The 143,238-nt window shown below is 44.2% G+C and overlaps 4 protein-coding genes and 1 long non-coding RNA gene across 6 annotated transcripts; 3 read left to right on the top strand and 2 right to left on the bottom strand.

The window, feature by feature from the left end:
- Positions 1-10,310: 10,310 nt before the first annotated feature.
- Positions 10,311-67,973, bottom strand: GTF2E1 (general transcription factor IIE subunit 1). 2 transcript variants are annotated; one of them, XM_069867052.1, is made up of 5 exons: positions 67,875-67,973; positions 57,854-58,331; positions 21,229-21,430; positions 15,284-15,531; positions 10,311-12,046 (listed from the first exon to the last, which is right to left on the bottom strand). In XM_069867052.1, exons 2-5 carry the CDS (start codon positions 58,299-58,301, stop codon positions 11,616-11,618), a joined length of 1,329 nt encoding a protein of 442 aa, XP_069723153.1. In that variant the 5' UTR covers positions 58,302-58,331; positions 67,875-67,973; the 3' UTR covers positions 10,311-11,615. The 2 variants fall into 2 exon arrangements, with proteins under 2 accessions (XP_069723153.1, XP_069723162.1); XM_069867061.1 differs by lacking the exon at positions 67,875-67,973 and adding an exon at positions 61,138-61,178.
- On the top strand, positions 18,410-19,427 carry LOC138725919 (uncharacterized). Its single transcript, XR_011338325.1, has 2 exons — positions 18,410-19,321; positions 19,358-19,427. It is a non-coding gene; the product is annotated as an uncharacterized lncRNA (long non-coding RNA).
- A 377-nt stretch (positions 67,974-68,350) lies between the features above and the next one.
- RABL3 (RAB, member of RAS oncogene family like 3) lies at positions 68,351-83,630 on the top strand. Its single transcript, XM_069866853.1, has 8 exons — positions 68,351-68,466; positions 69,664-69,755; positions 71,607-71,736; positions 74,709-74,823; positions 76,357-76,507; positions 77,169-77,240; positions 78,100-78,138; positions 80,991-83,630. Exons 1-8 carry the CDS (start codon positions 68,421-68,423, stop codon positions 81,054-81,056), a joined length of 711 nt encoding a protein of 236 aa, XP_069722954.1. The 5' UTR covers positions 68,351-68,420; the 3' UTR covers positions 81,057-83,630.
- Positions 83,631-92,328: 8,698 nt separating this feature from the next.
- Positions 92,329-118,607, top strand: HGD (homogentisate 1,2-dioxygenase). Its single transcript, XM_069867075.1, has 14 exons — positions 92,329-92,477; positions 97,295-97,366; positions 100,433-100,521; positions 102,587-102,692; positions 106,625-106,684; positions 107,183-107,274; positions 107,936-107,970; positions 109,349-109,428; positions 109,564-109,663; positions 111,930-112,054; positions 112,639-112,743; positions 113,888-114,014; positions 117,585-117,766; positions 118,237-118,607. The coding sequence occupies exons 1-14, from the start codon at positions 92,463-92,465 to the stop codon at positions 118,366-118,368; spliced, it is 1,320 nt and encodes a 439-aa protein (XP_069723176.1). The 5' UTR covers positions 92,329-92,462; the 3' UTR covers positions 118,369-118,607.
- Positions 118,608-123,127: 4,520 nt separating this feature from the next.
- NDUFB4 (NADH:ubiquinone oxidoreductase subunit B4) lies at positions 123,128-127,178 on the bottom strand. The gene is made up of 3 exons (XM_069867240.1): positions 126,946-127,178; positions 125,751-125,897; positions 123,128-123,283 (listed from the first exon to the last, which is right to left on the bottom strand). Exons 1-3 carry the CDS (start codon positions 127,144-127,146, stop codon positions 123,224-123,226), a joined length of 408 nt encoding a protein of 135 aa, XP_069723341.1. The 5' UTR covers positions 127,147-127,178; the 3' UTR covers positions 123,128-123,223.
- Positions 127,179-143,238: the final 16,060 nt, after the last annotated feature.

Genomic DNA, 143,238 nt, shown 5'->3' on the forward strand with positions numbered 1-143,238 from the left:
AGGCCTTATGAGGAGCAGCTGAGAGAGCTGGGGTTGTTTAGCCTGGAGAAGAGGAGGCTGAGGGGAGACCTCATTGCTCTCTATAACTACCTGAAAGGAAGTTGTAGAGAGGAGGATGATGGCCTCTTCTCCCAAGTGACAGGGGACAGGACAAGGGGGAATGGCCTCAAGCTCTGCCAGGGGAGGTTTAGGCTGGACATTAGGAAAAAAATTTTCATGAAAAGGGTCATTGGGCACTGGAACAGGCTGCCCAGGGAGGTGGTTGAGTCACCTTCCCTGGAGATTTTTAAGACACAGGTGGGCAAGGCGCTGAGGGACATGGTTTAGTGATTGATAGGAATTGTTGGACTCGATGATCCATTGGGTCTCTTCCAACCTTGTTATTCTATGATTCTATGAACATCCTCTTAGAGAAGATGATGAAGTAAACATTGCATGAGCAGACAGTGAGGTGGATTGAAAAATGGCTGAAAGGCTGAGCCCAGAAAGTGGTGAGCAGTGGCATGAAGTCTATTTGGAGTCCAGTGACTAGTGCTGTATTCCAGGGGTTCATACTGGCTCCGATCCTGTTGAACATCTTCATTAATGATCTGGGTGACAGGGCAGAGTGTATCCTCAGGGGCTTTGCTGATGACACCAAACTGTGAGGAGTGGCTGATACACCAGCAGATCATGCTGCCAGCCAGAAGGACCTCAATAAGCTGGAGAAATCGGCTGTCGGGAACTTCATGAAGTTCAACAAGGGGCAGTGCAGCCCTTTACCTGGGAATGGAAAAGTTCATGCATCAGTACATGCTGGGGGCCACCCAGCCTGATAGCAGCTTGGCAGAAAAGGATCTGAGGGGTGTTGGTGGACAACAGTTTCAATGAGTCTGCAGTGAGCCCTTGCTGCTAGGAAGGCACGTGGTATCCTTGGCTGGTAAACCATTGCCAGCAGGAAAAAGGAGGTGATCCCTCCCCTTTATTCAGCATTGGTGAGGCCACACTTGGAGTCCTGTGTCCACTTTTGGGCTCCTCAGTATGAGGGAGATGGACATACTGGAGAGAGTGCAGTGAAGGTGAAGGAACTGGAGCATCTCTCCTGTGAGAAGAGGCTAAAAGAGTTGGGGATGTTTAGCCTGTAGAAGAGAAAGCTCAGGGTGGATCTTATTAATGTATATAAATGCCTGAAAGGATGGAGCCAGGCTTATCTCCAGTGACAGGATGAGAAGCAATAGGTACACACTGGAACACAAGAGACATGAACATCAGAAAAGATTTTCTTTTACTTTGAGCATGACCAAGCACTGGCATGGGTTGCCCAGGGATGTTGTAGAGTCTCCATCCTTGGAGATATTCAGAAGTCATCTGGGCATGTTCCTGGATGCAGCCTGCTTGAAATGGCCCCACTTGAGCAGGGACATTGGACCATATAACCTCCAGAGGTCCCTTCCAACCCCAGCCATTCTCCAGTTCTGTGATTTTTTTTAGGTATTCAGCCCCTGGTGGGAGGAGAAGTTATCAGTGAGATGGACCAAGAGTCACCTGCAATCATCTGTTCTTAATTTCTTGCCATTAAGGTATAGGCTTGAGTATCATCTGTTTAGTTTTCCCAGTTTAAAGGGCAATTTCATTTGTTCAAGATTCCCCTTTTCATAATACAAGGGAAGGGCTGGGTGAAGAGAGAGGGAAGTGGCCAGGCCAGGAAGGAAGGAGAGTAACCATCTCCAGCAGACTGTGCTCTGTGTACTGATCTTTCTGCTAACATGCTCCATGAATCCTGCAGCATGGCCCTGGCTCCTGCGAAACCCAGGGGGTGTCTGAGCATGAGTATCTGAATCACAGCAGCTCTCTGTGCTTCTGCAGCTGTCACTGCTATGACACAGACTGCACCAGTCTCATTGAATGTTTGGCTCCTTCTAGCAGTAAAAAAATGCTGTATTTTCATGGTCAGAACACTCCATTGGCAGCTGTGGGGTCAAAGTGGTTTCCTTTTCTTCTTCATTGTTACATCTCCAAGTGCCAAAGGGTGTTTCCTATGGGATAGAGAAAGGTCCTGTTTCCCTGCCCCTTTCTCCCCAACAAACATTCTAAACAAACCCTTACTAATGGCAGATGCTCCTCCAGCATGGATTTTGAGTGTTGATGCTTTTTTTACTACTGAGATAGACGTGAAGCTGGTTTTATGTCCATTGTGGACTTGAACTGTGCTAGACATTTTCTGCAAGCAGGAAGCTTGCAGAATAAAGCAGCTGTTCATTGCTTTTGACCACCTGGACAAATATGATTCCATGTACTCATTTAGCTTGTTTTCAGTGTTTCTAATGGCTTCACTTACACATTTCCCAGGGCAGACTCCAGCATGTGAATTAGCAGTCCCACCAGGAGCTCATCAGTACATTTCCAAGCCAGAGGTCTTAACTCATGGTAGCACCTGGCCCATTGGCGCCACAAAGATGCTGGTGCCTGCTGCATGAGGAGGAGAAACTGCAAAGAGTTAAAAAAAGGTCCAAAACCAAACGAAACCTTGAAGGGGCTGAGAATATGATGTTTTGACACCTGTCATATACTCATAGAATCATGGAATGTTTTGGCTTGGAAGGGACTTTAAAGATCACCCAGTTCCAACCTCCTGCCACGGGCAGGGACACCTCCCACTGGATCCAGTTGCTCAAAGTCCTGTCTAACCTGGCCTTCAACTCCTCTAGGGATGGGGCTTCCATGACTTTTCTGGGCAACCTGTGCCAGTGCCTCAGCACAGAAAAACATTTCTTCCTAATATCTAATCTAAATCTCCCCTCTTTCAGCTTAGACCCATTACCCCTCATCCCATCCCTGCACTCCCAGACCAAGAGCCCCTCTCCAGCTTTCCTATAGCTCCCTTTAAGTACTGGAAAGCTGCTGTAAGAATCCACGTCTGCCATCTATGGAGATAAGCTTTTTTATTATGGATTTCAGACAGGCTGCAATGCTGTGGCTGTCTAGGTAACAAAAACTTCAACTATTATTTGCTGCTTTGGCAGTAGCTCCTACAAAAACCATACAAAATTCCTTATCTGCTAACATTCCCAAAGATGTTTCAGGAGGGCTGGGCAGCCCTGTACATGAATTTATGTGCTTATTTTCATGAACAGACATAACAGCCCATTCAGATGAAGCGTTCAAAGAGAGAGGTACTTTTTAAAGTGACACTGGTGTTCTTGCAGCAGACCTTCCAGCATGGCCAAAGCAGTAATCAGATCATTTAAGAGGACCTACAGGCTCCTGCTGGAGTTGTTTGCTAACTTGGGACCTTCCTGATGCCTTTGTATAACTTCCAAGAGGTTGGCACATGTGGAGGGTATTATCCTTCCTAATGGGCTCTAAGACAAGAAAACACCACAGGACAAACACAACATGAGCCAAGTCTCTCTTCAGCATGGTGTATTTTACTTTGCTTGTCTATGGCACCCATGTGGCCTGAGAGAGGATGAGAAAGTGAAATTCCTCTCAATATGCGTCATTTTCGAAAGGCCATATTTCCCACTAACCCCATTTCTCTCTACTCTTCCCTGTTGTAATGGGGATAGTTTTCATCTCCTGACATCACCAGAAAGGCTGAGAGATGTTGAAAGCACTTCTTCTTGGAAGAAAACTTTGTATGGCAAAGGAAGAATAATGGTGGTGACAGCCCCGGGAGAGCAGATATGTCTCCCTAAAAAGATTTTACAGCCTCATTTGCATTGAAAAAAAAAAAAAAAGGTTGTTTGCTTGTTTTGTTAGAGGCAGTGGGGAAACATGAGAAATTCATCAACTGAAAATATTCCTGCGGGACAAAAAGAACAAGGGTTTAAAGAATCCCAAAAGATCAAATCCAGTCATACCAAGTCCCATCTAGTTCAAGCAGCAAGGATTGCATGGAAGGAAATGACCAGCCTGGGGCTGACGCCAGTTCCCTCTCCACTGAAGGAAATTAGGGAGCCTGGTAGGCATTGCCCTGGAACCCGAAACCCCCCTTCTGGAGAAGGTATAGACCTTCCATTCATTAAAGCTCTCTGCTGAAACATGATACAGCCCAAGGCAGTCATGGCTGAGAGTGGCATGGTGAACCTCAGCATGACAATGCCATGCTCCCCAAGAGATGTTTGGTGGTGGTGATGGAGAAGGGAATGAATCATAGAATCATAGAATGATTCAAGTTGGAAGGAAGCTTAGAAATTATCTGGTTTCAAGCACCCTGCCTTGGGCAGGGACACCTACTACTGGATCAGGTTGCTCAAAGCCTCATCCAGCCTGGCCTTTAACACCTCCTGGGATGGGGCATCCCACGACTTCTCTGGGCAACCAGTTTCAGTGCCTCACTGCCCTCATAGGAAAACATTTCTTCCTAATGTCTAATCTAAATCTGCACTCTGAATTTTAAAACTTCATTTTAAATTGACACCTATGTGTGATCACAGAGGGGCTGGGGTTATGAAAGCCCATCAGCACTGACTGCGAGAAGAACAACTAGCACCTTTGCAAAGGGCAGGTATAGATAATCTGACCAAACTGACCCAATCTGTCATTCCTCTATGTGGGACAGAGCTGATTGTGACACTGAAGCTTAAGTGTAGCGATTTCAGCTGGTAGCAACCAAGAAGTAGTGTTTGGTGTACCTGTTCCTCCATAATCATAAAATTATAGAATCATAGAATGGTTTGGGTTGGAAGGGACCTCAAAGCCCATCTAGCTTCAGCCCCCCAGCCATGGGCAGGGACACCTCCCACCAGACCAGGCTGCTCAAGTTCCCATCCAACCTGGCCTTGAACACCTCCAGGGGTGGGGCAGCCACAACTTCCCTGGGCAACCTGTGCCAGCTCCTCACCATCCTCATTGTGAAGAATTTCTTCCTAATGTCTAGTGTAAATCATCCCCTTTCCAATTTAAAACCATTCCCCCTTGTTCTGTCACTCCATGCCCTTGTAAAAAATCCCTCTCCAGCTCTCCTCTAGCCCCTTTCAGTACTGGAAGGGTGCTAAAAGGTGTCCCTGGAGACTTCTCTTCTCCAGGCTGAACAGCCCCAACTCTCTCTCAGCCTGCCCTCATAGCAGAGGTTCTCCAGCCCTCTGATCATCTTTGTGGCCTCCTCTGTTCCTGCTCCTACAGATCCATATCCTTCTTATGTTGGAGATTCCAGAACTGGACACAACACTCCAGATGAGGTCTCACAAGAGCAGAGTAGAAAGGGAGAATTGCCTCCCTCACCCTTCTGGCCATGCTTCTTTTGATGCAGCCCAGGATACGGTTGACCTTTTGGGCTGCGAGTGCGCGTTGCCAGCTCATGTTGAGCTTCCCATCAATCAGCACCCCCAAATCCTTCTCCATAGGGCAGCTCTCAATCACATTATTCCCCTTCCTGTATTGAAACCGTGGATTGCCCCAACCCAGGTGTAGGACCTTGCATTTGGCCTTGTTGAACGTCATGAGGTTCTCACAGCCCCACTTCCCTAGCTTGTCCAGGTCCCTCTGGATGACAGACATCCTGTCCTCATGTGACAACTGCACCACTCAGCTTTGCATCACCTGCAAACTTGCTGAGGGTGCACTGAATCTTGCTGTCTGTATCATCAATGAAATTATTAAACAGCACCGGTCATAATGTATGTTAAGAGGACATAGAAAAAGCATGGCCTCTGCAAACAGTACCTGACAAATCTGCCATTGGACCAAGCACATTTCCATTGTTGGATGTGCAGGAAGAAAAATGTTTAGAGCTAGGAGGATCCCTTTACCAGGTAGAACTGAGCCAGTCTTCTCAGCACTGTGCACTACTTTAGCTCAATGCAAAATCACCACTGCTCACTCACCTTCCAGCAAGTAATGGGATGGCAGAGTCTAGTGATATAGATTCCAGGTGAAAAATAAGCAGAAGCAATATGTCAGGGCTTTAATCACATCTGTATGAGATGAGATTTTTCTTCCTTAACAGACATACTGTTTTTTATACACAGACATCATAATGTTCATGGAATAACATTTGATCCACCTTAATTTTCAGGCTGGATCCCTGCCTGTTTCTCCAACTGAGCAGCCCAAGGTTTCCTCCTGCTGCTGTGGCCAGCTCTCAGCAGGATTAGCGCATTCGTCACTGCCTGCAGCCAGGGTGAAGCACACGCAGGGTCTCTAACGCACTGCAGTGGAGCCGAGTCGCTTCCAATGCGGCTGGCTCAGCCTCCTCTCTGCCATCCCTGGCTGGTTCATTAGCATCAAACTGTTCAAAGGGATGGAAATTAAATTATATTTAGGTCAGAAACGTATTTTAAGCAAAAATATCGGTTATATTTAAAGCATCTTGTTCAGACACTGTCTGCTGCTTCCAGGATGGTTGCACAAATACTCGCTGTCCTTAATATGTTTTTTAATGATACAGCAGATGCTTCCAAAATATGATTTTTGTTTAAATATAAATTAGGTTCATTCTCTCTCTTAATGTAAGTAATACTGGTAAATAAGAAACCACTTTCTGGCAGCTTGTTTAGGTATCACAAACAGGCAAAAGCCCAGATGTCCCTGGAGAACTTTGAGAGAGAAAATAGCTCTGCCAGAGAGTGACAGAATCGTAGTCCCGGACAGCCTAGTGCTGCTGGTGCTCTGTTAGGAGGCAGGCGTCTTTCCAGAGGCACCAGCAGTCAGACATCACTCCTCATGCCTTGGGCTGCCACTCCTTCTAGGCAGCAGCCTCGCCATGACTCTCTATGCAATCACATCTTAAACAGCTTCAAGTATCTGGCTACGCTTCCTTTCAAGACAGTAGGAGTGATGATCTCCTTGGACTTCATAAATATTGATCGTTATTTTGGAAGCAGCTCAAGCAGACAGAAGCTATTCTTCAGCCCCAGCTCCTGTACTCCTGGAGAAGAGGCTGTGTTGACTCACAGTCAATACAGTTTAAACTGGAGTGTATTGTAATCCTTAGGGATCCTTGGCTTTCCAGTGTAGATTGATACCACAAAGCCTCCTGTGAACCAGCCAGGGACACGGTTACCTTGCCCAAGGCTTCCAATGGGATACAGCCATGACAGTCCTGGAGCACCCCAGAGCAATTTTTTTGCAGTACCCCCCTTCTCCAGAGAGCAAGTCCACATCCTCACTTGTTCATGCCAATGCATAACAGGGCACAGGAACAGAGTTGCTGCTTCTTCTCCTCTGCAACCTGCCTGGAAGAGCATACTGGACAGGCTGCTGGCTGGCCACGCTACTGACAGACCTCAAGTTTCTCTGCCTGCCTTCTAACCTTTCAATTTCTATGAAGGCTTTGTCCTGTATTTCATTCATAGAATCATGGAATGGTTTGGGTTGGAAGGGACCTTAAAGATCATCCAGGTCCTCACCCTGCCATGGGCGGGGACACCTCCCACTGGATCAGGTTGCTTAAAGCCTCATCCAACCTGGCCTTGAACACCTCCAGGTTTGGGGCAGCCATTTCTTTGGGCAACCTGGGCCAGTGCCTCACCACTCTCTCAGTAAAACAAGTCTTCTTAATATCTAATCTAAATCTCCCCTCTTTCAGCTTAAAACCATTCCCCCTTGTCCTATCACTGCACTCCCTGACACAGAACCCATCCCCAGCTTTCCTGTAGCCCCCTTTAAGTACGTGAAGGCTGCTATAAGGTCTCCCTTGAAGACAGGAGACAATTTCTGAGACAATTTTCTATCTTCTCCTGTGGGGCACAGCAGGAGACAGAGATTCACGCACAGCTGGCTGCTCCCTCCCCCAGGCCCTGTCAAACTTCTCCACAGCATGCCCTCGCACTGCAGGCAGCACCAAGGCAGGGCTCCTTAGATGTGTCAGGGAGGAGGTGACACTGTTTTTCCACCCTTCCTGCAGGGGATCTTCAAATCCCTTGAATCTCACCGAGCAACAGTCTGTTTAATCTGAATCTGTTTGAAGGATGCAACACAGGAAAACAAGAGTTAGATGGACAGGGACTCTGTGATGGAGGAAAACAATTTTCAGCAGCTTAGTGGAAAAGATTAAAACGTTCCTATTCCAGAATCTAAGAACAACACGGGCACAGCAAGCGGGTACAAAAACAAAGTACAAAATTTATTTTCTTGCACAAGAGGTTAAAAAAACCCAGACCGGCCGGCCAGGGCCGCCCCACACAGGAGGGCGACCCCGGTTGCATCTGTGGGGTTACATTTATAGTAAAAGCAGGTACACACAAAATCATTAGTTGCAAGCTCATTGGTCAGTCTAGGGGTACATTCAGTGTATTTACAGTTCATGTTACATTCTGATGGATTCCATGCTGCTTATGCAGCAATCTCTTATCCGTACATTGTTTTTGCTCTAGAATGTGATTTCTCATTCCAGGGGGTGTCTGGCACAAACTAGCTCTGCCCATTTTCCAGTGTTGTTCTCCTCCATCAGCATCTTCACTGATCCGCTCTCTGCTGGGCCAAGGAGGATGTCACTCTACTGTATAGTTTCCCTGGCCTGCAATGGGAGCAGAGATACAGTTCCCCCATGGCTGTGAGAGGCACCTGGCTTTTCTCACCTTCGGAGAGAGGAGTATGAGCGACACGAGGAATGCATATTTATTTTCAGCCTGAGCTGCAGTGCCTTGGCCTCAAGTGCACTCATCAGACAAAATGCACTTTAGGCTGAATGCAAGTGCAGAAACTGGTCTGAATGGGGTCAGGCAGAATGTTCAACCAGGAAAGCTTCAGCATTTGACCCCACTAATGGTGCTAGAATCATAGAATGGTTTGGGTCAGAAGGGACCTTAAAGCCCATCCAGTTCCACGCCCTGCCATGGGCAGGGGCACCTCCCACTGGAACAGGCTGCTCAAGGCCCCATCCAACCTGGCCTTGAACACCTCCAGGGATGGGGCAGCCACTTCTTTGGGCAACCTAGGCCAGTGCCTCACCACTCTCTCAGTAAAACAAGTCTTCTTAATATCTAATCTAAATTTCCCCTCTTTCAGCTTAAACACGTTCCTCCTCGGGCCTTCCTCAGAATTGATGGCTTTATCCCTTTCATTAGCACCAACCTCCTGGCAGTGGCTGGCTTTGCTTGCAGGAGCAGCCGTTCCTCCTCTTCCAGCATGTGTGCGGAGCCCTGCTTCAGCTGCAGAAAAAACAGGAGAAAAGGTGCTGTCGATTGTTACGTGCTCCCGTCCATTGAAGCAGGGCTTGTCATGACAGGGCAGTAACAACAGAGTTGTCCTTCGACAACAGCACTAACCGTCTGGAACAGAGCAGAGCAGCCATCCTTTCCATGAACCAGGTGCTGTTAAGACAGGGCAGGAAACAAGGACGGCATCTGCTCGCATGTCCTGACCTCACCAGTCCTCCCGAGGGCTGCGTATGGTGGATGAGAGACATGGCATGCCCTACAAACCACTGCGCTGAGCCTCTCATGCGCAGGACATGCCTTTGCTGGATGGCAATAATTACCACTACATTACAAACTTCAGTTAAGCAAAACCACGATACAGATGGTTACGCTGAATATCAGTGCCGTTGTTGTAAAACCCAATTTCGCTTCACTTAAGTTATAATAAATTAGTTTGATTTTGCAAACTGAAAACTCAAGTGTAAACTACTGGAAAGCTACAAGCACGAACACTTGTACTGTATTATGGATGAGTTCTCAGTTTCTGTCTTTGGCCTCTTGTAAATCTACCTGTTTTTCTTGTGTTAACATTGCATTCCACCAGATTAAATCTAGGCAGCATTGGTACAACGCTTTTTTTTCTGTTAGCTGATCACTGAATCTGGCTTAGCAGCTCTGTGGCTTTGATATCTAGAAGTCTGATACGAGATCTTTAATCTGTCTGCACAAGGGTGCCATTCTAACCAGCAATATAATGTCTGCAAGACCTCCACCATCAGCCTACACTTCCCTTAAGGAATAAGGAAAGGAATAAAAGTGCTGATCAAAAAGGGCTTCTCACAGCACCAGTGTAATGAAACTTCCTGGAAGTCCAGGAGATTCCAGAAGGCATTCGAGGAAGCTCTGGTGAGAAGGAACAATGTTCAGGGGGAATTTCATAGAATGGTTTGTGTTGAAAAGGACCTTAAAGTTCATAGAATCATAGAATGGTTTGGGTTGGAAGGGACCATCCAGTTCCAACCCTCCTGCCATGGGCAGGGATCCACCTTCCAGTGGATCATGCTGCTCAAAGCCCCATGCAATCTGGCCTTGAACACCTCCAGGGATGGGTGATCCATTTCCAATAGTTCTTCCTTCAAAGGAGAGCTTCAAAATGCTTTTTTTTTTTTTCTTGAATCAAGTAAATCAACATTCTAAGCAAACCACATTCCCAACTACGCATATGACAAACAAAGATGACAAAGGGGAGAAGCTTCTCTTTTATTTATTCCTCTTTAAAATGACTTAAAAGCAAATTTAAAACACTATTAAAAAAAAAGAGGGGTTTCAAAATATCAAGCAGCTGAAAATAAAACCACAAAGGAGGCATTACAAGGTTAGCAGAACATAGAGAGCAGTATAAAACAGATTTACAGCCTCAGTGAACAGCAAATCCATGCCATCCATGTAAACTGAACAGCGTATAATATTGCCCCCACCCCCTGGAACACAAAATTATTTTTACCATTTTATTTCACTGTACGACGGGATAGGAAAACACAACAATTGTAAAAAACCAAACATTTTCACCTGGAAGAGAAAAACGTTAAAAATATGATATTGCTCTGTAGGCACTGATGAATGTTTTCCTACGGTAAAAGAGTGTGCCAAAGCAGAATTCAAAATTGCATATCTCCTCTTAAGATGATACAGCCCTGGTGTGACTGCAAATCAAAACTCGATACGTTATTTCACTGGCACTGCCTGACTGCAGCCCTGTCCACTACGAACAATCTCCAACACTAGAGTTTGGACAGGGATAGGCAGAAGCGACAGGCAGCAATACTGGAAAATGAAGGTATCTCCTGATATATTGAAGTGCTCTGACAGCTCAGATCCACAGAGGGCCTTCATTACACTGACAAAGTGTAATGGCTGTGCTTGCCAAGGCTTTCACCCTGTGTGTTTCAAGATACACCTGACCTTGAGGTGCTGAGACCTAGTAAGGAGTGAATGGGAGCAAGAAAACATTGCTGCCCACAGGGCTGCTTAGAAATAGCCAGTGGCCAGTGGCTGCTGGCAGAAGGTCAGCTACAAGCCCTCCCTAAGCTCGCCATCAGCAGACAAGCATTTGCCTCTCCTCTCCCCTCGCTGAGCACAGGCAGCTGTAACATTACTTACACCCTCCTCTGCAGAGCACTCTGATGAGACCATGGAGCACTTAACATCCTCTGAGTGCAGGAATGTGGACTTAATTAGGATCTGTAACAAAAAACAACTCAAAGCAACTGGGGGCAGGGAGCTGAACAGGCCTTGGAGAAGGTGCAGGGCACTCTGAAGCAGATTTTCACCTTGCAAGCACTCTCACTTCTGAGACTTGCCCACCTCTACCCATTTTGGCACATGCAGCCTTCCTGCTCCCCATCTCTGGTGGGCAAAATGTCTGAGATTAGCAGTCCCGAGCCTCAGTGTCCCTATGCACAGGGGAGGAAAGATGCACTTTAGTCTTCTGTTTTACTAGGGTGTCTCTGGCTTAAAAAGTCATTTTTTAAAAAATGCCGTGGCAGGAAGCAGTTAATCAAACATATCCTCAAACATGCGTCGCCCCATGGCTATGTAAACTTCTTTTTCTTCCGGCGTCATCTGAGCCACCAGCTCAGGGCATTGGCTCACTTGGCTGTATGAATGTGGACGCCCAGCCACTGTGACAGTGGGGTCTTCTGCCACCACCTCAAACTCTTCATCTTCATCTTCATCCTCCAGCCCATACATTGTGGTGGCTGTGGTGGGAGGGCGGGGAGGGGATTCCTCCTCTGACTCGCTTGTCTCGCTCTCAGAGTCACTAGCATTGGCACTGGAGAGAGGAGCAGCACCTCCGATGGCGACTGTGGAAGCAGAAGGTGTCTTCTTCTCATGGATAAGCAGAGCACGCATCACCTCCTCATTATCATCCAGAGCTGCCCGGCCCTCCTCACGCTCCTGGAAGGCATCCAGATCCCGGCCCCCTGGAAAGAGACACAAGGGAATGATTGTTTCCTCACAGAGCTCTGGGTAAATGCCCTGAAGGATTTCTGGACCTATATTCATTACTGCCACTGGGCATGCTTGGTTAAGTCATACCCTCTCTCTATGCCAGCTCCTCATTCCCTTAAAAGACAGAGACATTTTTTTTTTCATAACAGCAGAGTAAGTACTGACATTTCCTCAGAGCTGGAGTCACCGTGGCTCCCAGCTGCACAGGAGCACATTGCAAGAGAAGACAACAAAACACACGATGGGCAGGCACCTGGAAAAGAGCCCCCAGGGAAGTGTCCAACTCAGGCGTCCCTTAGCTGGGCTGACGCACTTACCACATTGTGGAGGAGAAAGGAGTCCTTAGTATCTAAATCTGGGATTCCACATATCCAGCCTATGCATCTAATGACAACACGTGTCAGAGGCACAGCAAATATCTCAGTGCTGTTTCACAGGTGAACAAGTACAGACTGTTTCCTTTTTGTCCCTTTCTTTCTAGGTTTAATGACCACATCCTGGAGGATTTGTAATGATGACAAAGACCATGGGGTGTTGCTGGCACAGGCCATAAAAGACAGAACTAAAACCAGGCCCTGCCCAGTCGAGCTCCCCATCTATATGGATTAAGACAGAGAAGCAGATGAATCCAGGCAGACAGGGAGCATGCGGAAACCATGTGTTATAAAACAACATTCAAAGTAGCCGTGTCTGGCAAGCTCAGCAGTGCACCTACTACCAGGTGGGAAGGGGAAAAGCTCATTACAGGAACGTGGTGGTAGCAAGCAGGATCTATCTCATGAAGCAGATGCAGCTTACAGCCTGCAGGCAAGCACCACAGCGCAGCGTGGAAGACTGCGTTAGAACAGTTCCAGCTCTCCAAACTGAAACATGGCCCAGACAGTCTCTCCTGCTCCCTACCTGGACCTCTGATTTGAAGGGGACTGCAGTTTCCCAGCTGACAGACACATGGCCTGTGCTCCTCTTTCAGTGAGCTTAGCTGTACAACAGCTGAGAGGGTTTGACTTGGCTTGGGAAGGCAGGCTGTCTGCAGTTCACAGATTCAAAAGATAAAATCTGTTCAAAAAGCAGCATTACACAGAAACCTTCTCCTAATCTGACATTTGCTGAGAGGACTGTGAGTCCATCCAGCACCAATAAACCTACAGGCAGCATGAAAAAAATAAAAATCAAACCAAAACCGGAACAAAAAATGAAATATAAAGAATCTTATGTAAAAACAAGGCCTAAAAAGCAGGACAGACTTTCCATGGCAAACTTTCTGTCTTGCACAAAAAGACGTTGCCTATGAACAGTTGCTGGAGCTTTGTGCCTTCATACATTAATGTCATTTGCCGCCTTCTCCAAGAGCTGGACACCCATGGTTTCAGCACCACATCCTGGCAGTTGGCATTCAAGCCTTCCTCCTAGGGTCAAAAATGTCACTGGTTCCTTTTTTCAACTCAAGATGAAAAAATGCTGAGAAACAGGTAAACTAAGGAAGTTCTGCAATTAGTACTAAAAGCCAGGGGAGTTTGTGGTCACTCCTTTCCTGTGGTAAAATAAAGGCCAAAAGGCCCACCCCTAACTTCCCCAGACTTGTAGCAACAGGTGAGAGCTACAATTACTAATATTAGTGCATGGGCAAAAATCTTGAAAGAAAGGAAGAATAGTCACTGTTGTTGGCAGCCTTGTGCTCAGCTCATTGCTTGTGACTGTAGATCATGAGAGGCTATGGGAAAGCATCTCTTGTGAAAAAATATTGTACTGCATCACATTGAGAGCCGTGAAGTGACAGCAGCCTGGGGTAGCTTCACAAGTCTGACTTCGTGGCTCAGGAGTGGGGCTATCTCGTGCTGGCAAGAACTGTTCCTGCCAGATCTAAGCAATGAATCTTTCCTGTCAGCGGTTCCAAGTTTTCTTCCTCCTCGTTTACGTCATCCGAGAGCTACAGAAATGTGTTGCAACAGCAATTTCAGGCTATTTCCACAAGCCTCCTCTTCGATCTCCAGTAGTGGTGGAGATTAAGCAGTGATGCCATCATGCTGTATGGAGATATACTCCCCATCCATGTCCTTCAGTGGCACCTGAAGGCACATGTATACTGTGTACAATGAATGTCACCTCAAGGAGTCAATTTAAAACTACAGGTGAATTGAATGTCTAGCAGAAAAATAGGGTGAGAACGCACCATGGCTGGTGAGTAACAACATCATCTGCTACAGACTGCAGGGGGAGGTTGTTCCATCACCTCACTTTGTTTAATCTACTTGGAAAATGTTTTGTGATCCGTATGTTTGAAAGGCACTACCATGTAAACAAGTTCATTACCTATCTTCTGACCACTATTTGACATCCATTTTCTTCATTTCTGCTATACCTACGTATTTCACTCCTTTCCTGAGCACTGCACTGGTTCCAGGTTCTCATACTCACTCATGCAGTTCCCTTTTGCCATCTTCTCTTCCGAGGGCACCAAAAGTTTCAGTCTATAATCCTGAAATAACTTGGAAGATTGAATCTATTGATTCACTCTTGTAAAAATCATAAAAGTTCTGTATTTTTTTATTTTTCATGTGTAAGCTGAAACAGCACACTTACCAAAGCAGAATGTTTCTACTAGTGGTTACAAGATCTTGACTATTGTCTATGGACAACCTGACCATGATATGTATGAAAATAAAAACAAAGATAAAGAGAAACACACAGAAAGCAACAAAGACTCATCTGCCATTGTGACAGACCTTCCTACTGTATTGCCAGAAGCCATCATATTTCTGACATATTCTTCATATAAATTGCATTTTGACGAACAGTTGGCAGGGAGCACAAAACCACTGCTGATAGACATGGCAGGCTTCAGAGTCACCAAATGTCAATAACTGTTAGCTTTCAGCAGTGACTTATTAGGGCGTCAGCTTTCTCGATGAACCTGAAAGACCTTCATCCCAAAGCAATAAACACTCAAGGTGGAAGATCTAACAGATAATTAACATTTGAGAAGCCCACAAACAATTTTGTGGGCAACTCAGCTTTACTGAACTAGATTTCAGTCCTGGATCTAATAAGTCAGGATGTTCTATATCTACCTACCTTTGCACAGCAGAGGGGAGCAGACAAAATCCAGAGTGTTGGGAGCAGCTGTACACATACAGGGGAAGGAATTTTTGACAGCACACTAAGAGCATCACATAAGCAAAGCAATACTTCAGCTCTGTGAATTTTCTTACCATCTTTGATTTCATCGGGGTCATAAGCCCCCTGCACCGTGCTCTCCCGTAGCCAAATCGGTCTCTCTCTAACTGGCTTTCCTTCGCCTGCAGATCGGTTAATATCCTCCTGGTCCTCCATGCTGATGACAACGTTCTGGGTATACAAGTCCTCATATGATGGTCCTTTTGTAGTCCATGCTTCCCGATGGTGTCCACCTGCAAGGCCAGCTGCTGTCCCTGAACCAGTACCGGCTGCACGTTCCTTGCTACATAGAAGTCAAAGAGATAAACACAGAACACTCAGAACAAGCCATTTCTTGGCTAGCATTTCAACATATGAATAGTTAATTCTAACATGATTAGTTAACTCTCAAGATTTGCACTGAGACCTTGCTTTCTAATTTCTAACACGTGGTGCCAGGAATTTGTACATCAGCTTGCTGGTTTGTGGAACCTGGGGGTCTCTAACGGGAAACCCTACATGAGGCAAGATCCGTACTATCCACAGCTTTGGAAGGACTGGAGAGTACAGGCAGAGGAGGAGAAAGATGAGAGCCCAACTTCAAACCACAGGACTGGGGCTGGGCAAAAGGCTTTCTGTGGTGACAGCGTGTGGGAGGAGGCAAGATAGAACTGTCTTCATCATGGAAAAGCTGGAGAAAACAAAAGTGATGACCACTGTGAAGGGCACAACAGTCAAAGCTTGGCCCTCCTCTGTTTTCTGAGAGGAGCTGCAGCCAGCACATTGTCCTCCAGGCTCCCCTCTAGCTCAGGAGACTGATGAAGAAAAGAAACATCCTGCTTCAATCTGGTAGAAGGAGTAAAACAGGTGGAGTATTCTCTGCACAGTGATGGCAGTGAGCCTAAAATACTTGGCATGTGCTGCTACGTACACATTGATCAGGGAAACCAGCTGAATGGAAACTCACTGGGTGATGAAAGCCAAACGTGACCATTCCTCTATCTTGACTTCAAAATCATATTTCATCTTCTCAGAGAAACACATCCACTGCAGAATGCACCCACCCTCAGCCAAGTAACTTCAGTCATCTGACTGCCACTTATACCTAAGGCTTTTCACAGGTAAAGACCTGACCTGCCTGGACTCCTGCCTCTTGTCCAGAGCAAATCCATCAAGGATACTCAAAATACCCCTGCTCTGCTGCCAGCTGAACTGCCAGCACTTGTCAATGAGCACGGTTCGGTCACTGCCATCTACCCTATGACCTCTCCTCCAACTGAGATGCTACAATAAGGTTGCAGTTGGAGAAGACCTGAGTAATATGGCATCTTCTTAATTCAGCAACAACTTCACCACTCCTTGATGAGCTAATTCTGCTGGACTTTTAGGGGTGAACAGTGAGGGGGGAACACACAGGTAGGTGATCATCTCTCCTCCCCAGATAAAAAACGTTGATGTGTTCAGCCACAGTTTGGATTGAGGGCTACTCCCAGCCTCCTAACTGTGAAATTACTGGTGGGTCTCTTAGCAAAACACTTCACAGCATCAATGTAAGCATGTGTCCACACACTAATGAGTTCTCTCCTGCGGTCAGCCCCACTAGGAGAACTTCACAACAGCCTTGAATTTTGTGGCAGAAGACTTATTCACATGTATGGCTTATATAACCTAAGGAACCACACAGAGACCTTCCTCCCAGTGCGTTATTTAAAGTGTCGGTACCTTTCAGCTCTCCAAGACAGGCATGTGTTCTGTGAAAAGCACCACTCTGCTTCCCACACAATAGAAATATCTAACTAGCATTTCCCTGACGATTTTATGTAATCCACTTTCTTCACAAGATACACAATGCAGCTCTCCTCCAAGCTCTCCCTCCTCATGACTGCAGTGTGACAGCTGAACACTCAGTAGTGCCAGGAACTGCTTAATAATACTTTTGCACAGAAGTCCCTGCAAGTGTGCCTGAAATGGGCTTTTTTTCCTACGCAGTATCATTTCTGTGATTCTATGAATTAGCAGCAGAACACTTATTCCATGACATCCAGAACATCTGAAAAATGAAAGTAACAATTCTAAGAGACACCTACAGTACTTGTTACTTTAAGCCATGCGCTGCAATGTCCCACACTTAGATGGAACCATCTAGATACTTTCTGGCTACTTTCAGACCTCAGTGAGCTTTGCAAATGTGCTTTAATCCAGGTCCTTTTGTTCTTGGAACTGCATCTTAAGTGACGCGGTTGGCAGAAGAGCGCAGCCCCTCAAGACTACATGGCCAGGGGAATACTCCTTACTGCAAGAAGAGATCCTGCTGTTTAGAAACCTTAAAGGCAGCACAGAGCAGGTGAAGGGAACACTTTGAATCTTTCTCTCTCTCTTAGATCCAAGATCTGCTTTTTCCTCCCCTAGGTTTTTAGGACTTCAAACAGCCATCCTGTAATCAGGAACTGTGGCAAATCAGTGGCCCAGATGTGACTGTATTTTGCTCTGTTACCCATTGGTTGTTTTACCCTGATGGAAATCCCTTAATGCCTGCTTTGCAGCCTTTAAAGATAACAAATAATCCTTGAAATAGCAGAGGTAGGGCCTGCAAAAACCACATTGTGCAACTACTTGAAATTTTAATCTCAATCCTGCCCAGACTATTAAGGAAAGGTGTTGCATAAAGGAAATAACTCTTGTTGTGCTGTGTTTGAAATAAAGCACTTTTTCACCTTGCTGCTCTTAAGAGCTTCAACTTCACAACACACAACCCATGGTCCTTGATATTATGACCACAGAAAACTAATTCTGTAAAGATTTTTGTTATATAAACCATGCTATTTTGACATAAGAAAATGGAGGGGTTATTGAAATCCATCTGTTTTAGAAAACCACAGACAAGGGCTTAGGTGAAGCAGGTAGGTTTACTTTGAAACCTGCGGGGCTAACTGACACTCTGCCAAGGTTAAGAAAATTAACAGCCCCCTAGAAAGATTTAAATGAATATCTGCCCAGTTTCCTATGACGTGAATGACAGCTCTGCAATGTCAGTGTGGTCATTCAGAGCTGTAACTCTCCTGAAAACATACGAAGCTGCCTGCATCAGCGCAAAGAGAACATACAGGCACTTTGTAGCTTTTCCTGTTTGTTTCAGATTCATTAAATGTAATTTTTGCCAATGACTTCACAAAAATGGGAGAGAATAAATAACCCAAGGTTTGGCACTTCTTAAAAAAATCTCACAGCAACGCTATCATGCAATTACCTGTTTTGAATTAATAAGAGTTAATAAATAATTAAGTCACTGGGCTGAAGCAAGCTGTGTTCAAGTAAGCATTTAAAAAGCCACCTATTTATTTTGTCTTTCCTTGCACAGAGTAATCAATCATTTATAATATTTTTTAAGTATTTAAGAGTCAAGCAAGTAGATGCTGCTTTTTAATCATGGGACTGCATCAGGCTTCTCCTGTGATCATTTCCAGTGCACAGAAGGGGAAGACTGAGAAACAACTCTCTTTTTGCTGGGGTTATCCCAGATCTACTACTCAAACTACAGAAAAGTGTTTTTAAAGCAAAGTCTAGAAATTCAGCTTGGGCATAAAGCTTCAAAGACTCCTCATAACACCAAAGATGTCTTGAGTGACCTTGGAAAAGTCTCTTTCCCTCTCTGTATTGCTTCTGTTTTTTCCATCAAAATGATGAGGAAAATTAGCTACCTTCTTGGCTAGAAAAAGACTATGAATAGACAAAGAATTTTTTATTACATTAATTAGAAACTGTCTAGCATGAATATATGAGGAACATTCTCTCTCAAGGTTAGCCTGGGAGAAAGAAAAGGAAGAGTCTTGCTTGCTCTCCTATTAACTAAAGGCAAGCACCCCAAGGCACTGTGGGAACTCTTCCCCTCATGGTACATTTATTTTTCCCCCTGTGTGTTTAATTGATTTTTTTTTTAAACACAGAGAAGTGCATCACATATCACTACAGCTGACAAAACTGACAGCTCCCCACATCTTTCTGCATTATTTAAACATCATCTGTTTTTGTACAGCTTGGAAGGTTCTGAAAGAAAGTGTCATTTCCCATGGGTAGGAATATGGGTAGGAATATGGGTAGGAATACGGGTAGGAATACGGGTAGGAATAAAGAGTTTTTGACTATAACATGGCCTCCTCCTGAGAAGATGTGTGTAGCAACTAGGAGAGAATCAGAAGAAAATATACCCTTATTACAAGCAATGTCTTCAAACTAGAACGTTGTTATATGTGGATTTGAAATGTAAAGTGCAGAATGCCGATTAGCTTAGTTTCAAAAGCTGGGTAGAAACAAAAGGAATAGAGGAAAGACAAGGATTTGAGAACAGGTGATCTTGAGAGTTATCATGAAGCACATGCAAGAGAACCAGGTGATCAGGCCCAGTCAACACAAGTTCATCAAAGGCAGGTCTTGCCAAACTAACCTGATCGCCTTCTATGACAAAGTGACCTGCCTCCTGGACTTCAGCAAAGCCTTTGACACAGTTTCTCACAGCATTCTGCTTTGGAAACTGTCAGCCTCTGGCCTGGACAGGCGCACACTCTCCTGGGTGGAAAACTGGTTGGATAGTTGGGCCCAGAGAGTGGTAGTAAATCGAGTTAACTCCAGCTGGAGGCCAGTTACAAGTGGTGTCTCCCAGGACTCAGTGCTGGGTCCAGCCCTGTTCAATGTCTTTATCAATGACCTGGATGAAGGCATCGAGTGCACCCTTAGCAAGTTCACAGATGACACTAAGCTGGGTGGAAGTGTTTATCTGCTGGAGGGTAGGGAGGCTCTGCAAAGGGATCTGAACAGGCTGGACCGCTGGGCAGAGTCCAATGGCATGAGGTTTAACAAGGCCAAATGCCGGGTCCTGCACTTGGGGCACAACAACCCTGTGCAGTGCTACAGGCTAGGAGAAAAAAAGCTAGAAAGCTGCCTGGAGGAGAAGGACCTGGGGGTGTTGGTTGACAGCCGACTGAACATGAGCCAGCAGTGTGCCCAGGTGGCCAAGAAGGCCAATGGCATCTTGGCTTGTATCAGAAACGGCGTGACCAGCAGGTCCAGGGAGGATATTCTCCCTCTGTACTCGGCACTGGTGAGACCGCTCCTTGAATCCTGTGTTCAGCTCTGGGCCCCTCACCACAAGAAGGATGTTGAGGCTCTGGAGCGTGTTCAGAGAAGATTGAGGAAGCTGGTGAAGGGGCTGGAGAACAAGTCTTATGAGGAGCAACTTAGAGAGCTGGGGTTGTTTAGCCTGGAGAAGAGGAGGCTGAGGGGAGTCCTCATTGCTCTCTATAACTACCTGAAAGGAGGTTGTAGAGAGGAGGGAGATGGCCTCTTCTCCCAAGTGACAGGGGACAGGACAAGAAGGAATGGCATCAAGCTCCACCAGGGGAGGTTTAGGCTGGACATTAGGAAAAGATTTTTTTACGGAAGGGGTCATTGGGCACTGGAACAGGCTGCCCAGGGAGGTGGTTGAGTCACTATCTCTGGAGGTATTTAAAAGAAGGGTGGACAAGGTGCTGAGGGGCATGATTTAGTGGTTGACAGGAACGTTTGGACTTGATCCTGGGGGTCTTTTCCAAGCTAGTGATTCTGTGATTCTGAGAGAAATAAGACAATGTAGATGGCACCTTCAGAGCTTTGTCAAGTCGCTGCAATTTGCGTTTCCTAAATACTGGGGCAAGGGCTTGGTATACACACCAGCTGCAGCACAGCAAGAAGCAGATAATTTGAGTACCTCCCCTCACAGACAACTACATGCAGAAGGCTGACCAGAAGACAGTCAATTGCTTTGTTTAGTGAAAAATTATTATTGCCCTTAGTCTCCTTATAAATCACACATTCCTTGGAGCATCTGTCAGTTGCTTGCACAGTTAGTGCTGAACAGGTAAATACTCAATGCAGCCAGAGGCTGCACATGGTTTGGGAAAGTCTTACAGAGTGTATGAATGTACTACAAGGAAGAAGCACAGTGAGAGAAGACCAGGCGCATTCCCACCTCTGCTTTAGGGCAGGAATCTCTGTAGGTTCTGGCTCGAGGATTTCATAGGCTAAGTTAACATCTTCTGTCTCACGAAGCAGCGCATAAATGGGCTCAATCTGCTCATTAAATCTTGCCACGAGTGTCCTTGCATCCTTTTTGGGCATCGCCGACTCATCTTCTTCCACTTCAGTCTCACAGAAAGTACAGCGGAAAGTTCCTAAAACAAAAAAAGTTGCTAAGCATGGGAAGGAAAGCAGCAGGCCTGGCTCTTTATACAGCCTGTTGAACAACAGTGCTTTGCTGTTTCCTTAGCTCAATGCTAAACAGCATTTCTCCCCCTGATGATCCCTTCCCACACACAGTGTACCTGGTTATTATTTAAGCAGATAACAAAGCAAGCACTTTGATGCCAGCCAGCGATACCCAGTTGGGTACGTTTTTTCGCTCTGAAAAGCCCAGATGAGCTGCAGTGCCTCTACTGAGACACCTCCTAATCTCACTCCCTCTTTCTTGTTGCACATTTTAAATGTCAGCTACAACTGGGCTGTGATAAAAAGCTATACAATATACTCTAAGGAGTTCTAATATCATCTGTTTGCTTGCACAAGTATCTCCCAGGCAACATGAACAAGCTAATTTCACAATGAAACAGGGTGTAGTTTTACACTGCACCAACCAGCCTGCAGTAACTGCTAGTATAATAATTTCCACCCTGTAACTAATGGAAAAAAGATGGCTACTTCTTCTGTTTCAGGGCCAAAACATGCAAAACAGTCATTACTGCTGAGCAGCAAATGCAAAAAACTTCTCCCACCTAACTCCCATATTAAGTTATAGAAATTAAGGATGGCAAGATAGGAATTGTATGAATGGCCCGTAAGAATAAGCGCGTTTTACAGAACTCATCAGAATGTATAAAAACAGGTCAAACATGGTTGCATGGCAATGCAGTTACAAAAAACCTACTGAACTCCTGCACAGCAGGCTTTTCAGTTTCATCACTCCATCTGCAAGCAGGACCCTTGGGGCAGTACATGCACAGTAGGACCTTACCATATGGTCCACTACGAGGGGAGCAGCACGGTGTAATGACTTATCCTTGCAAGTGCTGGACTGAGAATGTCGCGCTGCCTCCTCAGAACACTTACAGCCAGAGTGATGCTCACAGGCTTCTTGATTTCTCTTGTGCCTGTGTGATTTCTTTTTATTTAACCATTCTGTGACACCTATACACATCTAGCATTATCTCTCAATACCCCAATGAAGAAAGGATCTTTTTTACCAATAGGGAGCCTGAGGACAAGTAATATCAGAGAAATTACAGGCTTATATGTCTAAAAATAAGAATTAGAATCAGTACTGAAGTCTGCTATATCACTGAGGCTATGTACAAATGCAGTCAAAAGAATGAGATTTGCACAGAGCACACGGGCATGATGTAATGAGACAGGCTGGCAAGCCAGGGATCCTGGTATCTTGTTTTGCTGCTTACATAGATTTGCTAGTCTTGTCACTTCATTTTTCAGTGTACTTCCTCCTCTGCCTGTAATACCGTGATAAAAACAGACCTAGCTTCTTCACCAAAGGCTGTGAGGGCTACACAATACTTGCACACTTCTTGGAAAACACACAAAAGCACTGTTCATGACAAGAGGTAGATCTGTTGCCTCTCACCAGTCTGTAGAGATGCAGTTTTCTACCTCGGCATCACCTGAAGTAGCACATGCTCATCAATACTCATAATTAATGCAAGCCCGTTGTATATGTGGCCTGTAACATGTACACATTTCCCACAATAAACTCTCTCTTTACAAAGTTCATCTTACCTATGCATAAAATCTAGAGTACTCAACTACAGCAGTATATGAAGTAAAGGGTAAGTGGATAAAGAGCTCTTCTCTCCCATCCAAGCATGAAACATTGTGGTTATTTTTTTCAGGCTGTAGAAACTGCCCCTACTGATTAAAAAACTGTACATTATGTAAGCTGTCAGCCTGGCAAAAACTGAAGCCAAAGTTTGGTCTCCTTATACCACATGTAAGGCTACCAGAATGACACACTGGCAAACCAGATGAATCAATTTTAAGTAATTAGCACATCTCAATTCCCATAATAAGCTAAGTGAACAAGCACAGGTTAATTAGGAAAACTCCCCTCTTTTCACGCCCCACCCCCTGAAAGTCCTTTTAAGTCTTACTGAAACAACTCAGACTTTTCATGCTTCCATCTGTGAACCCCACAAGTATTGGCAAAAGATTAAGATTGCAGGGAGAATGGTTCCAATTCAGAGTACCAAAAAATCAGAAAGTAAATAACGCTCTAATGAAACGGAACTTCGAAAGCTATCATCGATTTGCTGCAACTTCCACCCCTCAGGGTTCTTAATAAGCAAAAAGAAAAAAAAAAGTTAATAGATGAATTATGTAAAGAATCCGGGAATGAGTGAAATGACAAGCTTCCTCCATTAATATGCTGATTTTTTTCCGAGGTGATGCAGCATTTCACAGGAGGCATATGTGATTAGAGAACTGGGAAGTTGGTTTGCCATGGCAGATAGCATTTATATGTTGCAAACCTCTTTCGTTAGACTTTAGGAGGTCACCAAATGTCACCAGAGCTTTTATGACAAGGCACATCACATCAGCAGTGACACGTGCCTTGCAGATATGAACTGCATATGACAAACATGAAGTGGAGGCCACCTAAAGGCTTAGAATGGCTATGTTCCCACTCTGACAAAGTATTTCTTCCTTCAGCCCTAACACAACTGATAGTTTTCCATTCAAATATGCTGCATAAACCAGAACAAGTAGATATCCTGGAGCAAACAGATGTGAGGCTTTCCTGCATCGTGGAAATGCTAATGGAAATGCACACATACCCTCCTTTCCACACATGCTCGGGCACTTAACAGACCTCTTTGGTCACACCGTTAAAAACCAGTCATCTGAAAGACACGTCCTCATCTGCTCCCAGACTCTCCAGGGCAGATATGCTGGTAATCCGGATCCTCAAGGCATACTAAGATTAAAGCAACACAAGCTCTGAAGTACAGGGCCGGAGTATTTAGGGATAATTCCTAGTGACTTGATTTCACTTGAGAGAAGGAAAAGGTCAAATGGTCATATACACTGCAAGCACGATGTCCAAGCATTCATGTTGCATCTGCTAAAATAAACACATTTAACCACATACAACCTCCTGAGTCTCAGCCCAGCTTCTGCTTACACTCCTATCGAAGGGTTCAAGCCTCATTTCCAGACCAACAAGAGGCCTTCCTTCCACTATGTCTTTGGGATACTGCCTCAGATTGTCAATAGTCTGATATTTGCAAACTATTTAATGTTCAACCTATTCATTTCAAACCTATTTACTGTTGTGCCAAAACACGTACCTCAGCTCAGCTAGCTTCCACCTTGCTTTTAACCCTTCAGTTATATTTACAAACTGCTCTCTTATTCATCCTTCCTTCACCTTCACCATCCCATCTTCATCCTGCAAGGCTCACATGGTTATTTTTACATGGGCTTATTTTATAAGCCACACATTTTTCTTTGCCTTTTAAAACTGGGCGTCCATTCCTCCAATCATGCTATCAGTCTCATCGGGCACATTCCCTAGTTTGCTCTCATCTTTCTGCTATGAAGCTGAAAGTATATATAACTGTTCCAATGAGTTCACCCAGAAGCCCAACGGCATTAGGTCTTCTCTGACAGCCACTGAGACCTTTTAAGACCACAGTGTAACAGATCATGAAAGTGCTGCCTAAAATATCCCAAGATCTTACAATGCTCCCAGATATTTCTTCCTCCTTTGTAGTTTCCACTTGACGAACTCCATGTTTATAGGAGTTATATTTGCATTAGATGCTAGGTGTGTGACACTACTTCATACTATCATCCTTCAGCTCCTTTTTGTTCCTCCAGCCTTCATCCTCATCCAATTCTTTATTCTTGACTGCATCACAAAACATTAAGCTAATTTATTTTCAAAGTCTCCCACAACCTTCTTCTAGAAGTAGCATTATTACCACTATGTGGAGAGTGAGCAAAGGCACATATGGCACAATTTCAGAAGTATCTGCTGACTTGAACAGTACTTGACTTGAGTTGCCTAAGAAATGCTTTTCTAAAACTTCTGTTTCTGAAACTTCTGCACAGCCTGTCTTTCTGATGAACACAGGCAAAGGAATACACGTTTCTCTGGTCTCCTCTTTGATTTTCTCATCAGCCCATTTTTCAATACAACCGAACTGTTTTGTGATTACATCTTCCTAAGCAATTTAAACTTAGTTGGATACATGGAATGGGAAAAATTCAGTATAAAGTAGGTATTTGACAAAGTTTTGAACAGAACAAAAACCAGAGAGCAATTCCTACGCCTTCCCTTCATGAATGATCCAAGCTCAAGTAATGGAACACTTAGCAAACTAAGTAATAGGCAATGCTGTCAGTACAAATTATAATTACCTTCCTTTTATTTTTCATTGATTTTCAAGATTTAGAGGGCTGCTTATGATAGGACATAAAGGCATTTCTCTCCTGAACCATTAAAGAAACAAATAGTAGGCCAAGTGGCTACAACAGACCCAGATCACTAGTTACCATATCATACTCCACATTTGGATATATGTATACTCACATACTATAAGTAGTAACCTGAGAGGTTAATTTGAAGCAAAGAGTTTTAACGACCTTTACAAACTGAGCTAGTAACAGAGAAAATTGTTAAAACAGGTGATTGTTAATTGGATTAATGATAATGCAGATTAGACTGTAGGAGCTGTTGATCTTCAGTGACTCCCAGACTTAAATGGACTTCTCAGCCCTCATTAAATTGTCCTCAGCATCTCAACAAGAAAGCAACTCAGCATGCCTGAGTGGGAAGTGTGCTCCTGCCCCATGGAAAGATGAGGCTCTTGCTGACTTCATCAGGTAGCTCTCCTTGGCTCCATCTCTCTTTTCTCCCCATACTAGAGATCTATCGTTCCAAGTACATTCACATTCACATTTTACTTTCAAAATCCCAGTTGTTCTAGGCAAAAAATAGAGAAACCCCACCAATAAAATCTGTCTCCTGGACACCACAGCGATGCCAATCTCTCTTGCAAGTACTTCAGTCTTTCTACACATGTGTTAAGAGCTAAAGTACAGCGCATTACATAAATACAATGCCATATCTCATCTTTCTGAGATAGCTTTCAGGGCCCACTGGATCTCAAGCTCTTGAAGACACTCCACAGTTCAGGGCTGGCTGCAGTACTCTTACCCTGAAACATGATGCAGAAAGTGTATGTTTTATTAGCCCTGTTTGGGATAGTCCAGGGCAGACACCTATAAGAATAAACACTGGGCCATGTGCAGTAAACATCAGCATTTTTGGAAGATTTTCTTACCCTATTTCTAGAATAAAACATCCAGCTTTGCCACTGAAACCCAAAATGCATCAGGCTTCATCCTAACAGTCTGAAAAAGCTTGCTTTAAAATTTCTAACTAAAATAAAAAAAAAGGTATATCACAAGGAGTAACATTGCTTAAAGACAGTAAAGAGCAGAGCCAGAACTTGCAGGTGATACCTGAAGGCAGAGAGCTAAAAAGTACACGGGACCGTGATGGCCAGAGATGGTCAGTGCCACGGCTGTAGTTTGAAGCTGAGTACACAGCACCCCTGTGAACAGCACTGCAACCAAATCATGACACTCCCCAAATGAGGCCTGAGCAGATGTAAATGTGGACTGCTAAATATAGCATCCTGCCCCAAACTAGCAGCTTGACTTGTAACAGACTAAGAAAGTACAACATCTCCTCTATCCCCCTCTTCCTTTCCTGAAGAGGTACTACCAGGTCCATACAATTAGGATTACGGGCAGGAAGGATAGCAACAACCAATACTGAAGGCTGTCTGACGGATCCTATCATCAGATCCTACATTGAAATTTGCTAAAGCATCTTTTATATCACAATTCTGCCTCAGATGAGTGAGGAAGCATGTGGAGAGCCTGTTTATAAAATGTCAAGTACAACAGTTCAGCTAGAAATGAGGTGAGGAACAAATAATGTAACTAATAATGTTATCTGAAGAGAGATTTTAATCTCCTTATGAATTTTTGTGCAGTATCTGAAATCCTAAATTGAGTTATCTGCTGTTTACTAATGAGATCAAGACCCAAAATAAAGCGGAAAAAAATCCTTTTAACTTTACATGCCCGAAATCTATATCAAATTTCTCCCAGGTCTCTACATATTCTAGTGTAAATCCTACTGAGCCAACACCTATGAGACTGATATTTCTCAGTATCAGACAATAAAGTTTTAAGACAGGTTTCTGTGAATCAGTGTATGAGCAAGGATTGTTCACCTGCAAACAGCTTGTTTTGACTGACCTGCTCAACATGAAATGGGACTGTATGGTGGAGGCAGGAGGATAAAAATCCAGGTCCTTGGGACAGCATGTGTCTATCCCACATGCATGACAGATTTGGAAAGGAGTCCTATATTGCTACCCACCAAATCAGCCTTCAAGAAAGGTTTATTCTATAAATTCAGTGACTGCAAAACCAGGTATTTGATCATACTATTCAACACCGTTTCATAATATATGCACATCAAGATATACCTCTGACTTCTAAGTATCTAATTTTGAGCCTTAATGTTTCTTAAACATTCTTCTCATTCAATATAGATACAGAGCACTGAATTGCCCACCAGGTATTAAACAGAGAGTAAACATTTCATTTGGGATTAATGTCAATCAGTTTCTTTTCAAAGCTTCTACTACTGAAATATAGATGTAGCAGACACAGCATTTTCAGGGCACTTAAGCAGCAGTATTATTTTTGATTCAGAAGAGGAAATTCTGCCAGAAGCATGTTCAAGAACTACAACTTACCAATTTATGAAAAACTATCAAAAAAGTTAGTTTGAAAAATAAAAACAAGATGGCAACTTACAACAAAACCAAAAAAGATAAATATACAGTAGGATTAGCAAAAGAAGAAAGAAATACATTTTACAATTACCATTAACCAATGTCCCACTATAATCAGAAGGAAATCTCACTTAGCCAGTGCATATGTTCATGTATTATTTATTTTCCTTGCGAGCAGTGTGTATATGTATAAAAACTGAAGGACTAGCAGTTCCGGGAAACAGACGGTCTCTCTGTTAAGCTGCAGAGTAGATTTTACTCAGGCAGTTAACGTTATCCTAGGCATAATCTGGAAAATCGGTAATGCTGGAACGTTAGTATAGTGTCCAGCACTTCTTCTGGGCCCCCTCAGCACAAAATGAACCTTGCTGTTAACAGAAAAAGTAGAATTGCTGAGATAAGACAACCTTAGCAACACCTTTGAATACATAAGGACACAATTTTTCTTCCCTGAAAATCTCAAGCACTTAGGGACAAGGAAACAGGTTTCAGATATTTATTCCAGACCCCTCTGTTCCAGGCACTTGCATACATGGATTACTTCCCATGCCTGAGATCCATTTGTTAAACCACACCAACACTTCTAAATTTCTGGGAAAGATCTAACCTTCCGTGTTCACTGTCACTACCCAATCCCTTTAGTAACATACAACAGATTCCCAGAGGAGAGAGAGATTTACAGCTTTGGCACACCTACTATGCTACTTGTAGTCAAAAAGGGCTTCGAATTCAACAGAAGGCAGCTCAGAAATGCCAACAACTGAAACCCCTTACTTTCAAATTCTCTTAACGTGTGGCAAGAAGAATTCCCTACTGCATGAGCTTCCCCCACAAAGCTACCAGGGCGGCCAAGAGAGAACAATACAGATTAATAAAAAAATTAAAAAATGTCATTTTCTCCTTGTTATAATAAACTCCAGTTAAAAAGAAGGGTACCCAAGGGAACATGCTGTGGATGCTGATACTTGGCATTTCATGCAAATCTGCTCATGTACACACAAGAAATCTATTTAAGAACAAAGAGCAAAACTGAAATCCTTAAACCATAGTCCCAAGGCAGTATTTGAAAGGCTAATGGGGCCAATGTCAGAAGCATGCATTTCTATATCTCTGCTTTAAGCAGTGGTAGGATTCAAGATGGCAGCAGCTGGCAACAGCAAGAAAGAGGAAACAAGGCAGCAAGCTACAAGCCAGCACACCATTTCCAGCCTAATTTTCAATGGTGTAAACACCAAAAGGTCAATCTGTTCTTCATTTTACTTTTCCTCTTGTGTTTTCTGTGGGTTTGTAGGCCTCTTACCAGGAACAAAGCAGGTTTTTCAGATGCTGGTTATTTAAAAGTAAAGATGGTCGATTATCAGAACAGATGTCACGTTACCCTCCTTCCTGAAGGTCTGGAATAGCTCATGGGCAACACTCACCAGCTATTAACTGGTATAGAGAACATGTTTGTAGCCTGCAGGTTTTGAAAGGTACCCCTGCACCGCACAAATATTCAATAGTAAGTGGTAAGAACAAGTTCTGGTCTCCAGTTGGCTTTTTGTAATACACTTTTTGCTGGGAATACTAAGGATGATGGAAGCTGGCAATTTCTACTCAAATGGCTTGTATTCTCAGCTACACAAAAGATAATGGATCCCCTTCTGAGACTTGTACACATACCTTTTGCTTGGAAAACCCGCCTTTTAACTGCTGCCTTACACAGTACTTTTATAAATCTATTGACTCTTCTCCTACTTCTCACATTTCATCACAGGCTTCCTCACTTGTTACCTGCCACCAAGAGAACTGAACTATCCATATTCTTTTTTGTACCTCTAGATAGTCACACCATTCCCTCTTCTCTTCTTAATGCTGTACCTTTTAAAAACTCATTCACGCAAAAGTCCTTCTTTCTTCTTTACTCTCAAAGGAAATATCTTTTCTCCCTTCCTTGTGAAAACTGGGCATGCCAAATGAGACACCCCAAATCTGTCCAAGCAATGCTGCATGAACAGCCACTTCTCATGGCTGGGAAAGGATTATAGTCGAGGCAGATCCTATCTGTGCAGCCCCCTGTAAGTAACCCGGTGCTCAGTGCTGTGGCCAGAGCTGGCAGAAGGGAGAGAAGTCAAACAAGTGTGACTTCAATACTTACTCCAAAGAGAGTGCACTCGGTGCCTGGTTACCCTTCTTTCCTCTCTGTCTATGTGGAGCCATTAGAGTGCTGGGAGTGGCACTGAAAGCTTGGGCAGCACGTCATGGCTGAAGCAGTGGCTGGCAGGAAGGACCCTATTTTCTCATTAAATATTATAGAAAAGAGGGAGCAAATGGAAAGAGAGGGACTGAACTGAGCTCCAGACTGCGGGAAGGTGCCAGAATTACTGTGGAGAGAAAAAAGTTGGCAGATCCTAAGCAGCAGAATTGCACAGGTGCTAGGAGGTAACACACGGCAGGCCTATAAAAATGTTCGAAAAAAGAAATCAGAGGACGAATAACAGGGCACCAGGCAAAACGTGCAGGAGAAATTCATAAGGTCGCTCAAATCCTGGCCCATTATACAAAGCTGGACCTCTTGTGAAGCCAAGACTGAGGTCTGGATAGCTCTTTCCCACGTTCCTTCAGAGAAAGCAGCAACAGCGGCAGTGGATTTATCTCTTACCTTCCCAGAGAACGATCTTATTTATCCCTTTTCTTTTAACTCATGCAAAGGGAACTGCATGGATCTACACAGGTAAGAGACACACGGTGTAGTGAGACAGTCACAAGTGCCATGGGCACACATGAAAAAACAAGATTTCTGCTAACAACCCTCCAAAGATCAAATTCCCAGCACTCTCACCTCCACTACCTGCTTGGAAAGGAGGTGCTGTTTTCAATTATTGCTGGTTTTAGAGTAAAAGTATCTTCTACAGCTAAAGGCAATTTCTGCCTCCTGCACTGCAATGTCTCATCACCAATTTCATGGTAAAAATGACTAACACTCACCAAAGGCACCTCCACACTGCAGGGTTTGAACATATTCCCACCTTCCCAGCATTCAACCACTCAAAAAGATTTAAAGAGCAAGCCACCTCTTGTGCACATAACTTCCTTTAAGCTGTCCTCTCACTCCAGCAGCTCGCATGCCAAAAGAAGAAGTCTGGAGAGACAAGGACAATGAAATAATCTGGGTCCTGAGATTATTTCACTTATCAGAAAAATAAATAAGATCGGACATTTCAGGTGTTAGGGATGCAAAATACTAGTCTGACCCTCCTGCAGTGCACACAGCAGAACTGATCATATACAAAGCCAACCAGACTAGTTTTCCAATTCAGCCCAATCTATGTATAACAAGAAATAAGCCAGTAGAGTAATTTATTTCCAGTCTCATGATTTGCAACACCAGCAAGAGAAAAGGACTTGTTAGTATCAGAAGTGTTTTAACAGTGTTTCTGACCTAAAGATCAGTGCTGCTGCAGATAACTCACTAGTGATTAATCATCTCACTTACAGATCTTTTAGAAAGAGATATTGATGAAGCTTATAGTAATGCAAACGCAATAAAAAGCCTCCTTGATATCTGCAAATTTTGAGCATCCAGAGGGACCGCTTCTCTTTAAGGCATTCTACCTTATTTCTGCTTTAAGTTCATTTCTTCTTACTGCTAACATCTCAAATTAGATCACTTGAAAAGTAAGACCTGAAGAAGCTTAATTCAGCCTTCCCTCATCTTCCACTTTTGGTTACATACAGGCAAAGCTCTCACATTATTTTGCATAGGAAATACCTCTTTAATAACCTGAAACAGCACTACCATTTCAAGAGGAAGTATAAAAAAAGAGATGACCGGTTAAGAAATATGATGAAATAGCAACTTTCATCCCATCTTTTTTATTTTACAATGTATGCTAAAGAATGTGCTATTTAAGGTAGACTGTGCAGATCTGACAGTCTCAGATTAAAAGTATTGAATGTATCACCTGAAATGTCTGCCAAAAGAAAAACATAAGTTTTCTATACATTACACTCCTGCAAAACGCATCTTTGGACATCAGACTGGATGGACACTAAAAGGAGATGCCATGACAGATAGCCTGAACAATAGAAGTAGAAGAAACAAAACAAGAAATTTATTTAAATGATGTTACTAGAATAACAACATAGACTGACAGGTTACTTTAAATGATTGAAATTTACTATCGATTTCCAATACAAAAACCAATAACCAAAAATGTACTCATTATTTTATTTCTTCATTTGATGCACCTTCTAATTCTTACACTATTTAATTAACCTCTTTAGTCAGAGGTAAAGAACAAGAAAGGTAACATGGATATATTACTGTTCATATCACTAAAGCATCAAAACGCTGAAGTTGTACCTCTGATACTGCCTTTCAGCTCAATGGGTTGAATTAGCTTTCATCTACTTCATTAACCTAGTTTGTTTTGCGAGAGCATAGTGAATTAATGTTTGTGGAGTGTTTTGAGCACAGCAAGTGCCAAGTCCTTTCTTCTGACAAAGACCACAAATCCAAATCAAGCCCATCCATGCGTAATGTTTCACAGTATCCATATTTAAAGTGCTTGTAAAGGTCCTATAAACCTCTCAATTTTTGTTATTTTTCATGACCTACAATTCCAATGAGACAAAAGTATGAAGATGGTGACCAAGTTTTCCCAGTTGCTTTTTAGGAGCAAGGCACACCTCCAGATACAGAAGAGTATGAGTACATTTAAAAAAAAAGACAAACCCTAAAAGATTTCTTTTTTTCTTTTTATGTAGTCTTTTCTCCATCAGAAACTTCCCATATCTTCAAACACGAGTGCTTCTCCAATAACTCGTATCACAGACCTGCTTCTCCTCCCTTCCTTCCCTTTTCCCAGGGGATGCAGTGGCTTCACTGATCATGTGCCACATCTCCTGATTAATTCTGATAGACAACCAGCAGTTAGTTGGCACATCATCATCCCCCTAATCTGCCTCACCATCTGCTCCCAAATTTATTTTTAACCAGTCATTGCTCCCTCCAGTGCGGCAAGTGTGGCAGGAATGGCACGCTTCCCCCTGGAATTATTGTGCTGCAAAGTAGTGGCAAGGGGTGAGGGGCAAACGTCCAGTTGTGGGCCCCCGAGCATCACAGTAGATAGGAAACAGATGGATAAATGTAGGCTCAGGGGAAAGAAAAATTGCTTCTTCTCCCTAGGAGCAGACAACTGCCCGTTCTCCTCAAGCAGTCAGGGAATGCCCTGCTGCTTTTCAGTTGTTTGGACAGGTTTGGTAACATTAAATGGTCCAAGAGGGCAGAATAAGATGATGTATGATGACCATCCACTGATGGGAATATACATCCCCACATTTACTATGGACCATACAAAAATCATAGAATCATAGAGTCACTAGGTTAAAAAAAGACCCACCAGATCGTCGAGTCCAACCATTCCTAACAATCACTAAACCATGCCCCTCAGCACCTCATGCACTTGCCCCTTAAACACTTCCAGGGAAGGTGACTCAACAACCTCCCTGGGCAGCCTCTGCCAGTGCCCAATGACCCTTGCCGTAAAAAAATCTTTTCCTAATGTCCAGCCTAAACCTCCCCTGGTGGAACTTGAGGCCATTCCCTCTTGTCCTGTCCCCTGTCACTTGGGAAAAGAGGCCAGCTGCCTCCTCTCTACAACCTCCTTTCAGGTAGTTGTAGAGAGCAATGAGGTCTCCCCTCAGCCTCCTCTTCTCCAGGCTAAACAACCCCAGCTCTCTAAGTTGCTCCTCATAAGACTTGTTCTCCAGCCCCCTCACCAGCTTTGTTGCTCTTCTCTGGACTCGCTCCAGAGCCTCAACAACCCTCTTGTGGTGAGGGGCCCAGAACTGAACACAGGATTCAAGGAGTGGTTTCACCAGTCAACAGAAAAGCGTTTTTTTTATCATTTTCCCTCTGGAAGTCAAAACTATACAGTGCTCACAGCCAGACATTACCCCAAGTGAGTTGTGTTGCTGGGCCACTAAGTCTCAACCTACGATATCCCTTGTAAAGCATAAACTTGATTCATTAACTTCCTCTGAAGAGGAGCACCAAGATATCATATTGGCAGGGGAAGCTCACTGGAGCCACGGGAAGGACATAAGCACAGGCTTGATGAAGAGTAGTCTGAGGGTAGTGAGAAGGTTCATTAAGTAACTGCATAACGCTGCTCACTGCCTTCACATTCACTTTCAGGTACAGTAGCACAGCCCAGGAAGTGACAATTACAGTGGCACTGTCGTGATGTCACTGCTGAGAAGCACTGCTGTAACCAGCAAACTGCAGGTGGATGGCGATGTATTTGGAAACTGATGTCACATTGAAATAGAGCCATAGAAATAATTCAGGTGGAGCCTAAAGCTTAGTACAGCTGGTGAAATGAGCTACACATCTTTGATACACTGTCAGCAAGATCTGATGATTACACCACAGAAAACAGGGAACTGGTGAAAGCAGTCTCCAGGATATGAACAAGAATTGTCAAATCTAAGAAGGACAAACACAAAAGGCAAAAAGAGAATCTCTGAGTGATCTGAGAAAGAGCAGAAATATCAAAGGACCTTAGCAGGTTTCCAGTCCAGCCTCGTGCTCCAATCAGGACCATCAGATCTGGCTGCTCATGACTTGATCCAGCCATGTCTAGAAACCTTCCAAGACTGGAGACTGCACAACCTCTTTGGGCAACCTGCTGCATTTGCTTGACTACCCTCATGGTAAAAAGGTCTTGTATCACGTTGCAACCTTATGTAGATTTATACCATTACCTCTTGGCTTCTCACTAGGCACCACTGTGAAGATCCTGGCTTTGTCTTCCTGGTAATCTTTTCTTAGCGACAGCTATCTGATGCCACACAGCCTGACACTGGACTGTCCTGTAAAACATCCTCATAAACAATCCAAGAAGAAAGGCTACAGGTGAACTGACAATAAGGAGGACGCACACACAAAAATATTCTCACACAGCAGTATCAATAATTTGTTATCAACTGGGACAGCCCTGTGAAATGAGATCCTGACAACAGTTAATATTTTCTAGTGACTGGCAGATAACTAAATTCTCCAATTCTAGTTCACAGTTTAGAGGGCAGAAGAGGTTACAAATGCTTTGCGAGACAGGATTGCAATTCCAAGTAGAGAAATGCTTGGAATACATTTTATACAATTCAGTCAAGCCAGGTAGGAAATACTGTATTTGAGTGGCCAGAAGGAGAGATTGTTTTGGCAACTCACTGCAAAAAACTCAGGTTTATAACAGAGGACAAAACAAGGCACCAACAGCGTTATGCTGCAAAAAAAGAAAAAAAAAATCTAGCTGCTATGCATATTAATAACTATGTTGTGCAAAGCATGAGACAAGAGTATGCTATTTTTTTTATTCTACTGTATGAATAACAAGTGCAAAGTCCTACACCTGGGTAAGAGCAACCCTCAGTATTGATATAGGCTGGGGGATGAAGAGATTGAGAGCAGCCCTGTGGAGAAGGACCTGGGGGTCCTGGTGGATGAGAAGCTGGACATGAGCTGGCAATGAGCGCTTGCAGCCCGTAAGGCCAACCGTATCCTAGGCCACATCCAAGGAAGCATGGCCAGCAGGATGATGAAGGGGATTCTGCCCCTCTATTCTGCTCTGCTGAGACCCCACCTGGCCTCCTGCAGTCAGTTCTGGAGTCATCTGTGTAAGAAGGAGGTGGATTTGCTGGAGCAAGTACAGAGGAGGCCACAAAAATGAGCAAGTGCTGGAGCACCTCCCCTCTGAAGAGAGGCTGAGGGAGCAAGGGTTGTTCAGTTTGGAGAAGAGAAGACTCCAAGGACACCTTATTGCAGCTTTTCAGTACTTAAAGGGAGATTATAAGACAGATGGGGAAAAACTTTTTAGCAGGGCTTGTAGCAATAGGACAAGGGGTAATGGTTTTAAACTAAAAGAGGAGAAGTTTAGATTAGATATTAGGAAGACTTCTTTTACGCTGAGCGTGGTGAAGCACAGGAACTGGTTGCCCGGAGAGGTGATCGATGCCCCATCTCTGGAAAAATTCAAGGCCAGATTGGATGGGGCTCTGAGCAACCTAATCAATTTGAAGACATCCCTGCTCACTGCAGAAGGGTTGGACTGGAAGACTTTCATGATCCCTTCCAACCCAAACCATTCTGTGATTTTATTAATATCTCTGCTGATAAACCAGGTGCAGTTTCAAATCCCATACTTGAAGGTGGGGACTACATTAATGATTCCAAAGGAAAGAAAATGATACAGCTTAACATGTTTCATTAGGGAAAAATTGGAAAGACAGAATTAAGGCGGTAGTGGTAGGGAAAAGCAATTTTTGGATATTTAGTATGTTACAGTAATGAAAACAGTGACAAACTGTTCTTCAGTTTCACACATAGACACAAAAGATTACTCACGGTTTTAATGTGGGGTAAAGAAACTTTAGGTTAGGGTATTAAGAAAAACAGGATAAGCAGCACTGGAATATGCTAGCCATGGAGTTTAAAATGGGCTATGTCTTCCAGCCCTGCACTGTATCTGAAAATAGCCCTCAGCATATTCTGAAATGCAGATATTTCCTATTGTATACTCACTCCCTACTTTGTACCTACATCTCAAAGCAGAAACAAACATAGCATTTGTTAAAGCTGCAAAAACCATAACATTGACAACCAAGTAAGAAAAATTCAAACAGAACTTCCCTCCCACCACTGAGGGCTGTTTAATAAATGAGACAAACAACAGCTTTCCTTGGAAAATCTGAATCTGCGCTATCATTCTGGTTCACAAACAAATGCTTTATCTCTTGCTTTAGGCTTTCCTCTGTACATTTACAGACTGACAGTTTCAGGATATGCTTTTCCACTATGCTTATTCCAGAAACCAATAAGCTAAGGTCACGGTAATTGATGGGTACCAAACTGTACCACACCTCTGGAGCCCTGTATTCTTTACTGAAAGTAACCCACCAGTATGAAAACAGTGTCCAGAAAGAACTGGTTCAATATGCACACACCATGCAACAATATGCATACAGACAGAAAACGTGGCCCTTGTAGAAGATTCTGGAATCACTGCAAATGATTAGGTCAACTGCCCTTTGGCAAGCACAGCAGTCATTTAAGAGCTGTGAGATACACCTTTCTCTTGCTGCAGGAAGGCACAGTGCAGGCTGCCCTACCGAACGGCTGTGTACTCTAGTGATTACAACCAGGAGGCTACTGCACACAGAGCCAGTGATCCACAGAACAACATTTAGCCTGAGTGCCTGAAGGTCTGTGCTGTGCTATGCTGTGCTGCATATATACCCTGGCCACAGTATAAGCTTGGCCATTTTATCATAGCAGAGAACTCTGTAGGCAGGAATAACACCAATGGTTGCACCGCAGTATCTTTATCAAAGCAAACCAGCGTGCCCTCATGTAAACTTTCTTTTGCCCAACAGCAGAAATTATTAGTAAAAGTTTCTTCTGCAAAACTCCCGTAGAAACACTGAAGACCATCATGCTGGTGAACCTCCCCATGGATAGGGTTCTGTATATTGTGCTGCACCCTGACTGGAGGTCAAAGCTGCACAACATGGGATTCCCAGCATCAGAAGAGGTCTAAGATTCTCCATTCTTCCTTTCCTTCTTGTTACATCTAATAAATGATATTTTAATCAATACCTCACAGAGTCCGAATGCCTGCCTTCCTGGGATCATAGCAAATGCTTGTACCAGTGTCTTACACATGAATGACACAAATCATCTGCTAACCTGCTTAAGTGAAAGTTATAGCAGTGTTTTTTACTTTAACGCAATATTTCATGTCTGACTCAGCACTGAGCATCTCATGATGTTCTTGTCCTGATTTTCCAGTCTCCAACATATGCAGGCTGAAAGAAGAGCTTAAATTTCTCCTATGAGCAATTCTTGATACTCACATTCTTTACTATCACTCCTAGCACGCTCACTTAACAAGCAATGCTGGAAGGCACACACTCTTTGGGAGACCCTGGATAGAGTGAACTTGCTGATCTGTAAATAGCCTGGAAGAGAGCTTAATCCAGCTTGAATTCATTTAAGTGATTGCCACTAAAAAACCCACAATGATAACATTCCTGATTGTTTGCACTTTCAAGTAGTTTGAGGGGTGAAAAAAACAATTTACAGACAAGAAAAGTAACCAAAAGTCACCTTCATGCTCAAAACACTGTCCAGAATCTAAGCTATTAGGGATCTCGGTTTGCTGTGAGTGATTTTAACAAATCAAAATAAAGTACAGTAGAATAATAACAACTAGCATAAGAACTATTTTAAGATCAAGTGATAGTTTGTTTTTATAAATAAAAAGTTATTTTAATGAATAGTTTTCTTAGTGAAAACTAAAACCCACTACTTTCATAGGACAGTTGAGTGTCTCTCCTGGACTGGACTGTTCTATAAAAAGGAGTTCAACACAACACCAGACCATATGTGAGCTTAATTTTAACATGTGCCAGTTTAATAAGTCTCCCAGAACCACAGAATGAAGCTGGCATTAATATGATGCATATGACAACTAGAGAAAGCTCTTCCCACTGGACTTATGACACCCAAAACCAGACAAGAAGACAAGGATAACTGGATAACTAGACAATGGGGCTACCTTCACTGGCAGAAGACAGAAAGACACTCCATTACACATCCTTCATTACACTTCTGTCTCGAGTGCCCATGACTGCTCTGTAAATGCTTTAAGTTAGTGAAGATAAAAACCTTCTCTAGTATCAATGCCCATGTTTGGGAGGAATCTTTGTCTTCCTCTCTCCCATTTATGCAGTCACAGAATCATAGAATGGTTTCAGTTGGAAGGGACCTTAAAAGGTTAATCAGTTCCAACCCCCTGCCATGGGCAGGGGCACCTCCCACTGGATCAGGCTGCTCAAAGCCTCAGTCAGCCTGGCCTTGAACACCTAGAGGGATGGGGCAGCCACGACTTCTCTGAGCAACCCAGGCCAGGGCCTCACCATGAACAGAGGTAAAGATGTCTTCCTAATATCTAGTCTAAATCTACCCTCTTTCAGCTTAAAATCGTTCCCCCTCACCTTTTCCCTGCATTCTCTGATACAGAGCTCCTCCCCAGATTTCCTGTAGTCCCCTCTCAGTACTGGGAAGCTTCTATAAGTCCCCTTGGAGCCTTCTCTTCTCCAGGCTGAACAACCCCAACTCTCAGCCTGTCTTTGTATGGGAGGTGGTTCAGCCCTTGGATCATCTTTGTGGCCTCCTCTGGACTCACTCCCACTCATTTGTATATAAGTCCTTCAAAAACATTTTTAAACAGAAACAGTGCTAAGGCTAATTTTGGATTTCTTCCAAGGTCTTAAATGACTAGAAAAGTTACCTGGCTCAGTTTACTGAGCTGTGCTTTATTTTTATTTCAGCAGTACTAACTAATGAAGAGTGCTACTCTACATCTGATATTTTGCAGCACAGGCAGATGAAAGGATTTACAGCTTCAAACTGTGACTTGAGAAAGAAAATAACAATAACCCAGCCTTTGAGGTTGCCTTTGAGGATGAGAGTTTGGAAGTCTGAACTCAGAGTCACTTCCTAGGTTCGCCACCAACTTATTTGCAATTAGGAACACATAATATATGTGTCCATGTAACTTATGTTTACATATGCATATAACTGCATCAGATCTCACTATAACAGTGTCAGTTATTGCCATTAGAGAATATTATTGACACAATTATTAGTTCGTTTTAATAACTTAACTTTGCTGCCAATAAGTGCCAGCATATTTTAATATTCTACATGAAAATGCAGTTTACTGCAAACATACACTGTCTGATATGTTTGAGGTTTAACAAGGCCAAGTGCCGGGTCCTGCACTTGGGGCACAACAACCCTGTGCAGTGCTACAGACTAGGAGAAGTTTGTCTAGAAAGCTGCCGGGAGGAGAGGGACCTGGCGGTGTTGGTTGACAGCGACTGAACATGAGCCAGCAGTGTGCCCAGGTGGCCAAGAAGGCCAATGGCATCTTGGCTTGTATCAGAAACGGCGTGACCAGCAGGTCCAGGGAGGTTATTCTCCCTCTGTACTCGGCACTGGTGAGACCACTCCTTGAATCCTGTGTTCAGTTCTGGGCCCCTCACCACAAGAAGGATGTTGAGGCTCTGGAGCGAGTCCAGAGAAGAGCAACAAACCTGGTGAGGGGGCTGGAGAACAGGCCTTATGAGGAGCGGCTGAGAGAGCTGGGGTTGTTTAGCCTGGAGAAGAGGAGGCTGAGGGGAGACCTCATTGCTCTCTACAACTACCTGAAAGGAGGTTGTAGAGAGGAGGGTGCTGGTCTCTTCTCCCAAGTGACAGGGGACAGGACTAGAGGGAATGGCCTCAAGCTCCGCCAGGGGAGGTTTAGGCTGGACATTAGGAAAAAATTTTTTCACAGAAAGGGTCATTGGGCACTGGAACAGGCTTCCCAGGGAGGTGGTTGAGTCACCTTCCCTGGAGGTGTTTAAGGCACGGGTGGACGAGGTGCTAAGGGGCATGGTTTAGTGTTTGATAGGAATGGTTGGACTCGATGATCCAGTGGGTCTCTTCCAACCTGGTTATTCTATGATTCTATATAGCATAGAAAGCTGTAAACTCATTTGCAGAAAAAACAATATATTGCATTTATTCTGAGAAGAAAGGGTGCTTGCATGTGGTGTCAGATGCATTTGTACAGAAGTAAGAAATAAAGTGGAAAATCTACCTTAACATTGCTAATTTACTGATGTGTGTCTCAGTTATCCACTTTTTTTTCAATCAAAGCCAGAAAGCTCCAGTATTGTCCTGTTTAAATCTTTCATGCCTATCGCTGCAGTAACTTCTAGAGACCAACGTCAATAATTTTCCTTCTTGGTTCTACCTTGCCTCCTGGAATGAATACATTTCTGAAGAGTCTAACAGAAACAGTATTCTGAGTACTTTTCTATTCTTGCATTAAATACACCTTTTTATAGAGCAAGTTTCCATCAAAAATTCCTCTTCCACACTCAGACCAAAAGTCTTTCCTTTTTTACACAATCCAAGATCCTCTCTACACTTTTGCATCAGCTTTCCTTTTAACAAAAATCTCTGACTTTCCTAAATATTTTGAAATTAATTTAGCCTCGTTCACAACAATTTGGGGAATGAAGCAATTTGTTCCAGTTCCATTTGAACACGCAGGGACCAGGGGATGTTTTGCCTTAGAGCTATGACTAAATGAGGCGAACAGAGAATAAAAACAAAAACAAAACCCCAAACCACATGCCCTCACTCTGCCCAGCACCTGCACTGATTGCCTGCTGCACAACAAAAAGTTGAGCTTTTAACAGGATGCAGGCACAAAAGCAATCATTTGTTATCAATGCAATCCCAAAACAGGAGACTCTCAGTTCTCCTTGGGCACAAGATGAGGAACAGCACTACAAAGTTAGTGGCATCCTCTTCTGTGTGCTCCAAGGACTACCCTTCAGCTAGATGCAGCTGCTTCATCCTTTAAAACTCACCGCCACCCCCATTTAATCTGTTCATTGTCTGCCTGACGCACAACCAAAGAGATTCACTAAAACATGGCGATACAGGTCAAAGATGCAAGAGAAATCTCTCTCCATTTCACAACAAAGTATTCAGTACTTATAAAGGATTTACTTCAGGGTCAAAGAAAGCCAGACAAAAAGTTTCAGTGGAAGTAAGAAAAAACATTCAGATTTTTGACAAAAGCAGTCAGCAAGAGATCAAGGTACTTCACTAAAATCCATGCAAGTCTTCTAAAGAGCACAAAATGCTGCCTTTCAAATCTATAAACAAACCCAGAGTATAATTTAACCCTTAAATAACAAAATGATAATACCCTGGATTAAAAAAAATCCAAGACAAAGATCCTGACACTGGACAAGGAAGTAGAAGTCAGCTTTGGAAGGAAAGAAATTTGATGCCCCAGATCACTAGTCTCCAAATTTTACTTGGACACTCAACGAGTAAAATTTTGAGCAGACACCCTGAATAGAAGATAATTTCTTATAAACTACAGACATGTACTACTGTATGGATATATTATGTACATTATAAAACACACATAAAATCAGAAATAGGATGAGATGATGAAAAATTGGTTTACAAGTTTATTGTTTTAATAACGGTATAAAATTTCTCTTTTTTCAGAGACCCCATTGTTTTGCATGTATCCTACTTTAGAGACTGCTGAAGATAGCCTTTTCTCTTCCTTCTGCTCCGGCAAAGAGTATTTAATTTCTTGCAGTCCAATGAGGACCAGCAATTACCTTGAGCTAATGCAGAGATAAAAAGCCATGATGGCAGCAAGCCATGTGACCAGCGTTCAGGATTTGAAGAAAGGTGAAAAAGAGCTGAAACTCACAGCTCCTTTTGTTAGGGATTACACTTCTTAACACACAAGCAAAACGGGATGTTAGTGGAGGCCAAAACACAGAAGAGAATTTACTCATATGGAGGGAACTGAGCAGGCATACAAGTTATTTACAGAGGGAAAAAAAGTGAGCCCAGTTTTAAGGTCTGGAGATACTAAAGGATAATAGGAAAAATGGGAAGCAATCTATTTTGATTGTGGGAAGGGAGAAAGTTCAACTGTTTTGTACCCTCATGAGCAAACTAAAGAAACATAATCCAAATAAATCCATCAGAAAATGATTGCATAACTGGTGGAGAACAATATTTTTAGAAAAAGTCATGGTTCACCTTCAGCCTCAGAGAGTGCTTCTGGTTCATGTCTATTTTATACTTTCCACTAAAGATTTTGATTGTAGAATTGTAAATGCATATACAATGTACTAATAAGACAAAATTGGAAAAGGCAGCAAATCCTTGGTAGAATAAACAAATGGGTTGGAAAACTGTTGTTATAAACTGCACAAACTGTCAGCAGTCAACAAGATGATGTTTACTGAAGTCCAAAGCATTGTGCTTTTTATATTATTCACCCATACCAGCACTTTACCATCTATACTGCCTACAGAAGACTGTTGCGAGCCTTAGAAAGGCACCTTAGGGTTGGTAGAATAGGGATGAAAACAATGTCTTACCACTGTTCAGACAGTGCAATATTGGGGCATTTACAAGAACCTGAACAGACAAGATCAAGCCTATGCTTGAGACTATACCACTAGGGATATTCTCAAATGAGATGAAGCTTGGAATTGGTATCTTACTCAGAAGTTAACTGCTATTTCCTGAAAATAAAAAGCATATCACAAAATATATTAAAAGATTTTGTATCACAGCTGACAGCAGTTCCTAAATGAAGTGTCATCACAGGTTGAGGAATCAATGTTTTGACACTGAGAAATTGTATAGCTTACCTGCAAGCAAACCCTGCCATTCCCTTAAAGAAAGTCACTTCATATAGCCTTGAAAAACTACATCAGCAAATGCTTATTTGAGATTTTTTGTTGCACAAGAAATTCTGATACAGGCAGTGATCTGAGAAGAAAAACACAAGTCCATAAATGAATTCTCAGGCACAGATTTCCAAAACCGATTTCCTGCCTCTCAGCATTCAGAAGCTTACAGGGTTTTAATGCTCCTTTCAAAACTGATTATAAACAAACATACGGACATTAATTGCAAATCTCTCAGCTCTCACAGGGAGTTTCAAATAGAAGGCCCATCGTGCTGTTTACTTGCTTTTGTTTTTCTTCTCCTCAAGTACGCACTCATGCTTGGTACCACAAATGCTTCTATCCCAGAAAGCGGAACTGGCACAACTCCAAGGTAAATTGCCGTCTTGCTGTTAGAAATGCATTGTGCACAGATTTAACTTGTATTTTACCAGATTTGACACAAGTGAGCTAATAAATTAAAATCCAAATAAAAAGGGGTTAAGGGAAACAAGCTTTTATTCCTCTACATGTGGAAGAGCAGCAGTGCACCAATGAACTTAAATCTGAATTATCACCTATACTCTAAAGAGAGAAAAGCATGGTAAAAAAAGTAATTCATAACAAAATCTCTTTAAAACTAAGAGAAGACAGAAGAATCAAAGAAATATGGAAACACTTGTTTATAATTCTGTGTTCCAGTTAAATATAAACCATAAAGGTGAAATTTTGGAACAACGCTGAAGCCTAGTAGAGGTTCATTGGTACTTCTGAGGCGTTAGCCGTATTCACGTGGGATCTAGAGGCTCAGAGTTGCACAGAACTGGAGACCTGCAAATAATATGTGCTAAGAAAAAAAATCTCCTTCTGAAGCTGACGGTCTAACCAGACGAATTAAACAAGTTTGAAGATTTGAATTCAATTTTGGAGACGGAGAACCTAAGTAGTAAGTCGTAAAGCCATACGAGCATGTGGTAGAAGCAGGAGCTCTGGACCTGATGTGTAGTGTGTCAACCTGCAAGTTTCTACTGTGGTATCTAAATGACAGTCATCCCAGGAACATTTAGGAGGATAAGCTGCATGCTGATGAGGGCATGGGTCAAGCTCAGGCTCAGCTACATCTTTTCCGACTCCACAACTGAAGCTATTTGTCCCTACGTTAGACCGTAACCACCAGATTCTTGATATGTACAAGATGGCAGACCCCTAATACTCAAATTCCTGAACATATACTAGAGATTCACATGAGGATTAGAATTATTTTTTGGAAACAAATATCGAACTGCTGAGGAGCACAGCAGCCTTCGTTACATGGGAGCAGCAAGTTTCTGTCTGCTTTACAAGTTACTTCTTTTGTGGGTTATCAACCTTCAGCTCCACGCAAATTAAGGTGAAACACCAAAACATTTACCAGTGGCAAGACCCTTGCCCAAGAGGAAGGGCTACAGGCAGGACTGAGGAACTCATTCCTCAGCAAAAACGTTCCAGTCTGGCCACACAATATTCAGCTGTCACATACAAATATTTGTGATATAGTAGGCAGCTTGACTGTGTCTTGAGTACACAGAGATCCCCTCTGTTAAGTTAAATATTCCAAAATCCACAAAAGGATCAAGTCAAGCACAGTACCAGCCAAAAAGTCTTCTGAAAGTTTTAGCTTATGTAACATCAAATGATCTGCACAACAGGTGGGGATCATTTCCTCTCCCTTCACCAACTTCTCTGAGGTTTTTTGAGATTTTATGTCAATATTTATATTCACACATATATCAGCCAATTTAATTACAACTGTTACTGACTTCTCATATGAAGACAAATTTGGGGGGTTGTTTGTTTTTAAAACTGATGTGATCTGTTTGCAACAATAATCATATATTCTTCTGATCTTGTTCACAAAGCAGGAGAATGACTGAGACTGTCATCTCTCCATTTCATCTGGAGTAAAGCATCACAAATCACCTAATCCTGTCTTTTATGGGCAAGTTACATCCTTGTCATCCACCCACTGCAAGATCCTACTTCTGCCTCTTTTTAGGCTTCAGGGTAGACAAGCAAACCCCTTTTTAATCAGTTTCACCAGCTCAGTGCAATTATTATGGAAATTAAAAAGCAGGTCTCTCTTCTCTCAACTCCAGTGCATTACATTCATAAGTTGTTCATCTTTTTGCACCTTAGAACCACAGTATTCAAGTTTTCCCATAATCATAGACGTTAAGAGTTTACACATTGGAGTCACACAGTTAAGATGCCAAATGCATTTATCTACTTGTCAATAAGCTTGTTTTCAGAAGCAGAGTAGTTTAACCCTTTTTGTCAGCCTGAACTCAGTAAACTGGATGATACTGTTTCAGACTAACAGCAAAGTTAATACAGAAAAAACAGCCTGCCTTAGCTCCACTTGTAAGCACAAGCAAAGAACTTGCATTAGCCACAGTTAAGTCCTCAGGAACAAGCAGGATAATATGAATAAAACTATCCAAGAGTCCAGAAGGAAGGAAATTCTTGACTGCAAAGAGGGAAAATTCTTCCATGATGCAATTTTAGATGGGCATTATCTGAGTGATAAGACTGAGCTTTCTCCTGTTCTGTCAAAGCAGCTGCCTATTTCCTTCCTACACCCAGATTTCCTTTAATCATTGAAGACAGGATGCCGTGTTCTGACGAAATGCCTTTCCTGGCCGTCCCTGGTGGAGGGAATTAAAAGCCTAGCCAATCCTTTTGAAATGCAAATCTTCACCAAGTAGGTTTCATGCCTCTTGCTATTGTTGCCTCTCTCTGAAGAGCACATGTTAGATGGAACAGTGAACAGTGGACTGTTTACTTACCTACTAAAATGAATGCTGTCTAGCACTTGCGATCCCCTAATCTCTCTATTTTCATTTTCCTCTTTCCCAAATTGCACATTTTTCAAGTAAAAAAAAGCTCGTTACTTCCAAGTGGCAAAATAGCTTGATCCCCCAGCAGCAAAATTGTTAATTCTCTTATCTGCAGCGACAATATGGCCCTATAGTTATCTCTGTTACCTGTTAGGACTGTAACAGAACGAACATTCAGCCAAATACTTTTTTTCCTTGTTATTAACAGAAAAATTCTTCCTCTGCCCTTTTTTGGAGAGCATGGGCAGAGGAACAGCACTTCAATTAAAAAGGAGAAGTACCATTAGAATGAGTGAGAAGCACACTAACCAACCATCTAATACATGACAGGAGAAAAGAGGATACTGAACCTGACTGTCCAAAGAAGCAAGTAAGTATCAATATGAAGATTCCTAGCATATTTCTGTTCTTTTGTTTCAATTTCTGCCCACAGTTGTGGGGGACAATGCAAAGAAAGACGATTACTTCCAAAAGCAAAAGATAAAAGTTCTGTGCAACAGGACAAAATTCTCTAGATAAAATCTTCTATGCTGCAAAACACTCTCCTGAAGTCAGTGATGAGGGCTATATTAAACCACTAGAATGGTTAAAAGTGAGACTGAAAAAACAAAGTGAAAATATATATTTATGAGCAACTCTATACTGATGGAAGCGGAGTTCAAAGTTTTTTTTCCTCTATTTAAGGAACAGAAATTAAGAATTTTACAGTATTTAACAAAAATCAGTTAGTATCAGTAAGAACTTCAAGACTCTAATATCAAACTTCCAACAAATTCAGACAAAAATTTTACTGTTCATAACTGACAACTGATTAGCAGCATGCTTCACAATACAAACCTTACCTTATTCTTGGCTTTATTTTGTAATGGGACTCAAGAAAAGAAAAAGCAAGCAATAAACATATTATCTACATACATTCCCAATTGCACTTGCTCCTCAGAAAAACATGGTTAGCAAGAAACAGAACGAGCACTATTGCATGTAGAATATTTTTGTCCCGTCAAACATTTTAAATATAAACCTATTCAACACTGGCGGATGCTGTCGACTCTCCATTTCAGTTGTGCAAGTTTCAGATAATACACCAGGCTGTCTGCACTTATGATTAAAGAAAGCAATGACAACCAACGTGCCATCTGTGGACAAGGGAGGACTCTCCAGAAGAATTTGCGCTTGTGTTTCTCCTGCTGTCTTTTTTTCCGAGTGTTGCTTTGCCACAGACACGTGTATCAGGACATGTTTAATTATAACCACCAAAGTATAGTCCCTGAGTTTGGCTGCCTCATAGGCCACGTGTCCATGTTCAGAAAGAATGCTTCTGAGACAATATTCCAATTCATGCACCTCATCTTTTAGAAATATGCAATAGCTTCAGACACAGTGGAAGATCCCGTTCTCTTGTTCAAGAGAAAGCTAACAGAAGCAAAGGCTTTGCAGAACTTCATTATCCACACAGGAATCTCTGGATAAGTCTTCCAGATGCCGCACCTATGTTTCTCCAGATACTGTACTGACATGCATACAACTTCACAGCAGCTGGCCGCTCTTTTGGAAAACTAGCTGTTGAATTCCTTGTACCAAAATGTCACACAGGTAGAAGGGACCAGCAACTTTCTATTAAAATGAACTTCAATGTTGCTTTGAACATGAAATTGCTGTTGGTAACCTCAAACCCATCCACTGCATTTAAGAACCAGATTGAATCTGGCTGGGACACAAAGAGTACTTACTCTTGTAAATGAAAGGATGCAGATTTTGTGCACTGGCAGAGCACACGTGGATGGCAACTGCAAGAAATATCTTTGGGATGTAAGAAGATGGCATAAGTGCCAGCTATCAAGTGTTCCCATTAGGGCACCTGCTGCAGTTTCACTTGGCATGCTCCTGCAAACAACTTTGTACTCACAATAGTCAGCTATTTTGAAAACTGGCTAACAGAAACTATCCTCACTGCGGCAACTGTGGCACAATTGATCAGCTCACTATAGAAACCCCATGTTTCCCACTCACTCTTACAACTGATATTTCTTGGTAAACTGGGAAACCAGTCTGAACAGACAAAGTATCAGAAAGACAGGCCTTATGAGGAGTGGCTGCAAGAGCTGGGGTTGTTTAGCCTGGAGAAGGGGAGGCTGAGCGGAGACCTCATTGCTGTCTATAACTACCTGAAAGGAGGTTGTAGAGAATAGGGAGCTGGCCTCTTCTCCCAAGTGACAGGGGACAGGACAAGAGGAAATGGCCTCAAGCTCTGCCAGGAGTTCTGCCTTACTTGGTTTGAGTGTTTGGAGCTTTATAGTTTTCGCTGAGGATGAAAAGTAGGTCCTTTACAAACAGAAGTAGAAATTGTAACATCTTGCAATCACATTTTGTTCAGGGCTCCCAAAAGACTCCTTGAAAACAAACTGGTAGACCCACAAGAAGATTCTGTTGTGTGCCTTCTCACAGCAGACAGACACACACACATCTGGTGCATACGAGAGGTACATGCAGAAAATTGGAACTAAAAAAATCCTTAAGTAAAATACTTCTTCCTGAAGAAACAGCAGATGACCACAGATACTTTGTTTTTCCAACTCACCCTCTAAAACTTGTGAACAGTTAAAGTAAAGCTGATCAAAACTACATAATGAAGCATTTCATGGTAATGCCCATTCTCGGTCTTGTAAGATTTACAAATGACTCATGAAGGATTCATAGAGATGCCTATTACATTTCACTGTTCCTCACCATTTTTGCCCACCATAACTATAGTATTACAATACTGTCTGACCACCCATCAGACACCACTGACAATGCATCAGCACCGTGCTCGACCTGCAGTGCATGCTGGAAGACGTATTTCAGTACAGGATGGACGCATTCGGGCCTCTTCTACGCTGACAACACTCTGGGAGAAGACAAACCATGCTGTATTACTCTGACTGCATCTGAAAACAAAACAGACACCAGCTTTTTCTGGCCAAGGACCAAGTACAGATATATAGCAACAGTCCAAAGGTGCAGACAGCAGTTTAAAATACATTTCTTTACAGCACTGTGAGGGATACAAGTTAATAAGCTCTGCTAGGGGGGCAGAGTAGGTTATCTTTGGAGAACAAGACACGCAAGGTGCTCTAAGGGCATAGCAGTGCTGCAATGCAGTCATAAAATAACAATTTGATCACAAATATGTATATGGAACTGCCTAAATATATTTATTTCTTGAGCATAATTTAGGTAGCAAACCCCAGAAAATTAAAAAGATATCAACCAAATTTGCTTCTGTATTTCACAATAACACTAATCTACATTTCATGCTACAGGTTCCCCTTCCTGCTGACATGGGCTTGTGATTAAAGAAAGTGAGATCTTTAACATTTAATGAAAGAAAAAAAAAGAAGCACCTTCCAAACCACTTTATATTTTCTAGAGGAATATTGAGTTGCTCACTCATCTCAGCGTGCAGACCATTTTTAGCACAACTAAATTAAAAATACTGTGACAGAATTTGTGAGCATCCAAAGACATTTCTCTTGAAAAGGTAAATTAAACATTGAAAAAATGGACTGCATGAGACACATCAAATCACTGATCATTTAGAAGCAGCAGATTATTTAATACATACTTAATATAAAATAGTAAAAGAAGAGAGGAATTCTTTCCTCCTCTCAGTACGAGCTATTTCTGCTCTAGCTCATATGCACAACCTCAGCAGCTGACACAGTTCTTCCTTCTGTTCTACTGTGGATAAATTAAGCCAGACAGTAAGCAGAGAAAGATGCAACTGGACAGAGGAAATATCCAAAGGAAGCTCATTAGGAATTAAAGAACTTCTCTTTTAAAAAAACTGCAGTCAAGAAAACAATGCTAAAATACCAACTGAGCCAATATGCTACATCCTCGAACTGAATCCAACAGCAGAGACTGCAACACAAGTAACAGGATTCTACATGAGCTCCTGATCAGATTTACAGATACCCATGCCTAAAAGGATGACACACTTTGCAGATGGTGTTAGCAAGGATGTGGTTTTGAAAGAACAACAAGTTACTAGAATAAAAGACAGGAATGTTGTAGCCCAGCTTTCATCACTGCAAATGGCTTAGCAATATTCACAGACTTTAGAGATCCTTGCTGTTATCTTTTTCAATTTGCAAAGCCAAGATAAAAGTTGAAGTGATAACCTTTACTTGAAGGGCAGTTATTTCCTGCACTTCTAATAATAAAATGTCCTTTGCAGAAAAGAAAAATGTTATCAATACTGTAAGTCAGGCCATGCATTTATATCTGATACTTTTTTTTTTTTAATCTAAGAGACAGAGCAGGCCAGCTAGAGGTCAATGGGAAATACAGAGAAGTGACCAGCCAGCAATCTATATACAAAAGCCTTTCTGGGTTACTCCAGTGAGTTAAAGAAGCATAGAATGGTTTGGGTTGGAAGGGACCTTAAAGATCATCCAGTTCAAATCCCCTTGCCATGGGCAGGGACACCTCCCACTGGATCAGGTTGCTCAACACCCCATCCAGCCTGGTCTTGAACACCTCCAGGGATGCGGCAGCCACAGCTTCCCTCGGTAACCTGGGCCAGGGCCTCACCACCCTCACAGCAAAAAATTTCTTCCTCGTGTCTAATATAAATCTCCTTTCTTTCAGCTCTGGTCTGATGTTCTGCATAGCACAGGCTCTAATATTCCCTTCACCTATTTCTCCACCATGCTGACAGATCCCGGGTTAGACTACGTGGTTATCTTTCAGACAGGTTGCTCAACACATAGGGAATGAATTCAAGTTACAGAGGTAACCTACACAGCCCTTGTAAGTCATTCTGAACAGTATTCTTAGTTTTTGAAAAACATGCATTAATTCTAATACGTTCTTCTCAGTTTTCCCTTCCCTGTGGCTCCAGGCCTTATCAAGCTGAAGCAGAAGAAAGCTGATAGGAAATACTCTTGGAGCTTTTGCCAGAAATTTGAATAGAAACAGAGAAACTAAGCAGAGCATGGGGAATTTCCTTCTGTTGGTGTTTGCCAAAAGCTCTCAGTGGCAGCACAGACAAAATGTGCCTGTAAGTCAAAAAAAAAAAAAAAATCATACTGATGGGTTTACATACACTTGGAAAGCAAACAACAATAAAAAGTCTTCACAGAATTTGAAGTTGTTCAAAACAGAATCACTGAGAATCCTTTCTTTTTCAAGGGATGTTTCTGGTATGGCAATTTACAAAAAGACTTTTTAAGCCCTGATTTTGACTGGTAAAAAGCTGTGAATCATACAGCATATTCATGGCAGTACATGGTAGCCAAAGCTATCCAGAATGCCTGTTCAGAAAATCAGTGAACAAGGACAAGAATCAACAGCAAAAGAATCAAATAGGATTGACTACATCGTGTGAATATACCAAATAAGTAGCTGTAAGTGATTTATTTTTCCTAATGGCTGGAAGGAACAGTACAGAAAAAGAGATCTACCAGAAATGGACATAAGAACTCTATAAGAACAGGGGAGGCAACAAACAGGAAGAAGGGGAAGTACAAGAAAAAAATAACAAAATAAGATAGGACAGGCTCAAAAGTCATTTGAATCAGACGAGGAAGATTTGAAGCTAGTATAGAACTTGCCTGAGGAAGTGGAAATTCAAAACAAGAAGAAAAGACAGATGTGTTCTGAATAGCTCACTGGGGATGAAGTGAGAAGCTGAGCACTCAAACAATACAGCTCTGGAAGTCAACACATAATACCACAGCAAAAAAAGGAAAGACTAGTCAAATTTCTAATCTCAGGAACAAGGCCCAAACCATACAAACACTCAGCTGCATACAGGCTGCCAGAATGTGATATAAGGTGCCTTGTGAACATGTAATGTGCAATTCTGTTGTGAAGTACACAAATGACATGTGAGAAAGCGACAGTAAAATAAGTGGGGTTAAAATAAAATTCAAAGTGGTGTCGTCCCTTCTATAGAACTGATACTACCACTTTCAATCTATTCTTCCCAAATTAAATTTTGTATCAGCACACAGAATAAGAAAGGGATGTAGATACATGGTATGTTGCTATTAGAGTGCATTTTCAGGAACAACAAGATAGCTATATCAAAAATCATTCACCAAGCCAAGCGCAAACTGTGGGAGGGCAAAGACAAATAATTAGCTCCTATGATTTCCAATAACCACAAAAGACTCCAGTGATTACAAACACAATTAAGAACAACTCAACAGCATCATCTTCCTGATTCATGTTACCCATTTATCTTCCACCTTTTTCTTTCCTCTGTTATTGATGTCTTATCTATCTGAATGCTATGGTGAGGACAATTAATATATAGATGGACATAAGAGAGATCAACTGTGACTAAAATACACTAACATCAAGATTTTTCTTCACAGTAACAGAAATGAAAGAAATGTAAGACTGGATAAAAATTATATTGCATAGGTAGAAGAGAACAGAGGAAAAACTACTTTATCTAGCCTTACATTTTCTTTCTAACATCAAATTCACCTGCTGCCCTGGTGTGTATCCTGATAGAGTTTGCTATTTAGAATACCAAAGGAAATCCAGGATGAAGTAACATACAGTGTGATGCACTGTGGGATCTCTTTTCTATCACTCCTTCACTTCAACGCCACTCTCCCTTCTGCGGTTTCTAGTCACACCCTTTCTTTCAAATTGACCTTGAATTTGACAATCAACTTCAACACTACACTAGATTTACAAATATGATTAGAGACTGAGAGATACATCAGTGAGACCTTCTCTAACCAGATCCAATTAATGACAGTACAGAACACATATTCATGAACATAATTCCCAGTTTTGTGACGTTCAACAAATTAATCTACCCAATCCCACATACACAGAAAAAAGAAGACAGCTCCCTCTACTGGGTGAGACAATGCAGCTCCTCCTGTCCTTCCCCTCTCTCCCCACTCCACAGAACAGATTTGTGCACATTTAATTCTCAGAGATTTTTTTTTTAATCCAATCCATAAGATGGTATCAAGTTGTTTAAATACTCTTCAGTTTCACGAACTGGCCTACAGAAAGGAGATTTCTGTACTGTCTGCATCTGAAAGCACAGAGAACAAAATTCTTCCCACAGGACTGTGTAAGACCCTAATGACCATGGCGGGAGGGTGGAACTAGATGATTTTTAAGGTCCCTTCCAACCCAAACTATTCTATGATTCTATGAAGTAATGTCCTAGCTCTAGGAGAAACACCAACCTGGTGATTCTATGAAACTTAGCATCCCTTATATGTCAGCGTCCACTGTCAGCCCACGTCTGGGAATAGACAAGAGTGCAGCAGTGTTCTTCACAGTATGCGTTTAACATCTGTTTTTGTTCACTGCTACTCAATTAAACTCTCCCTTGTACATCCCAGCCTCGAGATAGCTGTTAACATTGTTTAAGGGAATGGCTGCAGCTTTCCATTTGCACAAGGCTTCATCACAATGGCAGCTTCATGCAACTGCTGCCATGCAGAACAGAGTGATGAAATATCAGAGCACAGGTAGCCATCAGACGATAGCACAGGTGAAAGGCAATGATCTGTATTTCAAGTGCTTATATTAGGGTCTTCCAAGAAAACTACAATCTTTTTCCTTTCTCAGTCGTCCCATCTGAAAGGCCAAGCTAGGCATAACACTTTCCAGTCAATACAGCGTTAGTGGTTTTCTCCCTGTAGATCTCAAAAGACTCACAAAAGAGGGCACGAACTGTCTGCTCACCCTGTAACAACCCAGCCTGCACCCCTCCAAAGGCACTGCCAGGTCAACAGGCAAACTGCAAATCTGCAACCTCTCCAGTGAGAAAGTTGTTCTTAAGGTTGCTACAAGATTCCGTAGCAAACTTTTGCAAAATAAAAGCACACTGTGTCCAAGCTGTTTGCCTCTAAAAGCCTAAGTTACTGATACTGCTTCCTTGGAGGCAACATTAAAAACTTCCATTAAGGAGGAAGGGCAGTATCCTGAAATCTATTCAAGCTCTTCACTTAGAATAGACGATGCTAAAACTCATGACCTGAGCAGAACAAGCAGGTATTCACTGGTTATACAACCAAGTTACTCCTCCAACATAATGTGTGTTTCTTTTCGCTTTTCAAAAGATCCCTTTTGTGAGCTGAAGAAGCCCCCAAACTAGTTTTTCATCACCTTGACTTTCACCATCTAACACTTTCTTTAAAATTAAACAATTCCTGTCCTTGAAATTCCTACAATTACCAGATAACAGCTGTTACACATTCAACAGCATAGTAAGTTTTTGGAGCTTTTCTGTGTTGAAACATTTAATGGCAGAAAAAGGCATGGAGAAAAAAAAAAATCATATAAGACTTAGTAAAACAGAAAGATCACACTCACAAAGTAACACTTATCCCATTTAAAATCTATATTTAAAATTACCTTAGTGGCAAACTTGCTACTCTTTTCAAAAATATTTTTCCAAATTAATTGGATGAACAGCAACCAAAGCATATCTATGTGTCCTAAAAACATCCTTTTCTTACTATCAATTATCTTCTCTCAGCAGATACATTTCCACCTTCCAAAAACACTAACATTGACATCTTCTGATGAAAAACTAAACACCTCAGTTTATTTCAAAATTATTTACAAATGGAGTAAGCTACCAAGCTAAAAAAGCCTCCGTTTGGCAGCTGCTAACCTGTAAGAAACAGACCTCTACTAAAGCCAAGAGACAGACACAGATGCGGCAGTAAAAATTAAAGAGCACTACAGATCCAACTTATGGACAGGCCCTTCACAAGCACTCTTAATTCACAAAAGTGCAATAAAATGGCTAAAGTTGTGGAGAGGTTCTGTGAAACCTCCTCACCATAAGGAAGGGCAAAAGCAATAACCTCCTCTTCTAATCCTTTCATTCTACAACAATTCCTCAGAGTTTGCATTGGAGTTGCAACTACGGAAGAGGAAAGAGAAGCAGAAGAAAACACAGGATGTCTGAACCATCCTCAGCTCAGAGTGACAAGGACGAAGAGCAGACAGTGGAACAGGATGTCTTGCAAAAACAGATCTCCAATTTAAGTGCAGACTGGTTTAGGCTAGTGCAGAGGATGTCTTCCATGCTCTACCTGCTCCATGGACTAACAGACTGTGGTCCCGCAGGACTTTTAATTCACAACATTTTATCAACATGGCTATAGTCCAGGAGCAGCTCAGGTCAACCCTGATGGAAATTGATGTGGCTTTCAGCTGCCTTTCAGTAGCTGCACTGTCATGAGCTTCATTCAATGTGCGGGACAGGTTTATGTGTAGTGCTGATAAGGGCTAAAGACATCCTTCGAAAAGGACAGCTATTCACTGTCTAATAAACCTTGTTCTCACAAACTTCCTCCGTGAGAGATCCAAAGGCATCCCAATTCTTTTATAACATGGTATTCCAGAGAAGCAGGAAACAAACAGACAACACAATCCACTGTAGCATAAAGCAGCCATTCTAAACAGAAAAAAAAAAAAGACAGAAACAAAACAGCTTATTTATCCAGAATGGAAACAAGCAGTAATCCCATGGTTTGGTGAGCCCTTTTTAAACAGTAAGTGGAGAGCCCTATCCAAACTGGTATTCCAGGTAAAAGTTCTTGAAAAATAACAGCATCATCAGACATTATTTAGATGAAGCTGTCATTGATTTAAACGTTATATATATATATGTAAACATTATATATATATAAACCAAATATACATCGATTCTAAACAGGTATGTTCTTAGTGAAAGTAAGTGAAGTAAACTGGCTATCTTGTTATTTGCATTAATATTGACAGAAACTAGCTGCTGGGAAAGCAGCACTGAACCTTTCCTTCCATCAGAAAAACCGCAAAACACTCCGTGTGCCAGGGAACGATTTCGCATTGTGGAGACAGCCAGTGCCTGTACTGCAGACAAACCCTTGGTTGATCTCATCAGTTCCTGGAGCACTGGCCTGGCTGTCAAAGCCAAATCCCAGCATTACAGACTTCTGCATCTCCTCGACAGTCAGTTCTTTGGAATTCACTGCCCACAGAGGCTGGGAGGATTCACCTGAAAAGTCTTACAGGTCCCCTTGGGATGAGTGCCTCACCCTTCCCTCCATGTCTGCACAGGTTTTTTACTCTCTCCTTCCTGAAGCAAGCTGCAAAAGCACTACTCTCTTTCAGCCTGACACTTAGGACTATAGCTGCCACAGATGATGATTGCTGTAGAAAGCATGTGTAGTTTCTATACTCAGTGGTGAGTATAGAAAATCTGTGCTGGCACTGCTGGTTTTGATGCTCCATGAGGGAGCAGCTTCTACTTGGGAGAGCTGCACTGGGTTGCAGCAACAACTGTTAGTTGACTTAGTGGATTCTGCTTCTTTAGTGCTAAACATCATTTTCACAGTTGTCCAAGTAAAAGAAGTTTCCCAGCTCTTGACCTTTGGAGGCAGAAAACAGGGAAAACGATAGGCTGAGCATCTGTTGGGTGTTTGCCCACCTCCAGAGCAGACTGGACAATAGTAACCATGGACTACAAGCTTCAATATCACTAAACAGCGAATTTTTACAATTTCTCATTATGATAACTGACAGAAAGCATCACACAGTGTTTGAGAGCTCTCCTGACATTTCCTCTTTTATTTTTGTGGAAAGGTAATATTAGGACAAAGAATCCAAAAGGAAAAATTAAAAAGTAAAGAAACTAATTCAGAAGGTGGAAGCCTAACAGCCAACCCATGCCTTCTGCCTTCCCTCCAAATTAATCATAGATTAGACTAGCAAAATAGGATCTGAACAGGTGCAGATGTTCTTCCTTCTCTTCCCTGGCACAGAGGCACAAAGTATTTGGACTGCCCCTGTGCTGTGACCCAAACTGGACTGTCCAGAGTCATACCATTTCCATTGCAGAATTAGTCTCCGATATCCTCTAGACAATGACACACAGAAAAGATTCTTATTTCATATGCATAAGACAACATGCACCTCCACTGAGACACACACTCGAAAAAGAATCCTGTTTACTCCCAACCGCAGACAAGTCTGTAATTAATTTCTTTTAACTTTCACAAGACTGCTTTACACTGGGGAAACAAGGTTGTGCAGTATAATGAACTGGCTAGAAGAAAATTAAACATAACTCACTGCTTGTGTGACCATCTCTAAATGAAGAATTTTTTGCACACCAAAGTCACCTATACATACGCCCTCTCTGTAAACCACCAGTAAGTCATACAGTTTAAAGATAAGAGCAGATTGTACTGAAAAACAGTCAGCTTCCAACAAGGACAGATTGCCTTATCACCCTTGAATTTGATTGTGATAAGCCCTCTGTTTTTTTACCGCTTGCCACTCAAGCATTTTACCAACAATGCTATTCGCTTGAACAGACTGTATAAGTCTGCATAAACTGTTTTTGTATTTTGCTCAAACATTTACCACCTGCAGAAATAGAGTGCCCTCTAGCTCCAGCTGAACTTGGGAATTTTCCTACGACTCTGTTTCCTTGAAGTCCAACACTGACAGACAAAGGAGAAAGCAAGAGCATTTCTGTTACTTGAAGTCTTACCTGTTCTGGGGTCAAACAGCTGGTTGGCCTCCAAGTCTGTGAAAGTGCTGAAGCAAATGGGGCATTTAAAAGAGGCGCGATTGGTGGAGTCTCTCTCATCCGTTTCAATCCTCCTCCTCATGTGGTCCAGCTTGTACTTCACCACATTAACCAGAAGGCGGTAGTTGATGAAGTAGTAGTTATGACGAGTGGTTTTGCCATCTGGAGCTGTCTCTACTCGCATCCTGCATTTGATGAACTTGTCACCCTTGAGGGTGTTGAGGACAGCCCGCAACTGCTTCCTATCAAACTTAAGGAGCTCTAACATGTCCTCTTCCTTCACGCAGGGGTTCCTGATGAGTATGTCCAGAGCCAAAGCATGTTCAATGCCATAAAAGCCACGCACCACATATTTAGCAAGGCGTTTGAGAGCTGCTGGGACCTCAGTGAGGACGTCTGGGTCAGTCATAGCAGATTCAAAACTCGAGCTTCATGTATACTGCAATGAAAAAAAGGCAGATGGATTCTTAGCTAGTCTTCTTACTTCAGAAGTTTTGATCTATGTCAAAGATAAGAAAAGTATGGGGTGTTTCCCATTTCTCTTTCCCAAGCCCTATACTTTCAACTTAGGTGTTAGTAGTGCCAACGCTACAGAAGCAGAATTAAGAAATGGTGCCTCTCATTCAAAACAAAATGATGGAAAACTTAAAAAAATGCACACAAGAAATTAGCACCAGATTTCATTTCTACTCAGTCACAGCCAACAGAGCTGGAATAAGAAAGCTGTCTTGAAGCTGAGCTCCAGTAGACAGCTTCATGATCAGTTAAGAATTGTAGCTTGGGAGAAGGAGAAAAAGGCTATAGGAAGAAAGGTCCTAAGACAGCCCAAGAGTGAAGTAGTGTTAATAGCCCTAATTGGTGTCATTTGCTCACATTGTAAGTAGCTCTGCCTGCTTCTATTCCTCAGACATCACTGGGCAAAGATATTACATGACGACAGCTCGCTAGTACAGCCTGGTAAGCGTTCAAGCAAAAGCTCCAGACTGCACAATGAGAACAGATCGAGTTTTTCCTTACTTTCCAATAAATAGACTTTAGTCAACCATCTGCAGCACAAAAACTGTAAGCACTACCAACTCCTACACCAAAGACTCCTTCAGCCTTTATCTTAGATGAGCAAACAGGCCCTTCCAAAGGGCTGATCCTTCATTTAAAGCATCCCACATTCAGGCCTCAGAAGCCCATGAAAAATATAGCATGATAAATGAAGTAAAAATCAAGACTTAGCAGACATGAAAAGACAACGTGTTTCAAAACAAAAAAAGCATTCCAGGAAGTATCCCTTTCATTACTTACCACAACTAACCATGCTGCCTGAGACAAGACAATAATTTCTAAAGAAATACTGTATTTTCCACTTCATTTTTCTTCACCTTAACAGAAAATGGCACAAACACCATGACACTTACAGGCTTCTGTCACATACAGAGGATCATATACAGGATCATATAATGCAAGTAATTTTCATACCGTCACCCCTGCCACAGACATAGTAAAAAAACAATCCCCAGCAGTCAACTGACAGCAGTGACTCTTCTAAAGCAGCCAGTTTTGTTCAGTGGCGAGACAAGGGAAGCAGCCCCAGAATCACACACACAGAATCACAGAATAACCAGGTTGGAAGGTACAGAGCAAATGCTTACTGTCATTGTACAGGGCGGTTTTGCACATCTTCCCTCCACTCTGACAAGCCTATCATCCGTAGGCAATAACAAAATTCCCCTCCACTCAAAATGCACTTGGATTTCCATGCATGAAAGGTTCAAGCATGAAGCATTATAAGTGCTTTTGAAATATCCATTTGGGGGGGTCATACTTCCAGTTAACTTCAAATAAAACTTCAAATACTCTTTTTCAACATGAGACTTCTATGCTAGTTTAGGATATGAAAAACCAGGTTCCTTCAACTGAAAGAAAACCCTACCTCTTAATTTCTGTTGGTCATTGCTAAGCAATTATTTGTGAACTAATATCATAAATAGTTAAACTGCTAATCTCAATTTTCACTTCCATTAAATGTTTCATGCACTACATATGTACCTCTCCAGCATTCAAGTCTCAAATAAAGGAAAGAGGAAAGTGACAGCAAAAGAATCTGGATGGGTATCCTATTCATCACCATCATAAAACCTGTAATAACCTTTCTGGCAAACACCATTACAGAACTTTTCTGTACTCCTCACACTGAGACATCCCCCCGAAATCACCAAGCTCTACATGTAACCAAGCAGCTGATGATTCATTTCCACCAGCTAAGACTACTCAAAAATCTGTGATCATTTATCACAGTAGTCTGCTTGGATATTTTTTGTTGTTGTATGAAGAACACTGCCCTCAGGCTTCAAGTAACTGAAGCTTTACTTTTTCCCAACCCTACCGTCTTCTGCAACTGAGGAAGTATACTCTTCTCAAAGGTTATGGCCAGTACAACTGCAAAGCTATTAGGCTGTGGACTGTGGAGCTTAACAGTAAGCAAATTAACATTGTTCTGTCTATACTGCCTTTTGGGTAAGGAAAAAAACACCTTTTTAAAAAATGTTTCTCTGAGCTTTCCTTCTGCTCTTAGGGACCAATGGTATTCACAGTGCTCAAACTGAAATGAGCTGAAACATTTGTCACCTGCTGGTGTGCAGGCAGAGAATAGCTTACAGAGAACAATGCCTGGATGTCCAGGTCCAGCTTCCCTTCAAGGAAATTAAATTAAAATATGTTTATCACAGCATGAGTTAGCCATGAAACGAGTTCTTCTACAGCCAGTTAACTTTCTTATGCATGCCAGACACATATTGATTTATCTCACACAAATGACAGTTTTATAGAGCTTTGTGTTAAAGGTAAAAGCGTTAGCAATAAAAGATGCCCCATGAGTTAGACATACAGTATTTTTGAATTTCTAAGTCAGATCCAATCTGAACATCATCACAGGACATTGTCCTTGAAAATCAATTTCATTCTGTTGGTATTTTTACAGTCTTTTGGTCCCTTATAAATAAATCTTGCTTTTGACTGAACCTGTCAGCAACATACTGATACCATAAAACAATAACAATGCAGAAGCTGTCCAGAAGGCTTTATTTATTCAAATTGTTAAATCTTATTCAGTTTCAGCACTGAATAACATTAATGTAAAGATCAATTTTAAATAAAACCTGGAACCCAGAAGTGGTTTAAAAAGTCAACTTTTGAAAGTCAAAAGGTTTTCAAGTGCTGATCTCAAGCAAAACATAAAAACCTTCTCTCCTCACCAATTCATTGTCCCCTAAAAATTCCTTGAAGAACTTTGTGACACAACCTGCAGTGGGCACAACCTGCAGAGACCTTCAGAACATCAGCTGTACCAAAAAAAAAGAAGAAAAGTGTTTTTAAATAAGCACATCTCACACTGGATCTTTCATCTGAGAGTTTATGGAAAGCATCTTCTCTGCAAGAATCTTACCAATAAGGCAGACTTCCACAGCCACTTTCAAAACAGGATTAAGATATAATTCCCTAAATAATGCACTCAAACAGCTTAAATCGAGACCTCCAAGGGACCAATAAATAAAAATACCTGTAAGAATACAGAATTTTCCCTTGGTTTTCAGCAATAGTTAAGAGATTTAATAATATTTCTTAGTGTCAATCCCTAGAAAATATTTTTTTCATTGAATGGGAACAGGATGTTTTACACAATTATTTCTTCTGCTTTCCTGGAGATTTTTAGTGATGTCCAAATCATTTATGCCCTCAGGTCTAACAGTGGGCATCTTGAGTGTAATATTGGTTTTCTTCCAGGTGTGGATGTGTGGAAATACAAGCATTCTGAAAACACCACCAACCATTCTTTCCCATTAATCTCCACTTCAAAAAGTTAATCAACACCAATTGCATTCTAAATTCTGCAGAAGACAGTCATTGAGTGAGAGAACAAACTGCCTAGTGTCAGCTTTAAGAAAGAAATATAGAAGAAATAGAGTCACCAAAGAAAAACTTCTGTCAATCTTTGCTACATGAAAGTCAACAGTGCTGAACACAAATAACATAGCTACAAAAACGAGCATGGACACATGTTCAGCAAACCTCAGTTTTTATATCACACTGAGGCCTAATGTCAAACTGATCAAGAGGAAGAGCTCAAACAAAATCTGTGTGGTTGGATGAAGGCCATACTTTACAACATAATTCCTGATAATCATGTTCTCACGTCAGCTATGTGACAGTGATGGTGCAAGAGCAAGCATATAATAGAACTCACCAGGCCAGGGTCTAACAAATTTTTTCCCTAGGAGAAGCTGATGTCTGGCCCACAGAGAATCCCAGGCTACAGCATATGAGCTGCAAATCTTTACTACTTTTCACCAGGCTCAGCATAAAGAATGCTGAAGGCTGGTCCAGGCCAGCAGCAGTTTCAGATAGGACAGGCCAGCTTCTGTTGCTGCCGAGACCTTCATTTCATCTTGAGTCAGACAGCTGATCATGTGCATAGTTACAAGCAACTCAACAGTTGTGTTCTTCCAGTAATATTTTAAAAGAGAAAGTGAAGAGTTAGTGAAAGCTTTTTTTTTGGCTTCAAGATTTTCAGCAAAGCAACAGTGGAAAGCTTTGAATAGTGAAAGGTCAGAAGATGGGGCTGTTCTGATATGCACTGCGTAGTCCAGGGGCCTTTTTGGCTGTAAGAGTTGACTGCAGTTACAAGACACAGCTTCTATAAAACTTTTGGAATCAGAGGTTATTGTTTCAAAATTTCCTTCCAGATGTGTAACGTTAGATTCAGGAAGATCAGATTTATCCCATAAGGAGACTTTTCTCCCCACTTTAATTCTGGGCTTAACTAAGCTTGCGGAAATTCAGATTTTAGGAATGCACAGTATCCAAGATAGCTCTAAGACAGTGATTCAACTCACAGGCTGTAATCCAGTGCCACGAGAATATCAGTTTAAAATTCAAAAGCAGGGGACTTAAGCATTGCATCCTTGACCAGCAATTTCACTTTCCATCAAAGCAGCAAGTCAAGCCTGAATTAATTATGCGTGCAAAGAAATATGGCATCTCTTAAAAAGGTTTTAATGGACATGCATCTGTTTCATAATAATGTCTGTACTGACCTCCATAGTGGCTGAACATGAAGGGACATTGTCAAGGAAAAGAAAAATAAAAATAAAAAACAATGGCCAAGACACACCACTACACACAGTAAGCACCTCTAACACCAAGAACAAAGCACACTGGACAGGATGATACTCAGAAATACCCAAAAGAAAAATTTCAAAATTTAAATGTGGGCTTTATTAAAAGAGACAGATGTCAGGGAATTGCTCTGGGGAATTATGTGAATACAAATAATTACTATGGGTACAGGAGAAAAGTAGATCTTTCTATGCTATCACGGTAGGATAGAAACCCTAAATATACATTTGGTTTTTTAAAAAATTGCTCTGATTTTAAGAATAAATACTGACATGGCTATAAAAGACAATGCTATGAAGAAAGACCTACAGTTACACATTTCAATCAGACTTGCTCTATGAAGAAACTCAGGGTGCAGCCTGCAAAATGGAGATCATAGCTCAGGTTGCGTAAAATGCATGAGGCATAGGTCTTGAGCATAATTAGAGATGTCAGAAACAAAATTAAAAGAGGAGCAAGTGACCACAAAAAACATTCCATATGATGGAACCAAAGACCACAGAAAAGCCCGAAATTCAACCGAGCAAACTTCTCCACTGATCAGGACTTTCCTGACACAATATCAAAGCAACTGCATTCATCTCTGTGTACAAAGAGTTCAAGAATTCTTCTGCAAACTCAAACAGGAATCACACTAAGGACGTTGGATCTGTTTTTCTTCCCTCTATTCCTGACCAAAGCAGAGACAAAGGACAAAAAGTGACAAAAAGATGATACCTGGAAGCCACAATGTAGATGAAACTAGAACTACAAGTTACAAAAACATATGTGAATTAATCTGATTTTTATCCAATACTGCAAAAGAACATCACTTCGCTTTAACTTATAACTTCGAGGCTTATATTACTTCCAGTAGTAATTTTACCTCAGTTTTATCTCTCACTGTTCATATATTTGACAAGGTAAACATTTTAAAAGCAGGATGTTGAAAAAGGAAGCAAACTGCTCTTCAGACTCACTTGGGTATACAAACCCTTTATAATAGCCCAGACCTCTTTTGCAGGAAAAGCTGGAGTTGCAGAGTCAGCTGGGAATCTAGGTCTAACAAACATACTACTAACACTTGGAGAGGTGCTTCCTATTTTTCTCTCATCTAATTTAAATTGTTAGTGCTCTTTTTCACTAAATCTTTGAGACCAGCTTTGCTGGCTTGTTTGGGAAACATTTCTGCATGCTTCTGCCATGAGATTTTTTTAAAAGGAAAAAAAATTACTTGTTTCCACCACTGACAGTTTCTTCAGGAAAAATCAAAATCAAAGTATAAGAAGAGTCCCTCACCTGGAGACATGGCAAGTAGGACAGGCTTTGGGGAGCCAGTGCATACTATATTGCACTCCAGCAGTCCCTTGCAAACACCAGATCCTAGTTTTGTACTCTCTCACTCTACTAAAATTTAAAATTCTGTCTTCCAAGACAATGATGAGATTAAGCTGAGAGGAACAATTCCGAATTTTCCCAAGTACTTTCAGAACTACAGTGGGAAACAGGCCACCAAGATGTTAAATGTCTGTATGATGTAACCCCAGACACTATACATCCTTTTCAGAAAATGGCACAGAATCTTCCATTTTCAAGTCTGCTTTCTTTTGCCTTTCTCTACAGCGAGTAGATGATCCATGCAACATGTCTCTACTATCCAGAACTGCCTTTTCCCACATTAGTCGCAAACCCAAAGTCTTATGGCATTTTATGAAAAATTTACTGAACTCTATTCCCTGGAGACTTCAGGAACAGTGTTGCTCAGCCTTCCCCTGCAGTACATCTTGATGAGAAATTGTGTATTTTCATTGCAAGACCTGTCCTGAAGTATCAAATGGAAAAAACCTCACTCTGCTTTCACTCAAATTGTACCATCTTGTTGGTATCCCACAAACTAAAACCAAGAGGCCACAGGTATCGAAGAGTTTTCTTCACTAAAGATGAAAAATCGAGCTGCAGCCTCACACAGAAAGAAAGGCTGAAGGGCCTGGCTAAAATCAGGACATTTTCACCTAATTTCACAAGTGAATATATACGAAACCACACATGGTAAGGCCGCAGGGACTAATTTCTGCAAGGCAGAAATTGAACAGTACAGGCTTGGGATGTAATTCTGAATCACATTCGTAATCTGAACCTCATATAACAATTGCAAGATGTCAATAAGTTAAAGGACTACCTATACACATGTATATAAACAGATGTAATACTCAGAAGTACTTCAAATGTACATTAGCATTAACAAACTGTTTGCAGTTGTAGCTTTAGACAAAAATGGAGCACGCTATTTACAAAAGACCAATCTTGGTGGCTAAAATAGTGAAAGTACAAGCAAGCTGTTACAGCTTAAGTCAAATTACCCTCTCGCACAAAGTTTTTCTTTTCCTTCCCCGTTTTCAGCCACAGTCCTCATCCATTCTGCACTAATTTTGCCAGTCACCTCTCCATATATTCACAAGGTGAGCCAAGATCATAAAAAGTGAAAAAACTAACATGCAAAAAAAACCAGGGTATTTCCGAAGGAGGGCAAGGGGGAAAAGTTCAAGAACCAAGTCACTGATGCTACCAGACTGGGGTCTATGCAAAGTAGACAAGAAAGCGTGGCTAAGGATGTAGAAGAGTGTGCTTTGCCCAGGTGGTGGCAAAGCTGTTAAATTGACTCAATTGTAACACAAAGCTGCCAGGAACATTTTAACCACGGACATCAGAAACTCTTAGAATTCAAACAAACACCAACAGAAGCACATTCATCATTTTGGAGACTTCTTAACATTGCCCCTCATGTAATGAAGTGGTAGGGGTTTCGACTTTCCTTTATTTTTAAAGAGAAAAAGCAAGACCGGTTCTCACAACTATCAAGCCTAAGAAGTCATGATTACACTCAGGCACAGTGGGCTTAACTCTGGCATTCCTTGCTAAATTTCTGACTGGAAGAGAGCAGTAATTGTTCTGCATATTCTGGACTCAATGAGACATGGAACACCACCCTTTTCATCATGACAGACAATTTGAGCTTTATAGTCAAAATCTCAGGAATTCCAGAAAGAAGTAAGACAAAGATTTACAAAAGCTCAGAAAAGTTTTAGTTCATCAGGTTGTAGCAAACAAGGTACTGTGGATGAAAGCAATAAAGAAACATAAACTAAGTAACAAGATACTAGGTTAGGTTTAATTCATGTAGTTTCTTGTTTAGGAGAATTCCCTAAAGCATCCTGGGTGAAAGATTGCTGCAAATAGTATTTCAAAAGAAGGTAAGAAGGAAGCTCCCACCATCCCTTACTGCTGCCAGAAGGCTCTTCTCCAAAGCACATGGCTCTGCCCTCTCCTGTATCAGCTGTGGCACTGCCTGTGTACCAATCTACATCACTAAAATCCAGGAAAATACCTTCTGTTTTTCTCCCCTTTTATTAGGTTTTTCAAGTTCAATCAGTTGAACCAGCTGGTGAAGTCCAGTAGGAACGTAAACCAGCAGATGCAAGAGGATGCCAGTGCAACAGATGAGAGAAGAAACTACCTTTCATGGTTGAAAAGTACCAAATTACCTATATTTCACAGAAATGTGCCTTTACTGTGCCCTTTTCAGCATGCTGATCTTCCTCATTCATTCTGAGTCACTTATAATGATACAAGTTTGACAGCTGAACCCATTTAACAACTTAGCACCATTATGAGAAGTGACATTCATGTGCTTCTCAGGGAAACAGCAAGCCCATGAAGCCAGAAGAAAACTAATGCAAGAGCCAATAACTCGCTGACCTGGAAGTCTGAATGGATTCAACATAAGGGCTCAACCAGTGGTGAAACCTAGCAAAACAAAAGTGAGCTAGATTTGTTATAGTGTCAGTTACTCCTCAGAGTCCCATAATCTTGCACCTTCCTTCAAGTTATGCATGCACAGCCTTCCTAGGCTACAGTAGCAGGCTAAGTTTTAATACCAAGTAAAGTAGAGAACCCCTTATGCTATCTGCACAGCTTCCTGTTCCCTGTCTGCTTGTATGTGTGGGGTTTTACACGTCTGACTGTGCAGGCTCCAGTAGAACAGGAGACCTGAGGGGCTCAGCAGCATCTCCTAATAAAAAAAGAAAAAAAAAAAAATGAAAATCCCCACAAACACCACACAAGGAGGCGGTGCAAGTGGTGGTTTGGAGCCAAAGGTGAATCAGAGCCCCCAGCCAGACTGCATTAGGGGAGCACAAACCACCATGAGCCACACTGGGCCCTAGGCATCACCCAAAACACAAAGATGATCAGAAGGCTGGAGCACTTTGTATGTACAAGGACAAGCTGAAAGTTGTTTAGCCTGGAGAAGATAAGGGTTCAGGGAGACCTTAGAGTAGCTTCCAGTACTGAAAGGGGCTACAGGTAAGCTGGGGAGGGGCTTTTTACCAGGGCGTGTTGTGACAGGACCAGGAACGAATGGCTTTGAATTGGAAGGGAATAATACAGGTTAGACATAAAAAGAAATTCTTTATGATGAGGGTGGTGAGGCACTGGCACAGGTTGCCCAGGTAAGTCGTGAATGCCCCATCCCTGGAGATGCTCAAGGCCAGGCTGGATGGGGCACAGAGCCACTTGATCCAGTGGGAAGTGTCCCTGCCCATGGCAGATCGGGTGGAACTGGATGGGCTTTAAAGTCCTTCCCAGCCGCAAGGCCGGGGCTGCGGGCCGCAGGTACCCTGGGAGACGGTGGAGGGGGGGCGGGGAAGGGTCGCCCGGCCGCTCCCCCGTGCGGCGCCGCGTGGATCCCCGCCCGGGACGGCGATGGGGGGGGCAGCTCGGCGGGGTCTCCTCAGGGCGGGCGGGGCCGCCGCCGCCGCCCCCCGGGGCCGGCACTGACCTGCGGCGGCGGCCGCTCCCACGCTCTCCGCGCTGCTGGCGGCTCCGTGAGGGCGCGTCGGGGGCCGCGCGCACCGGCGGCGTCGGGGGGGCGGGGCCAAGGGGGGCCGGAAGCCGCGCCCCCTCCGCTCGCCCAGCTCTGAGCGACGGCTGAGCCAGCCAATCGCGTCCACGACGGCTCTGGGCGCATGCGCAACGGCCGCCCCCGGCGCAGTCCCTCAGCCAACCAATCGCGGCCTCACTACGTTTCCCCAAACGGCTGCCTGCGCACGCGCAGTGGCAGCCCCCGAGCACTCACTGAGCGCGGCGCGAGCCAACATCCCTCCTAGCCCCCACCCCCGGCTCCGCATACTGCGCATGCGCAGCTGCCCCGGGACACCCCACCCCCCCTTACCCCCCCCTTTTCCCCCTCCCGCGCGCATTGAGTGGAGCCAATCAGAAGTAAAAGCGGCGCCGGTGGCAGCAGCGGGGTGAGGGCGGCGAGGAGGAGCGCTCGCCGCGATTGGCCCCGCCCGTGTCCCGGGGCTGTTGCTAGGGCGGGTTTAAGATGGCGGCTTTGGACAGGGTCAAGGTGCTGGTGCTGGGTGACTCCGGTGAGTGTCCCTCCCTCCCTCCCCACACCGATGGCCGGTGGGGGCGGGGGGCTGCCCCTCCCCTCTCATCCCGCCGCACCGAGCCCGGTCTCGCTCCGACAACCCCTCACCCTCCCCCCGCCCCGGCAGGTGCCGTGCGGCGCATGCGCAGCGCACTCCCCCTTGACCCTGGCGGGTCACTCACGAAACCCTAGCAGGTACCAGGCGGCGCATGCGCACCGTGCGCCTCGACGCTGAGCCCAGCGCTTCCCCCTTCGTAGAATCGTAGAATCACTAGGTTGGAAAGGACCCACTGGGTCATCGAGTCCAGCCATTCCATCAATCACTAAACCATGCCCCTCAGCATCTCGTCCATCCGTCTTTTAAACGCCTCCAGGGAAGGTGACTCAACTACCTCCCTGGGCAGCCTCTGCCAGTGCCCAATGACCCTTCTCGTGAAACATTTTTTCCTGCTGTCCAGCCTAAATCTCCCCTAGTGGAGCTTGAGGCCATTCCCTTTTGTCCTGTCCCCTGTCACTTCGGAGAAGAGGCCAGCTCTCTCCTCTACAACCTCCTTTGAGGTAGTTATAGAGAGCAATGAGGTCTCCCCTCAGCCTCCTCTTCTCCAGGCTAAACAACCCCAGCTCTCTTAAGTTGCTCCTCATAAGGCCTGTTCTCCAGCCCCTTCACCAGCTTTGTTGCTCTTCTCTGGACTCGCTCCAGAGCCTCAACATCCTGCTTGTGGTGAGGGGCCCAGAACTGAAGACAGTACTCAAGGAGCGGTCTCACCAGTGCCGAGTACAGAGGGAGGATAACCTCCCTGGACCTGCTGGTCACGCCATTTCTGATACAAGCCAAGATGCCATTGGCCTTCTTGGCCACCTGGGCACACTGCTGGCTCATGTTCAGTCGCTGTCAACCAACACCCCCAGGTCCCTCTCCTCCAAGCAGCTTTCTAGACAGACTTCTCCTAGTCTGTAGCACTGCACAGGGTTGTTGTCCCCCAAGTGCAGGACCTGGCATTTGGCCTTGTTAAACCTCATCCCATTGGTCTCAGCCCAGCGATCCAGCCTGTTCAGATCCCTTTGCAGAGCCTCCCTACCCTCCAGCAGATCGACGCTTCCACCCAGCTTAGTATCATCTGCAAACTTGCTAAGGGTGCACTCAATGCCTAACTAACTTAATGCATAACTAACCATGTCTTGTGTGCCCTTGCAGGTGTTGGGAAGTCCTCGCTTGTTCACCTCTTGTGCCACAACCAGGTGTTGGGGAACCCGTCCTGGACAGTGGGCTGCTCGGTGGACGTGCGAGTAGGTGATGCACCTGGCCTCATGATAGTCCGAGGTTAAAGTAAGGGGGTATGGTTTTAAGCTGAAAGAGGGGAGATTTTGATTAGACATTAGGAAGAAATGTTTTCCTGTGAAGGTGGTGAGGCCCTGGCCCAAGTTGCCCAGGGAAGCTGTGTCTGCCCCATCCCTGGAGGTGTTCAAGGCCAGGCTAGATGGGGATTGGTGCAGCTTGGTCTGGAGGGAGGTGTCCTTGCCTGTGGCAGGGGGTTGAACTGGATGAGCTTTAAGGTCCCTTCCAACCGAAACCATTCTATGATTTTATGAAAGTGTAAGAAAAGAGAGAGGCCTGTGTGGGAATTTTTTCTTTTCATTACTTACCACCCCAGGAAGAACTGTGTTTCAGTGTTTTCATTTCTAGACTCATAGAATGCTTTGGGTTGGAAGGGATCTTTACAGGTCATCCAGTTACAACCCCTCTTCCATAGGCAGAGACACCTTCCACTGGATCAGGTTGCTCAAAGGCCCTTCCTGCCTAGCCTTGAATGATTCCAGGGATGGGGCCTCCACTACTTCCTTGGGCAACTTGTGCCAGTGTTTCACCACACTTGTGGTAAAAAAATTTCTTCCTTACATCCAGTCTAAATTTACCCTACTTTAGTTTAAAACCATTACTCCTTTTTCTGTCACAACAAGCCCTGATAAAAACTTTCCTGTAGCCCCCTTTCAGTACTGGAAGGCTGGTCTAAGGTCTCTCCAGAGCCTTCTCTTCTCCAGGCTGAACAACCCCAACTTTCTCCCTCTGTCTTTGTATGGGAGGTGCTCCCCTGGACCTGTTCCAACAGCTTCATGTTCTTCTTGTGCCGAGGTCTCCGGATTTAATATGCTATTTGCTGAGCATGTAATACTTTGAAGCAAATATTATTGTCAGCCAAGCACTTGTGAGAGCAAGTTTTGACCCCAAAAGCAAGTAAGGTGTTTGTTGTTCACAGGCCCTTTTCTCACTGCAGTGGCCACTGGTGTGTTAAGAGCTACAGAGCAGTCAGTTTAAGTCATAAGGCACAGAAGTTAAACCATGCTTCCCAGAGAAACAGTGCCCGACTAGATTGGTAGCCAGACATACTGGGCGGAAAAACAATTTGCTTGCTTAATTTGAGGGAACTGACCATGACCATAGGGTTGCTTCTCTTCCTGCCTGCTCATTGCAGGACCTGCTGTCAGAGGAATGAGACTATTCATTTTGCAGGTTTTTGGCCCAGCTCAACAGTCTTCATGGGATGATGATAAATGTTCATTTTCCTTATCACTCTCTGCTGTGTTCTCCTTGAAATGTAGGTTAGGAATTTATTTCCAGTATTTGGGGAAAGAAACATGGTAGTCCTGCTTTACTGTGGAGCAAAACTACCTGGCAGATCCAGGAGCAAAAATTATTGCTGGATTAATTAAGTTGAGAATTTGGGGAGAAAAAGATGTCAATTGGAATCCGATGTCATCACCTTGTGTTGTTATTCTTGGAGTACTACCATTTGGGTTTTAACAACTGTAAGAAGGGGTGACTGTACTTTTTCATCTGCATTAGCAACGTGCTATTTCTAAGCACATGATGAGGCATTAGATTCGTTTGTATTAAGGTGGAAATGATACACCTTGCTGACTCACCAAGCTCCATCTCACATAGGTGCTGTGGTGTCCAGTGACCACTGCTTGACTCATTCCATCTCTCTTCTACTTTAAAGATTTGAAATGGTGTCAACATGAGAATTTACAATTGTCTATCCAAGTACAATAATCCTTTAAGCTGAAGGTTTAAGCGTTGTGTGGATTAATGCCTGTGAGCTGGTGCTGTGGCTATAAATCACGTGATTTTTTCATCAGATTCATGACTACAAAGAAGGGACACCAGAAGAGAAGACCTACTACATCGAGCTGTGGGATGTTGGAGGTTCAGTGGGTAGTGCCACTAGTGTGAAAAGCACACGAGCGGTATTTTATAACTTGCTGAATGGTAAGTTTGCTTGGTGTATATCTGATTTTGCCACTGTTTCTGTTATGAGCTGTCTCTTGGTTCTGGGGCAGGATTCCTTTAAGTCTGGCTGAGGGCTACATTGTTTTCTTTTCTGGTTCCAGTATATTTATACAGGGGAAGAAACAGATACTGTTTGTAAGCCGAATTTTATGGGTTCAGTTTTGAACTGGAATGTGCTTTTAGGCAGACCTGTGCAGATGAGCTTCATCAGTCTTCCACTTCAGTCTTGAGCAGTTGGCACAACAGGGAGCCTTTGAAGTTGCAGCGATGTCCCTTCCAGCTGCACTTTTCAGACATAATGGTTGCCTTCACATTTCCAGGCCTGATATTCATGCAGAAATGTGATTAGAATTTCCTTGTCTGTTCAGTTCAAAAATGTACAGCAGGGAAATAATTGTTTGAATTTATATGAACTTTGATAGCTATATCCTGTTTGGGCAAATTTGAACTATTTTCCCATAAAATTGCAATATACCAATAACCATCTTGCCTCTGTTCATTTCATTTGCCAAATTATTCTTAGTAATTGAATCTTGCAACTTGCTGTAGATGGAAAGTTTTACGTTTACTGTTGAGATACTAACTTACTTGCCCCACTAATAAGAGCTAATAGGAGATTGTAAGTATAATAATGCAGTGTTTCAGTTGTTACTTTTTGGCATCCAAGGATAGTTCAATAAAAATAGATATATACCACATTAACAACTGTTTTTGAAAATCTGTCTCAAGCATTCTGTTTGATTCTCATTTCTGGTTCCCAGTCATTTGAGGGCCTTTCAATAATGTGTTTAGCCATACACTAAACATTTTTGGTCTGTGATTGTTTAACTAGTTATATAGTCCCCTTTCCCAGAAGGAAAACTGCATGTAGGCACATCTTGCTTATTGTGTTAATCAGAGCTCTGTAAATAAGGTTTGAGTTGACTTACACCCTCCAAGTATTTCTGTTTGGTATGTGTGAAAAATGGATTTCTTTGTGACACCAAATCCACGGTGTGCCAGTGAGCGTGGATCAGACTTGGAAATGTCCTAGAACAGCCCATTAGGAGATGAAATCTTGAACTAAAGCATCTGAGTTATAATTGAAGACTTTATTTTAATAAAGTTATTTATCTCTGCTGCCCAAAAGATGTTATTTGGCAACTCGCGTATGGAAGCTGTTGACTTCGGTAGTTAGTGTTGACTCTGGTTTCTTTCATTAGATTAATTCCTTCATTAGAGCTTGTCTCACAAATTGCCTCTGTATGACTTGATTTAAGAAGAGAAGATGAATGTGTTCCTTCTGCCTTACTGCTTGCGCTTTCTGGGTTTGCAGTGATCTGAAAAGCCTGAGATCCAAAGACAGGTCGTGTTTGGTTGTAGCACCACCTGTGCAGGCTGTCAGGAAGACCTGGCTGTTGAACAGGTTAGCTGTGATTTGCCTTTGGTTTGGCGACAGGTCTTTTGATTTTATGTCCCTGCATGTGATGTGTCATAGTCTAGGGCAGTGACTAGGCAGTAAGGCTGTGGCTTGCAGACCTTTGGAGTTGATAATCTCAAAGGTCTTTTCCAAACTAATGATTCTATGATATGATATGATTAATGGGGTGGGGAACATTTCCTTGAGTAGCCATTGGTCCTGCCGGTCCTTTTTTGATGTTAACACAGTTTTCTTCTGCTGGTGCAACTGACTGTGTAGGTTTTCAGTGAAAGAGATAAGAGAACTGACCCATCAGAAACACAACCTGAGGAACAGTGTCTGGGGATGGAGAGCATTTCCTGCAGTTTATGCTGCAGTGTTTCTGAATCTATTGTGGTTGGCCAAGTTATATTGTATCAGGCTTTTTCTCCCTACACTTGGGGTGGACATGTTGTTGAAATGCCTTTTTATACTATTCCTGAAATAAATGCTTTGAAACAAGGCTACAATTGTGATATGCTGGGAGCTCTTGTCAGAGTCTGTGCGCACCCCTGTGGGGTAGTAGAATATGTTTGGGGCAGTGTGGTTTGTTTGTAGTTTGCGCAGTGGGTAACACCTTTGGGAGTTACGGTGAAAGATAAATTAGTAAGTTTTCTCTGCCTGTGGGTGGCAAAGTGTGTTGAGAACAAATCCTGATGAAGATAAGGGATAATATTCCATTTGGTCCTTGAATTAATGGTGGTTTGAAGTCTGGAGGAAGTGGAAAATTCCACAGGTTGCTGGAGGTGTGAATAAATAGAAGAAATTTGCTAGCAGAAGTTGGTAATTGAGTTAGGAACCGTGGTTATCAGAAGTGGGTGTCTGTTAATAGCACAGCTAGGAAGTTTGGCTGGCTTTTTTTCTTTCTCAGAATTTGCATTTTGAAGGATCATGGTAATGAAAAAGCCTGGAAGCTTAATCTTAAATACATGAAATCTTATTAGTTCATGCTTCTGCCAGACATTTGGTGGACTGTGGAAGTTTATCAGAGTCTGTTTCCCCTTTGCATACCTCCCCGTGTAGCATTAGTTCTTGAAAATGCAGGAAAGTGATAGTACTGTCTAAACTCTTTGAAACAAAGAAGCAGCCTTTAGAGTTGTTCGATGGTGTGACAGGAAGATAGTTACGTTTGCCCGTTAGGTAAGGATAGAGAAAGGATAAATTCTCTGTTGACGCAAGCCAGGGTTTCAGTGTCATTAGGACTAGACAGAGCAAAATCAGGGAATGCGCCTGCAAGCCTCTTGCAGATTAAACCCTGAGGTGGCTGTTTGTTTTCTCCTTTCATGAGGTTTTTCTCTTAGCTCTTATCCAATACCTGATAAGCAGCTTTGAAAAAAAAACGAACGTGTTGCATCCTGATATTTTCAGGTTTACTCATTCACTGTAACTGAACCGGTTATATTTCCCTTTCTTCATTCTCGGATATCTGGGAACCTGTAGATGTCATTTTGGTAGGATAAGGAAGAAATACGTGTCATCAACTAGCATTTTGCTGCCTTTTCTTTTTCTTTAGGGATAATTTTAGTGCATGACTTAACCAACAAGAAATCATCCCAGAATTTGTATCGCTGGTCTTTGGAAGCACTCAACAGAGATGTCGCTCCAACAGGAGTTCTCGTGACAAACGGGTGAGTGAAAAACATACATGCAGAGTTAAGACATGGTAATTCCAAGCTGTTACGGAAGTCTTCATTCATCCCTCAGGCTACTTGAAGTCCACATGAAATTACATGTGGATAGACTTTTAAGAAAGAAAGAAGACAATGGGGGGTATCAAAGAAAACCACTGTTCTTTTTGTTTACACTATCCATCAGGCCAGTCTGCCAGTAGATTCCCAAACTGCATGGCAGACACATTTAAGGGAAGAGATATTTATAGCATCCTTCATTTGTCTGAGACCTCTGTGAGAGTGGACGCACAGTCTCTGATACCTGAAGATTTGCGTGTCTGTACTGAGATGTGCAAAGGCCGTGTAAAGGAAGTATCATAGGATGGCATGTCTGTGTTAAAAAAGGCTTTCCTTCAGTGCACAAAGACTGAGGAAGTTCACTTAATTATCTTTTGTTTCGGGCAGTGGGGGAATTATTTCAGCAGCATGTCTAAGAAAGAGCTTAGAAAATTCTGCTTAAACAGTATGTTCATAATAGCTTTCCAACATCTTGTAAAATGTTTCCTCCTGTTATCTCCATGCTTCGATTATACATGTAGTCAAGGAGGTTTTAAGATCATTGATAAACCTCATATACAAGCAGGGAAGCAATAATAAGAGGTAGCTTTTTGTGGGAAGAATATTCATTGTTTATCTGCCTGTGCTCGTACACAGGTCTTTCTGTAGAAACATGAGAGGAGGGAAAGAGAGTTTGCACTATATACACTGGAAATTTCTCCAGTTTTTCCACGTAAAGTTTCCTTAAAATTGTTTTAATTTTCAAAAGCCCAACTTCTGTCAGGGACAGATGCTCTGCTACTAGCAACTGTTTGATCACGTTAGTGCTGTTGGTTGTAAAATTATGTTCTAGAAATGTTAGTTCAGGTAAAAAAGATAAGTGTGAGGGGAATGATTGGATCTTGGATTTGTAATTACATTTAATTGCAGTATTATATATTTTATAAAGGCTACCTCTGAGTGTTTTTCAAACCTGAATTCAGCTTGTAGTGGCTACCTTTACTTGAATGTAGAAGGATTAGTAACTTGCCACCACAGAATTGTTATTGCAACCTTTCTTGATCAAAGGTGGAAGGGGTTAGTGTTTCACAGTTGCAATTTATTTAATTATCCCTTAAAAAGTGTTTGTATTTAGGAACTTCAGATGTTCAGAGGTGCCAGCTCCCTGATTTGTCTCTGGTGCCTGCGTACTGTTGGTACAATACCGGAATTCCTGTTTCTTTCCTGCTTGTGTTAGTAGTTCTTCTGTGGTTTATCTATGCCAAGAACAAATCCAGCTTGTGGTTTCTTTTCTCTTTCCTTTCAATTCCTGTGTAGTGATGTAGATGCAGAAGACCTTTAATTTACAAATACGGCACATCCTCGCTTAGATAAATAATGACCCTTAATAAGCAAATGGCTGGTATTTGAAGGGGGCAGGAAAGCTCATGGTGACCCTGTGCCCACTTACACGATCATCACTTCATTCAGAACTGTATTTGTTTCCCTCATCAGTGACTATGACCGTGAACAGTTCGCTGACAACCAGATTCCTCTGCTAGTAATAGGAACTAAGCTGGATCAGATCCCAGAAACTAAGCGGAATGAAGTTCTGACCAGAACGGCTTTCTTGGCTGAGGATTTCAATGCTGAAGAGATAAATTTGGTTAGTGTCTTTGTCACCAGTGTTAGTTTTCTTTTACATGGAAGTGATTCTAATTTTTAGTGAGTTAAGATGGTGTTACAAAAATTGGGCTTTGGGGAATTTTATCAGTAATGTTGGAATTGTGCACATTTTTGTTGGCCATCCCATTTTGTTGGCTTGATGAAATAATTGTCTGTGTTTGACTGTAGAGAAGTATATGGGGTTTTAGAAAAGGTTGCTGAAGCATAAAATTGACAGTTGAGCATTTTCACTGCTCTTAGTTCTGACAGATCGTCTTTGAATGAAATATCAAGATCACTTTATTTATATTAATGTACTTATAATGTGTATATATAGGTAGAAAAATATGCATGTGCTTAGTGAATGTTTGTATATATACACACATGCATGCATAATCTCATGTGTAGCCTGTACAAATTATTAGCTGATTGTGTAGCTGGTGGCAGAAGGAAGGCATGGAGTGCGTAGTGGGGCACATAGAATTCTCCAGCTGATTCACAGAATAGAAGTTGGCCTTTTCTCTCAAATACCTGTGGAGCAGATATACAGTGTTTTCCCTAGCACATGTGTCAGAGGAAAGGCTATGTTGATTTCCACATGTATGGCTTCCTTGCATTGATTTCCTTGTGCTTAGTTTGTTGTTGTCTTTTGCATGTTCTAGGATTGCACCAATCCTCGTTACCTAGCTGCAGGTTCATCCAATGCCGTCAAGCTAAGCAGGTTTTTTGATAAGGTAAGCCAAGTCAATTAAATCGTGTTTTATTATTCTATATACTGAACGCTGTCTGTGATGTGGACAGGGAATAATAGCTGGCTGCTCCTTTCACATCTCAGCTTTTGAGTTGGTTCAAGCCAGATGTGGGGAGGCCAAGGATTGGTCTGCTTTTGGAAACCTCCGTAAAATAGCTGGTCTGCTTAAAAGTTTGATTGTTAATCTGCATAGAGCAATGAGAAAGAACTCCAAATGTGCAAAGACACTCTGCATACCCTTTTGGACTCCTTTGGCGGACCAGAGGGTTTGCAGTGTGCTGAGTTGCTAATGTGGGGAGTTGCAAGACTATGGTTAGCTCTGTTGCCTGTGGTTAAAGCAAACCTTAGGAATTAAGAAATTCAGCATATAACTTTCCTTTCATGTATAAGAGGCCACAGCACACAATTTGTGCATCTTCTCGGAGAATGAGTTAGGCTGCCTCTTCTCAAACATACAGAGGCTACTCGGAACCACTGGAGTTGTTATGCATCCGCAAAAAGAGCTTTGCCAGTGCTCAGAATTGGTGTGCCCACAGAGAGGGCTGGGAATAACTGACTGATGAAACAAGGAGATACCCAAGCCATCACCTCTGTTACTAAGGAGGACTAACTAAATTAGATGTGTAGAAGCTGAGGATAACACAACCTTTAGTAAAAATGGCTGCAGGTGGCAACTCCTTCTATGTATAATAGAACTTTGCACTTAAAGCAGGCCTGGAGCAGGGGGCATGGACCTTGTCCCAGTTAGACGAGAGTTTTACTGTTCACATGTGAAGTGTTGATTGAAGCCTGAGGTTATGCATATTCTGTGCCGGCTAAGACCATTCTCTTGTTTTTCCCAGGTCATAGAGAAGAGATACTTCTTAAGAGATGGCAATCAGGTTTGTAATTTTTCCTCCTTTTTTGTTTCATTTCTCCCTTCATAATGTGAACTGCTGACAGAGTCCTGTTTAAAACATGGGCTTCGTGTGACTTAAATGATAATCTAAGCTGGTTATTGAGTTTTTAAAACTGGAAGCACAGCTGTTTTGGATAGACAGAAAAATGGCTGACTCTTGTCAGCCGGCATATTTGTAATGTGACTGGCAGTGAAATAATTGAGTATGCTAACATAGTAGAAGTTGTGAGAGTGAGGTAAAATGAGCAAATATGATCTCTTTCAGATCTGTCAGTTTCAGGCTGCTGGGTTGCAGACTGAGATACTAGAAAGGAGTTTTTTTCCTGTAAGGGTGGTGAGGCACTACCACAGGCTACTCAGGAAGGTCATGGCTGCCCCATCCCTGGAGGTGTTCAAGACAAGGCTGGGTGAAACTTAAAGCAACCTGATCCAGTGGAATGTGTCCCTGCCTGGGGCAGGGGCGTTGGAACTGGATGGGCATTAAGGTCCCTTCCATCTCAAACTATTCCGTGATATAAGTCAGAGATGCTATCCTGAAGATAAATGAAAAAGGCTTTTTTTTGTTTGTTTTGCACAGCTGGGACTGGCATTTTATGTTTTATACAGGTAGTTTTTCATAGAATCGGTGAAGCCAGAAGGAAAATGGCAGTATGATACCAGCTTATAATTCATTCCTAAATGGCTGAACTGTTTTCAGTACAGTTGATGAAGAGATAGCAAAATTACTCTCCTGCTTTGGGCAGGCCACTTTAACTTTTTGTACCCCCTGCTTTCCCATGTGTAATCTACTATGTGGGGAGTAGCAAGGTTCCCCTTATCAAGTCTGTGAGATGCTTGCAAATTACCATGAACAGCTGCACTAAAATACAATCAACTGAATCGTTAGATGTAGCTGTGCTGAAAGCCCCTTAGGGAGAGTGGGGAAAACTAGTCACAAATTACAAGATACTTTCTTTGACTGTCTTTTTAATGCCTTTTAAAATTAAATTTGCTTTTTACTCTTTCATTCTGCATGATGCCTTTTCTTTCTTCCCCTCCCTTCCCCTGCCCTCCCTTCCCCTGCCCTCCCCGCTCCCCACATCCTAGTGAAAGGAAGTACCCCTTTCATGGGGATAATAGCTTAATGCAGAAATCTGCTTGTATGCTGGCTGTCTTTAATGCATGATGTAGGATTTTTATTTCTCTTATTTGATCATTTTTAGTCGCTAACCAGGGATTAACTTAATATTCCTTAAGGCTGTGTGCCAAAGATTACAGTTTACAGATGACTTCTTTCATCTGCCTCGCTGACAACAGCTCAAAAACTTAAAACAAAACTTAAGTAGTAGACAGTTGTATTTAAAATGACAAAATCCAAATGGGAACTGGAGATTTCATGATAACCTCTTTATGTTATTATTTGAAATAGTGTTTGTAACATAAATCTTACAAGTTTGTTTGTGGGTTTTCTACAATAGGTCTCCTCAGTCACTCGTGTTTTGAGGTATTTCTATTATAGATTTCTTCAGGATGAAAAGAATGATAAGTTTCAAATTGTAGCTATGTTTTCAATCAGATCTCTGATAAATAAGTAATTCTTACTTATAATTAGTGACTTTGATATACAGATAAGTTTTTAGCTATGGTGTCCTGCTACTTTTTAGTTACAATGACTGCATTTTTTACATTTAAATTCCCAAATCAGTCTTGATAATATGAACCCTTGAGCAAAATCTGCCTGATTTTTCCCTTAGAGATGATTGTTTTTCATGGACGAATAAAACAATTCTTGAATTAATACCTTGCATATCTGTTTGAGTTTGGGGCCTGAAGACCCTAACTAAATTTTGGATAAGCTCTTTAGCTTTCTCAGTGTACCAGTGAAGTGTGTAACCTAAGCAATCCACTTTGTACTGTAAATTACATTTTTATCCTGTACCATCCATACATGCCCATGTTCTCCTGGAGTGATTTGTAGTGCTCGGTTGACTCCTTCCATTTTCATATATTGTAATTCCTCTAAGAGTGTGGAATCATTCTGGGAGGATGTGTTTACTGGGTCTGCTGTTTCTGTTTGTAGGTAGTTAGATATCTAAAAGTTATTCTGGACTGTAACCAAGTAGCTTTATGATCCCACCAACAGTACAAACATACACTATTAGAAAGCAGCGCATCTCTTTCTCTTTGGGGATTCACAAGTGCTTTGAATTGCAAATCTGTTTGAAATACTCTTAAGCCAGAGAAGCTCCTGATGCTTTCAAGTAGATTTTCTTTGTAAGCACTCATTGTCATGGCGTAAGCAGTGTCTACGTATTGGCTGCAAAAGTAAGAGTGCTAATCCTTTGTGGTGTTGCAACCATTTCTATTCTGATGGTTTTCTTGAAGCTTTCAGCAATTGAGAAAACTTTTAACTACCAGAGAAGTGCTGCTGTCTCAGGTTAGAAGGTATAAAGTCTTAATAGCTGTTTAATAGAACTTGGTAATACTATTTTGTAGTTCTAAAAATGAATGGAGAAGAAATTCTTACATGTGTTTGAACCTAGGGGGAAATACAGACTTTGAAATCTGTAGTTAGCTGGTTTAGTATTTGCCCAAGAAATTAAGGCTTTCATTGGAGCCTTTGCAAAAAAAAAGCCTTAAGGAGCTCTATAGAACAAAAGACACATACTCAGTTTTGCGTCTTGTTTGATTGATGGTGCTCCTCTAGCAGTAAGCTGAGGCATTTTCCTTCTAATTCTGGAGACAGAGTGGAAGACGAAGGCGTTGGTGCAGTTGGCTTGGTAACAGGCACTGGAATGTAGGCTGGAAGGAGCTCATGCTGATTCTGACATGACGACTTATTTTTCCTGCCTCTAGATTCCTGGCTTCTCTGAAAGGAAAAGGTTTGGAGGAGGAACACTGAAGAGCCTTCATTATGACTGAATACCGAAGAACTGGAAGATGACTCCATTGAGTTCCTAATGACATTCCCATTCTGACTGCTGCTTAAAGACAATACTTATTTCAAGAAGAGTAAAATGACATTATGCTTTAGCTGGATAGACTGCTGAAGCTACTGTTGGCTGGAAAAGACTTGGGGAAGAATTTCCAAAGATGCAGGCTGAAGCCTAGAGTGTTTCTTAGGATTGCAGGCTGTCTGGATATATGGGAACATTTTGGGAAAGCGTGCAATAAATTGAATGCCTTTTACACTGTGGTAGGAAGCTGTATCATACACAGCATGTGTATGTGACACCGTTGTCTCCATTTTGGAAAACTTACGGACAGTCTTTGCAATGAATTATATTCATCTTACTTCTAAAGGAAAGATGACACTGAGTGGGCTTGTCATTCACAGTAAAGTGAACAAAATGAGGGCAAAATATAAGGATAGGTAAGGAAAGGTCTGGAAAATAATAGAAAGCCTTCATTAAATGAATGGTGGTGTGTCCCCTGGAACACACTGTTCAGCCCTATTCAGAAGGGACAAAGGAAGTAGGCAAGAGGTAGAAAAAAAGATTTGAAGCCTTAAAAAGAAAATCATGAGTAGAAAAAAACCGGTGTTAATTCTGCTGCTAAAATTAAAATTGTTTACTTTGGAAAGAGCAAAGTGAATCAGGTATTCCTGTTTATCTTTTTATAATTAAGTATGGTCTCATTGTTAGTACTAAATTGCAAGGCAATCCATTGAAAGCTGATGAAAAACCTATGTTTTTATACAGTGCTTATTTGAAACGAATGTGACATGGTCTTACTGAGTATGAGAGCTTAGGGTATTCAGAAAACATGAAATATAAGAATGTCCTCTGAATTAGAATGGATGGAAATTCAAAAGGGACATAAAGCCCTGTAAAAAGTAGGAACTGAGCACAATTAGGAGGAAAGTACTATGATAGGGATGTTTCCTTTTCATATTTAGTACTAAGGATAGAGGAGACTTGAGCTGGTCTGATCTTCTGTGCAAGCTGTTGTTTTTCTCAGTAGCCCAAGCTTTGCAAGGTTTCTCACCTCCCCATAATTATATGGAGTAGTAAAAGCCTGATTTATGGCAGTTTCTTCTTTCCCCTCCTTCCTTACAGTTAGCTGTAATGGTTGAGCCTCTGGCAAAGGCTAACTAAGAGTTTGAGTTAGATATGAATACAGATTAATAATAAATGGAAATAGAAGAAAGTAAAATGCTGATGTGAAATTGACAGTGAGCAGAGTTCTGCAGTCTCCAGATTACATCTGCCTGCAGCTCTTCTCTAGCAGCTGCTTGGAAATAAATGGGAAAATGCCTATTGCCACTAATCAGGCACAAAAATGACAGCTAGGTGCACTAGTCAGACCTATTGAAAATGTGGTTACTTTGCTTTCCCTTAGGCCATTTCTGGAAAGGTCTTGGAACATTTGCAAACATGAGTGCAGTGAGTTGGTAGATGCCTGTGTAAACAGATTATTAGTTTACATTTGCTTTATGACGAGGGAAAATAAGGTACCAAAATATTCATATCAGATACCCCATGTCTGAGCTGTTCAGCTCATAACACCACCAATGTCTTTCTCTGCTCCTTTGACAATGAAAGCTGGAATTATTTTCTCAAGGTCAGGTGCTGTCTTAGGGGAATCGGATCTGGGCCGCCCCCCTGGTTACCAAGGAACTGCAGAGCAGAACAAGAAAGCTAGGGCTATTTCTTCCTTCACCCTATGCCTTCTTCAGGAGAATTGGAAGTGGCTTAGACTAAGGGAGGTCATTTAGTTTAAGATGCTGCATGAAGCAATAGTCCTACAGGTCTTTTATTTGGAGGAAACAACCGCCCTAAGTATCCCTTTTTAGTTAAGCAAAAGAGGAATGTTGTTCAGCCCTAATTGTAGCTTACCAGTATTTATGCATTTTATTCCTCAGGCTCCACAAAAAAGAAACATCTTCATATGAGAAATCTTGTGAATGTCAGTGCACACTTCAGGAAGAGGAGAGAATGCATAGTTCCTACACAGCAGTGGGACTGAAGGTGATGACAATCAGGATTTAGAAGCAAATTAGAAAACGGTACTGAGGGAAACAAGGTAAAAGGAATGGTACCAAAGAAAAGTGAAGCACTTGGGCAAGCGGTAGAGTATTAGCTGATTTAAAGAGAAGTTTGCTTGAGGCTATGGCTTCTGCTTTAGGCTCATCTAAGTCTGAACTCAATCATCCAGCTGTAAGCCATAAAACTCCCGGAGTATCTTCCGTCCATTTTCAGACTGACCTGCTGTGTGGTCTGACAAGTGACTTCATGGTCAGTCTCTGTCCCATCTGCAAAATGAAGGAGGCTTCCCTGGAGGCAAGGCTCTGATGTATCTGGTCATCAAATTGTAATGCTTTCAATACATTGGGAATTAAAGAGTTTACCTTTTTAAATTTTGGTCTTGATGTCTAACTTGAAGAAAATGAGTAGCAGAGTTGTTCAAAGCTGTTTGTGTTGTCACAATATTTATTCTGATATCACTAGCCTTAACACTGTCCTTCATAAACAAATCATTTCACTTCAGTAGTTAGTTTTAATGCACTGAAATATTTTTGTAGCTGTCATTTGACTGTAGTTCTAAAGGGTAAAGGCCAAATTTCTGTGCTGTTCTCTATCAGCAGGCCTGAAAAATGGTTGCAGACCCTCTGACCAGGATTATAGTGCCTTAGCGTTGGTGCTGGTTAGAATAGATTGCTTCATAAAACACTTGTGTGGCTTTTTCCATTTATTTATACCTATTTTTCTTCTAGTATTTCATCAGGAACAAGTTAAAGTTATTACCATATCCAAATTATATATAAGAATAATCCTGATATTTCATGGGGTTTCCATGCTCAGGGTCTGGATAACTGCTGTTTTGTAGTTTTCATATTTCATTTATGTTACTGGCACACACTGCAGCTCTCTCAAAATAGCTCTATACGATTTCTGTTTGGAGTGGTAGTTTCTGTTTTCCTGAATGTAATGCAGAGGTGGAATGGACTGATAATTTTAAATAAGATAAACTGTGAGAATTGGCAGAATCTGTTGCAGGCACTGTTAACCTGCTGGCTAGGTGTAGCGTGGGATTGAATGCATCTTTATTTTAATCAGCGATAGTGGCTCCAGAGATAGTGCCAAAAGTTTGGCACCGTACTTTTGTTATCCCGTGTTTTTTTTCTGTATAGAGCAAGAATATCTCACACCAGCTGTGGCAGATATCAAATGTCTGGATCCAGTGATAGAAGTTCCAGTTCTTGTCATTGACTTTACCCTTACTCACTGTCCCATTCCTTCCGTGCTTCTGCTTTACTTCTATCTCAGAAAGTCTGAACATCAATTTTAAATTGTCACTAAAAACCTCTGTGTTAATCTTCCTCCCAAATACTCATTGTCCAATGCAGTGGTTGTCTTACATCTGTGTTCATGTAACACTGGCAATCTGACATCCTGTCTGTTTTAATGAGGATAGGTCTCCAGTCTATATTATCTTATTTGTTTAGGTCTCAGTAGGTAACCGCAGTTTTATGTATTTTTTCCTCTTAGGACAATGTGATGTATAACGGATGGTGTTACATTTATTTTTAAAGGAAGTGCTAGCTTCTTGTCAAAACCAGGAGTACGTGAGCAGGGACTCAGTTGCGTTGTTGGTGGTACATCATTTGTTTCAGCTGCTCAGAAAAGTTTCACCTCCAGTTTTGGGGTTGTGGCACCAAACACTTTCTCAGTGCCACACTTCACTCCTCTATGTGATCCATCTCTCTTTTCCTCTGGTCCCCCCCATGCCCTCTGTGACCCTTCTGTGTGTCTTGCCTGTGTCCAGCCATGCCCCTGTTTCTCTGTCCCTCCAACTCCCTTTTCCTTTTTCTCCTCACTTCCCATGCCTCACCTGTCTGACCCCTCTGTGTCATGGGATCACAAAATTCTCACTCTCTGCTCCCCCTGCTCTGCCCTCTGGCTCCTTCTTTTTTCCCTTGTGTTTCTTTGTTTCTCCCTGCCATGCTTTGTCTCTCTTGCTATACCACTTGTTTTCTTTCTCTGTCTCTGTTCCCCTGCGTATCTCTGTCTCTCTGTTTTCCTACATTTCTCTTTCTCCTTCTGTCTCTCTCTCTGGCATCTGTCACAGGCACATACATTTCACATAAAGCACTTCTACCCAGTTCCTTTACACTGGAGCTACTCAATCTCTCTGTGTTATTTCCCAGGCAGAAATTTATGCCCAGATTTTGTGAACCAGAGGTGTCAATGGAGTTGGCTCGTGCAGGTACATTTGAGATGTGTTAGACTTCCCATGCACACACGGGTGAAGTGTATAGCAAATAAGCAATGAGCCTACCCTCTTCCCGAGTAGCTTGACAGACATTGATTTTATGAGCAGTTTGATGACTGGGGATGGTCAGAAACAGGATTATGTCCTAAATTTGGACTGTCCCCCAAATCTGCCAGTCTTGATTTCCATGCAGAAAAGTAGGAAACTTCTGCTTACAGGAACCTTAAATTCTTGAGTATATGTTTTTGTTCTTGTAGCAACAGGATCATCTGTTCCTTGCAGCAGTCTTTAGCAAAGGTGCCACTGGATTTAAGCACGTGAAATCTATCCAGAATTGGTGTTTGGGTGGAGCTTTGCTACAAATTTTTGTTATGGATAATAATATTTGCAGAAGCAACTGCAATATGCTCCATTTATCACAACTGAGATATGAACTGCTGTGTCGTAGCCTGCGGTCGATAGATTTTTTTAGTGAGGTATAGTGAAGTCATGGCTTGAATCCTCATTTCTCAGTTGATAAGGAGGTAACTTCACTGATCAAAAACCTGCTTCTGCTTTTCATCAAAAAGGAGCTTAATCTTTTCTATTTCTTCTGTTAGTCGGCTCTTCCCATTAGAAGTCATGTTCCTGTCTCTCTTTCCTTACGAGGAAGCAGGTTACTTTGATTCCTTTATAGGGCTGAGCAAGTCTGTGGCTTAGTGCACTAGTTTTCTCTGACAAAAAGCCATTATCATTATTGATGGACCTGTCACTGGTTGGCAAGTTACCAGAAAGTGTTTAGAGGTAAAGCTTTCCTTAGGGTGTGCTTTGCTGCAGCACTGTGTGTTTGGTCCTCAGACAGACACTAGTTTTGAAAGAAACTTCAGGTAGGTGTCAGGTAGGAGAGGGGAAGGAGAACAAAATCAGTCCTAATCTTTAATTTCAAATGTCCCATCAACTGCAAAGCTCTCCTCCCTATTAAGGGCCTGATTATGTGGCCGAAAGTATTGTTCTTAGTACTATCCACTTGTGCTACCATGGGTTTATTCTAACATCTGATTAGTGAATGGGGAAAATGTTTTAGATGCATGAGAACATCCAATGAAGGACTTAAGAAGGGTCTTCATCAGTCGCTGTGGGTATATGGTCCAGTTCTGTTCAATATCTTCATCAATGATCTGGATGAAGGGACTGAGTGTGCCCTTAGTAAATTTGTGGATTACACTAAGCTGGGAGGAAGTGTTGATATACTTGAGAGTAGGGAGACTCTACAGAGGAATCTGGACAGGCTGGATTGATGAGCTGAGACCAATGGGATGATGTTCAACAAGGCCAAGTGCCAAGTCGTGCATCTGGGACACAGCAACCCTGTGCAGTGCTCCAGGCTTGGGGAAGAGTGGCTGGACAGCTCCCTGGCAGAGAGGGACCTGGCGGTGTTGGTTGACAGCGACTGGACATGAGCCAGCAGTGTGCCCAGGTGGCCAAGAAGGCCAATGGCATCTTGGCTTGTATCAGAAACAGCATGGCCAGCAGGTCTAGGGAACTGATGGTGCCCCTGCACTCAGCACTGGTGAGGCCGCATCTCAAATCCTGTGTTCAGTTTTGGGCCACTCAGTACAAGAAAGACATTGAGGTCCTGGAGTGAGTCCAGAGAAGGGCAATGACGCTGGTGAAAGGTCTGGAGAACAAATCTTGTGAGGAGCGGCTGAGAGAGCTGGGGTTGTTTAACCTGGAGAAGAGAAGGCTGAGGGGAGACCTTATCACTGTCTAGAATTGCCTGAAAGGATGTTGTAGAGAGGTGGGTTTTGGTCTTCTCCCAAGTAGCAAGTAATAGGACAAGAGGAAATGGCCTCATGTTGCGCCAGGGGAGGTTTAGATTGGACATTAGGAAAAATGTCTTCACCAAAGGGGTTATCAGGCACTGGAAGAGGCTGCCCAGGGATGTCATTGAGTCATCATCCCTGGAGATATTTAAAAGACAGATAGATGAAGTGCTTAGGGATATGATTTATTAGTGGACAGGTATAGTTGGACTCAATGATCTCAAATGTCTTTTCCAAGCAAGCGATTCTATGAGTAGTATAAGGGCTTCCCAATTGTGCAGGTAAAGCTGCAATAAACCATGATTCTCAGGACTTGAGTCTAAACAGATCTTGATATTAGATGTAGTCCCCTAACAGTGTGAGTAATGATGCCTGAAATGGTTAATGAAAGAAAGCAGATTTGTTATTATTTGGGTTTTTTCAGGGTAGAATTAGTAGTTTTCTGAAAGATGGGCTTTAACCCAGCTTTGAGAACAAGTACCCCAGTATAATTGTAAGGTTGTTGGTTTAGATAATCAGAGCTATCTGTGGCAGCAAAGATGCTGTGAAATCTAGCCTTGGCAGTTTAGCTGCTTAGCCAGCCCCTGCTGCAAATACCATTAAGCACAAAAATGTGTTTTCTTTTTCCTGCTTTGGCATTATATCACTGAGATGCGGCTTGTTGTGCCCCTTGGGCTTATCAGTGCACAGAAACTCTGGTTCCTTTCCTACTGAAATTGCACAGTGAAATTTCTTCTCAGCACACCATAACAAAATCCTCTGAAAAGGATGTGGAATACAAGAGAAGCTCATAAAGAAAACCACACATAGTTTCTTGACGGAATCAACCAAGCAAAAGTCTGGGCTGTGTGGGCAATCCAACTCAAAGTTCAGGCATTTCTTTTGAATAAGAGAAGAGCATGAAGTGAAATAGTATGTGCTTAACCCATTGCGTTATGTTCCCTTTGACCTCAAAGTTAATGTTTACAAAGTGGAAACATGCTGCTGGGTTTGGGTTAAAGATTTATTTAAGGACAAGGAAGCCCAGTAGCTTTGAAGGCTAGGATGATGTTCAGAGTTTTTATCTTGCTGTCTGAGACCATCCTATCTTCCTGACTCTTGTTTTTCTGTGGCTTACGTGAGCATGATGGTTTGTCCTACCCTTGATGAATAAAAGGTCAGATCACAAAATCCAGTGACTGTCCAAAATTAGCACCCTCTTTAGCTGTTGCACCAGAGTGGGGAAGGACAGAACAGGGCAAGGTGACTAAATTTTCTCCTGACTCCTAGGACTTGTTCTTCTAGCCTGACAGCAGAAGCATCACATCATGGTAAATGGGTGGCTTCTCTTGCTTCTTTTCATGCAGCATCTGCTTTTTGGTGATGAGTGTGGGCTTTCCACTGCTGGCAACTTTTATGACCTTTCCTGCACGAATAAATGATAATGATTAACGTGTTTGGCATCTGCTGCTGAATGGTCCCAGAAAAATGACAAGGACGTATTTCATAAGAGCCACTCTACAAAAAAGTACATATCATTAAAAAGAGGAATTTTTGCCACAAAACTGTTGGCAGTGATAAGAAAGCATAAATATTATTGATTTATCATCTTATATTATGATGAAAAGTTCAAAAAGGAGATTAGATCCCCTGGTACTAAGTAGTACCCTGGCAGATAAACAAAAGCAGCTGCTCTAAAGAGCTCCTGCCCCATTTGGGAGTGTGAAAGGGTTAACAAAGAGAGAAAAAATGGCAGTGGGGGAAGCTGAGATCATAGAGATAGGAGTGAATTAATACAATAAATACGTCCATCAATTATGCATTTTAGCTGTACAAAGGTAGGCGCAAGGAGAGGTTGGTCCTTTTAGAAACAAGGTACATCACTGTGCAGAGCAGTGGACCACTGCAACAGCAGCTCTGTGGCCACATCAGAAAAGATCTGTCTTTCTCAGTTGCCTCTTACGTGCGGTGTGCATGCATGCTGAATCTGGCAGTTTACCAGAGTAAAATTCCTAGACGTTTCAAATCATTCACTCCAGGGTGACACCTGTTGCAGTGCTGACTATTCTGTGACATCCGGTTGAAGACATCACACCAGCTTTCTGTCAGGGCTTGTTGCCTTCACCAGTGACAAAACCCATCAGTGCTGCTCTGTGCTACTGTGGCTATGTGTGACCAGCTTGTTCTCTTCCGCTATTGCCCTTTTCTATGCCTTATGAACATGTTCAGGTCACCACCCAAGTAATAGAAGAGCTTCACTTTCGGGACTGGACAGCCACTAGGTACAAGAAGTGATGGTGAGCCATGATCCAGTACTCATCATAGCAGCACGGGCAGGCTACAGTCTATGCTGAGAAGCACGGTCTAATCATAGCGTAGACATTTATGAAGATGTAGGCCCTGCTTTGGAAAGCCTATGCCCTAATAGACAGCTATAAAGGTAAAGGGACAGGGAAGAATATACAGCCTTGCCTCTGCCACGCAGCATGAAATGTGCATTGGATAGGAAAATGCTAATGAAAAGCATAGGGAAGCAAAGAGAATACAGTTTCTTGTCTCCCCCTCTCTTTTCTCTCAGGAACACAGGTCATTCAACCATGCAGTGGCCCACCACCTGAACTTTTAAATGGTTTGACAGTAAACAAAAAACCTTTTAATGCACATGCTATGAAGCTGAGTTGTTTGAGTCCCCTTTGTCTATTGTACCAAATACAAGCTGCCTCATCGTCTATGTGAAAAGCTTCTTCCATTGTCCTCTGCATCTTTCCTTTACCACTGATACCTTGGACACTGGATGCCATTTTCAAGCTGTTACATTTTCAAGCAAGTCCCTTGGTACTTTCTCTTCTGCTTCTCTGACCTAGGTGAGCTCCTTGCCTATCTCCATTATGATGCCTGTAAGAACAGTTTGCATCTAATGACTTGCTGGTATGTAAGTACCACACAGCTGTGTATACATCATGTGGTACCAAATACCGTTGCATTGATGCCTTATGCTTTTCTACATATCTCTTTTGGGTCTTGTTTTGTATTTTATGTGGAACTTATTTGGGGTAAAGTGCATGTGAAGCTGTGCACTGGACAGATGTCATAAGCACAGAAAGCTGAGAAGACACTGAACACTTTTAATGCTCATTCTTCTACAGTTAATTCATTGTGTTTACGAATCATGTTTATATGGTAGCAGTTCATTGTGTTTCTGAATCATATTTATGTGATAATGATCACAGTTACTAAAATATTAATGAAGTACATCTATACTTAATGTTTCATGAGATCTATATTTAAGAGCTGCTGCAACTAACTGAAGGGGTTGTTTAAGCTAAATTACAGATCTACTGAGGTTGGAAATGATCTCTGGAGACCATCTAGTCCAACTCCCCTGCCAAAGCAGAGCCAGCTGGAGCAGGTTTCCCAGGACCATGTCCAGTTAGGGTTTTAGTATCTTCACAGCTAGAGATTACACAGCCTCTCTGGGCAACCTATTCCAATGTTTGACCACCATTGAGTATTCGCATTTAAAGACAAAAAGGAGCATCTGGATAACTTATTCACATTTAGGGGCAAAAAGGAGAGTCCACAGAACTACAGACCAGTCAGCCTGACCTCCATCCCTGAGAAGGGATGCTCCACCCGCTAAGGGATGCTCTATCACTTCATGGCAACTAATTCTGGAAACCATTTTCAGACACATCAAGGACTTGAAGATGAGTAGGAGCAGGCAGCATGGATTTATGATTTCCCTCTTTAATGGGATGGGCTGGGTAAGAGACACCATAGGTGTGTTAAGAAATCATCTTTTCTGCTTTTCAAATAATTTGGAGGTGTAAACATAAAAAAACCAACAGTGTCAATTCAACAATTAAATAATGTTTTTTCCCTGTATGGAAAGGAAAAGGAAGATTAGACAACTTAATAAGCCTTAAAACATTTACATGGCCATGAAGTGAGAAAAGGGATCGTAACTTGTCCTTCCTTTGGAGAAGAAAGCAAGAACAAGCAGGAAGTAGGTCTACCCATAATTAAAAAGCAACACCTTTATTTTCACCTGTCCCACAAGAAGATGATAAAAGAGCAGGTCCTCTAAAGAGGCAAGTTAGGTGAAACGTAGGTTCTCAAAGGGGGATTAAGCTAAAATATGACATTCGCTCTCCTGCTACATGGCTCAGAGGAAAGGGATCTTTGAAACCTCTGAAACTTCACAACTTTGGTTTCCAAAACTGTAGTCAAATGTGTAATTCTTCACTGTCAGAAAACAAGTGAGATGAGCTCTTTACTCTTTAATATTGTCTAGCAGGAAAGGAGTCTCAAGGGTAGGTGTCAGGTGCCAGGTACTTTATTTCTTTGGCAATGATGAATCGCTGCCTAGGGTGAACTCACTTATTCGCAGCCTCTGCCTTGAGGTGGAGAAATCCTCCCTGCTGGAGCAATTTTTTTGTGGGAAGGCTGGCAGAGACCAAGGTATGGAGAGAGCCTTCCTGGACAAACAGTATGACAGCAAGCAGTAAGGGAGACTTAAACATGATTCATAACTTGGAGATTACTCAGTCTGTATTCTTCTAGAGCCTAACAAGGGAGTCCAGGTCTGTGGTTCAAGATTTTCAGGTACTGCTATAATAAAATGATGGAAGTTCCCAGTTACATTCTATGATTCTATGATTCTATGAACTAAATAGATTTATTTTTCCTGCAGCTTCTGGAAATGTAAAGCTGCTTTCATTATTATTCTGCAGCTAAATGTTTGCTGCCACTCCTGCCTCAGCAACAGCTGTCTTGAAAAATATTAATATTGCAGTATGTGTAAGTTCTCCCTAGCCCTAATCACAGGAACACAAAATCTTCCCTCACTTTTGGCCCCAAAATGCTGTGTAATGTTGCCACACTATGTTTAACAAATATCACTGCCTTCACCAGGACAGGGATGCAATCCTTTCTATAACCAGTGTAACATGGCTCAGAAGCATAGTGAACAAGTCTTTGTTACCCATTTAGAGGGTTGTATATGAAAATTTCTAGAGGAATAATTTATGAAAGAAGCTTATAAAACAGTTGCAAAAATGGCTTTTCTGTGTTCTTAAACCCCTTACCCTCAATTATTATCTTCAAATCGATCTTGGGGTTGGTGTGGTGAAGGGCCAGTGTTTGGTTAAACACAGACTGGGCTGAGCAAACAGGCTGAAAACTCCCTTGGACTTTCTCACTTCCAGCACTGTCAGCCTGCCACCAGCCCAGCTCAGTCAACCAGTTAGCAGGCTTTGCTTAGCAGGCTGCATCAGCCAGATACCTGCTTGAGGTCTGAGTCTGCTCCAAGAGAAGGAAGACCAGGAGAAAGATGACGGGCTTGCAGGTAAGGAGTCGGGTGCCTGCGCCCCAGCAGTGTTGGCTGCAGTCACCCCTTCTCAGCTGACACCGATTGTTTGGTGGCTGTTTCATTTTCAGATGCCCCTCTTTTACGTTTCAAAGTGTGGTTTTGAGTGTCTCTTGAGATAAAGGATTTTGCTGTGTTTTATCTATAAATAGTTCTTTTCCCCCTCTTCTCCTCCATCTTCCCCGGCAGCCCAAGGAAGCCTCAGCTCCATTCCAGAGCAGTTTCTCAGCCCCCCTCACGGGGCACACTGGCACAGTGGGGCTCCAGCCAAGCCCTCCTCTTCCAGCTTCAGGGGGAAGCCAGCGGGAGCTTTCCTGCTGCCCTTTGCCAGAGCATGGGGGAGTCCTGGGAGAAGGGCTGTATGTGGTGGGTTTATGGCTCAGGGCACACAAGACTCAAATCTGAATTTTCACCCTGAATCTCATCAGCATCTCCTCATTGTTGTGGCATCCTGGCCACCCCAGGACTTTTGGGGTGCATGAGCAATGCTGTAGCAAGCAGGGGCAGCAAAAGAACTGCCCAGAACTGCATTGGGTCTCAAGAGCTTGTACAGGACCATCATGTTTCTCCTCAGGCTTTGGGGCTGTCATCCTTACTAAGCCTCTTCCTTGCTCTTGATGTGCCTGAGATATATATGTATACTCTCCTTCGCCACCTTCTGTGATGCTTATTATTTTAACATAGTGGTCTTACTGTCTTCTTATCTGTCTCTGAAGAGTCCTGTCTCCTCATACAGTAAAATTTTGCCACGTCTCTTCCTTGCCTCTCCCTGAAAGCCCCCCAGCTCTCACTATCCTCTTTCCGCAGTGGGGCAGCCCCTGTACCACTCCGGAGTGGCCAACTGGTTTCTGTCATCGCTGTGACAGAATCTTCCCTGTCCATCTTTGACTCATTCCTAGCAGATCCTGACACCTTGTTGGCCACCGTGACTGCAGCTACAGGCTGAGCACAGTCCTGCCCAGAGCTGACTGGGGGAACAGGCTGCTCTGCCAGCACCTCTTCTCCGAGACATCATACACCTCCATACCGTCATCACGTGTGTCCACCCCACCTTCTCTTGGCATCTTTCCTAAAATACCATTGCTTCACCCTTGCTCTCCACTCCTCCTGGCATCCATTCCTCTCTGCCCTTCTCCACTGAGTGGCCTGGCCCACCTGGAGGCACTGTAGCAGCACCAGGGCAGAGCTCCAGCCTGGGTGTTTGAAAGGAGGTTGTGGAGCCCTGTGCAGAGAATGAAAGACCTGCTGTGCTCATTGCCCCAAATGTTCTTGTCCCTGTATCTGCAGGTTTGTTTTAGACACTCCGTTACTGACTCGACTGAGCTGATACTGAGCCTTTTGTCTAGAGATGAATATTGTTTTCCTGTGTCCTGCAGCAGGAGCCGATAGAGAAGTGTATTATGCAGCATTTGAAGAAGGGCCTTAATTATTTTGCAGACTATGTGTTCAGACTTCAAATGTGTTTCTCCCATGCCTGCTGTCTAATCCAGTGAACAAAAGGTTATGGTTTATAGGTCAGAGCACAACACCCATTGCGAGCACTCTGTTTTGCATCCTGGTTATTCCAATCAATGAGCTTTGCTGAATTTTTTATGCAGTGCTGGGCTTTTATCTCTCCCAATTTATTGAAAAACAACAAAACAAAAACAAGAGTGGACTCCAATGAATTCCTAAGAACCCATTTGCATAAAAAGCTACAGGATCTTGAACAAAATAACAACTGTAATTAAAAGCAGAAGTGAAGACAAAGGACCATAGAAAACTTTTACAGAAAAAACACTAGCCCAAAATAGTTCCCATCACTCTACTTGACCTGGATGTGGCTAGAAACTCCAGAGGACAGGCAGGGACCTACAGGGAGGTCGCTTTGAACCAAAATCCTATTGCTGTGCCATGGAGAAAAAGGGTTTGTTTCCATCTATCCAGATTTTTTCATCCAGTAAGGATATTTTGGTGTTGGGTGGGCAGAAAAGGGTCATTTTTCTTGGCTCAGAACTACCTTGCGCAAGGCAAACTGAGAGATCAGATATGAGCTCAGGGGGCTGGCAGGAAGAAGGGCTGTGGTGTGTGTGGTCCTTGCACCATCACTCCTGACCAGCCTGCATCACCAGGGTCCCTGTGTTGGTGCCCCAGAGCCCTGGAACATGACACCTCTGGTGCAGGCGGGGAGCCGTGTCACATAGCTATTTTTGGCAGCCCAAGTACTGTGTTTGACACTGGCCCCTAAGGGGGAAGAAGAGAAACTTCTCTGAGGTTTGCCACGGGGAAAGACAAAATAATGCGAGTGAATGAAAAAAGCCATTCTGAACATCCAGGCAAAGTCTTGAAGCCACACTCAGATTGAGAAATCACTAGTAGGACGACGTCCCCCCTCCTGCGGCTGCAGCCCTGCCAATGTCTTTATTTTCAGCCCTCAATGCAGTTACCTGAGGATTATGTTTTTTTTCTTGTCGTGGAAGAAAATACTCGGCCCAACAATGATGCAGCAGCTTCTGTCCCCGCTGTCAGGGCGATGAGGCGATGCCACCCTCTCCCACCGCCTCTTCCCCAACTCGATTTGCCCTGCCCCGGCTCACTCAGCCTCCTGACTCGCTGGGCGATGACCAGCAGCTCTGCAGCCCCTGGTGCTGCACAGGCGAGGAAAGCAGCGGCTCTCCATCCAGCCCAGTGGGAAGCTGCCTGCATTGCTGCACGCAGGAGCCAGCTGCCTGCGCAGGACTGGCGAGGTGCAGCACCAACATGGGCACAGAACAGTTGCTGTCACAAGATGCTTGCTGCTGAGTTGGTTTTCTTTCCTTCCCCATTCCTAGCAAGCAGGAACAAATGAGCTTTTGAGGATGAGGATGGGCAGCCCAGCTGTGGTGGTCACAGGCTTTTTAGCCTGAAGGATGGGTGATGAATTTCTCACAGCAAAACCTCTGTGCCTCCTTTCCTCCCACCCCAGCACCATGACAAGGGGCTGCCGGGGAGCCCACACCAGACACCAAAACCACAGACTGTTTGCTCCTAGCTCTCCACCGGCTTTAAGCATTTTGCAGGTGATGCTCAGCAAAGCAGCCTGCATGTTCCATTAACCCTCTCCTTGCTGTGCTAATGGCAGACCCTGCTGGGCCTTTCTGGCTACACCTCCAGAAAATAAGCATGCCACCCTCTTCCTCTCTTCCCTTTTCTCCTCTGTTCATCAAGGCTGCCCCACAGGCACACGCTCTGGCCACCTCTACATTGCTGGCAGAGAAGGATGCAGTGCGGATGTCTCAGTTGATTCTGGAACTGCTGCAGTCCCATCAGATATTGCTGCATTTCCGTTTAAAAGAGGGGAGGGGAAAAAAAAAGGGAAAAAAAAAAAGAAATAAGCGCTCCAGTACAATACATTTGCCAAAGCTGCTTAGGTGACCTGATGCTTTGCATATCAATATGCTTCTTGCAGAACCCAGTGGAGAGCAGAGTCTTAGTGATGTACAGATGTACCTCCATTTGTAAGAAGTAGAGAAATAGCCTCCTGGAAAGTGAGATGGTTCAGGTTAAGCAGGGCTACCAGACAGCTTGTCTCTTCCTGGGAACAGGCTTTTCTTACAGGTCACTGAAAGGTAGTGGAGGAAAGCAAGCAGTTTGTTAGGAAGTTTCAGGTTTGCTGTCTGAGTGTCTGCCACACTGGGAAATTTGGGGGGGGGGGGGGGGAGGTGCAAATTGCATGAGGCTGAGAACCCCTGGCAGAAATATCCAGGCACTATAATAATATGAAACAGCTATAGGGGCTTTGGCACTCTATTTTTGTGTCAGTTCTGTGTTTCCTGGGGTGTCACACCACTTGCTGTGCCACAGCCACCCCACCACAGCAAGCATCAACCCAAGCATCATGACTCCTGGGCTTTGCCATTCCAGTGCTGCTGTGTGAAGGCAGATGAGTACCCCAGCTACTCTTGCAGCTGATAGAAAGGAGCATTAATATTTAACTCTCTCCCCAGGCCATGGACCTGAGCCATTGATTGCTGCCAAAACACCTCTGCGTTCACGCAGAGTTCAACAGAGTTGCTTCATGCCTTTCTAAAGGTTCTGAAGGGACTGTATTTACACTTCTGTCAGTGCAAAGCCAAGGACTCTGTTATATCTGCTTCCTTTGTGCATCTCAGGTTTACTGTGGGGCTTTTCTTAGTGCCGCAAAGCTGGGACATGCATCCTCCAGAGTCCTGTGCCTTTTAGCCCTGCTCAGACCACAGCAGCTGCAAGCAGGGCAGGCATGGGAGTGCTTGCAGGTCTGTTCCATCTGTGGGTCTCTTGGGTATACATTACCCTAGAAAACCAGATAATCACCTGGTAATGGATTAATTCTTGCTCTTGCATAGAGGACAGTTCATGCCCAAGTGGGCAATACTTATTTAGGGCAAAAATCAGTGACACAGTTTAAGTGACAACCAGGTTTCCCTTCCTCTCTCATCCCAACTGCATTTTGACCTTTCCCTTGATGGTCATAGGGATGTATCACAAGAATCCAATAAACAAACGGCCCCCAGTTTCAGTCCCTGAGCATCCAAGGACTCAGTGCCCTAATCTGCAAGGCAATCTGCAGATTTTGGAACATCCATGATTCAAGCAAAGTCAGATTTACCTTGGATGAGGCTAGCACACCATGAACAGTTCTTCCTATACATCACCCTGTTGTTCTTGACTCTGACTGCATATGTCTTAATGCATACAAAGTGCCTGCAAAAATGCATGAGGAAGTGATGGATATGTTGTTTGGAGAGGTTTTGCTTGTGCTTTCAAAACACTGATAAGTTGTGTGGTTTATTTTGCAGTACATGTCAGGATTTGGAAATGAACATGTTTCTGAGGATCCACGCTGTCCAGGAGCTTTACCGGAGGGACAGGTATTGAATTTTTTAAAGTCCTTTATTAAAATGACATGGAATAGAGTGAATATCTGTTCCCTCAGCTTCTTTTTATCTTAACATTTTTCTTTTCTCTCGGCCACCACTGAAGTCTCCAAGTGCTTTTTTATGCAGGACTGGAATAATAAGATGCTGGGGAAAATCAGAATTAAAGATTTCCATTAATATGTTCTATTTCTGAGTTACTCATAAGCTTACAAGTTTCACCTAGAGGGACAGGACTTGCCTGAATTACCTCCACTCAATACCATTTTTTCCAAAAGGAGCTTGCAATACAAGTGGCTCAGACACATTGAGAAGGAAGCCATCAGTTCTGCAACAATCTGGAGCAGAAGCCTGAAGCTTGGCAGAGAAACAGTCCTCAGGCAGGAGACAGCTTTCAGGATTGCTGTAGGAACTGCGTTTGACAAAGCTGCCTCATAAGCCTTTGGCAGGACAACAACTTCTTTGTAGAGAGGGGACAAGAATCATAGAATCATAAATCATAGAATCATAGAATCACCAGGCCAGCACCCTCCTCTCCACAACCTCCTTTCAGGTAGTTGTAGAGAGCAATGAGGTCTCCCCTCAGCCTCCTCTTCTCCAGGCTAAACAACCCCAGCTCTCTCAGCCATTCCTCATAAGGCCTCTTCTCACCAGCTTCGTCACTCAAATGCCTGTGGTAATAAAACAACAAAAGCTTTCTTATAAGTAAGTGACTTCTGAACAGGTTAGATGAAAATAAATTGTGTTGAGTTGTTTTGTTTTAAAGAAAGGAGTCATGATCCATGTACTGCTAGCCACTGAGTTCACAGAGGCAACAACAAAACCCTGAAGAATTAAAGCTCCCTCATCTCCTTTACAATAGTCTCCTTCACCCCAACACACGTTTAAGGCTGGCTGTGCCCTCCCTAGGATTCCCTGTAATCCCTTGGACTTGTATGGAAGCATTTTATGCTTAGTCAATGACAACACTTGGTGTTCCTCATCATCCTCTGTGCAAAGCGGCCAGCAGAATTAAGGTCAAATAGGGCCTTTCACCCTCTGTTTTTCCTGAGTTTTCTGTATCTCCCTAGTTCTGGATTTTTACACATTGTGTGCCAGAGTGGACAGTAACACACAACACTAGGACATGTTAAACGTGAATATAGGTTCCTCAGACCTGTGTTGCATCCTGCGGTGTGCCCAAAAGGAAGAAAAACTGCTCTGCTGGATCAGACTGATGGCTCAGCCAGTGCAGTGTCTTGTTTCTGAGATTGGCTATAGCAGACAGATGGGTGGAGAAAACATGTAAGAAAGAGGCACCTGGAAACTGGGAGATCAATAGCGGTGACTGCTGGTCTGAACAGGCAGTGCTCCAGTGCTGGGCTGTGGTGTGTGTGCTCCTCCTGATTTCTCACAGCAGCACCTCTTTCCAGAGGAGGAGGAGGAGGACACCAGTGATCCCCCAGCTCCTGGTGGAGGTCCTCTCATCTGGACAGAGTGTGGGCTTGGTGTCAAAGAGTTAACAGAAAAATCTGAAAACGGGTTAGACAATAAAATCTCCAGTCCCAGGAGCGGATCCTTTCTCCTCCGCAGTATTTAGAGGACTGTCATCTGCAGCAGTGCTGGCTAAGATAAAAATGACAAGGGCTATTGATCCCCCCGCTTCATCGCATACCCATACTGACAAGACAGAGTTTCAGGGCTGGAAGCATGGTGCATTATGAGAGCTTTCTCTTCCTTCTCCCCGCCCGTCAGGGCAGTGCTTGATACTGTATGGATGGCTTGATGCGCTCAGCCACAGCAGGATGACAGGATGCTAAAGTGGACCTTGCAGGAGGGCGATGGGATAGCAAACTGCGTATGACTGTCCCACCAGCGTAACTCCTGCAGTTCTTGGATGCCTTTGCTCCTTGCTGATCTCAAACAAATAGATGCTGTCCTACTTAGATAAAAAATGCTTAGTTTCATTTCTCTGAAAGGGAGGATTCTATCCTTCACTTATGAACTCACAAGGGCTGCTTGTGAGCAAAGGCTCCCACACAGGTCACTCCCACTCTTGGGCAGCAAACATCACCAGCAGGAGGAACCAGCACACCAATGAAATGCCTGCTCTGGACATTCCTTCCCTGAGCAGAGGACAGGAGGTGAAGAGGGCATTTAATGTGTAGGAGGAAAGGAGCAAAGATGCATCTGCTGAGAGAATATAAGCCCTCCAGAAAGCCAGACGGGCATGGTGCTCTGGAGCTGCCTCTCTGATCTCATAAGGTTTTGTGCATAATAATCGTCTGCTTTGCAGTCTGTAAGCATTGGGAATAATCCCCTTTTCACTGACGCTCGTGTTACCGACCCTACTGACCACTGCCCCATACAGTTGCCTCAGTGGCTGTGCCAACTCCTTAGGGCACTCCTATAGCCTTCCACTTGCATGTGCGAATGGGTTTTGGAGTCTGGATGGTATTCACAGGGCATCCAGCCTCACAAGAAGAAGATATTACTACTAGGCTGATGCATAGACTGAGGAGTGCAGTCCCCGCCATGGCACCGGGGCACCGACACTTGTCCAGGGAAGAGCAACAAAGCTGTTGAAGGGGCTGGAGCACAAATCTTATGAGGGACTTGGGTTGTTCAGCCTAGAGAAGAGGAGGCTGAGGAGAGACCTCATCGCTGTCAACAACTGCCTGAAAGGAGGTTGTAGAGAGGTGGATTTTGGACTCTTCCCCCAAGTGATACATGCTAGGATGAGAGGGAATGGCCTCAAGTTGCACCAGGGGAGGTTCAAACTGGACATTAGGAAAAATTTCTTCACTGGAAGGGTTCTCAGGCACTGGCAGCACCTGCCTGGGGAAGTGGTTGAGTTCCCATCCCTGGAGGGATTTAAAAGATGGGTAGATGAAGTTCTTAGGAATGTGGTTCAGTAAGGGAAAGGCACAGTTGTACTCAATGATCTCAAAGGGTTTTTCCAACCTAGTGATTCTATGATTCTACAACCAGGCACCCACCTCAGTGCTCTGCCGGGGGCTCCAGAGCTAAATCCAATGCCTCCGCTTCTCACTCCTTATTTTTAATTCTTCTTCCATGCAGAATAACCCACAAGTCTGCCCATATGGCCTTTACGCTGAACAGCTCTCAGGCTCTGCCTTCACGTGTCCCCGGCCCACGAATAAGCGAAGGTACCGTGACCCCCAGCAGTGGGCGGGTGATGTGGGGGGCTTGGGGTGAGTGGCAGAGAGCAGTGGAGAGGCTGCTTCCATGCCACTAGCACTTTCTGTGAGCCTGGGCAGGTGAAAAATCTCCACCATGTGCTAGGAGAGGGGTAAGGGAAGAAAGCCATGGGAAAGGGAGAGGGAAGGCTTCAGTGGGGCAAGTAGGTTGCGAAAATGCTGAGGGAGTGTCAGGATGGGGAGGAAAATGGTTTTCTGAGTGAAGGGAGGAAGGGGAGGGGATGTTCATGGAGGCCAGATGGTCTTGAGGGGTTCTGTGTGCTATGTGGAACAACCTCAGGGTTTCAGCACTGATGCTCTCATGAAACTATCACCACTGTGACTGGCATGGGTAAGCACCTGATGGACAGTATCAAAACCAAACCTCCGAGCAGGATTCTTCCCTCCTCCTAGGGGACACTCCTGCACACTGCCCAGGAGGTGCTAGCTCGGGCTGTGCCCCTTTTGGGGCAGACCAGGGGCTCAGACCAGCACCAGGCACCCAGCATGATGCTTACTCGGCATTTCCAGCAGTGCTGGGGACAGCTTGTTCCAGCCAGCAGCAAATGTCCCAGGGCTCTGTTGTGGTCATTGTGCTCCAGCCATAACCAGATTGCAGAAGGCAAATTTTTCATTTTGTTTCTCCCGTGCCAGCTTTTCTGTCCCTTCTGTTGTTCGTTCAAATGAAAGGCAAATGCATCATCTGAGCTGCCTAGCAGAGCTCTGCTCTCCAGGCTGGTGCCAGATCGTGGTGTGCGTGGGAAAGAGATGAATCATTGTTTGCTGCATGAAGATGTCCTTGATGGAAATTTTCCAGCTCTCAAGGGAGAGCTCCCTCCTCCCCTATCCCACCCACCCAAACTGCAACCACTGCTGTTAACACATCAAAGAAATTGGCAGATCTGCTCAGGCTTTCCTGATTACCTCTGCTCTCCTGCTTAATTAAAAGCCTGGCTTTGGGCTTGGCCGTGGCTGTGCACAGTGTGCAGGTGCCGGCCACAGCCACAGGAGCAGCCAGGACAGCAGAGGCTGCAGCCACAGTAGGCAGCAAGGAAGAAGAATGATGATCCCAGGCAGTGATGGAGGTGTGGGGGACCTCCTACAGCAGTAGGAAGCATCATCCACCATAAAACTCTAATCTTTGCTGCATGGGCTCACTGATGATCCTATCGGCATGGTCAGCCTGGCATAGGAGGCTACTTTCAGTAATCTATCCAAATTCAGATGCTAACTGTGACCTTCTGTCTCCTGAAAACTCTTCTATCCTTTCAGTTAGATACTGTTCTCCAAGTCTTGTCTGAGCCGCTTTGTAGCTGTGTTTAAACAGGCATTTTCCCCCCCACCTCAGAGATACCTGCGTTTCAGCCACAGGTTCAGTTGTATCTTTATTTTTTAATAAATACATATGTGTTTATCACAGAACCTCTAGGTTGGAAAAGACCCCCAGGATCATCAAGTCGAAACATTCCTGTCAAACACTAAACCATGCCCCTCAGCACCTCATCCGCCCGTCTTTAAACACCTCCAGGGAAGGTGATACAACCACCTCCCTGGGCAGCTTCTGCCAGTGCCCAATGACCCTTTCCATGAAAAATTTTTTCTTATGTCCAGCCTGAACCTCCCCTGGTGGAGCTTGAGGCCATTCCCTCTCATCCTGTCCCTTGTCACTTGGGAGAAGAGGCCATCTCCCTGCTCTCCACAACCCCCTTTCAGATAGATGTAGAGAGCAATAAGGTCTCCCCTCAGCCTTCTAATTTTTATGTGAGTGTGAACATATGTAATTACATGCATATACACATATTGACATTTACCTACATGTAACAGCATCTATTTGTAGTTAGAGCCTGTAATAAAAAAAACACATCTCTCTGGATGTCTCTGGGTGTGAACTGCTGTTTGATATTTAATACGTCTTTTGGTCCAGTTGCCACCAATGTAAATTTTATAAATGCCTTTAAAAGCTCAATCAGCCAACAGCCACCCAGAGGGTTTAACCTCTGCCCCAGATTAATCCAAGTCTTTTCCTTCTTTGTAGCTGGCTGTATCGGATACTACCTTCAGTCTGCCACAAACCCTTCAAACCTTTTGAGGAGGGCCACTTGACACACAACTGGGATGAAGTAGAGCCTGACCCCAACCAGGTAATCGTGCTGGAAAGAGAGAAAGAATCGTCCTGCCAGGAGTACAGTCAAATATTAAGCTAACCAGGGGTGCAAAGGCACTGAGGTGCAAGAGGCCTGAGGAGAGCCGCCAGGAGCTGGAGGTGTGGCAAACAGAGGAGCTGGGTGCTGACTGCCATCCATTGTTCCTCACCTATGGGTCACCCAAGGAAGGACAGCCCATGATGTGATGCTTGTTGGTTCCCACCTCGATGGATGCTTGTGCTGCTTCCCAGCACAGCCACAGTGCCACGAGGTTTCGTCTGTGCTATCTAGCATCTCTCTCGGGATCTCTTGTTGGCCACCTCTCAGGGTTCTTCCTCCTCCTCTTTGGTGTCCCACATCAAAGGCTTATCATGTCCGAGCCTGGAAGGCAGAGCAGCAATATGTCTCTGCCATTCATCTTCTCCTTCCCTGTGCTTTCAGAGAGGCTGCTGGCTGCCAGCCCAATTCTCTGCAGCCCTCATGGGAAGTCAAGCTTCATTCTGGAGAGTCACACAGAGACATGGCATTTGTCTTCCTCTGTTATGGCCTCGCCATCTTCTTTAATCATAATTTCTTCCCTGCCAGCTCAAGAACATTTGGCTCTGCTAATCTGACCCTCTCCTCCTGCTGTTCTTCTCTCAACATCATTTCACGGTCATCAGTTTTTACTCCTCTCAGGTTTCGCCCTTTCATACATCATCATTAGCTAATTTCTAGCCTCCCAGCAACTTCACCATTTGTCTAAATATTTTCCCAGTTCTGCTGGAATATGATTTCCAGCCACTGACCAAGGAGTGTTGACAGGCTCGCACTTAGCTGCCTTTGGATGAAGTTGTTGGATGGCATCTGTTACCACTTCATCCATCTCTGAAGCCCTTTTGCATCTTACATCTACCATTACAGTTATTTACCATTATGGTAGTTCCAAGATGCCCGGCTTTCAAGCATCTCAAGCCATTTAGGCACTATGCATCTTTTACCTAAGGGAACAGCAACGATTCTTCTGTTCAGTCTCTCTCTCTCTCACTCCTTTCAATAGTGATCATCAGACCCAGGGGGGTTATTTCCAAGCAGTAAGTGGGAGCCACCTTCCTGCTTTCCTTCTCCTCCTCTTTGAAGCAGAGCCAGAGACTCTGGGTCAGTTTGCTGGACAAGACAAATGATTCCTTGTGGTACTTTATGTTTCATCCAGCTCTCTTTAAGATTTCCCTAGTGTTATCCGTCTAAAATGATGGCCATATGGACCTGCCTTATGCAAAGCTCATTGAAGTCAATAGGAAAAAAATCCTTTAATGTTGTCTAAAATCACTGTCAGAATTATAAAAGACACTGGTGGCAAAACAGGAAAAAGGGCAAAGGTGATAAAAAGTATGCAGTGGCATCCATGTAAGAAATGCTGAAACAGGGCAAAGCTCTCTAGCCTGGAACAGAGTTGACCAAGGGAAGCTATGATTGAGGGCTGGGGAGAAAATGAATATCAATAGCCAATGTCAAGTTAAAAAAAAAATGACATCATAAACTGAGAAATTTCTTGCCAGAGAATGTGGGTGAGTTCAAAAGGTGATTGGACAAACTTTGGAGAGATTAAACCTATAAAGTAAAGGTAAGCACAGTGGTGCCCTATCTCAGGAGGCTTACAGATCATATCTCAGGGAAACAAAACTAAAAGCTTCCTCCTTTTAAGCATCTGCTGCCAGCTGCCGCTGGCTACCTTAGACTTCTCTTCCAGCTCAGGGCACTCATTTTCTCTTCTTGCATTGGGTGGACCCTAAATGCAGCAGTGATGCACTTGGCCAACAGCACGTAGAGCCAGGCAGTCGCTTAGCATTTGCAAGTGTTACAGAGGAGGAGGACAAGACACCATTTTCAGTTACCAGCAACAGGCTGGATGACAAACTGATTTCCTGCTCTCCTTGTCCCACAGGAATGACAACTGTGGAGATAACTGAAGAGAACAAAGTGAAAATGAAGATTCACTATACTTATTTAATCTGTAGACTTACTGTCATCTTCTGCATTGTTCAGTGAGAGAATTCAATTCCCTTTAGACCGTCTTTACACCTGATATTTATTTCTCCTTTTTTCCCCAGTCCTTCTCATCTTTTACCTAGTCTTTCTCATCTTTTCCCCAGTCTTTCTCATCTTCTATCCTCTCTTTCCAGTCTTCAGTCTTCACGTGTTCTTTGTGTCAGTGTTTCCCGATGGATTCTGTCCACAGTTCCCCATTCCCTTAAAACAATCATTAAAGGAATAGTTCACATTCAGATGCCACCGCTGGCCTTCACAGCTGCCATGAATTGAGCAGAAGTCAAAGAGGGTTCCGCTGCTAGGGGTGGCAGCAGGCTCAGGAGCACCTTCTGGTCATGCTTTGCATTGACTCTGATTTGTGTCTAGGAGGCTATCTTGAAAACCAAAACCCCAAAGCTTTTAACAAAGTCCAAAACCAAAACCTGAGGTTCACCACCCTCTTATTGGCTCATCTGCAAGGTGTCAATACCTCGCAAGGGTCACATCTGATCTGCTGGCACATGTGTTTGATGGTTCCATCCAGAACATGTGGTTTCTCCAGCAGCCTCTTCCCCTCCACCCAGCACCACAGCAGTATGACTCCAAGCAGGCATTGGCACAGAGCCACCCAGGTCTCCTGGGGAGGAAAAACGTGGCTCTTCCTGGCAGCAAGCAGGACGGAGGGAAGAAGTAATAAGGGATGGATCCAACCTAGGCAACCCAGGGCTGCTGTGAAGGTGTAGCAGTGGGATGCCCTCAGAAAGCAGATGGCTTTGGAGAGCAGAGAGGAGAGGGCCAAGCTGTGGGGCCAGTGATGAGCCCCTGCTGTGCTCAGCTTTACTGGCAGATGCACTCACTGGGCACAGTCTCTTGTTTCCTCCCAAGGCCAGCTTTACAGGAAAGCCTGACAAGTTGCCTGGGCACCCACGTTTTGATTTGTGCTTGGAAAACTTCCATGAGGCTTGGGGGCATTAAATATATTTGCATTCCTTTCAAATTTAGCTGAGATTTCACACAGTTCAAAACTTTTGGGAGAAGCAGGTACACACACACGGTCCTGTAAGCTTTGTTTTCTCAGGCCACCAGCCTAAAGACGTGTCAAGAACCACCAGGTTGGGTAGCTAAAAGCAAGAAAATGTTCTTGTGGATTCCCAGAGTCACAAGCATTTTCTTCTGGGGTCAAGTGTGTCGATGCAGAGGATATATTTGGCAGCTGGCCATGTCAACTTCCTCCTAATTTGGGGTCTTGTTAGTCCTCACTGAATGCCCCCTCCCACTGAGGGGCTCTCAGACACAGCACCTCATTCCCAAGAGCTGCGAAGACCCTTAATATGATATAAGTGGTAATAAATACTTTGGATTCCTCTGGCACCTTCTCCCTGAGGATCTCAGCAGGCTCTGCGAGAAGCAATTAGTGCTGCTCACAGCTCCCACTCACGCTGCTAGAGATATTTCTGCTTTGGATGTGGGGAAAATGAGGTGGAGCGAACAGGAGTGTTATGCTCAGGTCATGAAGAGAGTGAATCATTCAGTGTGGAGTGGAGTACAGAACTGTGGCAATGTGGCTGTGGAAAGCCATCTCATCTGAATTTCTTTGCTCTCAATAGTGTTGTTAGTAATAGAAAAAGAGACAGCTTTTAAATGGGATTTTTTTTTTTTAAACTTGGCATTACGCAGGTCTGCCAATTATTTCACAAAATTATGATTCAAAAGGGAAAAAAAACTCCATAAATCAAAAGAAACCTGTAAGCCAAATTAAGCAAGGCAATGAGGAAAGAAAAAGCTAGCTCAGCTAGCAGAGGACAAGGAAGCGGGGGGGCAGGGGACGGTGGAGGACAGGAGTCTGCTTTCCTTTAAATTGCCACCGACTGCATTATAACCAGCATCATTGCTTTCTTGCTTTTTTTTTTGCTGCAATCTAGCTGCGATGGAAACCTTTTGAGATCCCCAAAGCCCCTCAGAATAAACTGGACTTTGTGAGCGTAAGTAGGACCAGGACAACCGGGCATCCTCTGTGTCTGCTCCCCCTTAGAGGGTAGTGGAGTTTATGGGATGCTCAGCACTGGGCTAAGAGCAGTGAGTTTGACACCTCTGGGCTTGCAGAGCATCCACGGTAGGAAGTCAGAGGTGGGTGCCTGACAGCGGGCTTGATTTTCTTTGTTGCCTTTCAATGAACTCTTCCAAAAAAATACCCAGCTGAACTCCCAGACCTCCCCATTCACTGGGCAGGAAAACACTAGCTTACATGAATTACTAAGAAACCCTTAAAAGAGAGAGAGGGAGAAATAAAAGATGTATATAAAGATATCTTACATATCTTTAAAGATTTTAAAGACAAGCCAATGTGAGAGGCTGGTAGTGGTATGGGAAGCAGGGAGAGGGGTGAGCCTCAGCAAGGGTGTGGGATGAGGGGATGAAAGGGAGCTGGCCCCTGCTCCACTGCCTGTCACTCACTCCTGATGCTTTGGGTTTGCCTGTAGGGGCTGCACACCCTGTGCGGTGCCGGTGAGCCCAGAGGACGCAACGGCATCGCTGTCCATATTTTTGTCTGCAACACCTCCATGCTTGACAGGTCAGTCACTGCTATGCTGGAGCCCTGGGCTGCCCTGAGCTGGCTGCCTGCATGGGTACACCTGCTGTGCTTGAGTCCAGCTGCTCCCAACATTGCCATCTCTATGTCTCTGCGTTCCTGTGTGCACAGGCAAAAACGTTCACAGTACCTGTGGCAGGTGTTTATGAAGCAGGTTGTGTTCCATGGCCAAATGCTGGGGGAGTGGGTAGGCAGCCACCGAGAGAAGAAAGGAGCTAGATGTGCAGATGCAGCAAGAGGGGATGTGTTGGATCCAGGCATTCTCGTTCAAGGGACTGGAGCTGCTCCTTGGAGGTCAACACACATACAATCACTGATGGGCATCACCACTCCTGCAGTGACTCACAGGGGAATTCAGCCTTGCTCCCTAGTTTGCAAAGCCTGATGCACCCATGGGCACAAAGGCAAGGACTCAGTAGATGTTGGAGATCTCGATTCCAGGCTGGGCACATTAAACCTCCCTGCCCCCTCGGCACTGGCCCATATACTGCATTTGCTGACCTGCAAATGACTTTTCTGCTGCTGAAGGGGAGACCTCTGCCGTGTCAATCTCCAAGTTCAAAACTCCCCAGCTGTGGCTGCAGTGTGTGCAAGTGCCTGGGGTTTATGGCACCTTGACCTTCCTGTTCTCTTTTTTCTTTAGATGCCTTTATAATTCGGATGGCGACTTCCTGATTGGTGAGTTGGTGCTTCAGCTTTTCCTTCCCCCCATGAGGGTCCACCTGATTTGCCACCTGCCTTCCTCTTGCTCCTCCAGAGCCTGGCTCCTACAGCCAAGACTTGGCTTCACCCTCCTGCCATCCAGATTTGGTGGTCTGGCACCAGCTGGGCTGTTGGGCAAGTTGCACTGCTCGTGTGGAGCTCAGCACACATCTGTGCCAGACCTCAACTCTTTTTTGAGCAGTGACCCAGCTTCCTTGCCGTGGTGCTTGGGGGTTGCTACCCGGCACTCCACAGATTGGTATCAGGCACACCACAGGCAGAGGTTTTCTGGAAAACAAAAGCCTCAGGATTTCTGAACAGTTTACAGCTAGATGCCTTTGTTGCTTCTGTCCAAGAGTGTTTGGCATGGCAGCTCAGATCCCACGCTGTGCCAGCCTCAGGCACCCAGACTGCCACGATGAGTGTTGAGGTTGGCACATGAAGTGAGCACATGCTGAAAAATATTCTGAGCAGTAAGGGTAGCCTGGTATTTGCTTGTATCTTTCTTGACTGAGGGACAGAAAATCCTTGGGGCCACCAACAGAAACAATTTTCCCATAAAATGGCTATGAAATTGTTCTCATTCCCCTCCCTCACTACTGTGAAGTAAAAGGGCTAGGACAGTTTTTGTAAATCTGCTACTTTTTCAAGTCAAAATGTAAAATCTCCTGTGCCTGGGTAGTCCAGGAAAATAATGTAGGCATTAGTGAAGCCTTACCCTTGGGAAGCAGGGAGAATTGGTTATTCCCAGACATCTCACACCGCCAAGGCCGTGACAAGAATGGGTGTGGTCACCATTTTACATTAAGATCATGATAGGGACAGGTATGGCCCTGGATATATAAAGACTCATTTATCTTCACTTGAAAGGGTTGTCAAGTACTGGAACAGGCTGCCCAGGGAAGTGGTGGATTCTCCATCTCTGGAGGTTTAAGAGACATGTAGATGTGGTGCTTAGAGATATTGTTTGGAGATGGACTTGGCAGTGTTAGGTGTACAGTTGGACACAATGATCTTAGCTGTCTTTTCCAACCAAAGCAATCCTATGATTCTATCTGGACTTGGTGTCCATGGCACCACCCCTGCATCAAGGGAATGGGAAGTGGTGAACAGCTTAACCTCCCATAGGCACCTGCTGTGACAGGGGGGCCATGGGGCTGGTCTGGCACCTCTCCCTCCTGCACAGGTATCTTTGCAGCAAGGCTCTGCATGGGAGAGGGAGACCGGTCCTGCTGTGAAGCAGGGTCAGAAAAGGTCCATTGCTCGTCCTTGGAGCCCAGGTGCTCGTGGTGGACAGGGAGGAAGGAATTCGCAATGTTGCTTCAGCTCTTCTGCCTGCATTTTGTTTCCACAGTGCCCCAGCAAGGGAAACTGCTCATCACAACTGAGTTTGGGAAGATGCTAGTGGAGCCCAATGAAATCTGTGTCATCCAGGTAAGGGCTGATTGCACCTTGCTTGTGGTGCAGAGACTGACATTGGAGCAAGCCAGCCCCAGCTCCTGCATTCAGCTGTTCATGGTTTGTCAGGAACATCCTATGAGGACCCTAGTATCTTCCTTTATTTTCCAGCAAGGAATGCGTTTCAGTGTGGAGGTGTTTGGAGAGACCAGAGGCTACATCCTGGAGGTGTACGGGGCACACTTCGAGCTGCCTGACCTGGGACCCATTGGTAACAATCTCCCATCAGGTCTACAGTGAATTTCATAGAGACAGCCAGGAATTACAAGCCCAAATCCATCCTTTCCTATCCTCTGTAATAAAACCTCCTGTGCACACACTCCTCCTCAAAAATGCTTTCCATCCTGGCACTGCTATTCCTCAGCAAAGCAAGCAGCCCAGTTGTCCTAAGATTCCCTTAGGTCTAAAAGGAGCATTTCTCCCTGTCTTTTCCTCTTTCTCTCTTCCCTTCTTACCTGGGAGTGACTGTCTGCTGAGTCTGAATCTGCTTCTACCAAAACGAACTCAAAAGGCCATCAGTGCTGATGCCCCTTACTTATAGATTTGGCATGAACTGGAGTAAAAGGAGGTAGTTTACCTGGTAAAAGGAAAGTACATTTCAGAAGCAACAGATAACCTTGAAGCCCCATTTTAGACTTAATCAAGTGTTTTCCCCCCACACCTCTGTGAACAGAGGTGCCTTAGAGCTCTAGAGCGCCTTAGTGTCAGAAGCTGTTCTCCTTGGAGAATTCAAAACCAATGAAACGAGCAGCGCAGGACTGGGATCAGCAACACATTCACATCTCTATATTGTGCTGGTAGGGTGGATCTGTCTTCACTGAGCACAGGTCTAGCTATCTCATAAATCATAGTTCTTCTCTGCCAGCTGCCTCCTAGTCTGTGCAATGTCACACACTGCAAAGGTGCGGCCTCTTGCTGCCGTGATGAAGATATTACGAGACTGCATGGCATCTGAAGCCCCACTGCCCCTGCTGTGATTTCCCAGCCAGCTTTCTGGAGGTGATCAGCTCAGGTTATTTCACCTTCCTTATTCCTGGGGTACTTGACTCCAGACTCTTCTTGCTGAGAAAAACACCTCCTGGTTACTGCTGCTAAGATTGTCTCAGGGAAAAAAGGTGAAAATTCCCTTGTAACAGCTGAAATAACTACAAAACTGGAACCAACAGTTCTCCACTTTTAAACTGGTGGTTTAGGTTTGGTTGGTTTTCATTTTTGGAGGGGGGGTGGTCCCACTAGACAGGTGTGGCTTTATAGTCCTCAGTGAGATCTAAAAGACTGGCCATGCTTGAAGTAAACTGCCTATGCATTATCAGTCAGTAAAAAGCTTAGTGTGGCCCACCTGCATTCAGAAGAGCTTTGCAAACATCTCATGGCCATAGTGAAACCAAAGCCAGTTGTTCTTGCTGTGGAAACTGACCCAGTCTGCAACCGTTTGATGGGACTGGGCACATGTCTTTCTGTATTGAGCATACAGTGATTTTTCAGCAGCTTTCCTGTCAGCCAGCTGAGGTTATCTGCCTTCACTCCTTGCTCTCTATGCTTGTTCCACTGGACTATTGATATTGTTGTCCCAGCCTGTTTGTAGCAAGTTTTCCCATTAGCTCCTTTTTCAGACACTGTTGGACTGGGTTGGGGGAGAGAATTTTTTCCAGTCTTCAGAAGGAATCTTTTATAGGGTTCACTTTCTGGAAGAATGAAAATGAGTGCACTTGACTGTAAACCTTTTCAGGAAGAGGTAATTACAAGAGCTCCTCTTCTCACCACCTACCCACCTTCTCCTCAGAGACCAAGATCCTTTGTATTTCCGTCTTACTTTATTCTAACTTCACATATCTCTTGCAAAATGACAGCTGGAGAAAACCACTGACTGTTAAACCTTAGCAGCAGGTAGTAATGTCTGCATTTTTATCCAAGAAATTCAAACCTACTTTGTAACAATAATACCAATGAGAAGAAGAACACTTCAGCACCCTTATGGTGCTTTGCACTTCGAAAATGCACTCCTTGCACTAAGCAACCCCTCAATGTGCCCAGAGTCTGTAGGTATTGCTAGCCCTTATTTTATTACTCTTTTTGCAAGCATTCAGAAGTGTATTTGGCCCCCTCATGACATGACTCATAACTTCTGCATGATTAAGTGTCCAAACAGCAGGATACCCAGGAACAGAGAGAAATTCACTCTCCACTTTTAGCTTAATTCCTGCCCTTAACTGGTGATGAAGTATTAATCTTGTTCAGAGAGGAACTAGGGGTGACCTGTCTTAGTTGCATAATGGGAGCATGGACTTAAATGCTAGGATGTACCTACTCATAGAATCACAAGAAGTCCATGACTGTCTCAGGTTTTGTAGCGGGCCAAGAAGCAGTGAGGTCATTCAACATGCAGAAGGGCACCCACAAAGCCAGGAAATTGCATCAGCCCCTCACTTTGCCTCCAGGCTGCCCAAAGAGCTCTGGCATCTCTTTTACTTTTGCAGGAGCCAATGGCCTGGCTAACCCGCGTGATTTCTTGGTGCCCGTTGCATGGTACGAGGACCGCCAAGTGCCAGGAGGCTACACGGTGATCAGCAAGTACCAGGGCAAGCTGTTTGCAGCCCAGCAGGTGAGGATGCCCCCAGAAAACAGGTAACACTGAAGGGAAGTGACTGCCAGTGCATGGCCTGCGATATTTAACACACTAGCAGCTACATACTCTCAGAAGGTCCTGCTGGGTTAAGTGGAGCAGGACTGAACTCTTGCCTTGCTGGATGATTCATCTTCACAGCTGAAGCTTCTCAGTCTGGAAAAAAAAAAGTGTTTGTGAAGATTTTGTTGCTGAAAGATTCAATGATGGTCTTGGTCTCACTGTTCCCAGTGAGACAGCAACAGAATAGAAAAAAAAGAAGCTGGGGCTGCTGTGGAAAGCCAGGGTTCCCTTACCAGAAAGCTAGTGCTGCAGCTGGCCTTGTTCAAGCACTGCCTAGGCTCTCAAAAGCTCTTAGAGACCAAACCCTAGAGGGAGTGATGAGGCTCACCAAGTGGAAGTGATGAGGAAAACCTCATCCTCACCATGTCAGGCTGTGCTTAAAGGGCTGATGATGTACCAGCTCACTGGCACTAAACCCATTTTTAATTTGGGAAAGATCAGTGCTCTGCAGCAAGTTGGAAGGCTGTGTATGGTAAACCTCTGTCTCTTTGATTTGGTAGGATTTCTCCCCCTTCAATGTTGTGGCCTGGCATGGGAACTACACACCATACAAATACCATCTGGAAAAATTCATGGTCATTAATTCTGTTGCTTTTGACCACGCGGTAAGTTCTGGAGCTGGGCAAGGCAGAGTGACATTGCATGGATACTTTACCATCCAAACTCACCCTGAGCTCCAGGGTCTCAATGCCTGTTAAAAAATACTCCGTACTCTAATAAACAGCGTGAAATCTCTAGTGCTGCTTTTCATGGGTGCAAACCAAGTGCTGCTAGAGAAAGTCAACCTCCTTTATGATACAAAGACATAACTGGAGGTTATCAGCCTCTGAAGGAGCTTTATGCAGCTTAGCATAGAATTTCTGCACCCTGGAGGAGAGCTGAATACTGAAGCCAACACCATGCAACTCAGCAAAAAGGCTTTTCTTCAGATTCTTGCCTTGATTTATTTCTTGCAATTGCACTGATTCCTTCCCTCTGAGCTCAGCACTGAAATTCATTCAAAGAGCTGGCATCTTTCATTACAATAATTTCTAGATCTTATGGAAAATAACTAAAGCCAAAACTAATGTGAGCAGCTCTTCTAAAAAGGAAACCAGCCCAGTGGGAGAAGTGCCTGCAGTGATGCCACCTCTTGGCACTGTTTCTGCAAGTGGGTGTGCAAGGAGACTGGAGCATTTCTAGTGAGACAACCAGCAGAAAGTATTGTTTAAATTCCAGAAAAACCTGCCAAGAGAAGGATGGTTTTGGGATCAAAGCCCAGAAAATCAATTTACTGGACTAGAGACTTCAAAAATCCTTGAAGCAAGCCACAATTTCTTTGTGCTCTGTTCTCCCTGTTTGTAAACTAACAGGGCTATGAGGCTAGATGCCTCCAGAAGGATGTTCCTGTCCCATGCAAATGGCTAAGGAAGAGGTACGGTTTCGTAGAAGGAGACTGTTTCTGGAATTGCAGTACCCTGTCTTGCGGGGCCATCCCTCCCCTGCACCTGTGCTGCCAGCTTGAAGGGTATCATTGCTGGGGCAGGGAAAGCTCTTCAAGGCTGCCTAAAGGAAGAACCATCTAGTCCCATCGCTTTTCTCCAATGCTAGCAAAAGAGCATCACAAATATCACCCACATCACCAAGTGCTGGTGGTGAAAGTGTTTTGGCTAGGTGGAGGCTGTATCAGTCAGGCTTATCAGCTGGATTACCTGAGCAGATAGCTCTGAGCCCAGCTCTGTTTAATGCTTTTTGCTTTTCCTTTTTCAGGATCCTTCTATCTTCACTGTCCTGACAGCCAAGTCAACCCGTCCTGGAGTGGCACTTGCTGACTTTGTCATATTCCCCCCACGATGGGGGGTTGCGAACAACACCTTCCGTCCACCATACTACCACCGTACGTCTGCTCTTTGTTGGTTGTGGCTGAGTACAGGACTGCAGGGAAAAAAACAAGCCTCCATTAATTTAAGAGCATGTACAGGGAAGAAGCAGTCTGATTTGTTGCCCTTAGCAGAGTTAGAGTCAGCTTCTTAGAGTCAGTCAGTTCTCCCTGGAAAACGAACAAACCCAAAGATGTTCCTATTTAGAGTATCTCAGGAAAACTCAGAGGTGATGGGCTGGCAGTGTCCGCATAGATGGATGTGTCTGTACTCAAGGGGCTCCCACTGAGACCGGGTGTATATTGAACTTGGCATTGCACAAATGCATCAGAAATTGTGCTGTCATCCAGCCACAAATTGTTTAATATCTCATTACAGTACACAGATAAAGAACAGGAGAAAGGAAAATAAAACATCACAGGTGGTGAGAAGCACAGAGCTGCCCAAGGCCCCTCTCAGGGTGAGATCAAAGTTATGGCAAAGGATTGAAATGGCTCTCCTGAGCTCTTCTTCACCACCTGCATAGTGATGGAGGTACCTCTGGCATGTCAGAACCCAGAGATCAGGAACTGGTCTGCTCCTCAGTCAATTTGTTGATTTGGGGCGTATTTGGTTGCCATTGCCAGAGTTGGCTTCTTTTCAGCAGTTTTTTGGTTTCGTCTTGGCAGAGCATAGCTACACATTGCACTGAGTGGATGCTAAAAGACCAATTGCCCACAAGAGATCACCCTTCCAGGGTAGGGATGAGGCAACTTGCTCTATGAGATTGCGGCAGAAAGCTTGCTCATGCTTCAACCCTTCTATTTACAGCTAAAAGGCCCCATCTCAGAATCTTTCAATGTTGCACTACGGTCACTTTGAAGTGCTGAGGGGCTTTCTGCACACTTACTAACCACAGTTTAATTGCCAGCTTCTCCTGCTACTTAGACATATTTCCAAGTGTCTTGGGGGCTGGCAGAATTAGCGGCACTTGCCAGCACAGTAGGCAGCTGTGCTGCCATCTGAGCAAATCCCACAGAAAAAGTCCTGCCCTATTGTACTGCTTCCTTTCCAATAATGAGTGTGACATGGAAATGTGTCTCCTGACCGTCTGGGATAGTGCCAAATCACAGTTACGTCTTTTATTACACCTTAGAAGGTGGGGGATCTGGTCAGTTTATCACAATTAAGTAGCTGCACATCAGCAGAGCTGTGCTTTCCACAGTCACCTCGTGTTAAACAACATGAACTTCTTCAGCCTTGCGTAGTCTGTTGTAAAATACAGAAAAAATAACTCATTCTCTTGTCTGTTGTAAGCTAAGCAACAGACAAGCAGGCAGCTACCACGACTACTCACTTGACCCCAGTACTTCAGCCATAGGCTTGGGGACTAAATTCATGATGAGCAGGATGGTTGCCTGCTCTAGCTCAGCCATGGAGGGGGCAGAGCTTGAGTGGATAAGGCAGACATCTCAATGGTCAAGTATCAAGACACTGCACATTAGTTCCCTCTGCAATTAGTGCAGTGATGAGAATTTCATGCCATTAGAGAGGCATAACAGGACAGAGCACCTCTGGGGAGGGAGCACGAGTTCAACACTGCTGAACTCTCTGCAAGTATTTTACAAGAGGCCTGCTTTGTTTGCCAGGTATCCCCTGTTGCCTCGTCTTCTCAGGTGCAGTGGAAAGCTTTTGTTCAGAGAATTTTGGTGCACTCAGAGTCACAGTTTTCACTTGTCTTAACTTTGCTCCAAATACAAATACAGCTATGGTGGTCCAAATATTCCCCCCTTGACACCATAACAGTTTCACAAACAAAGGTGGCTGTGCAGTTCATAAATACTGGCTTCTCTTGGTCACCTTTCTACATCCCTGGAGGCTGTGAACTACTCCTAGGGTCTTCAGACCACAGGTTGAAAAACTATTTCTGATAGAGCTTTTACACTGTATATTGTATCTGTATCTAGGAGAGTAACTGTGTGATTGTCATTCCACTGGGACCTCATACCTAATGGCCACTGAGGGGTTTTAACTTCACAGCATCCTGCTTGCATAAGAGAGTGCTGTTTTACCAACAGGAAATGGAGCTGCACCTAATTTCTTGGGGTGACGTAGGAAATCTGCAAACAAATAAGAAACGGGATTCAGTGCAGTTCTTACATCCTAGCCTGGTTTCTTAGTCACCAGCCTGTTCTTCCTAAGCAGTTGTACGAGTCCTGTTGCAGATGCACTGGCAATCCAGCTCTTAGGGTCTGTACAGCAGTCTGAGTGCACCAAGCGCTGTATGTGAGCGAGATTCAATGAGATACTGACAACTCAGGACGAAAATAAATAAATGTTCATGTACATATATAGGCCAACTCTGCTTTGAGCTAGATTTGTTTTGTTGTTAAACATTTCAGAGCCTGGACTGTACTTAACGAAGACCTAAGTAGTGGTCAAAAAGGGCTATATATAACGTAGCTACAGAAGCATGTCCTGGTTTTGCAAAAACTGATCGCTAAGCAGAAAGTTGCCATATTGTTCAGTCACATCAGGTCTACTAAAGCTGAAAGCTTGGGATGGTAGTTGTTAAAGTACTTCCCTTCCAGGAAGCATAACTCGGTAACTCAGAAAGTACTGAATAATTAGATACAGCCATCCTTGCCTAAGTGAGTGGTATATCCATTGGTTTCAGAGGGTCTACTTAAAATTATTCTTCCTTGGGGAAAGATGAATTTGGCCTCCTGTCTTTGGGCACACAGTGGCTCTCGAGAAATAAGAAAATAATGCATGAACCAGAAGCAGAAGGTACTGAAATGCCTGGCTGGACTGGAAGAAGATTATTGGACAAAATCACTTAAAGCCTGCAACCTGGAAGAGCAGACCAAGCTCTCTGACTGGACTGCCAGCCAGAGATTTTATGCTTCAGTGCCCGTAACACAGGGATAATACACTGAACCTTCTTTCCAGCACTTTAGCATCTCCAATCCAAGTCCGTAAATATCAGGTTGCATCATACAGTCCGTATGCAGGTGTAGTAGTTACATAGCTCAAGCAGACAGGAAAAGCACATGTCTACCAACATCAATGCACCTTCCTTAGGGAGTTCTCTGTTTTTGAATCCAGATAATCAACAGTCTCTTCTTTGGGTCTCTTCTCCCAGGTAACAAGTGATAGGATGAGAGGAAATGGCCTCAAGTTGCACTATGGGAGGTTCAGATTGGACATCAGAAAAAAATTCTTGACTGAAAGAGGAGTCAAGCATTGAACTGGCTGCCCAGGGAAGTGGTGGAGTCTCCATCACTGGAGGTGTTCAAAAAGCGTGTAGACATGGCACTTTTGGGACATGGTTTAGTAGACACAGTGGTGTAGGTCTGATGGTTGGACTCGATGATCTTGAAGGTCTTTTCCAACCTCAATGATTCTATGATTCTATGGTACAAGTGGAATAAAACCTGTACAGCTTTACTAGCATTGCCTGTAGGTTCCCAGTGGCACCCGGCTCAGGAACCTACATTCCACTCACTGTCTGTTCCAGCTTAGCTTGTGGGTTTCGAGGAGCTTACAGAACAGCTGCGATGCCTCCCAATAACTGCACTGCAACCTCTTTTCTACGCCTCCTGCAGGGAACTGCATGAGTGAGTTCATGGGGCTCATCAAAGGCCACTACGAAGCAAAGGAGGAAGGATTCCAGCCTGGAGGGGCCAGCTTGCACAGCATGATGACTCCTCACGGGCCAGATGCTGACTGTTTTGAGAAGGCAAGCAAAGCCAAGCTGGTGCCTGAGAGGGTTGCAGAAGGGACAATGGTAAGGAGCTAAGGGAGACAGTAACATTTTAAACAGCATATTGCAGCTTTGCCACTCTCAAAGTACAGCCTACCTTCTTGCTGGCAAGTTGGAAAAGTACTGGGGCCAAACAGCTGCAGCATTCACCTCTCTTACCGATCAGCACTACGCAGCTCCCAGGAGCTCCTCTGGAGACATGGGATGCCAGGCAGTTTTGATCATCTGCCCACATAAATTGTTGCCTGAGCAGGAAGCTGGGAATTTTCATGCTGATTAATTTAATTTTTGTCTTAGCCTATGGACAAAGAAATGAAACCCCTTATTTCCTCCTTTCTCCACCCCCTAAAATCTAATGATGATCATCAACAGATCTTGAACTAGGGCTTTTGGAACAACCTGTCCCTCTTGGGCATGCAGGAATTCAGCCACTCCTTGCCTGGATGCAGACTCTCACTCCTCTCCCACTAAGCTACCTTCCCTCTTCCCAACAGGCCTTCATGTTTGAATCATCCCTCAGCATGGCCGTAACCAAATGGGGCCTCCAGACCTCCAACCGCCTAGATAAAAACTACTACAAGTGCTGGGAACCTTTGACCAGCCATTTCAACCCTAAGCGCAAGTAAAGAGAAGTATCTGTTTCTTGCAATACACGAGTGAAGACAGGGAAATCCAGCATACTGTATGGCAGCACAGTTGACTTGGACAATGCAGAGGGCTCCAGCACAGAATGCAATTTCCAGCAGCAACCAAGCCATGAAAATGATCATGCCTATGTAACTTGGGTAATGCAGTAAAAAAAGACCACTGTTCTTAGCTTTCAACTATGCAATTAAAGCTTTCCTGGTGATGCACTGAAATTGAATTACTTGGGCAATGAAGTGAAGGGGCTGGAGAACAAGTCTTAAGAGGAGCGGCTGAGGGAGCTGGGGTTGTTTAGCCTTTAGAAGAGGAGGCTGAGGGGAGACCTTATTGCTCTCTACAACTACTTGAAAGGAGGTTGTGGAGAGGAGGGAGATGGCCTCTTCTCCCAAGTGACAGGGGACAGGACAAGAGGGAATGGCCTCAAGCTCCGCCAGGGGAGGTTTAGGCTGGATATTAGGAAAAAATTCTTCACAGAAAGGGTCATTGGGCACTGGCAGAGGCTGCCCAGGGAGGTGGTTGAATCACCTTCCCTGGAGGTGTTTAAAGGACGGGTGGACGAGGTGCTGAGGGGCATGGTTTAGTGATTGATGGGAATGGTTGGACTCGATGATCCTGTGGGTCTTTTCCAACCTAGTGATTTTGTAATTCTGTGATACTTGCATGGCTTTCACCAGGTGTAGGTGGTGTGAATGCTATACCTTGCATGGACACGAGGGGACAGCCAGCCCCCATTCACAGGGTCTCCTGAAAATATGACCCAGTGTGTCTTTCACAGAGAGTAGTTAGGGATCAACAAAGCATTTTACGCTGTCTTTGGGGGAAAGGCTTTCCAAACAAAGCTGAAGGCTCTACCAGACTTAACCCTCCTATGAGAGTAAAGCATTTCAACCTCTTGCTCTGTGGAGGGTTGCCAGGGGAAGACTTGATTGTCAGAAAAGTAGACTACAAAAAGAAAAGATTGGAGAATGCAAAGTGCTTCACTGCTAAGTGAGGGAAAATTTCCTTTCCAACCCCACTCTCTGGCCTTCCTTTAACATTGACTTGTTCGTCAGCACTTGACAAATTCTCTCCCTACTTAAGTGCTAATTTGCAGTGCAGCAAATGCAAAAGGGCTTGTCTGGTCAGTCCAGACATTTGTTCCTGAGAAGGCGCCTGGAAGAAAGCTCAATTGCAGACAACGTTGTGGAGGACCTAAAAAATCAATGTAATACACAAGGCTCACCCCTAGATGGGGAGTTCCACATGGTGGAGGCAGAAAGTGAAGCCCCAGGTAGACTGGGAAGCAGGAGCACATGGCAGGCACCCCAAAACTTAGGCCTGCACTTTGGCACGTACCCACGTGAAACAGTTACTAAGCTTGGTGTCCTCAGGATCCTTGTTTCTTACTTCCCAAGAGAAACAATTCTCTGTTTTCCAAAAGAGAAGAAAATGTAGAGCTGCAACACCTAACTTCAGTCCTCAGTTTTGGATCTGCAGCAGACCCTTGGGAAGAATATTAGATTATAAAATCTACAGGGAGATGTTTACTCTAAAATAGCCAGTTCAGAAAAGGATGTTCCAGGAGAATCAATTTGCAAGAGAAGCTGATTGAATCAGACTGATCCAGGGATAAATGAAGTCTAAATGTTCCACAGGCAGAGAAGGAAAGCTTGTTTTCTGTTTGGCACCTAAATTATCATCCAGTGACCTGCAGGCTTGAGTTTCGCTCGCTATAGACTCATCACTGAAGCAGGCATGGGTGGTATCATGTCAATCAAGGGTAAAATTCCATAAGGCACACTCACTCTCCTGTTTTCACTCTACATTCCTGAAAGGAAACTCCTCTTTCCTTCCTCTACACATCCAGCACTGCTGCCTCAAACCACCAACCCCATCTCCAGTAGGACAGCACGTTTGTTCCTTGCAGGAAAACAGCTTGGAGAGTTTTGCAGATAACCAGAGAGAAAAGTAGGGCAGCTTTTCCCCAAGCACCACGCTCAGATCTGCAGGGACACAGCATCAGACACTCCTCTGCAAAGGAAAGGGCTGTGGCAGGTGCCTTGAGCATCAATTCAAGGCCAGCCTAAAAGACTGAGGCACCACACTCATCTACAAACCCATCCTGAACCATTTGCCCAACTGGCCTGAAACAAATGCAGCTGCAAGGGAGAATTTACATGTGTGGCAACTCAAGGTCCAATTAGCTGAGGAAATGGGTCCTGGGAGATCAAATTAGTTTGTGGCAGCAGGAAGATAGTTAATTTAGCATGCTCAGACAAGCAATTATTTCTTTCCCTAAATACCACTTTCTCCACGCATTGATGCCTCTCTCTCTGCAGCGACCCACAGCCGTATCTTGTAGAATCATTTGTGACAGTCTTTTAGAAGCTCTTCTGCAGAGAGAATGATCTGGGTTTGCTTTAGTTAAGCTAGCAGAAAAACAAGCTGCAGAGACGGGTGCAAAGGGGTTGCTGAGAGCACATATCTGACTGCAAAAGCAGGCTGTGGCCTCGCACATCCACTGCACGCAGCCTGAACATCCCATGACCCAAACAGGAAAGGGAAGAGCTACAATAGGAAACACCTTTTTAAAAAAAAACAACAAAGAAACAAAACGTTAAAAAAAAACAATCAGGGAAACACATTTTGACCATGTGGGTAACTGAATATTGGCACAAGTTGCCCAGAGGATTTAGTCTTCATCGTTGGAGACACTGGGCAACTGGCTATCCCTGGCCCTGCTTGAGCAGGGGGTTGGACTGGATGTCCTCCAGAGGTCCCTTCTAACCTCAGCCATTATTTGATTGTGTGAAAAAGCTCATCAACTCACTCTGCGAACTGCAAACAGCCCATATTTAACACCCTGATCATGCAGGAAAGGGACTTAGCAGAGCTGCTTTTGCTGACTTCACTGTCAAGAACGCTGCTGCTTTCCCATCAGGCAGAGGGAATGTTTCCACTTCTGTGCCAGACTGAGTTTGGGGAATTGACCTCAACGTTTAGGAAGGAACCACTCCTGTATTTTATCTGAAGGATGAGGGTTGTTTGGATCGTGGATAGCACCCACAGGCCACATGAAAATTCAGGTCTGAATTAAAAATCTTTTCCTTGCATTCATGTTTTAGTACTTTGACCATAACAATTCCAGAGCCCACTGTACTGGTTGACTGGATCAGAAAAGGCTCGTGTTTTCAGAAGAATCCACAGAGAAGATATTTTTGCAGGCACGAGGTTCAGTTATACTTGACGGGTTTGTTTTTTTTTAATCATGACCTGTTTGCAGTGGTGAAATGAAATTCTCCTACACTATAAGGAAACCAGTATCAAAGATAAAATTCCTGATCTTTTCACTTCCTATCTCCTGCTCACAGGAATTATAGAATTAGTAGAAATGCTACTCCCATATACCATGACCAGAGAGTGGTGGTAATTGGAGTTAACTCCAGCTGGAGGCCAGTTACAAGTGGTGTCTCCCAGGACTCAGTGCTGGGTCCAGCCCTGTTCAATGTCTTTATCAATGACCTGGATGAAGGCATCGAGTGCACCCTTAGCAAGTTTGCGGACGACACTAAGCTGGGTGGAAGTGTTTATCTGCTGGAGGGTAGGGAGGCTCTGCAAAGGGATCTGAACAGGCTGGACTCAGCTGGGTAGAGTCCAATGGCATGAGGTTTAACAAGGCCAAATGCCGGGTCCTGCACTTGGGGCACAACAACCCTGTGCAGTGCTACAGACTGGGAGAAGTCTGGCTAGAAAGCTGCCTGGAGGAGAGGGACCTGGGGGTGTTCGTTGACAGTGACTGAACATGAGCCAGTAGTGTGCCCAGGTGGCCAAGAAGGCCAATGGCATCTTGGCTTGGATCAGAAACGGCGTGACCAGCAGGTCCAGGGAGGTTATTCTCCCTCTGTACTCGGCACTGGTGAGACCACTCCTCGAGTACTGTGTTCAGGTCTGGGTCCCTCACCACAAGAAGGATGTTGAGGCTCTGGAGCGAGTCCAGAGAAGAGCAACAAAGCTGGTGAAGAGTCTTATGAGGATTGGCTGAGGGAGCTGGGGTTGTTTAGCCTGGAGAAGAGGAGGCTGAGGGGAGACCTCATTGCTCTCTACAACTACCTGAAAAGGAGGTTGTGGAGAGGAGGGAGCTGGCCTCTTCTCCCAAGTGACAGAGGACAGGACAAGGGGGGATGGCCTCAAGCTCCGCCAGGGGAGGTTCAGGCTTGACATCAATGATTGGACTCGATGATCCAGTGGGTCTTTTCCAACCGAGTGATTCTGTGACCATGTTCAGCTCACTACTTCTCAGTCTGGTACAGCAATTTTATCCAGAAGTTTATTGCAATAAACAAATGCATGGTTTAGTCTTGTATTTTATCAGGGAAAAGACAAATTAACTAAATTCATGGAGAGCAAGCAGACGGGCTCCTAAAGTTGTTAAAAAATGTATCACAGAACTTGCCCATTATCCGATTAGGGCAAACTACACTGTTAAACTGATGCCAGGACGAAACACCTAGTAGGCAACAGTAGCTCTTTAGGAAACTGCTTTGGGCGTGCTTAACATTTTAGCCTAATACTCATTTTAAACTTCAGCCTGTGCCGCTCCTACAGCAGCAACTTCCAGAGTTTAAAAGGAGCCTCTGCATGTAGTCCAAAGGCGTACACTGGTGGAGAACAGGACATCCTCTCTTATATCTACCTGCACTAGACACAAAGAACTTGCATTTTTGCCCTTTTTGTAATGGTTAAAGACGCTAGACAACCAACCAGCAATTAAGATTTATTTTTATGAAGAAGAAACAGCAGCACACAATACATCTTGTTTCATTTATATCCCATGAACAGCACTGCAATTCCAGGAACTTAGAATACACTGAATGGTCGCTCGTATTTACCTTCTTGGATAAGCCTCTCTTTACGATCCTGTGGAAGAAAGAGAACATCCATCATTATCCTATTAGAGAAGCTTCAATCAGCCTGCAATGAGAAAAACAGTCCTAGTATTTCAGCATGGACTACAGGAAGACAGCATCACACACGATCTTAAAGGTCTTTTCCAATCTCAAGGATTCTATAAACACAAACTCCAGGAACAACTGTTGTGGTTAAAAAGTAAAAAAGAAGGCGGCATTTAGCTTCACATACAAGCTATGGATGAAGTCCTCATCTATCCACTCTCACAGGCCAGCAGAGACCAATTCCTGTGAAGTTTTCTTCACCAAGTCAGTTGTGTCACAGTTAAGTTATACATTTGGCTTTTACCACCTCCTCATGGCTGAATAATCCCATTTAGAGATCTAATTATGGAGAAACTTCTTAATAACTTGCCTAAATGGGCCCATTTCAGCTCATCTGTATCTCACTCTGCAGTCATGTACGCTTCTGACAGGTATCATTACAGTACACAGACACTGCAGATGTTGCCCAGATTCTTTCTGCTGGATAAAACCAAAAGACTTGCTTAAGACTTGGTAATTTATCTTTTGCATTTCCAGACACACAACAAACATTTCTCAGGGAAAAAAAAAAAAAAAGAAGAGTATAATGGTTATTGTGCTTTATATGCTACCAAAAAACCTAAGAAAAATCCTCAAACATCAGTAAAGGAACCGGAATAAAGGAAAACAGACTGTCCTGGAGACTACATTAAAGACTTTGGCTAAAATATTCCCAGGAAAGTTATGTCTAGATTTCACTCACAGAGGTTTATTTTCAAGCACCCACATGCTAAGCTACCCTTTATGGCTAAACCCAAGTATGGCTTTACATCCAAAACAAAATCAGCATGACAAAATACTGCAGAAATGCTGAAGTCTCAAAAACATTTATATCAACATGCTCAGCATGATTCCTAAAACCTGTGATTTCCATTCATCCTAGTAAACAGCACTCCCTACTAATATTCTACTAATTTTAACTGATGTTAGTTCTTCCTGGTTTATGACTTGATCTAAAAATGCTACTTTTGTCTACCGAGGGAAACAGAAGTGTTTTAGAACAGCCACAAACTCACTAAGAAAACCATCCACTGCCTGGCAGAAACCTAATGTTTTCTTGGGTATGCATTTAGCTGAGTATTTTCATGATGATCTACCATTGGTCAGATTCTGACGCCCACATTTCAGAAGTTACAAAGGAAGCAAAATAAACTTTCCAAAATCTTAAAAATCCAGCCGAGATCCAGCACTGTACTCAGCAAAACTCCTCGTCCCCTTTTGCTTCATGAGATTAGAGAAATGGCCAAGCAATTCACAGAGACCTTGCTAGGTCTGTCATCCGTAAGCTCCCTATTTATTTATTTCAGAAAGCATAGTGGCTACACGTCGACAGCTGAAAATTATACCACTCTCTTATGATTAATTTACATTGTAAGTGCAACAGAGTTTTTTAAGAGCAAAACATCCTGATCAGGGTAACTGTGAGGGCCATGCCCAAGGCTACAATGTATGGCTTTTAGGACAACAGGACTTTGAGACAGCAGGCCCAGCATCAGCCTTCCTTCCTTACTATAACAGCATTAATAAGAGTGGTTTGGGATGGATGGGACCATCAAGGTCACCCAGCCCAACCCCTCTGCAGTGAGGAGGGGCATCTTTAACTCCATCAGGTTGCTCAGACCCCCATACAACCTGACCCTGAATGTTTCGAGGGATCCACCGACTCTCTGGGCAACCTGTTCCAGTGTTTCACCACCCTCAGAGAAAAAAAATTCTTCCTGTATCTAGTTTAAACTCCTTCTCTTTTAGTTTAAAACCATCACCCCTTGTCCTGCTCACATTATCATAAAATACTTTGTGTGGAAAAGACCTTTGAGATCGTTGAGTCCAACCATACCTGTTCACTATTAAACCATATCCCTTGCTAAAAAGTTTTACCCCTGCTAAAGTTTTTTTTGCCCTGCTAAAGTTTTCCCCTTTTAAATACTGGGAGGTCACAATCACTCTTAGGTGTAGGAGGATGCCACCAATTAAGACTCTGGGAACGGTCCCTGAGAGATCTTACAGAGGCCTTCCAGTACCGGAACGGGGCATACAAGAAGGCTGGGGAAGGACTTTTTACAAGGGCATGTAGTGACAGAACAAGGGGGAATGGCTTTGAATTGGAAGGGCGAAAATTTAGATGAGATATTAGGAAGAAATTCTTCATGATGAGGGTAGTGAGATGCTAGAACAGGTTGCCCAGGGAAGTTGCGGATGCCCTCTGCCATGGAGGAGTTCAAGGCCAGGTTGGATGGGGCTTTGAGCAGCCTGGTCTGGTGGGAAATGTCCCTGCCTGTGGCAAGGGGGTTGGAAATGGATGATCTTTAAGGCCCCTTAAACACCCTACGCTTCTATGACCTACATTTTAGAATCAGGTGTTGACCCACGTTCAGCGCTGCCAACAGACTCACCCTGTCAAGTTTGAAGACAGTACCCCAGAAGAGGAGAGGACCTATGGCAAAAAGAGCCCCTAGAAAGGACGTCTTCGGTGTCGGGCGGAAAGTAGGGTAGACATTCTGCGTCCTGGCATAGGCCCAGCGGAGCAAGGCAGGATCTTCCTGCGTTGGGAAGACAAAATTCCCTAGTGAGGCCCCAGGGGCTTTGTGAGTCCCCCCAGTGCTGGTGCCCCCAGGCTGGGATGGACACCAAGGTCACGGGGAGGACAAGGAGGGCTGTGTCCTCACACACCCACCCAGACCTGGCCGTACCCCGGGAGACACCAGGCGAGGTGGACGGGACCCACAAACACACATGGACACAGACACAGAGGCACGGACACAAAGACATGCATATGCACAGACATGGACACACAGACATGTGGACAGACACGCAGATGTACAGATGCAGACGGACAGACAGACATGGACACACAGACAGATGTGGACACGGACACACAGACATGTGGATGGACAGATGCAGATGAATGGACAGATGTAGACACAGACACGTGGACAGATGTGGAAACAGACACACAGAGACATGGAGACACAAACATGGACAGGCTGGGACACATGGACACACGGGGACACATGGACGGTCACAAAAAATGGGGACATAGGAACGTGGGGACAGACACACAGTCACAGGCACAAGTGGACACACAAACACAGAGAAATGTGGACACGCAGGGACACGTGGGGGGGACACAGGGACAGACAAGGACACACAGGGAGACACGGACATGGATTCACACGGACTCCTCCAAACACACACAGACAGACGGACGGACGGACACAGAAACACAGGGATACGTGGACGGACAAGGACAGACAAGGACAAACATGGGAGACGGAGACAGACACACAGCGGGGCACAGGGAGACACGAGGGGACAAGGGGACACACACAGCGGATGGGAGGGCAAAGGGGGTGCCGAGAGGGGGAAGGGAGGGGACAAAGGGGGCACAGGGGAGTCACGGGGGAGGAAACGGGGGGAAGGGAGGGACACGGGTGACACGGAGGGACAAGGGGAGGACACAGAGGGGACAAGGGGAGGACAGGGGGTAACAGGAGGCGGAAACGCAGGGGACATGGGACTAGGGGTGGACACAGGGGACGCGGAGGGGACAGAGGGGGGACCACGGAGGAGACAAGGGGACAGACTCACGATGACGGGGGGCGGGCGGGGGTTGTTCAGCTGCAGCTGGAACTGCCGCTTGAGCCTGGCGCGGATGGCCAGGCGCTCCGCCTCGGCGCGCCGCTTCTCGGCCGACGACTCGTAGGTGTCGGGGTCGAGCTCGGCGGGCAGCGACACGAACCGGTTGGGCCGGTACCGCTCGGCCGCGCTGCGAGAGTCCCCGGCCGCCATCCCCGCACCCCGCCGGGAGGGACCCGAACCGGGAGAGAGCGCCCCCCCCCGGCCCGGAGGGGCCGCACCGAGCTCGCACCGAGCCGCATCCCGGCACAAGGGGCGCCCCCGGGGCTCAGAGCTGCGCCCGCACCTGCTCAGTGTCTGTATCGATGGCCTGGATTGAGTGCACCCTCAACAAGTTTGCGGGTGACACTACGCTGGGTAGAACTGTGGATCTGCTGGAGGGTAGGGAGGCTCTGCAAAGGGATCTGAACAGGCTGGACCGCTGGGCAGAGACTAATGGGATGAGGTTTAACAAGGCCAAATGCCGGGTCCTGCACTTGGGGCACAACAACCCTGTGCAGTGCTACAGACTAGGAGAAGTCTGGCTAGAAAGCTGCCTGGAGGAGAAGGACCTGGGGGTGTTGGTTGACAGCCGACTGAATATGAGCCAGCAGTGTGCCCAGGTGGCCAAGAAGGCCAATGGCATCTTGGCTTGTATCTGAAATGGTGTGACCAGCAGGTCCAGGGAGGTTATTCTCCCTCTGTGATCGGCACTGGTGAGACTGCTCCTCGAATCCTGTGTTCAGTTCTGGGCCCCTCACCACAAGAAGGATGTTGAGGCTCTGGAGCGAGTCCAGAGAAGAGCAACGAAGCTGGTGAGGGGGCTGAAGAACAATTCCTACACGGAGCAGCTGAGGGAGCTGGGGTTGTTTAGCCTGGAGAAGAGGAGGCTGAGAGGAGACCTCATTGCTCTCTACAACTACCTGAAAGGAGGTTGTAGAGAGGAGGGAGATGGCCTCTTCTCCCAAGTGACAGAGGACAGGACAAGGGGGAATGGCCTCAAGCTCCACCAGGGGAGATTTAGGCTGGACATTAGGAAAAGATTCTTCACAGAAAGGGTCATTCGGCACTGGAACAGGCTGCCCAGGTTGAGTCCCCTTCCCTGGAGGTGTTTAAAAGACGGGTGGACGAGGTGCTAAGGGACATGGTTTAGTGGTTGATAGGAATGGTTGGACTCGATGATCCTGGAGGTCTTTTCCAGCCTAGTGACTCTATGATTCCCTCTGACTCTATGACCCGGCACGGACCCCGCACCGGGAGCGAGCGCCCCCTGCGGCCGCGGCCGGGAGCGCCGGGCAGGAACCCCGCCCCTACCCGGACCCCGGCTCAGACCCCGCCGCTGCCCTGGCCAGGCCCTTCTCAGAACCCCCGCCCATTCCATAGGCTCCTGTCTTTCGGCCCCGCCCCCACAAGCCTCACCCTCCCGCACAGGCACCGCCCCCCCCCCGGGCACCGCCTGTTCCTCCTCCCCGTTTAGAATCATAGGCTGCTTTAGGCTGGAAGGGACCTTAAAGATCATCTAATTCCACACGCACACCGTGCTATGGGCAAGGACACCTCCCACCAGACCAGGCTGCCCAAAGCCCTGTTGAACTTGGCCTTGAACACCTCCAGGGATGGGGCAGCCACAACTTCCCTGGGCAACCTGTGCCAGTGTCTCACCGCCCTCATAGTGAAGAAATTGCTCCTTATGTCTAGTCTAAATCTGCCCCTCTCCAGTTTATACCCATTGCCCCTCATCCTATCACTACAAGCCTTTGTGAACAGTCCCTCTCCAGCTTTCTTGTAGGCCGTTTCAGGTACTGGAAGGTCCCTATAAGGTCTCCTCGGAGTATTCTCTTGTCCAGGCTGAATAACCCAACTCTCTCAGCCTGTAACACCTTCAACACCACCAGGTTCACTCAGACCCACATCCAGCCTTGAATGTTTCCAGGGGTGGGGCATCCACCACCTCTGGGCAACCAATTCAAGTATTTTACCACCCCCAGCACAAAAAAATTCTTCCTAATTTCTAGTCTAAACTTCTCTTTTAGTTTAAAACCATTACCACTTGTCCTGTTCACAGAATCATAGAATACTTTGGTTGAAAAAGACCTTTGAGATTGAGTCCAACTGTATCCAGAGCAGCGTCCACCCCTGCCATCACTGTGCCACCTCCAATGGATGTGTGGGGTGCAGGGTAAGCAGAGAGGGGGGCATCAAGGGAGAAGGGTGACTTGTGGGACAGCAGTGGCAGCGGGGTAAATGGCCTGTTTGCTGCCACACAGGAAGGAAAGGACATCCGGAGAAGAGCTGACGTGTAAGGGGTCATAGAATCACAGACTCATACAGTGGTTTGGGTTGGAAGGGACCTTAAAGACCATCCAGTTCCACCCTGGCATGGGCAGGGACACCTCCCACTGGATCAGGTTGCTCAAAGCCCCATCCAACCTGGCCTTGAACACCTGCAGGGATGGGGCAGCCACTACTTCCCTGTGCAACCTGGGCCAGTGTCTCACTACCCTCATCGTGAAGAATTTCTTCCTAATGTCTATTCTAAACCTTCCTCCAATTTAAAACCATTCCCCCTTATCCTATCCCTACACTCTTTGATGAAGAGCCCCTCTCCAGCTTTCCTGTAGCCCCTGATTACAGCTTGTTCCTAAGCACACACAAAATAATATTGCTCACCTGAGTGCTGTGTTTAGCTCTGAAGTTCTCATGAGACACAGGAAGCACATGAATCTGTTGGAGTGAGTCCAGAGGAGGACCATGAAGATGATCAGAGGGCTGGGGCACCTCCCGTACAAGGACAGGCTGGGAGAGTTGGGGTTGTTCAGCCTGAAGGCTCTGGGGAACAATTTCCCAGTACTGAAAGGGAGTACTGGAAAGCTGCGAAGGGCCACCAGGGAGTGCAGTGATACATGAAGGGTAAAATTTGAAACTGAAAGACAGGGGATTTAGTTGAGATATTAGGAAGAAGTGTTTTCCTGCGGGGGTGATGAGGCACTGACGCAGGTTGCCCAAGGAAGTTGTGGATGCCCCATCCCTGGAAGTGTTCAAGGCCAGGCTGGATGAGGCTTTGAGCAACCTCATCCAGTGGACTGTGTCCCTGCTTATGGCACAGGGGTGCTGGAACTGGATGATCTTTAAGGTCCTTTCTAACTATTTTATGAGTACATGATTCTATGCCTTTATTGAAGGTGCTGTGCTTTGGCACTGCAGTTATAGAGCAGGAGCTCTGCCTCACTTCTGATGATTTCACTCTTCTTTTTGACTAAGCTCTTGGAAAACAAATAATTTCCTTTTGGTCTGAGCAGCTGAGGGCACTGTGACTTGCTTCCAGCAGGACAAAACATGAGTTGAGTGTTCCTGCAGTTTGTGTACCTTGAGCATACCAGCACAGTAGGAGGTACTTTTCCCTCTCCCGAGCACATGCCTGCAGTCATCTCGGAAACTCTCTCTGTGTTTCTCCAGTTTTTCCACCCTCATTTTCTGCACAAACAGCTGCAAATCCAAGTGAAATCTTCAGCTTTTTCGTTTACAGTCACCTCCCAAAGAAGTAGAATACATTTTGCATGCCCTGCTGCTTTGTTTCCCAGAGCTTTCAGCTTAGGATGGTGGCTGGGGTTGTGTGAAGCAATTTACTCCCTTTACTTTTGCAACCATCAGATTTTGTGAGCTGTGTGTCTCCAGCTCCACAATTGTCTGTCTCTGTAGCTGGCATGTGGAGAGCTGTGTTAGCAGCACGGTCTGTATACCGGCAGCACTGCCATGTGGCATTCCTGCGGTACTTTCATCTCTGAGGCTTCCCAAGCACTTAGCAGTCTGTGTTTCCCTGTCTGTGCACAGCCTGCTTCTTTAAACCTTCTTCCTCCCTGCTCTCTCATATTTCTTAATAAATGACACATGCAGCCTTGAAATGGAAAGATTCCTGGCAGGAATGAGATGCGGGTTGCATTAGCCTTCTGGGAAGGGATAACTGCTCAGTGGGAAATGGTTGGTGTTTTTCCCCTCTTTGCTGCATCACAGAGTTGAACAAAAACTCCTGTCCCTGAGGATCTCCCAGAGGAAACAGCCAGTTGCGTTCCCCTCCATCTGCTGGCTCCTGAGGTTTGTCTGTAAAGGAGTGGGACAGTTCCTGTGGGCAGGAGCAAAGATGGTCTTGTGGTGAGGTCACTTGGCAAAGGTAGCGTTCAGCTCCCAGCCCTGTTGCAGACTCTTTGTGATCTTATCTGTGCAGGTCCAAGCTGTGCCTTCTTCTCCCCGGAGCTCGCAGCTGTGAGTGTACATGTTTGGCATGCAAACAGTGCTGAAATTAATTCTACTGGGACCAAAGCAGAAGGTGCAAAGCTACATTTCCATTAACAATGTAATGTACTGTATTAGAAAATCGAGCAGCCAGCCACTATGCTGAAAACACCTTTGCATTTCATCTCTAATCACTAACTCATCCTCCCTCCCAAAGGAGCAAGTTCCCCACAGGGAGTCTTTTTTTGAGAGATCACTTGTTTCATTGGGTAAGAAAATAACTACATCCCTGCCAGAGAGGCGTATTCTCTGACACTCAAGCCTGTTTGTTGCAATTTGTTTTCACTGCTCCAGAGGTGCTTTTGTGCATTTCCTTCATTTCATAACTGCCATGTCTCTAACTGAAACATCATCCTTCAGCAAAAGCCCCAGATGCTGATAGTAAGTGTTGAAACCGTGCATAAAGCAATGCAGGACAAAGACAGAAATACTGCAGTCAAAGCACTGGACTGAAATCAGTGATTGGTTTTGTTTTTTTTTCCTGCTGACAGGAACTGCTCCACACAGTGAGAAATGCTGCGGTGACAAACGACTCCTGCGCAGACCTCCTGCGTCATCTGCTCCTTCTGGGCCATCCTATGGCAGACTCCGGACACAGCCTGGAAGCCATTGCAACCCACCTTTGAAACAAAAGATTTTGTGAGAATGAACAAGACCCTTCTTGTCCCTGTTTTTGCCAGCCAGATCAAGAAGCTTACTTCACTCCCCTACTGACTGCTAGTGTTGACCTAAGACAAGCAACAGGAACATAGAACAGGCATTAGTGAGAGTGAGGCCACTCTCGGTAGGGCAAGACAGGCTTATCTAGAATAAGCTGGTAATAATACCATGTCCTGTGGGTTCAAACACCAGGACTGAAAAGATAAGATTCCAAGTGTTTTGATCAAAAAATCAGGACTGTTGGCTATTGAACCTGGGGGTGTTGGTTGACTGCTGGCCAACTTGGCCAGCAGTGTGCCCAGGTGGCCAAGAAGGCCAATGGCATCTTGGCTTGTATCAGAAACGGCGTGACCAGCAGGTCCAGGGAGGTTATTCTCCCTCTGTACTCGGCACTGGTGAGACCACTCCTCAAATATTGTGTTCAGGTCTGGGCCCCTCACCACAAGAAGGATGTTGAGGCTCTGGAGCAAGTCCAGAGAAGAGCAACAAAGCTGGTGAGGGCTGGAGAACAGGTCTTACGAGGAGCGGCTGAGAGAGCTGGGGTTGTTTAGCCTGGAGAAGAGGAGGCTGAGGGGAGACCTCATTGCTCTCTACAACTACCTGAAAGGAGGTTGTAGAGAGGAGGGAGCTGGCCTCTTCTCCCAAGTGACAGGGGACAGGACAAGAGGGAATGGCCTCAAGCTCCGCCAGCGGAGGTTTAGGCTGGATATTAGGAAAAAATTCTTCACAGAAGGGGTCATTGGGCACTGGCACAGGCTGCCCAGGGAGGTGGTTGTGTCACCTTCCCTGGAGGTGTTTAAGGCACGGGTGGACGAGGTGCTAAGGGGAATGGTTTAGTGTTTTGATAGGAATGGTTGGACTCGATGATCCGGTGGGTCTCTTCCAACCTGGTTATTCTATGATTCTATGAGTCTATGATTCTATGATTCTATGAACATTTGAAGCCGGCAATATTGAATCAAATTGACAGTTCTCACATGAAAATGCCTTTGAAGTTTACGTTATCTGTTTTCTTTATGATCAGCAGTAAACAAAAATGTAGAGAACCAGTCAAAAAAATTAATCTTTAGCCAGCACCCTGTGGCGAGTTGACCTTGACTGGCTGCCCGATGCCCACCCAGCCATTCTCCCATTCTCTCCTCTCAATAGGACTGGGGAGAAAACGAGGTGGAAAAGCTCATGGGCTGAGAGAAATGCAATTATTAGGAAAAGCAAAAGCTGCACATAGAAGAGGACAAAATAAAAAGAGGAGTTAGTTCACTACTTCCTATCAGCAGGTGGATATACAGCCGAATCCTAGGAAGCAGGACTTCAGTACATGTAGCAGTTTCTTTGTCAGACGAATGACTTAACCACAAATGTTCTCCCACCATCCCCTCTTTCCTCAACTTTTACTGCTGAGCATGGTGTCATAAGGTATGAGATATCCCCTTGGCTGTTTGGGGCAGCTGCCACAGCTATGTCCCCTCCCAACCTCTAGGCCACCTCCATCCTACTGACCTTTGAGATTGGTGGTAGTAGAGGAGTATTGGAGACAAAGCAAGCACTGTTTAGCAATAGCTGACCCATCAGTGTGTTACCAACACTATTTTTACCACAGATGCAAGTCACATCTGTGAAGAAACTTACCTCCATCCCAGCCAGACCCGATACAAAGCCATCTTAAATACCATCCCACAAACAATTTCTGAAAGCATTCTCTTCCGAACTGGAAGTCTGAAATTAGGCATGCTCCTATGTCACACTCTTCAGTTGAAGCTGCAAACAACTTGCAGCTTAAGTTTAAACTTATGCAAGATACTGACCTTCCTTTTGGACCACGTGATTTTGTTGGGGCCTTTTCAGTCGTGCTCCAAAATATACCCAGAGACTGAATTTGTTTGACTGTAGACACAAAGTCATGTCTTTTCAGAGTGGCCAGTCTAAGTCACTGTGTGCTTCAAGTGAATTAAAGAAAAATTAACCTGAAGCACAGATCTTTCTACCTATGTCTGGGGTGATCATGCGTGACACTTTCAGAAGAGACAGGTTAAATGTGCTGTCATCTCAAAAAATATTTGTGTCTGTCAAACTCATGCTGAGTGCTTGTGGCTGCCCTGTTTGCATCAGTTGTCAGGTTGGGTCAACGTGTTGCTGGGCTTTATTTTGAAGTCTCGCTGACCTTTTGCAGAGAAAACAAATTAGAAAACAGGGCAGAAGCTGACAAAATCATTCATACCACAAGAAGGTTCTCGAACATACACTACTTACTTCTAATTCCTACCTGTAATGGGCAAGAAGGGTCTTTTGGCTCCTGTTCCTTGTCCATACAAGTGCATGAATACTGATGTGTGCACTTCCAGCCTTCTACTGAGGCAAAATGGTATCAGCCATCCATCTGCATGGATATATCCATGGTAAAAAGTGTAGTAGATACAGAAGGGGAGCCATGTAAAGGATACTGGGACACCAGGCTCAGAACAAGTGTGTCTAGTTGCCGTATATAGCTATGGTAATAAATTGTCCAGATAAATGTAATTCATTCTGCATTAAGGACTGAAGTCCCTAGCATCTTTATGTTTAAGTTGTTTAAAGGAAGCCTGGCACACAAAGGAAGGAAGGAGTTAACATAGTTAGGGGAATTATGAATAGTTCCATCGTTATTACAGCCAACAGGCCACCCATAAATGTGTATCAAATGTTGAGCTCAGCAGGAGTTAGTTACAAAACTAGGACACTTAATGAGTCATAAAATGCCAGGAATAATGAGAGACGGTATTAAACAAACCATTTCTGTTTCTCCTGGGCTTGTCCAGAGACAGTGACAAGAAGCCCTCTGCTGTTTCAGCTTTTCCTGCTGAAATAAAATTTTTGACTCACACTGAATTATAGCTATGGCTGAGCTGCTGGAGCTAAGGAGCTGGTGCCAGCTGGGAAGCTTTTGTGGGAGACGGGTAGCTGGCAGCGAGCACCTCTTCTTTACTCCTTTGCAGGGCATAAATTGTAGCATTTCATAATATAACTCAATTTCTTAGTTTTCCCTCTGCTTCCAGCTCCTTGCAGGAGAGTCTATTAATAGTCATGTAATGTGGAAGAGCAGGAGAGGAAGAGGTCTAAGAATGAAGTATGGTGGTAACTAAAAAGCTGAATGTCTGAGGGTACGTACAGTTATTGGCTAAATGTTAGAAGTGCTTAACTAACCAAGTTGTAATATTATTCCTAGGAATAATATGGCTGTCACCAGCAAGCTGTCATTGTCCTGACCAGCCTCCTCTGGACCGTTCATCACCCACTGGCCCAGGAGCAGCGTTGGAACTTGGTCCCTTGGCCTTAGCTCTTGCTTGAGCTGTTTCAAGTGTGTGTTGCATCTAGCCTTGGACCACGGTGTCTTGAGTTCCTAGCATGACCTCAGACCTTCCTTCTCACTTTGGCCTTGCCTGGGCATCACTGAACTGTTAATGATCATGGGTAGTGGCACTGGACCTGCCCTGATCACCTTGTTTGGCTCCCAGCTCAAACTTTGCCCGTGAAGCAGCCCGGTCTTGCCATCCTTGGATCGCACTGTCACTCATGGAGCAGTGCTCAACTTCATGACCCACAGGTAGTGTATGTGGCAGCAAGGGTGGGCTCATATTGATGCCAGCAAAAATTCAAAAAGTGGTGCAGTAAAAGTCAGTGAGAGGGAACCCAAGTGTTACAGGAAATGTCTCACACGGGGTAAGGGGAGGTATCTTTACTGGCCATTTGCTCCTGACACAGATCACCACCAGCAGCTGACAGAGGGGTTTTCCCCATTTCTTCCCAGGTATTCTACTCTGTCCACTAAATAAAGGCTAGATCTGCCTCATTTGGTCTATCAGAAAAGTAGCAATGCCCGCTGTGAACTCTGCCTGCAACTCTCTGACACGGTAGAGGAGGTTCTGGATGGTGAGTCTTCCTACCAAGACATATCTAAGAGGCTGTGAGCCATCCCATGGAGATGCTGTGTTTCCCTGTGGGCTGTGGAAAGAGCCTAGTTTAGCTGAGAGACTTCCCAGCCCTGGGAATTCCCGATGTGTGTCAGTGTCAAGTGTTACACAGCCTTTATTGTACCTGGAAGATGCTCCTGTAAGTTCTGCCCAGACCTACAGGTGAACTCCTGGACTTGCTAACAGCAAAGGAGAACCATACAAAAATATGACTCTGGCCCACAAAGCCATCAGATTCCCTGCAGTGCCTTAATTGAAATTACTCCATGGGTTTAGCTGGATTTCCTTTCACGAACAAAGCCAGAGTGTGAGGAAAAGGCTACTGTGAAGAGCCAACCAGGAGGAGCCAGTAATACTTTAATCCCAAATAGATATGGCCACTCCTGCTCCTCAGGACAGAAAAACAGTGCCTGAAAAGTTGGTTTGGTGTCAGGGACTGTGTGTGTGCTGGTGGGGTCCACATGTGAACGCTATCTTGGAGGAAGCCTGGCTTTGTGGAATCATCCAGTCCAAACCTTCTCCAGAACCTCAAATTCATTTTTAACTGGAAAAGGAGCAGGACTTTATAGATAATGACATTTCAAGAAGTCATAAATTTCCCCTTTGTACAGGAAGACACTCAAACCCTGTGTGGGGCAAAAAAAAACCAGTCTGAAATCTATGATAGATCAGCCTTGAAGGAGATACAGCTACATAGAAAAAGATACTTCATTTTGCTTTATATATTTTGTTAGAAGTCTGGAGCTTAAATTTTAAAGCAAGTCTTTGGGAACACACTGTGAAGCAGACCATCAGTATGAATAAAATATGTTAGCAGGGACGTGTTGAATTTAGTGTGACTGTTTGGCAATCTCTGTATCGCAGTGGGGAAGTACTTAGTTGTGGCAATGCGGAGTGGGTTTTTTTGCTCAAGTGAAAAACAGAATACAAATGAGGAGGTTGCTGCAGAATGCCAGCTACTAGGAAAGATATACAGTGTCCACTCTGGGTATTTCAAGATTTGAAAAAAATAAATGATGGCGATAGTAAAACCTTAAACTTCTGACCTATAGAGACAGAATAGTAAAGCAATGCTTTCCTTGGGCTCTTGTTATCATCGTATAAATCAGGAACATAACTAAACTTGAAATATCCTTTAGCATTGCAGAACCTTGTATCCATCAGGTTTCATCTGCCTTGTTTTGGAGGCTGGGTAAGGCAGCTGTCAAGGTTAAAAATTACCTCCTATATTAATGTCTCCATACTTCTCTAGAAAGCCTCTTAGGAGAGAGGTTTGCTCTTTGGATAAATCACTTCTGTTTACAGTGGCATGTCCCCCTAAACTAGCTAGTGTAATTGTGATCTGCAACCCCTAAAGGAAAGATTTCTACCTCTGGTGTGACCTTTGCAGGGCCCTTTAGACATAGTGCTTTCCCCACTCTCCTACTGCCTCTCACTCCATCCCCTTGCATGCATCTGCTTCCCTCCTACTCACTTGCAGATGTCTTTCCTCTACCCAACCCTCTCCTCCAATACTCCCAGCATGCCTGAGGGACTCTTTGAACATACTCTGACTTCTTCTGCCTCCCTGACTTGCTACCCTTTGCCAAAAGGTGACAGGACAAAGGGGAAACGGATATAAACTGGAGAAGGGCAGATTTAGACTAGACATAAGGAACAATTTCTTCATGATGAGGGTGGTGAGGCACTAGAACAGGCTGCCCAGGGAAGCAGTTGATGCCCCACCCCTGGAGGTGTTCAAGGCCAGGCTGAACGGGGACTTGGGCAGCCTGATCCAGCAGGAGGTGTCCCTGCCCATGGCAAGGGGATTGGAACTAAATGATCTTTAAAGGTCCCTTCCAAACCAAACTATTCTATGATTTTATGATATACCCATGGGAGACACTAATATGTCAAAACATGTTTGTCACAAATCCAAATGAAAATTTGAAATATGATAAATCGCTCTGCACAACAGTCACTGAAGTCAAAGGGCTTTCTTTACAGTTGTATAACTCCTTCCCAGCACAGAGGAAGACCCTATTTCCCATCCCTTTGCTTTGCCCAGTGGGACTATGTCAGGTCCTTGACCTTTCCTTGTTTTACTTCACTGTAGAAAGAGAGTGGACAAAGCAGGAAAACTGAGTCCCTAATCTTAGAAATCTGCATGTGTTTTAAGATCAGTGGAACTATGGAGCTGAAACCTTAAAATTCCTTGTTCTTAGACATAGGTTTTGTAAATTAGTCATAGAGGCAAGAACTGTTCCTGACAGCAATGCTGCCCTTTTGTCAAGCAGTGATAGAAAAGGTCTTTCTGGCCTGCAGAGCAGTCTCAGAGCAGAGAGACCTCTGGCTGTACCTCCTCCCCCCCCAGGCAGCAGTCAAGCAAATCACTTCAGTTGACAGCTTATGGATTTTTGTCATATTTTCTCACAGCACAACTGCTTCCAAATACCAGCATCTCTCTCTTGTCTGACTTGTATTGTACCTGGCACCAGCTTTATCAAACATTGGGTGAGCCTGTCCAGCAGCTGCACCTAAGTTTGTGAAAAGATTTGGGACAAATTATTCTGACTTGCTGATCGTGTAGTAAAGTGCTTAAAATTTTTAGATGCCCTGCGTGTGATGCTCAGGTACACAACTGCAAAATGTGGTAATGTGGTGAGAGGTCTCTTCCCTGGGATTTCTTGGATGGAGAAGCTGTCACAGAGTGTTATCGTGATATTGTTCAGAAGCAAAGATGCAAAAGTATTACTTGATCCTAGAGTCTAGACAGCCACAATTTTAATCACTACTGAGTTTAAGCAGTCTCCTGGCTGGATGGTGGCCTTTGCCCATGGCCATAAGGAGAGCTTGGGTCACTGCTTGCAGCCCAGCTTCCTGCAGGGAGCTGTCCCTAGCAGTTTGGGCCGTCAGTGTTTCACATTGGCTTGTCCTTGCCTGATACCTTGATCTTGGAGGAAAGGAAAAGTCAAGAATCAGGTGATATATCGCTTGGTCAGAACATTAGTTATTCCAAGCATAGATATTTTGAGGTGACTTCTTCCATCTCATTAGAGAGCTGCTTGTTGTTTGCTCTCTGTGGCAGTGAAATATCAAGATGTGATGAGGAAAAGGTGATAATTAGTCCAGGGATACCAGCAGTGAATCACCAACTCCACAGCTGGAATTGCCCTTGCGACATTACTTGACACCCTTCTGTTTGTATGGCCTGACTCTGTCTCAGGATTTGGGATCTTTGGATCCACCTCAGGACTTCTGAAGAAATCATCAGTCTTTCCTTAGCAGTGAGAGGTGGTGCTGAAAGCATAGTGGGTTAATAATGATGGCGATGAAAATATTTATAAAAAACAGTATGACAAAATTTCCCCCAACAATCACTTCCACAGATTTTCTGGTTTGATGCAAAATTTATGTTTTGGTTAGCAGTAACAGAAGCATCCTCTCTTCCTTCTATTAGAGTATTAGTTTCATTTGTTTATTTTTCACCTCCTTTTCCTCCTGTTGTACCAGTTGCTAAGGAAAACAGGCATAAACAAGAGGGAAAAGTGAGAAGGATAAGTGAGAGGAAAACAATTCAGGTTGTGTTATTTTGAATCTGGGTTTTTTCAAGAAAAAGCAGAAATATAATCATAATAAAAATACAAGAAAGCTCCTTTCAGCAAAAAATGTTGGTTCTGCATGCTTCCTCAGATCAGTTCCTGCTGTACTGAGTGTCCCTAAGTGACAGGATGAGGAGGGACAATTTTAAGCTGAAAGTTTAGATGTTAGGAAGAAATGCTTTCCTGTGAGGGTGGTGAAGCACTGGCACAGGGTGCCCAGAGAAGTTGTGGTTGCCCCATCCCTGGAGGTGTTCAAGGCTAGGTTGGATGAGGCTTTGAGCAACCTGATGCAGTGGGAAGTGTCCCTGCCCATTGCAGGGAGGTTGGAATGGGATGATTTTTAAGGTCCCTTCCAACCCAAACCATTCTATGATTCTATGATAAGTGTAGCAAAGGCAAATTAGCATGTGTCATCCAGAAAATTTTGGCTCTCAACAGTATCCCTGGTTCGGTTTTAGAACTACAGAAAAGCAGTGGTAAACTGCAAATCCTATTTATTTTCTTAACAATTATCCATAACTGGTGCTACACTTTACAAAATAACTTTAGGTTGCTCCTTTCTGCACTAGAGGTCAAAGCCTTCTGGGACTCTACACATGCTGGTCTGGTAGGCGTGCTGCAGTCTGGCCAGGTTTGCTGGAGCGTGCTTGAGTCCTGCTCTGAGACAATTATTATTGATGTGAATGTGAAACATCAGCTGCCTTTTCGGAGATGAAATCGGTGAAGCTCTGCAGAAAGCTGGAGGTGAATAGCAGTGATTCAGCAAAACTGTTTCCTAGAAAAGGAGATGAAGAGTTCGCACTGACCTGCAGAGACCAAAAGAGAGTCAGGACAAGCTATGTCCTCCTACATGTTGCATCAAACATATTGTAGCAGAATTATTATTCTTTATTAAGCTCTAGAATACTACTCCATCAGGTAGGCAACAATTATGCACAGCTGAATGGGGAAGGAGGGTTGAGCAATGTAGTCCTGAACAAGTAAAGTAGTGGAAGGGTTCAAAAAGGAAGTGATCTCTGATCTAATTAAAAAGTTAATAGATATTTTCAAGATATGTCTCAGCTGCAGCAGTAAAAGTAATAAGGATCAACAGTAATTCTGACCAGCATGCTGGGTCTGAGGTTAAAATAAAATTTGTAGAAGGGAAAAATAAATGTTTATGATAAAAGGACTGACCTGACTGGAGCTGTGATCTGTAATGCTTCTTCTATACCTTTGTTCTTAATGCTGAGGTGTTTCCTGTGGGTGAAAATAGCTGCTGCCAAAATACTAATTACTTTAAAGAAGCTGCAAGTGACAGGGGACAGGACAAGAGGAAATGGCCTCAAGCTCCACCAGAGGAGGTTTAGGCTGGATATTAGGAAAATATTTTTCACAGAAAGGGTCATTGGGCACTGGAACAGGCTGCCCAGGGAGGTGGTTGTGTCACCTTCCCTGGAGGTGTTTAAGGCACGGGTGGACGAGCTGGTAAGGAGCATGGTTTAGTGTCTGATAGGAATGGTTGGACTCGATGATCCAGTGGGTCTCTTCCAACCTGGTTATTCTATGGTTCTATGCAGTGCCATGCTTCCAGGGAAACTTCCTATTGTTTCTGTGTACAGTGTTAAAATAAGCATCTGGTTCAGAAAATAGTGTTGGGCTTGCAAGAGAGCTCTTCCAGCCACTGTTTAACTTCCCCAAAGAAAATAACATTGGGGGAAAGAGAAAATATGAGTCTCCCTTACAGACAGCCCTCTCTTCACTGTAGGTAACACTGAATAAGTAAGATCTCAAGTTGACCTGAGACGGAGCTCTGGGCATCCATCCAGAAGGGCCCCTGGCAGAGGGCTCTGGTGGGTGTTGGTGACAAAAGGAGGCTGGCATCTCATCAGGAGTGCAGTGAAGCTGAGGACTCTTCACCAGGAAGGACAAGCTGGTACATCGTGCTAAAAAAGGCACAAGGGAAGAAGGACAAAAGTGATCTGCTCTCTACTTGGTCCAGTCAAGGCCTGATGTAAAAATGCAATGAGTGGGAGGGCTGGAAAGGAAAGAAAATACATTGCCAGGCCCTGGTCTTGGTTGATTATTTAATGCCAAAACCTCGTTCTTAGGAGTGCTTTGAGAGGCCTGTGCGGAACACGCTGTGCTACAAAAGGCTGAATAGGAGCTGTGTCCCATTTCTTCAAGGCAGAAGACCTCTTGACTGGGCAGGGCTGTGCAGCCCTGCTGCCTGCTGGGGAATGTCAAGAGGCTTTGTGTATGATGGGAGGTTTGCCATCAACCTACACGACGGGCTTTTCCTGTGATGTGCAGTCCAGCCCATGATCACCATTATCAGTGGGACAGTCACGTATGGAAATGTCTGTTGTTCTTACCCATTAAACCAACATGACTGATGAGCATTTAGAGTGATGGCTGTCCATCTCCTTTGTGGGAAGTGCACGTTTATCCTTCACTGTTGCCAGCTGCATCCTAGTGGGTTTTGTCTAACAGCAAGCAGTAGGATTTTACTCTTGGCTGTTTTGCTGACTGTGGGAAATCTCTCCCCCTGCCTACTTCAGTTTCCCTGCCTGTACAGTGGTAGTAATATTTTTTTATCTATTTTTGTCGACAGTGCGCATCCCACGTGCTGGAACTTCTTAATGGAGGTTGTGTGTTCAGCTTTCTGAGGAACCTAGGATTACATCTGAAGTGTCATGGTCACTACATATTGAGACTTGACCCTGCAGTCACAAGAGAGGCAGGGGCATAGCCCAATGTCTAAGAGCTGAAACAAAATTTATCTATGTGAAGCTCAATAAAGAATTCCCTCCAGTCACTGCAAAAAGACCACTTGAGCTGATCCTGCCAGGCTAAAATGCTGATTAGAAAGAGAATTCAACATCTGATCTATCTAGGTGCATGGTGTGCAAGGTCAGAAGACAGTACAGCTTTTTCTGAGTTCCCAATTCAGAAGTTTTGCCCAGGGACGTTTCAGATTACTCACATTGCCTGACATTTGGAAATACATATAGAGCCACTTATAGAACCAGATATTTTTATTCAGGATTGATGCAGTGGGACGACAGTGCTGCCAGAACAAAGACCCTCAGTGCTGTTTACATTGTGTCTTTGTCAGAGAAGACTAAGAGCCATTTGGCAACTGGAAGATACAGGTTTAAAAAGATGTCAGAGTGAATGGTTTTAGTTGCCTCATGCCAAAAGAAATCAAGGGTCACATCACAGGGGGTTTTACCATGATGATGATGATGATGATGATGATGATGATGATGATGATGATGATGATGATGATGATAACGACAGTGGGCTCTCATTGCCACTGCTTCTTGTGGTGGGACCGAAGATCGAACTCAGAGTAGTAGTAGTGCCTATATCATATCATGGTCATCTGCTCACAGTGCCTTGGATTCTGCCTTGGGCTTTTCAGTGTTTTTGCAGACCACAGTTTTAGTGCCCAAATTTTGTGTGTCCTTTTGGATAAACTCCACCAAACTCTTGGAAAGGCACCCCTCAGTCATGTGCTCTTCCTCACTAGTGATAATTGCCTTTCCCTTTCTGAGTTTCTGGAGCTGGCTGCCCAGCATCTCCACAGCCTCAGAGGCATTTGGTGCATGTAGAGAGACAACTTGTCAGGGAGAGAGGATGAAAGCATATGTTTAAGTTGCCCACTAAAGACGTTTTGTTTAGAAACAAAGTTTCATTATTCTAATCAGCAAACTGAAAAAATGAGGCTGCCACTGCTGGAAACCAGTCATTTGTGTCTTATCAGGAACAGCAAACAATTTGCCAGCCTCTCGCAACCTGAAATA

The sequence above is a fragment of the Phaenicophaeus curvirostris genome, chromosome 1 (assembly GCF_032191515.1).
Source record: "Phaenicophaeus curvirostris isolate KB17595 chromosome 1, BPBGC_Pcur_1.0, whole genome shotgun sequence".
Lineage (NCBI taxonomy): Eukaryota > Metazoa > Chordata > Aves > Cuculiformes > Cuculidae > Phaenicophaeus > Phaenicophaeus curvirostris.

What these genes read in the sequence shown, in the direction of transcription:
- RABL3 (XM_069866853.1), top strand. Translation starts at nt 68,421, where the DNA reads ATGGCGGCTTTGGACAGGGTCAAGGTGCTGGTGCTGGGTGACTCCG. An exon ending in TAAGCAGGTTTTTTGATAAG is followed by an intron (nt 77,241 to 78,099) that starts GTAAGCCAAGTC and finishes TGTTTTTCCCAG; the next exon opens with GTCATAGAGAAGAGATACTT. An exon ending in TCTTAAGAGATGGCAATCAG is followed by an intron (nt 78,139 to 80,990) that starts GTTTGTAATTTT and finishes TCCTGCCTCTAG; the next exon opens with ATTCCTGGCTTCTCTGAAAG.
- GTF2E1 (XM_069867052.1), bottom strand. Translation starts at nt 58,301, where the DNA reads ATGACTGACCCAGACGTCCTCACTGAGGTCCCAGCAGCTCTCAAACGC. An exon ending in GCTGTTTGACCCCAGAACAG is followed by an intron (nt 21,431 to 57,853) that starts GTAAGACTTCAA and finishes TTTTTGTTTTAG; the next exon opens with GAACTTTCCGCTGTACTTTC. An exon ending in ATTCCTGCCCTAAAGCAGAG is followed by an intron (nt 15,532 to 21,228) that starts GTGGGAATGCGC and finishes ACTTCTATGTAG; the next exon opens with CAAGGAACGTGCAGCCGGTA.
- NDUFB4 (XM_069867240.1), bottom strand. Translation starts at nt 127,146, where the DNA reads ATGGCGGCCGGGGACTCTCGCAGCGCGGCCGAGCGGTACCGGCCCAAC. An exon ending in CCCGCCCGCCCCCCGTCATC is followed by an intron (nt 125,898 to 126,945) that starts GTGAGTCTGTCC and finishes TTCCCAACGCAG; the next exon opens with GAAGATCCTGCCTTGCTCCG. An exon ending in CTGTCTTCAAACTTGACAGG is followed by an intron (nt 123,284 to 125,750) that starts GTGAGTCTGTTG and finishes TTTCTTCCACAG; the next exon opens with GATCGTAAAGAGAGGCTTAT.
- HGD (XM_069867075.1), top strand. An exon ending in CGGCCCACGAATAAGCGAAG is followed by an intron (nt 100,522 to 102,586) that starts GTACCGTGACCC and finishes CCTTCTTTGTAG; the next exon opens with CTGGCTGTATCGGATACTAC. An exon ending in GCCTGACCTGGGACCCATTG is followed by an intron (nt 109,664 to 111,929) that starts GTAACAATCTCC and finishes TTACTTTTGCAG; the next exon opens with GAGCCAATGGCCTGGCTAAC.